We start from the raw sequence: 124,308 nt of genomic DNA on the forward strand, positions 1-124,308 counted from the left end.
ATAAGCGTCGTACTAGTTTGTAGAGAGCCGCCGGCAGCGTTCTGATGCTGTTTGTAAACAATACCGACAGCAACTCCAATATGGCTGAAAGTGCATTTCATATGATTGTTTCACCTGGTATATATAGAGGCGCCTTGGTGTATACTTGACTGGAAGAGGCAGGGTTGTTTGATGAAGTATCGTAAGTGAAGCGCTGGGCGATCTTACGGAAGTTGGCCTGAACCTCAACCATGACCGATGTACATCTCATCTCGACGTGTTCTTTTACCTTTTCGTGGCTTTGGTGGTCGACTGCCTCTCCATTTTGACCATTCGTCCAAAAGTTTTCTATAGGTTGACGGAAGGTTGACGGTCTTCGCGACAATTGTTATCTCTAGCCGATCCATCCTCCAGTGATCTTTTGACATAATGGGCTGATCCCAGGTTCAGCATAAAGACCACATCACCTTCGCAACTTCCGGTAAGCACTTCGTACTATATATCTCCCCGTTCACCATATGACTCGAAAGAAGAGCTGCTTGGACATTCCCTTCACGTCTGTCAGAGAAGGACCTTCTTCGAGAACTTGATGTGGATGATATATTCGACGTCATCGCTTACCTGGGGAACATAAAGTACGAGCATTCCATTCGGTAATTTGAAGAAAATTGCAGAATTTGAATCGTGCTTGCCAGGCGTAAATGCTCTGATTGAGTGAGTGATTTTCAGGCGTAAGCAAAATCTAAACCACCGAAAAATCACAATCGAGTGCCGATATTTGGAAATAAATAACACAGATCAGTTTAGACTCGCTAAACTATGGTTTATATTCACATAACATATATAGGAGAAATCAGGGTAAAACCGACACTGCAGGTAACACCGACACCCTCTAATTTTTACAAATAAAAGTTCTTTTTTGCAAATTTTCCGTCGCCCCCTATACACACTTGCCATTTCTTACGTTTCGAGCCTCCCTATAACTGCTGAAGTCGCGTTGCTGTCAAAACAAACAACAAATAAAATCGATCAGCAAATAGGAAATAGTCCGTGTAAAATATCGGCAGTGTAATTTAAGCGTTTTTGTCGGGAAATTTAGTGAAACTCACTACTTTTTGTGAGCCTAACTGATATCAGTTCATTATTCAGTGTATTCTGCGAGGAGGTAGGTGGTTTTGTTCCTTATTGATGCTAAAAAGACTTATTTTAAAATTTCGAGTTCATTCTGGGTGGAATCGACACTTTCAGTTAGGGTATAAGCGACACTGACTGTATGCTTCCGTGCGAGATGTGTCTTATGTTTAATTACCTTTAATCTTTATGTTTTGTAGATGCCTCGTGTTTATGTTCGTAAAACGAACCGGCAGAGCTGGACCGAAGAACAATTGAGTAATGCCAAAGAGCTATTGATGGTGGAATGTCTAAGAAGAAGGCTGCAAGGGATTATGGTATTCCTCGGTCAACACTCATTGGACCCATCTCCGGCAAATGCTCCTCTAAGCTTAGATCGAAAACCTGCGTGTTTAACCCGAATCAGGAGTAAGAGCTGGTCCGTCATCTGCTTGACCTTGAGAGTCGCTTCTACGGAATTAACATGACAGATGTTCGTCGTTTGACATTTGAATTGGCCGAAAAAAAACAACATTCAACATCGGTTCAATAAGAAGAGAAAGGCTGCTGGCTGGGACTGGATGAAAGGTTTTCTAGACCGAAATCCAAAACTTACGTTCCGTAAACCCGAGGCTACATCAGCAGCAAGAACCTTCAACAAGCCTACGATCAACAGTTTTTTTGACTTGTTGGAGTCTATTTTAGCAGCCAAACAATTTCAAGCCTCTCGTATATACAATGTTGATGAGACATCGGTAGCAACGGTAAGTTCATTTTATAAAATAGTATGGTTTTGAAACATTCATACCGCTTTTAGGTGCCCAAAAAAAAAACTAAAATTGCTGCAACGAAAGACAAAAAGCTGGTGGGCAGTATCAGCTCTGCAGAAAGAGGAGAAGCAACGACGGCAGTTATGTGCATGTCCGCTGCTGGTCACCATATCCCACCGTTCTTGATTTTTCCCAGAAAAAGACTCACGCTTCTATGAAAAACGAAGCTCCTTTTGGGACCGGATTTGCGTGTAACCCATCAGGGTATACGTCTGCTGATCTATTCGATATCTGGTTCGATCACTTTTTGAAGAATGTCCATCCAACGGCAGAAGATCCAGTGCTGCTGATCCTGGACGGGCATTCCTCGCACACAAAAAAAATTGGCTGTGACAGAAAAGGCCAACGCTAATCACGTAACTATTTTAGTGCTACCACCTCACTGTAGAAACAAGCTTCAGCCACTCGACGTAGCGTTCATGGCCCCTTTTAAGACCTTTTACACCAACGCTGCTGATGTATTTTTACAAAACAATCCAGGACGAGTTATTGGGCTTTATGAAGTAGCTCAACTGATAGGCACTGCATTTGTCAAACCAGCTACAACCACGGTGGCGATCAATGGATTCAAAAAGACTGGATTGTGGCCATGTAATCGCGAGGTGTTTGACGAGGAATCTTTTGCGCCATCATTGGTGACAGATCAACCGGAAATAAAACCTGAACCATCAACATCGCTACTGGAGATCGCCACTCCTGTGAGTCCATCTCAGCATAATCTCGAAACCGTTGAAGGTCAGCCTGGACATACAATGCCAAAATCTGTTGATGTTTCAGCTCACAACAATTCGAATCTTGATTCGTCCTTCGAGATTCCACCAACAGAAATTATTCCTTTGCCGAAAATGATTCAGCCAAAGAATACGCAAAAACGCCGTTTATAAAAAGCGGTAGAAATCACCTCTCAAGAATACAAACAAAGTTTGACTACTGCAAAAGCGGCGAAAAAAATTAAGGCTATTATGTATGCCGTAAGCAGGCTTCTAAAAAGAAACCGAAAATTAGGAAAGCATCTGTAATCTCGGAAGACTTTCTCTGTGATTTGTGTGGACTTTGTTTCTCGGACTTCAGCGATGGCCGAGGATGGTGGATTTGCCAGAAATGTGCGATGTGGTATCACGTTCTTTGCTACGATATGAGTGATTCAGGTTGTCGTTTTTGCTCTTAACTTGCTTTACTTTTAAACTTGTAATGTAATAGCTCTATCCAACGGAAATACATGAATTAGTTTGTTTTGTTTCTTTTCTAAAATGATAAATACTAAAACACTTTTTTATGTGATTAGACACAATCAGAGGTCATCCATTCAGTGTGTCTCACCCCATGTAGAGGATAGGCAATAGAAGGCTACAAAAAGCAACTTATTCTGGTACTTTTAGTATTTTTCGCAAAACATATTTTTCCCGTCCAAAGCAGCCAAAAACATCGTAGGCGTGTATGGTTCAAGATGTAGGTAAAGAGATGAAAAGGTGGGGGTGGGGGATGGTAAATTATCCTTAAATAAATGACCCATAAGCGTGATAAAATATTCAAGGAGATTGAAGGTTTTGCATGATATTTATGAGGTGTCGGTTTCACCCTAATAGGGTGTCGATATTTCCCGCACTACCATTTATTTCAACCAAAAACACACATTTTTGTATTCTATCAAAATTCGAGTTTTACTCAATAAATGATAAACCGAAATCTGTAGAATGATTTATGAAGAGTTAAAGAGAGATTTTTTCTCGATTTGAAGTCAAGTAAACATGGGAAGTCTTGGAAATATTGGAAAATCCTTAGGGTGTCGGTTTTACCTTGAATTCCCTTACATTACGTTTTGTTTTTTGTGTCCCGCGTTAGATCTCTGACCATCTGGTCACTTTAGCTTTATGAAAACTGGCTTATATAACTAAATTGTTGTTTTTTCTCTTTGCTTGATTCCTACACCATTACCCGAATTCCCAATCCATCATAAAATGACTGTTCTATAAGCGTTTGAAATTGGTCATTTTTCACGATGCGATCGATTATTGTTTTTCAATTTGTGTCCCCAATATGTTCCGGAAAGACGTAATTCTACGTAAAATAAATGTTTTGGCGTATTGGCTCACCTATAGTACTAATCGCGTCTTGCTTTAAACAGCGCACAATAATTCCCACCTTTATTAATATATCCCGCTATACACAAATTCCTGAGCTTCATTTGAAATAAGAAAACAATTTGCTGTTAAGAGAGTTGCCAAGTTTTTCAACACTAGCTCCGTTTTTGGAAAAATGAATCCAGAAAAAGAGGAGTACGAATTACAGCACTTCAATTTTTGCTCGGAAGATCTGGTCAATGAAAGTAAGTGAACGAAGCCTACGGGTATTAACAAATCATAATATATTTTGTTGTCGGCAGATCGTTTGCTGGTGAAGTCACTCATTCAACAGTCATTGCTCGATTTCACGGACGAATTCGTAAAGAAGCATAAAGTTTCAGATGAAGCAGCAATGGAATTACGATCTAAATGTTACACTACCGCGAATACAATGTTCGCTGAATGCAATTCAAAACTGGAGGAATTGAGCCAGCTTTATAGAGACACCTTTACGATTCCTGATAATATTTTGTTGCCATCGGATTTCCTACAGAAAAAGAACTGCACTGCAGAACAAGTTCAAACGCTGCAAAGCAGAGTGGATGCTTTGGATAAACAATTTCAGCAGGATGGCGTATTTTTAGCTTTGTTGCAAGATGAGATCAAACTACATGAACGGTTAGCGCTCTGCATTGAGAGTGAAACAAAACTGATGGATCTGGTCGATCAGTACCGTCACGAGGAAATCGTTCCTGCCGAGGATCTCGATTTGGTGGAAGAACTTGCGACTCTTATGCAGGATGTGCTTCACACACAGGAACTTTGAATCGTCAATACACCCATGCTTTTTTGATAAATAGTATTATAAAATTGCCGCAACTTTTGAGTGAGTCAAACTATTTTTGAAGTTCTAAAGGAAAACGATAGTAACATAATGTACAAATGCGACCGCCAACTTTATTTTTCTATAAAATTCATGCAGATTGCTCACAAATATATATATTTAGGAAATACAATGTCAGAAGCAACTCAATAGACTTCATGACCATCACTAACATTGACTTTCATCTTAACATTGGGAATTATATTTTTTTCCCCTGATGGTCTTCATAAGTTCGGAGCGACTAAATTCAAAAACGACATGAAAATTTCGAATCCTATGAAACAAGCCGCATTTGCTGGGAAAGCTCGTAACATCACCGGAGTGACGCCCTTATAGAGCGCCAGGGGTCCTTCGTTTTTCATTAACTCTCGGAACACGTCTCGTATACCATTCTTGTACGATCCTTCCGGGGCAGTTTGAAGGCGTGATTTTAACACATCCGCTGGCATCCCAATAGCCCAATTTGCGACTCCAGCCATTCCACCAGCAAATATAGTCCACAAGAGACCAACGGCTGCCTCTTGCTTTTGACCATCCTTTGGTACTGTTTCTTTTTTCAAGTAATCATACGTCATAAAATACATTCCCGATGCAGGAACATCTCTGAGTAGAGTGGCAACCGATCCTTTGTAAATACTGCGAATGCCACCTTCAGCATACAGCTGTTTTGCACAATCTACCATTCCGTTATATTTCTGAGGTACGTGGCCGCCTTGCTGTATCTGTAGGAGGCACTTAATTCGTTCGCCTGGGGCCATAACTGTCGTTGTGAATATACCGGAAAAAGCTCCAGCTGCGAATAATTGGACATTATTTAGCTCTTCATCTGGTGTCGTCTGTTGTAAACGTTTCCCAAGGCCAAACCCGAAAAAGCTCATAGCGAAAATTGGTGCCACGCCAGTAATGGGTGCGGACATTCCTTTATACAATCCTTTAAATCCTTCGTTTCTGATAGTTTTCTTTGCACAATCCAATGTTCCGGCATACAATGGGGATTGTCCTGCGGCGGGTAGGGGCATGGTTTGTAAACGAACCTTGATGGTATCCAGAGGGTGTCCAGCCAGAACAGTACAAACTCCCCCGAATCCCCCGGAGAGAAAGTATTTGATTGGGCTCACGTTTTCAGACATATTTAGTCTTTGTTGACTATCGTACCCACTTGTTGATTGTGTTACGTCACCAAAAAAAACTTCACTGATTGAATGAATTAAACTATCACTTCTCGACAATGCTAGCCGCTTTATGAATCAGTGAAAATGTAACAGGTTCAAAGTACAGCAGCTGTCCTGATTGTTCAATCCATTCGATACATTCAGAACTGGTTAAAAACAAGACATTCCTGTCACGTATTCAACTACTGTCGAGGCTGTCGAGTGATAAGAACCAAGGCGCCTAGAAGTATATTCCTAGGTGGGCCAACTTGCTAAAACCAAGGCGCCTAGAAGTATATCCTAAAGTGGGCCAACTTGCTAAAATTATTCTTCAGCCATTATGGACGTCTACTGTGTTTTGTTTGTAAACAAAACACAATACGCTAGTGCCGAAGCTCGCTCGTGATCAGTCAGTCTCTTTCACGCTACAGGGAAATAATTCTGCCTTCTGCTTTCTTCCATACTGTTTTCATATACAGCTTCCCTAACCAACTTAGTGACGAAACGGCGTCACCTAGTACCATAGACCCGTCTTGACTAAAACCACTCATATTAGAAGTCTACTGTGTTTTGTTTGAAAACAAAACACATTACGCTTGTGCCCAAGCTCGCTCGTGATCAGTCTATCTCTTTTATGCTTTAAACAAATAATGCCCCTTCTGCTTTCTTCTGTACTGCTTTCATATACCGCTCCCCTAGCCAACTTAGTGACGAAACGACCTCAGCTTAGGATATACTTTTAGGCGCCTTGCTAAAAACACTTTTCAGCCATCTTGAAAGTCTACTGCGTTTTGTTTGTAAACAAAACACAATACTCTTGTGCCCAAGATCGCTCGTGATCAGTCTGTCTCTTATACGCTTCAAGCAAATATTCCCCCTTCTGCTTTCATATACCGCTCCCCTAGCCCACTTAGTGACGAAACGGCCTCACCTTAGGCTATACTTCTAGGCGCCTTGCATACTGCCAATATTTGTTATGGACAAGGTCTTACCAAGACGGGTCTATGGTACTAGGTGAGGCCGTTTCGTCACTAAGTTGGTTAGGGGAGCGGTATATGAAAACAGTACGGAAGAAAGCAGAAGGGGAATTATTTCCTTGAAGCGTGAAAGAGACAGACTGATCACGAGTGAGCTTGGGCACAAGCGTATTGTATTTTGTTTACAAACAAAACACAGTAGATTTCCAAGATGGCTGAAGAGTGGTTTTAGCAAGATGGCCCACCTTAGGATATACTTCTACGCGCCTTGGGTCTTACCTGGTCTTACTAGATTGGTGGAACAAAATCATATCGCTAGAAGTGTGAATGCAAGTATAAAATTCCAGATAATTAATAATTGAAAAACTAATGGAGGCCGTACACTGTTTGCCCGGAGGTCAAATATTTGATATTTTTTGACAGATAAGGTTTGATTTGATATTTGTACAAACACTATTTTGTTTGCCACTCTTCAATTTTCAACAGTGGTAAACAATGTCAAACACCGAACATGGAAAAAAACCGCTGAAATATTCAAGGTAACCTAACCATGTACCGACAGGTTCGAAGAACAGACTAAAAAATATTTTAGACATCCAATAATTGAATATTTGCATGTCGTGTTTTGTGTAGAATATATTTGATCAGTACACGTTGACCAAATTTTATCTGTCAAAAAGAGTCAAATATTTGGCTTCGGTCAAACAGTGTATGAGCACCCTAACAAATTCAATCGAATATTAACAAAAATGTGTAAAAATAATTATGATTATGCAGCAATACGCTTGCAATAGGTGATCGATTCAGCTCTCACTTGATGAAGCGTTTCATATGTATAAAGCTAAACATTTATTTCGATACTAACTGACCCGGCGAACGTCGTCCCACCCAAAATTTTTATTTTTATGTGTATTCTTTAGAACAAATTTCTCAACTTTTTCTCATCATAACATTGTTCCATGGGCAAAATACAACAAATACAACAAAATGAAGACGACTCAAAAGGGACCTTTCCTTCTTCCGCTTGAGAATCCATTTCCACCTTCAAGCAAAGATCAATTTCGTTAGCGCAAACATCGAATGGACTAACAATGCTTATCATGATGTAATTTTCGAACATATGGGTATTCAATTTACCGAATTTTCCGACCTTCCTTCATAGTTTTCTAAAATTTTCCGATTTTTCTCTCCATAACATAGATCTACGGGCAGAGACGAACACGTTTGGCCGTACATTTTTATTTATATAGATATCGTTCCGCCCTTCTAGCATCAGTTGTTCCATCTGTTTGATGTATGTAGTATCTCCTGTCAAAGTAACGCGAATTCCGCAGCCAAAGGTTGGAGAGTTCTATGTTGTTTCGCACTGTCGAGGGTGATCTCGCGCTTTGCTCTGATTGGTTGTCGAATAAAAATCATTAATGAAGAGAAAAAATGGCACTCATACTTTTGCAAGTCATCCGTGTGTTTGATGATGCTTATACATAGCTATCATGTTTATCATCTTTTGATCTCAAAATAGCGTTCATTGTGTCGTTACTGAGTCGATTTCGAAGCTTTTTTTTGTTCTGAATACATTCAGAAAAATGAACGGCACAAACAAAGCGATCGATCCGTCAATTCTTTTCAACCTTCAAATTTTTGTCACCAATCCTACACATGCTCGTTCTTTGAAACTGTGATTTCATACTTTCCTTTAGGATACGGAACTTATTCTCCATATCTTCTATATTCCCATCGAAGAACCATGGAAACGCCTCTCACACAACGAATTTCGTCCTTATGAAACTGATCAATTTTAATTCATTGTAAATGCTTTTATGATCAGCAGCACCAAGCAATACTGCGGCGTAAAAGTCGTCATGTACCTCAATCTTGCTTTGTTCAAATGTAAGAAATTTCACACGCGGAAAAAATCTGTACAAATCTGTACTTTTTGACGAAAATTTGTACCATGTACCGTACAGAATTGGTACCAAAAGCAACGAAAAAATCTGTACCTTTCCAGATAAATCTGTGCGTGTGGCAACACTGCTGGCATCCTTGGGGTGGGTTGTTTACATTTAGAATGGAGTGAAATGAAACATCAAAAAACGCGTAATCTGAAGCGATCCTGTCCTGTCACGGTCGCCATATTCTATCCAGTTCGCGACAAACATTTTTCTTACTTGTTAGAAAGTTCGCACGATTTGATCCCACGGAAAAAGGGATATTCTAATCTAAGGGACACCATTTCAGAAGTTATTTGATGAAAGAAAACGGTCACCATTCAATATACTTTCAACACCATTCAATATTAAACGCGGTTGTCATTCAATATATATTTAGTTTTAATTAAAACATATTTCGTCACATAACTTTACTTAACTCTGTTTGCACGAACTCCACTGACGTATGATACGCTACTTCGACTGTCCTTGCAGTGCAGTGTGTCATTGTTTGATTTCACATAGCATTCGTTTCAAGGGAAAGAAAACATCTGGAAAACGCCGCGCTCGGTGACATAATAATGCACTTGAACCGCGGGTGCCAGCGTGCTGTGATTATGCGGCGATAAAGAAAATGTGGACAGCGTGTGCCAGTTTTTAATGGAGTCATTTGGAAATTATGAAAAGGGGTATTGATGAGTTAGTCATAAGGAAATAATTTATTTTAGATCTTTACGATTGCTCTAGGTTTATGTATCATTAAATTACTCATCGGGGAAACGGTTGAGGGGAATATTGAAACTCTTACTGCTTACGCATGAATGGAATGAAATTCGGGATTAATGGAAGGGTTTGGATTCATATTGGATTTTCTATCAAAGGTATGCACGCGATTGGCTTCAATCAATCGCTTCGCATCGCACCGCACCGCAATGAAATATACATGATAATTGCAAAATAGAATAAACTTTCGTTCTATGAATTACTGACGGTATTTCCTATCAAAAACATGCTCAAATGATTGAACCAACTAACATGATCATATTGCCCCGCATGGTGGGCCCGTTTTGCCCCGTAGTGCTTTTGATCGACGGAAATGGAACAAATTTTTAAAAGTATAAATTTTTTACACAATTTTTTTTAAAGCATATTCATACAATGTACCTCGATCAATAAGGTTTTAAACCGTGGGGTTTTAACATGTAGCATAATTGTTCCTATAATTATAATGGTTCCACATTGTCAGTTTGACATGCGGTACAATGTACAACCAAAGTGGTATGTCATGGTATCCGTACAACGCTGTACACGTACAACGCTAGTACAGCTGTATGTCTGTCCATGATATTAGTTTCATTTTTCAAAATAGATTTAAAAAAGGTAGATAGAGGCATATATTTATATATTTATATATTTTCATATGTTATTAATGAAATAGGCAACAGTCCATGCAGACCTTGCTCACTACGGAATATTATCGATCACAGGAAAGACTGGTTCATCTTCACTCTCGGTTTTTGATTCACCTTTCTCAATCGTGTCTCTGTTCAGGCGTAGTATCTCAACCTGACCATCGTTGTCAACACAATATAAAAACAGTTAACAGCTAACTTATATGAATTTCGTTTATCAAAAAGGACGTGATCAAACTGGTGCGTGTTTGCGCCTTCCAAATGAAAAAAGAAAGGGGTATGAACAACCGATGAAATGCATGAGCACTGCCGCCTCCCGAAGTAGTTGCCTTGATATGGTCCCGGGGGGAACGAAGCACCGAGTAGAGGGCGTGGTTTTGGTGGGTGTGAGTAGTGATCCCCGATAATCGTTCGATTAATCGATTAATCGAATACTTTCTACAGAAATCGATTATTAATCGAACGAATAATGCGTTACCAATAATCGAAGCGAACGAATAATTTACGTCGATTAATCGAATGCAGTTTTATCCTGAAAATCAATTGTTATCTTGTAGCATAAAAGGTAATAATTGTTTTTCAGGCGGAATGAACACTTTTATGATTCCTGATGGCTTTCTAGCAAATGAGAAATATTAGTCTAACTAATTATTTCTCTCAGTGTGACGATTAATCGATTAATCGATTATTTGGGGCGATTAATCGTATCGAATAACAAACTGCTGAAAAGTATTCGATTAGCTGATGAACGATTAATTTCAGAAATCGGGGATCACTAGGTGTGAGCCCCACACAACGTCTGCACTGAGAGGAAAATTTAGTAAATATGACGAATTTTTTGGTACATGTTACCAATTCTCTAGTCACCCACAATCCAATCGACGAAAAAAACATCGACCTAACAACGACCGTAACGCTGTTACCTATTCACGATGACGACGATTAGGTATCGACATCTGGATACGGCATTAGTTTGTATGAGGCAAACTATTCTCTATCATATTAGTCGGCCCGAATCAGTTTATATTTGCTAAAATTTGTATGAAATTTTTTTCTTGGCATAATTTTTTCTACTTAAAGTACGTTGTCATGACCCTAATTTGAATTATTTTCTATAGACGTTCAGATATTCTCAAAAAAACTTGTCATTATAATATAAAATAATCTCAAAACATATTTTTTATGACGTTTTTTCACCACTTGCAGGCATTCGTGATTTTCACTTACATAGAGTACTAATTTGATTAAGGAAAAATCATGTTCATTCATAATTTTCATTTTAAAAGTGTATTCATTCCTTCTGCAAATCCATACTGTCATGCCTATTCCCCAATATCGCCAACGCGGATAGTTCGTTAGTCGAAAATACTGAATAATTAAACAAACCAAATGGCATCACTGGTGGTTCTTTTTTCCACTCCGCTAATCTGTCATCTCAAACAAAAACAAATGGATCATACAACTGGTGAGTATGAAATATATTTCGGCTTTTTAATTATTAATTATTTTATCTTGTCTTATCAGCTATGAATACATTCGACTCGTTTGCTTCCATCAATCGGTAAGTGAGATAGATGATTTCTCCCATCACCACAGTGCGGATTTCCACTTATATCACAGCAGCCAACAACATCCGTTTTCCTGCAGCAGTAACCTTCAACCCCTGTTGGCAATGCCGGGGGACAGCATTAACAGCAGCAGCAGCAGAATTTGACCATGGTATGGTATTGCGAAGAACTTTCCCCATTAGAGGTTCCGTGCTTCGTGCACATTCAAAAATCCTCTTCAGACACGAAAACTCAACGACAAGGAGGTATTTATCAACTTGCTCAGCTGAATTACCACCCGGAGGAACCCGAATGCACTGATTCCGTTGTATAGTAGAATGAAAACAGGCGAGGTAAGCGAACGTAATCGCATGATATTTTAATGTTCGCATTTTTATCCGGATCATACAACTGGTGAGTAGGGAATTCATTTCTGCTTTTCACTTACTAATCATTTTATTTTGTTTCAGCTATGAATACATCCGACTCAATCAATCGGCGAATGAAAAAGATGATTTCCCTCATCACCACATTGCTTATTTCCACTTCTGTCACACCAGCCAACAGCATCAGCTTTCCCGCAGCAGTATCCTTTAAGTCCAGGGTGCTATTCCGGGGAACAGCATCAACAGCAACAGCAGCAGGACCTGGCCATCGATAGTATTTCGAGCAATTTTCCCCATCGGAGATCCCGTGCTTCACGCACATTGAAGAATCCTCCTCAGCCACATATCTGTGTCATCAAGGGCAAGGAGGTATTCATCAATATACTCAGTCGGATTTGAATCGTCAATCCAGACAACCCGGATGCACCGATTCCATTATATACCTTATTTTTATTATACATGGATTTTTATTATTTTTTTTCAATAAAATGATTAAAATCGATCAATGTATTTCCTTTTCATTTTCAATAACAAACCAATACAAACAAGCTGCAAGCAGTGCTGGAAGCAGCGCTGCAAGCAAGTCGACGCCTTGCACATGTTGGCGAAAAAGTGGCGTCAAGTTGTTCGATGAATGCATATGAAAGGTCGATAACTCGATTGCAAGGTGGCAGCATTTGAGGTCGATTGATGACATTTCATCGACCCGATCTTGGCAGGCAAAACGGAATGTGGGCATTTTCTACCCTACCAATCATTGGTACATGTTACGAAAGAAAAATGGTAGGAAAAAATGTCAAACAAACTGCGATTTGTTGGTCCAACATTGGTGCAATATCAGTGAAAATGTTGCTTCTCATTTGTGATGATTACCTATCAGGGATTATGAAAATATTTTTTAATAATTATTTTTAATTCAAAAAATATATTTGATTACATTTAACTCCACATACTTAGAATACATTATACTAATAACATATAACTTATTCTATAAACAGTATCAATTATTCTATGAGCAGCGTACAAGGGGAAAATTACTATCGCAGCCTCAACCACATCAATTTCATATGCATTTCCAAAGTCTCGAGTACTCGAAAAAGTTTCCGTTCCTCTTACTGCTGCATCGCTCTGGTTTGCATTATTTAGGGACGGGGATAGCTGATTATCGATTCCCGTTCTGGTCGGGGGAATTTTTCGTCAAAGAAATTTCCTCCGACTTGCACTGTGATCACGCGTATTCTAGAACTTGCCACTCAGAATGCATTCAAGGCGTGTTATTTGGCATAGAAATCTCAACTAAGTACTAATAAAAATGACGCAAGTAATACTACGTTGAGACGGCGAAGTTCCTCTAGGAACGTTAGTGCCATTAAAGAAGAAAGAAGAAGAAGATAGCTGATTAACAGAGTGTCGGTAGCACAGCACGTTTCATCCGTATTCTGTTCTCTCGTGTCCCCATGAACAAAGGAAAAACATATGTTAATAATAATAAATATGTATACATGTAATGAAACATAATATCAACAAAATGCTCACCTCCGAATATCTTCGTCTCCAAAAGAGAAATGGCAATTGCAAACTGCGCGCTTCACAGATGTTAGGTATGACAAAAAAAACAAGGTTACTAATGGTATGAAGTAACATATACGAATCCTTGGTAAGAACGTTCATTGCGTCTGACACCACTTTTACGCGGTTTTGGTAATATTTTGGCATTGTTGACGTAGAACTACACTGTTATATTATATAATTCGCTTGTTCATACCTTCGGATATTATTCTATAATGTTGTGAAATTTTAGAAACAACTGCTTAGTAGAATAATCTCTGAAATGAATTTTTCATTGTAGAATCAGTTGACGATAATTGATTAATGATTCATTCATGCCCTCGCAAAACAATATACTAGCTGATCGTATGTCGCAATTTATTTCATACCTAGAACGCTATTCCGGTGGCCTTTTTCGCAATTGAAATAGACTCGATTATATACATGTTGCACCAGCACCATTATTCCACATCTCATAATTACATCAATATATCTTTGGCACCGCATGGAAACAACAACAATGACAACACTTGCAAGTATCAAATATAATGCTACATGTTATTTAGTATTGCCTCAAAGGAATCGCACCTCTAGGCATCGTTCGTACAACGTACACCAAGCGCCAAACAAGCGTTCGCCATAGCATGCATACAGAGCCATACATTGGTGGCTTGAAACTACTAGGAATATAAATACTTCTCATCATTTTACGCTATTCTCAAAAGAAACGCTTCTGTTAATATTACTGGCATCGAAAAAAGTTGCATTACTTTCTCATGCTTGAGAGAAGCGCAGCAGTCACCCTTAGTGGAGAAAGTTTTGCTACTGGCAAGCGAAACCTTATCACATGCAAAATTCCAGAACGTCATTCACTTTCTTGGTGACTAAACAAGTGAAATGAACTCTTTTGGTTAATAACAACCTTTTGGAGTAGTAGCAGTGGCAATGCTTCATTATGGTCAATATTAGCGCAAATGCAATCCTAGTTGAAGGCTGTTTTGCGACTGGCACGCGAACCCAAATAACTTATAACATTCCAGTAAGACATTCAAGATGCTTGGTATTCCCCAAATAATTTTTTGGCGCACAACCTTAACGCTTGCTTCGCCATAACGTCAGTTTTATGCATTGATGCATTCTCAAAGGCACCAACGAAGCCCTTATGATGACGGAAAACAAACTATGTTAACTGCTTGGAAAAAAGACTGAATTATGCCACACAGCTTGTATTCTGCTGTAACACTCATCAATGCGAATTCGCTGATGAGTTTGTCAAGAGCGACCGCCTTCACCACCAGCGGGGGGAGCTTGATTTTTGTTGCTGCCTGGGTAACGGCGTTTACATTTTCGACCGACGCGCCGAAATCGCCTACTCCGCTGTTATTCGATGCGGTGTCCCACTCGCGAGGGCTCGGTTCAGTGCAAGCGCGTCGATAAGTTGCTCGTTATTGACAGCTCTGTTCGGGAAAGCACACAAATGGATTGAACAAATGTATGGGAAATTGGAAACGCTTAAAGTTTTCATGAATTTTAACCATTTGCAAACCAAGGGATTCTAATGTTTGGCACATTAAACAAATCTTACGGAATTTCCGATTCCTTTAGTACTTAAATCGCCAAAATCCGTTCGCGGCAAAAATAGTTATTAACGTTAACTTTATTTCCCAAAAACGTGACCTGTTTTCTGATTTGGCACCCTTAATGAAAGACGTAGTTCTACGTCAAAAAAAGCGACGACGTGCGCGCTAGATTACGGTTACGAATCGACAGACTGCATCAGCCGGGCGTTGTAATGTGCGATTCACATAGAACGTTACGGAAAAGAACGTCTACGTTTCGTCAACGTCTCCACCAATTCACACATGCAGTCAATGCTTGCACCAGCACCGTCACGTCAAATGACAAACGAATGATCTATTCAATGTTATTCATGGTGTCGCCATTTACAACAATTTTGAATTGCAACGCCTTCTTTCAAATCAGTATGCCTAGAATCAGTCCTAAATTTTGAAAAATTCAGTGAAAATCATTGAACTATATTATTTAAATGCCTAAAACCTGTAGTCCCGACCCTTTTTTAACAATAATAATATATAGGCTGTTTTTCTCAGCTAGTCGTGAATTGATTTTGTCTGAGAAATTTAAAACTGGGAGATATGTTGGCATAAAAAATGCAGCAAAAATTCAAAACAAAAGCCGAGACACAAAGCCCAAACAAAAACCCAACGAGCCAACGAGCCGTCTCCGTTAATTATTCTTTTCTACAAATCCTGCCGGTCGTTTTCGTTGAACGTATGGTGACGGGTCGTTACGTTGGCGGTGCATGTGAATGTTTTCATATGAATTGCATGGTAGAATAACTGACGTAACGGAACGTGACGGGACGTGAACGTGACGTGGATGTTGTATGTGAATCGCACTATAACAAGCAATGACAGCTGACGCATTGTGATGCAAACTCTAAGGCTAGGCGCAAATTGAGAAGCGTATAGCGCTCGTAAGCGAACGCGAGACTACCAACACGACTCATACGTGCCACAAACGTAGCGTGGTGGAGCGCATATTGAGTCGCAGTTTGGTGTAAATAACATGCCACTCGCATACAACGACTGATTAACACAGAGTTGCGCGATATATTTATTTACTAACACAATCACCCGACCAGTACAGCCATACAGTGTCCCCCACCACGGCGCTATATGATTGTTCACCAACACAACTACCACAACCGGCATGACCAGCACAAGAAACTGTGGTTCAGCCACAGCGTCGCGCGAGTCGTGTCTCACGAGCGCTCCAGCATCTCGCGTCATCTGGCCAATTTGCGCAGTTCTATCTGTTTTCATTAGCCACAAAAACAGGCGCTATATCGCGCCAAGTTACTCGCGCTATATGCGTCTCAATTTGCGCCTTGCCTAAAGGAAACCTACACTGAGAGAAATAATTAGTAAATATAGCGAATTTTTTGGTAAATACTACCAATCTATAGTCATTTTCGACCGTACTAATAAACACATATGTCAAGCAGAACCATGATTCGGAAGCCCAATGTCGGCTACATTTTCTCGCCGAAAATGCACGTATCAGAATTATATCCTTATTATACCTCCGTATTGCCTTATGGGAACAGTGAAAATGGTTAATACGCGCTTTTCTCACCAGTTTTCAGATATGACAATATCCAAGCTTACTAATGTTATCGAGTAAAATATACTAATCTCTGGTAGGGATGCGGGTTTGTTGACAATATGTACAAAAAATTTGTACATTCTACTAATTTTGCATTACTAAATGTATTTGGTAGTTTTCGACCGAGGATTTTTCTAAGTGTATGATTGCATGCAAATGTGGATTTCTGGGCCCAATGTTTCAAATTTGGCATCACTGATTTCGTGAGATTTCCACTCGTGACAGTCACTTCGTCTGATTGTTTGTGTTGTGTTCAATTCATCATATTTCTGCTACTAGTCAATTGATTGCAGCCTGAAATTTACGCTCTCGAGTTCGATTCGATATAGTTCGACGGAAATGTAAACGTTGGTAACGACGGTAATGAAAATAATTCGATTCCGAACAAAAAACTGTAATGAAATGCTGCTGGAATGTTGCTTTTTAGTATCTGAAGATTTATCGTGCGATAGGTTTGAAGGGAAAACGGAATTTTAGTATAATGAGAAGTGAGATTAAAATCTCACCGTGTAATGAGCATTCATGCATGTGTGTCAGTTAACACAGAGAAATGTCACATAAGGAACCACTATTGGATGGAGAAAAAAGTAAAAGGTGTTTCCAAATAAAATTCATGTGATGAAGTGTCGTTTAGTGTGAAGATCGGGCGAAATTCGATGATTAGTGTTTGCCTAATTGTTTTGCAGATTTGTCTAATCACAAAACAGTGCACAACGTGAAAAACAGTGTTGACAATGTGGCCAGCTGTTACTGAAAACCGACGAATGAACTAATGTTTTTGTGTGCTCGCTGAAAATAGGGTGTATTCTGTAGAAATTTCAAAGTGATTTGAGAATAATGCTAAAGCAACTGGAATCTGAAATGTCTTGTACATAAGAAACTGCTATTCATCTTTCGGAAGGCTACGCTACAGGAATTGTGTAAGTGGTGTTGTATTTACTCGGAAGATAAGAAAATGACGTGCAGGTGCAGATCTTTTTTTTCATGCAATCAAAATCGATTCCGATAAACGGAAGGAACCGCAATGTTTTAAGCACAAATGCGTGCTTCTGTTTTCATCATTAGCATTAACGATATCATTATTCACACTTAGACAGAAGAACAACTATTGATTTCAACCAAGTAGAATGTTTTATCCGAGATTTTTATCTTATTTTTTTTCATTCGTATCGGGTGACAACACAATACATGAAGCATTTTGAACCTTGTGGTTGTCCCAGAGAAGTACAAGGAATAATGGTTAGTTAGGTAAACTTTTAGAACAGCATCGATTTTTCGTAATCGAATATTGTGAAGGAGGTGTATGGAAGGATGCTTTGTTTACAAACAGAAGAAAATATGAGTTTCGCAGTTATTTTGAGGGGTGCAATTTGTTTACTTTTCCAAACCATGAACTATAAAGTGTACTATGAACGAAATTGTAGAAATCAATAGCTAAGATTGAAGGTTTGGGATTGGAGAGATGTTGATTCGTCCACAGGAATAATCAAGCCATCATGTATTCAAAGTTGGGATTTTTAACACTTTGGTATTATAACTAAGAAAACTGAATTAAGACAACAACAAAATCTATATGTTCAATAATAATTCTACTTAGTGGAAACTGAGTTTACTGTTTCTTATTCGATTCCCGTTGTACGACAGAACAAAACTGATTCACGTGTGTAATTGCTTTTGTTAATTGCTTTGTCGCTTTACAACATCTACATACATCAATCTGCGTGCCCGTTATGCACGAGTCTGTTTCTATATATTTTTCCATCATTAGAATTTTCGTTTTGGTTCGTTGCCTAAAGCTACAGTTATATTTTTGAGCATAACGAGATAAACGCATATCTGTTTAGGATTGAAACTTTTATGATAAAAAATAATGGAAATTTATATATTTCTCCATTATATTTTATTAATAATGTGATTAATGTTGATATACTCGTTATAAAATTTGGGTGATATTGCTATCCACACCTGCCATAATGAATTGCCGATTGAACTTCTCTTTTGATCTGGGCCGTAAATTTCATTGGCGATTTGGTGTGTTACTTTTATCATGCGCATCTATGAAACAGCAAGTTCCAGTTGATCGAGTGAGGCAGAGAAATTTTGTTTTCGGCTGATTCGATATGCGATATCATTTTATTTCTATATGGAGCGCACATTCGCACCAATGATTAGTTTGAGCTGAAGCTGAATCCTAAGAATAAACACCACATTGAAGTTCACGTAGCTATTGTTCGCGAGCTCTATTGTCACACTTTTCAGAATGATATTGTTCTACAATAAGACTAGTGAACGCGATCTGATATAGTGGTTCACATCCGTACCTCTCACGCTAAAGGTCATCAGGTCATGAGTTCTCACTCTCGATATTGACGAATTAACATTGAATTTACAACCAGATGTCGCAGCGAGTAAAATGAGGATGTTTTGTTTTTTTTTGGTATGAAATTCGTTCAAATTTTCTAGAAAAATCAGAATTTATCTTCAAATTTCCCGGTTTCATGTATTCTTTCCACGCTGAAAAGGTTAGAAAATCATCCTTTTACAATGTGCTATGTATATTACGAAGAATGGCTTGTTATAAGTATTGTAACTTTAATTTTTTTCAACTAAGTAAACGATGAATAGGGTGTTTTGCGCTAAAAATACTGCAAATTCTTCTCGTATCGGCCCCTACATAATCAATGATATCAGCCAATTTGATATGATATCGATTGCATCGCAATTATCCATAGTATCAATAACCGGTATGCATTATCAAACTTAAAATTTTCGAAAATTATCTATGACTTTGGTCAAATTGCGTGTTGAAACTATCGTGAATATACAAAACTCCAACTTTCTTACCATATACTGACGACATTCAATGGCTGAATTGAATCTAAATTGAAATAAAATGAATAATCACCACCGAATCTTGCTTTTCAGTACGTAAAATAAGCAAACACCCTCACTTTTGTGGTTCTGAGCTCTAATGTAGATGTCGCATGAGCTGATTCAGCTTTGCGTAAATTCGTCAATTCTTCCTTCGGAATGAAAGTGGGGATAAATAATACAACAATGGAAGCATCTTCTCAACAGTTCTGCTGTGTATGGTCCAACTGTGAACATTCGAACAATGGGAATATTGTTACGTTGAAAAAGGTGCCATTGTGAATTTACAACATGTGTATCGAAAAGATAGGAATACTCTTACGCCTCAATGGCTACTGTGTAATATGCAACAAAATTATCGTAAGATAAAAAGACGGGTGGGTAATGTCGGGGACATAACCGGAGTGACGTAGGACTATACAAAGGGGACAGCTTTTGTTAAATATATATTTTAAATATATTGTTTTATTTTCTTCTCCTACGTGAATACCTACCTATCTACCTGAAAAATGGATTAGTTTACTGTTTACTCTTTATGAATATGTTGATGGTTCTGAAAAGAACCTTTGGTGTTGTGTTTTTGTTATCACTCGATATTCTCATCTTGTTCGGTTAAACCTTCCTGTTTAGCTGTTGCGTTTGCCACTCGCCACAGCTTTCACAGTTGGAAAATTTCTTCCCATCCAGCTTGTGACATGTTGGTCAGTAAATTACATTTAATGCGACGTGCCGGAGAAACACTTTGCCACTCACTGAAACTAATTGTTGCCTTGATGAGCGCCGAACCGAAGCTGCTCTGTTCTTGATGCGGGTTTTCTGATTGTCGTGAGCAGCTTTGCAAGCCAACTCGAGCACTCCGACGGCCGGAACTCTATAATCGCTGTTAGGTATACTGGTGCTCCGGCACCGATCCGTTCGGCCTAGTTACCCTTGCGGAGCAATCAGTGAATGCGACCAACTGGAGACCTGCACGGTTCGAGTGAGGCTTTGCCTTTCCCTTAACTTGTCCTCCTTTGTTACGTCCACGATGCCGATGCCGTACAACCACACGGGTTTACGGTTTGAAAGAAAATAAGATATTTTTTTGGGGTCCGCGTGTTTTATACTCTAGCGGTACACACTCACAGGATAGAGACAAATCGGCAGACTCAGCCAGAGGGGCGAGTCCAACGAGACGAACGAATGAGCGTTAAAAGGGAGCGATGGAAAAAAATACATTCATTACGATTTGTTCGCTCGTTGGATTCACAGCAGACTAAAAAGGGTCCTTTTCAGGATCACAAAATTATCTTCAATCTAAAGAGTTTATTGTTTTGTTATCACTCGATATCCCCATCTTGTTCGGCTAAACCTTCCTGTTTAGCGATTTGTTGCCACTCGCCACAGCTTTCACAGTTGGAAAATTTCCAGCTTTGTGACATGTTGTACAGTAAATTACATTCAATGCGACGTGCCGAAGCGCCACTCAGTGTCGCATTGGAGGCGATTTTAACCTGTAATTGAACATTTGCGATGACAGTGGTACAGTGTCGACTTTCAATGTGGGGTCATAATTTGGATCTCTATGTTTACAAAAATGTCCAACTAAATAAGTCGCAATACATGTCCGTCCAATTAGCTAAATGTCGAACTAATTGTAAATTACTGTACTTTCAATCTGGAAACAATTTAAGAATTGGTGAAAATTGAATAATCAGGAAAGTCCCCAACTATCAATAAGCTCAGAACAACTGCCAAATTCACATACTCATCAGATCCTGGCAAACAAATTATGAAAAAATCAATTTGTGTTTTATTATTATTTTGGATAATGTTTTAGAAAGCATTGAACTGTATTTCCTAAACTCTTTTTTGGAAGGTTTAATGGCCCTGAAAAGCGCCTTGTTTTATGGAATGGTTCCAATTTAGAAAACTTAGTACTCGTGGTTTTGTAAAAAACCATTTCGAACGCCCTCGATGCCGCCTTGTTCTGGATTTGCCACCAAAGCAGTTTGTATAAAGAACAAACTTTTTTCTTCTGCTACCTGATGCCGTTTTGCGATTGCGTTTGCCACTCGCCACTCGCTGCAACTGCTTGTTGTCTTGATGTCCACCGAACCGAATGTGTTCTTTTCCGAATGCGGGTTTTCTTATCGTCGCGAGCAGCTTTGCCAGCTAACTCGATCACTTCGGCGGCCGAAACTATATAACGCCTGCTAGGTGGACTGGTGCACTGGTACTAACGCGCTCGGCCTAGCTACCCTTGCGGGGAACTCTAGATCAACACGGTTCGAGCGGGATTTTGCCTTTCCCTTCACTTTTCCTCCTTTACCATGTCCAGACATGGCTGCTTGGGTTGGTTTGTTGATGTGTTGTGATGCGAACCGAAGTGGTGTACGGTTTGAATGAGAATGATCGTTACGGCAGCGGAGCGGGGATTTTTAAGCTGACTGGCTGGCTCGAGAATTACGCATATGTGAGACTGCGACCAATGTTTCGTTCATTTTTATCTTTTTCCTTTCCAATCGTGCTTCATTCTATTTCGCTGCTGCTCTGGTTGCCCGTTTTGGTCGGTACGATTTGAGGAGCACAAAATGGACCAATCAAAAATGGGCACATAGTGCATTTTGACAATGCTTGATATTTCACAATTATTCATTTATTTATCTCAAGAAAAATGAAATGTTATTCATTATGATAGATGCGTAGATATATTTCCTATCAATTGATGCAAAAACCTTTGCGATCTATTGAGAAATGCTCGAGTTATAAGCGTTCCAAATCTTGCATTTTTTCCTACTTGTTCAGTGCCTAGATTTCCATTTCACCCCCTTATATCTTCCGGTTAGACGTAGTCCTACGTCAAAAAACAGGAGCGTCACAGCTGCTTTTGAGTTAAATTGTTTTGAATACATAAAATTTACTGTTTTCCTCTATAAAACTTCTTGTTCTGTATGTCTTTTGTCACTAGGATCTGCCCAGCAAATATTAAATCGGATAACTTGCATATTCTAAGTCTTATATGAAGTGGGATCGAATCACAATCGCATCGGATGTCGATCAAGGTATAGATCGTGTACATATAAAATCGCATAAAATGTGATAGAACCCGATTTTCGCCATCACGCCAGATTAAGTCGTAATTCGGTATAGCAAGCATCGGTTTTATAATATCGGTGCGTTGCAAAAGTTTTTACAAATCTGTGCGTTGGTGTTTCCGTGCGAGCGGGAGCATGGATGGGTGCATGCGGAGCGTCCACCGAGTGGTGTTATCTAGGCGGAGCACAGTCTCGAAAGCCTGCGTAAGAGAGGTACACGATAGCGCGCATGAAGGGTACATGCGAAGTGGTCACCGAACGGTTGAAGCTAAGCGGAGCACCGTCAGTATGGGTTTCCTAGCAGCTGATACATGGGATTGTTGGTTTGGATAAGTAAGATAGAGGATATTTTGAAATACTTTTTGTGTTATCTAGTATATGAAAAGTACAGTGAACATTCACTAACTGGGCGAAAAGGGAAGACCAGTTATCTACATTCGCGTTTTAACTGGTCCGACATGTTAAACGTCAAATAAAATCGAGGGGAACTTCAATGAATTGTTTGATTCGCGTTGATCATGAAATTGGATAAACAAAAGGATTCCAATGGAAGTTTCGCATTGTGTCGCACTCAGGTATGAAATATAATTTGAGGAAATTATTTTTCTGTAATGTAATCAATGTTTTTGTCATGCGAAAATAATGTCAATTTTCATAACATTTCAAATTACATTCGAATGCCCCTCACAGCAAATCTTCCATTCGAATATGACATCGAATGTTTACGAAATTCTGCTTTTTAACTGGTCCAAGGACCATTTAACCTTCGCCCAGTTAAAAAGCAGACCAGTTAAACCAGGACCAGTTAGCGAAAGATTACTGTACTTAGTAAGTACTATGGGCTTTGTCTCCCTCTCAGCTTAGTGTTCTCTATGCACTTCCACATTTCTCAATTGAGGGCTTACGATGCGTTTCCGGTATCTTATCATGCATTGTGTTGCAAGCACAACGATATGCTTATTGCTTATGGGCTGTCGAACGAATTTCCAATCTGAAAAATATGTAAGACCGTGACGAAATTCGAACCCCCAACCTTCGTCTCGTATAACCGACGCGCTTACCATCTGCGCTATTTAGCCCCAGATTTTACAGTCAATACTTGAAATAGTGTTTTTGCAGTTGTTAAAAAAAAGGGTGAAGCATGTGAATATTGTTTATTCGTTAAATGAAATAAATTTGAATGGCAAGCAAACTTTAAAATGGTTTTAGTGGACAGTTCATAACTTGTTACCTTGTTACCTGAATTGAAATATTGGCCATGTTCATCCCGGGCTATTGCAGTATTAATTTTCATTTGGAATATAGCCTTTCATCTTCCTGATGTCCTCGATTTTTTTAATGTTTTTTTTATTCGTTTGTTTTTACAGGCACAGTTAATTTCTTAATGTTGATCAACACTTTTCCATCTGGAAATGCAGGATTGGAAGGAAGACTCAATCTGGCTTTAATTGGCAGTGGATTTTTTGGTCATTTGGGGGTTTTCGGCCACTGCTTTCCAACGAAATTGTTGGAGAGAGGATCGGACCGTCGTCGGGTGTAGACATAATTTTTCTTCGCTTCGCGTCAGCTGGTGTGCAATTCGAAAATCGGCGAAAAAATGATCTTTCCAAAATGGAAAAAGCATTGAAAACATTGTGTGTCTTTTGCAAGTGACGTTCATATTTCTGAAGGAAACGTTGTGCGCGTTTATTCACGATTAATTATAATGCGGACGGGATTTTGTTATCGTGTGTTCTTTTTCCTCCATTTTAATACGAAGTGTGTGTGTGTGTGTGTGTTTGTGTGCCGCAGTGAATGTATCACCGAGGGAGAATCTGCAGGCGTTATCTTCTTCTTTCTTTGTTTTTAAGAGGCTTTAAACTTTACAGTTCATTCGCCTCTAAAGGGTTATGCGATGGTCACATCGCGGGCTAAGTTTTTTTTCTTTGTATTCTCTTAATTATATTTGTTTGTCATTCTCTCTGGGGCAAACATAAAAAATGTTTGTTGACGGAATTTGAAAGAACAAATTTCACTCTATATAATATGTGATTTTCAAAACTATGTTATTTTTTGTGTTTGAGTAAATTAAAACTGAAATCATGAGTTTTTGGGGAAAAACACAAATAACTTTAAGTAGGATTAAGATATTGACAAGTTATGTATCGCAAAATGTTGGTGCTGGTAAGCTCTAAAAGTCGAATGAAGGCAGTTTTGATGTAGAATTTGAAATATAAAAGTTAAAGCAAAAAAAAACGTTGGCTTGGAATCTGTAGGAATACAGCTGTCGATCGCAACTTCCTCTACAAGACATGATTTGATCGATCCTAACAGTTACCCATTCTAAAAAGCGATTGAGGTTTTCATTCTTACACGTTTGTGAGTTGCATTGTTCTCAACTTCAATTTTAGGGATCTGGTTCTATTCTAGCTATCGAACTTTGATTGAAGTTTTATCATATTCTAATGCGATACTTTCTCCTCAACGTTTCTCGTTATAGATCATTCGTACATTGATTTGAAGTCGTCAGTGAATCCCAATTACAACATACCTTACAAGCACGGAAAAAACGTTCTCCTCAAATCATTCTACTTGATTTTGAATTAAATTTATCCGCCATGCACAGGATAAGACGACGATATCGCAAAAAGATTCCCCGCTGCAGCTCTGGACACAAATGATGCGATGAGATAACGCTGCAAATACATCCTACCTCCTCCCAGATACATAGTTCAGCCCGTTGCAAGCACATATAGAAACCAACTCTAAATGATAAACCGATACCAAACCAAACCATTCGTCAAAAGATGGTTTCTTCGAGTCAAATATTAGCGCCTAACGTAGACAAAAGTTACGATCATCGCCGGACAAAGCTTAGAAGTGAGTATAGTTTCGACGTGCCGAATTCATCATTTTGTTCAAGACTTATGTATCCTCTTTGTATTCCACAGAAATTTTTTAATCTGAAACAAACCAAGAACCAGCTGTGGGTTTAAAACAAACTACAGGATTACGTGGTATAAGTACAAATTTAGTTAGGCACTACAATTTTTGACGAATATATCATAAGAATCATGGCACCGAGTCAGAAAGTGACAAAGAAGTGGGAAATATTCGCCGGTCGGAACAAATTTTATTGTGACGGGTATCTGATGACGGCCCCCAATTCCGGGGTATTTTATTTTACCGTTGTGCTAATTACAGGAACCAGTGGTCTATTTTTCGCTTATGAGTAAGTACCTATTTGTTGTAAATTGATAAAGATGTAACTATTTTTTTCACTCTTTCAAGTTGTCCCTTTCTGGCGGACCGGATAACGCCGGCGATTCCGATTATCGGCGGCATTCTGTTTGTTTTCACAATGAGCTCTCTCTTCCGCACATCATTCAGCGACCCTGGCATCATTCCGCGAGCCTCCCAGGACGAGGCCGCCTATATTGAGAAACAAATCGAAGTGCCAAATTCACTCAACAGTCCGACCTATAGACCTCCGCCACGAACCAAGGAGGTGTTCGTTAAGGGACAAACAGTAAAACTGAAATATTGTTTCACTTGCAAAATATTTCGGCCTCCGCGAGCTTCCCACTGCAGTTTATGCGATAATTGCGTTGATCGGTTCGATCATCACTGCCCCTGGGTAAGATTAGCACATTGACATTACATGATGCGTTATGATGATGATGATGGTCCCGCCATTATTACAAATGTTATAAATGTTTGTAGGTCGGAAACTGTGTTGGCAAGCGAAACTATCGCTTTTTCTATATGTTTATCGTCTCTCTCGCCTTCTTAGCAGTATTTATATTTTCTTGTACAACGACACATATAGTTTTGTGTAAGTCGATTAGTTTGCCACTTGAAGATCGACGTTTCTAGTTGATAATCCATCCGTGTTTGTCTTGCAGTATTCAAGGACGAGGATCAGTTTTTTGACATTGTCAAAAAGACGCCGTTCAGTGTGATAATAGCCGTAGTTTGTTTCTGTTCGGTGTGGTCTGTGATCGGCTTGGCCGGCTTCCACACCTATCTGACAACCAGTGATCAAACAACGAACGAAGATGTGCGTAGAAGCGGTATCCTCAGGTTCACACCATTGTCTAATTTATTTTACTTGCAGATCAAAGGTTCCTTCACTTCGAAGGCTGGTCAGCAAGCAATTAACCCCTATTCACAGGGCAACATTTGTCTGAACTGTTTTCATATTCTATGTGGCCCAATCACTCCATCGCTAATTGATAGGTAAATAATCCACGATTCGTACAATTCATCGGGTTTTGGTTTCATTGTTGAGTTTTTTCTTTCACATAGGAGAGGAATTGTGACGGATGAATATCGAACACAGATGCAATCTTCAGATAAATACAATACCGCTCCGGTGCCCCCGTTGGTGGTGATGCAACCGGGAATAGATACATTGAACAAATCGTACAGTTTAGAGGCAAGTATTACTTTAATTTAGTTATTTCCCTATTAGTTCCAACAATATCAAACTTATTGACAGAACTCACTATTATTAAATATTGATCTCAGAACTGTCGATTAGAATTCGTTCTATTTTAGGATATAAACCATTATTTAAAAAAAAATGATAACGAATTCGTTTTTGTTCAGTTTCCACCCCAGTTCCAACTTAACTGCTGTCAAAACGTTTTTTTTTATTCACTCTGTCTCAACCTAGTTTCGCACTAGGTTCAACCCGAAAGCTGTTGGGTTCGCACTGAGATGTTTCATGGGTTCGCACTCGGGTTCACCAATACAACTATACTGAACTGTCAAGTTCTGAGTATTGTTTTGGAAAATCTAAAAATAAAGACTATGAAAATGGAAAACATGCTGCTTTTGCTTTTGTATCATTCGAATCGTAATCCAATTCAGATTCTGATTTTGAAGAGTATATTCGCGTAGACGGCATTAAACTTCGTGTGCTTTCATTGGGAGGCGAACATACTTATGGATATTCAAGTGGAACAAACATGCTTTTAAAATAAAAAAAAAACTATGAATGAAAATTTACGTTTACGTATCGAATATGTATTCTACGTGATGAAATAAGAGTTTTTTTTTCGAAATTGCAAAAACATTTTAAACGAAAACTGTGTCTGATGATGATTTTGTATAATAATGATTATTATTTGTGGAACAAACAGGAAGTATATCGATAAATGGTTAAGTAAGTGTCAGGACTACATGTGTTAGGTAATCTAACATGAAGTAGAAATTTTCATTCAAACATTGAAAATTTTACACTGCACTTGGTCCTTCTGATCTGATAGAGAATAATTTAACTTCCAAGCAGCAGTGTAGTGTGGGTAGACAGCGCCCCTGGCAAACTATGAAAATGGCGCCCCTAAAATACCACTTTTTTTCAAATTTATCAGTATAATTACACTCAGGTACGGAAAGAAGCAACTAACTCTTGATGGATGTCTTTTTACTCAATTGAAAGATGAGATATAATTCGGGAAAAAAATGCCTTTGAAAATTTTTCGATTTTGGCGCCCCAAAGGGCCAGCGCCCCGGGTTTGCCACCCGCACACTATGCATCTGTTTCCAAGCACTAATATCGCCACCAGACGTCGACACTGTACATTTATCATCGCAAATATAAACAAATCAGACTATACAACAAACCGTCTCATTCGTGGACCCGAAAACGTTTTTTGTACAGAGTCGCTATAATATATTGATGACTACCTGTTGGATGGTTATCGAATAACTTGAATGTTGTCGTCACAAAACGAAGATTTTTCCAATTTTCGATTCTATTCTGGAAGTTTCTCCACGTGAAAAAAACAACGTTTGACTTCTGTGGTTTTCCAATCGAATTTATTTTCATAGGCTACTTGCAGTTACAATCAGAGATGATTTTTATCATCAATGTCACTGACAACTGACGTTAGTCACTTCCTACTGACAAAAATCTTGGTCAAATGGTGACTGACGGAGTACGACGCTACACTATGCATGTTACTGGGCTTCGTCAATACGTTTTGATCGACCGAGTAGGCGGTTACATTGTCAGCAACGAAAAAATGATTGTCTCAGATTGCATTTTATCTTCATCGAGATAAGGTTCGATTTTCGTTCCGGTTGTTGTTTCTTGTATTTATTGAAGTAAATACTATGTCGAACACGCGACGAAATTGAATAAATTTATCTCTTCGTTGAAATATCTGCCCGAGATTCAAATTGACGCATTTGAAAGCCCGTTTAGTTTTAGTCCTCGAAGTTTTAGCATTTTATATAAGAATGGTATTCAGGTAGCCCAACGTGAAGAAATGCACTTTGGTAAACGTGTAAAATTCCATTACATCAAGTGACATGGTATTTCCCGTCTTGACGATCATAGGGCACTGACTTGCAACATGCTTTGTTCATCAACACACTCTGACAAACTATTTAGCATTGAAGAGTGAGGGATTTGTTTTGTCGGTTAATATTTTGTTGCACGTCGTTTGGTGGTAATGTTGCAATGGTGGTCATAGTAGCCCAAATATATGCAGTGACAATGACAAATTGCAGCTCTGGTTATAATATCAAAAACTAAAAACTCATGACATACTTCAACATTCCGGCCAATTTTTTTTAAACTAAATATCTAAATATATAAAAGTGTTACTTTTCTTATAATAATCCACTACATAGAAAAAGTATTGTTATTAAAGGCTAAAATAATCGAATTAAATAAACTAAACTACATTTTTTCATCAATTAATGCTAGCGTTGAAATCATAAAAGCACAACTGATATTTTGGTAGATACTGAAATTTCAGTATTATTGATTTCTAAACTTAATTGTAATTCAATTTCGCTGCTAGCCAAATATTAGTTTTTTTATGATTCTGAACATTAGAATTATATTATTTGAACTTTTTTCTTCCATTAAAACAACTTAAAAAAACGAATTACCCAAATTACAGCATTTATTTAAATTTTAGTCCGGTCACAAAAGATAAATGAACAAAGCCTGAGTCACGAAAACGTTTGCTCCAACTATAGGAGAAACGTTTGACAGCATGGAAAAACAGACAGTATGAGGAAAAAGCTGCAAGGATTTATTTTCAATCAAAATGCACTTGAAAAATAAGTTCGATTGAGTCCGCATGACCCAGGTATTTACTGTAATATCAGAAAGGACGAACAAGAAATCACAACATCTTCACGAGTTGTTCTTATGGTTTATTTTTGGATGTCAAAATGTGATTACTTCATAGTCGAGACAGACTATTGCCTTGTTTTCAAATGAATATCGCTGGGAGTTGAGCCCGACACACGCGCTTCCCGCTAATTTTAATTTCGCTCTATTGTTAGCGGCTCAATGCACGCTTTCCGAAGCTTCGTAGTTGCCAGTTTGACAAATCGGCTTTTTAGTTCGCTGTCATATACTCAAAACATGTGTCGAGCTTGAATTGCTAAAAAAATCGACTTCTTTAGACGATTTTGACCGTTCTTGTAGATCCCGATGAAAATTACCAATGCACTTTAACATTTCTTCCTTCATTGTAGGCCCGGGTCCGAAAGATCTTTCACTCATCTTATGAGGAATTCTCTTTTCAGTAGCAAATTTAATTTTTTTTAGCATTATAATGAGCACTCCATTGTGTTTGCGATGATCTTTTAACTACGCTCAGAAACATTTCTCACCGATCAGTTGAGACTGCGAAAAGCGAGTGAACAGATTAAACAGTTCTAAAAATGTCGAAGGAAATTTCTTTGACGAAAAATCCTCGGCCTGAACGGGAATCGAACCCGAAGTTTTTATGACCAATAAGTAAAAATCATCTCAAATGTTATTTTCATACCACTTGGAGCGCTAATATTTCCAAACCAATGCGATCTAAACCAAAAATGTCACGTTGTATACGGAGTTACACTTGTTTTCTCTCAATTAATAATGTTTAATCATTATATCAAGCTTCAAATTACTAAATATATCATATAATAAAAGAGACGATTTTTGGACATTAAAATTTGATGCGGGGTGAATTGGACCGCTGTGGGGTGATTTGGTCCAGTGTGTATTTCTTAAAAAAAACATACTTATGTTTATGTAAAGTATTTTGGGATAATGTTACAATAAGTAACAGTGTTTTGGGATCGATACCAGGTGTCTTGGCCAGATTCCGGACAAAAAAAAATGGATTGACACCATCTCGAATCCTGTGTGGATCTTTTCACTGTTGTTCGAGCATTTTCAAACACTTTCGTTGTTCATCAGAAAAATCCGTTCTTGATGGCCTGAGTTGCTTTTTCAAGCTCCGCCTTCTTCCAACGTTGTCTACTCATCCTCTTTTTGTAATTCCGTGACATCTGGAATCAATTAGATCAAAGAAAAGCCTCAAACCTGTAGGACAAATTTACCCCACAGAAACCTGTCCATGTCACCCCACACAACATGCAAAAATTAAAATGTAATTAATTTCATTTATTGTTATCAAACTTACAGTTTCGCTGCATCAAATTGTTCCTCTTCTGTAGACGAACAGATCTTTACTGCACAATACACGAAAAGTTTGTTTAATCAGCAGGAAAAACCTTAAAACCACGATCGGAAAACTCACATTTTTTGACAATCAAAGTGCTTGTTGTGTTCATGCTACCGTTTCCTTCCACCTGTCGAATTTTACCAAAGTTTTTTATGTTATTTACATACGGTTCAATAATAAAAGAAAATGACATTATTAAAAATTTAAGTTGAGCCGTACTTTTTGAGATAAAAGGGTGGTCCAAATCACCCCGCATGTCCAACTCACCCCGTGTTACCCTACTTCGAACGTAACCCACTCGTTTTCGAAACTTTGAATTTACACCCCAGAACAGAAGTGAATGATGTGGTATGACGAAACAATGAACATAAAAAGCCAAGAAATATTCTACAATATGGACTTTTCCATAGTGATTCGTTTTGGTAGATAATATCATAATTAATAACCGGTTATCTTCATTCAATATCATGATTTTTTTTCAATATAATATACTTGTCATGGTCATGGGTGTCACCCCTTTAGACTACGCCGCTGGCTGTTGGTAATAACGCAATCTTTGCCACAGTCTAGATGGTAGATTATCGTCCTTGTGTGATGGTTACCTCGTGACTTGGACCTTGTAGCGCGTGGCTGGAGTTACTGGAGGTATTCTGGTGCCCATCTGGACCAGATTCGCTGGAATCACTTCTGATCGAGCTCGAAGTGCGTCAGACGATTATCCGGAGTATCGCACAAGTTATTTTCCGGAACGGCTTGAAAACTGGTTCCAATCAAGAAATGTCCTGGAGTTAAGACTTCCAGGTCTGATGGATCGGTTGGAATTGGAATCAGGGGCCTCGAATTCAGGCATATTTCAATTTGGGCCAGTAAAGTGAACATTTCCTCGTAGCGAACGACGAAACGGCTGATGCAATAGGATCTGTTGATACATTTTTTCTACGACGGCGACGAACGCAACTTGGTGGATGCGGAGTCGTCTGTGGATCATCCACAAAGAATCCAGAAGACGTCTTGCAGGATGCATCAAACGAAACTCGAAATTTCGTGGTGAAGCTGGATTTCTTGAACACCAGGTGGTGCGGGAGAAAACAGTGTGGCTTGGTTTCGTCTACTGGATCCACGAGCTTTTTCATGTGGTTTAGATGTTCGTATTCCTCCATAAATCGACAGTAGACAGTTTTGATGGTTGGATCTCGCCTAAGTCGTTTCTCAAGGTTCAAGAAGCGACGCTCGGCGATTGAACGGGATTCGCCGAGAAAAACGAACGGGGCCCAGATGAGCGGCAAGGACACAACGTAACGACCCGACGAATCGCGAGTGGTGGTAGTGGCATACTGTTCTGCACAGAAATTTTCTTCAGTGGGTAACATGGAGCAGGATTCAACAGCTTCTAACTCTCAGAACTTCTGGAGCGCTTGTTCCAGGATTCGGTCTACAGTAGGGAGAAACAGTTCATACGAATGGTTGTTCTTCGCCATAGGAAATCTTACAACCAGTGTGCAGGATATGATACACTTCTCCGCCGACAATCATGTCAACGTCGGCTGGGATATGGAACAGTGGGTCGGCTAACGGAATATCAGGGTACTGCCACGAGGAAATATCAATCGGTGTAGTTGTCAGGCATACTGTGGGTTTCTTCAAAATCTGCGTTGAAAAACGGACATGAAAATGCTGGGCATTAGAATAAAAAATGGTTCTCTGGGAAAGTTTGTAGCTTGGAAGGTTGATTACGGGGTGTGCCAGTGGATGACTGGTTCATTCAGCTTCGCTAAAGTCTTGATATGCCGTTGATAGTCATCAACCACGTCATGCAGCTGTTGGAAGACTATTTATTGAGTGGCGGGAGGTCATAGAAAGCTCGGAATAGTTGACGCTTCGAATAACGGATCAATAAAGCATCCCAAGTTAATCCGCACTTATATCGGTCGACTCGAATGGCTTCTCCTTCCAGTGACTGTAGAAGGTACTGAATGTTCGCTACTGGCGGAATATCCGTATTGGAATGGGCCATCGATGCAAACATATCACGGAAAGAAAGTCATCTGGACAAATCTTCGTCGAACTTTGGAAGATCAATCTTGGGTAATCGCAGGTGGAAATTCGCTGGAGGAGGACGATTATTGGCTGTAAAAGACGTATTCAGACGCTTCATGAAGTATTCGACCTACTTCTTTTCTGGTCTGGACATTCTGGTTCACTACACTTTCACCACTTCACTACCACCACAGATCGAATACACGGAAACAAAATTCGGAAGATTGGAATGTAAATGGTGTGTTGTAATGTCTTTTACACGACGAGAAATGGGATGGAGAATGGTATGACTCGAACGAATGAATCTTTCCCGTCACATTTTACCACTTTTTACGCGAACGAATAACCCGAGGATGGTACGCAAAGCGAACGTGAAAATCCTTCCCGGCACGAACGTACCACCAACGTCAGTCTACTTGCCACTCAACACCACCAAAAGTACTTGCAAACAAAATGGTGTACTCACCACACCTTCCCTTCTGGTCGGGGGAGCCTTCGATCCGGCTCGAAGGACTAAATGATGAGTCTTACCCGTTCCTTATCGAAGGATTTCAACAGTTCAACAGTCGGCCTCACCGTTGCCATTCAGTGATGGAGAGAAGATCGAATGATGCAAAGCGGAAGGAACTTATCCGTAATATTGTATTTTATTCCTTGAAAGTTTAAAGAAAATTCTAATTAAAATGATTTTTGGCCACCATTTTGTCACTGTTTTAATACATTTTTATGGTGATAAGACCGACCGCTAAGTGAATAATATTCTCATGTAAATCTGCCCTAATTGTTTTTGTTTACAGGTTTGAATTCAGGTTCTTCGCCGAGGAGTTCGCTTAGGGTTATAATTTCTTGTGATCAGTGTTTTGTTTTGATTTAATAAAGAGTTGAAGAAAAATTTGTGTTTTCGCTTATATGTTCGGCCTGGGCCTCGCTGTTCTAAGCTGTTCAGTCCATGAATCCTTCGTCTGTTCACATGTTTAATTACCATATTGAAAGATCTTGCTGATTGAAACCTCTCTTTTACTATTTACAGAACGATACGCAAAACACCAACATAGGTGTGTTTCGACAACGAAGCTACGATAATTTGCAGAATGGTAAGTCGCCATCGACCAAATCTTCACTTAGCAGTGTCAGTAATCTAACCAACCTAAATGTGACTAACTCGAACCAAGCTAATAGTATCAATAATAATAGCCAAATCAAACATTTCCAATTATCACAATCTCCATCGCAGTACGATAATCTTTCGTTGTCTTACGTGAATCTCTCACAAAAAACGCAACCACATCTGTATCATTCTGCGACATGCAATGTGAATTTATCTAATTTTATGCCTGCTCTCAACTCTTCCATACCTAAACATACCTCAAATAATAACTACCAACAAAATCCACATTTACTGCAACCACAACACCATCTGCCGGCAGCGCCGATACCGACGAATTTCAAGTATTTTGCTCCGCAGTCCAAGTATAATAACCACAACGAAAGTCAGAACCAGCTTGTTCCACAAGTTTCACCAGCGGTTTCTCAGAATCATCGAACTAATCATTCACTGCAGGAAACACCACAAAAGCAACAGCAGCAAATTAATATAAACATAAATCTAACTTTGCCCAGGTACCCTTATCATAAAAATCGTGCAATCAGTAGAAAGTTATCTCACGACCCGCAACTGCACGATCAATCTAGCAAGATATTCTACTCTAATTATCTACCCTATCATGATCACTCGAGTACCAGCAGCTTGAACAATTGTAACGCACCGCTTCATCAGAATGTGCCGATGGATTCGTCCTCTTCCTCTACCACTACGATTTCCTCGACAACTTCCACAACTTCCTCTCTGGAGCAGAGCAACATGCTACAGTCTGGTTCGTCATCGTACCTCAACAGCTATGATACGATTTCTGACCAGCATGCAAATTCTCTTCCCCATACGTGTCCGAGCAGTCCACGGACACGTTGCGCTAGTCCGAATTGTAGTGAATTAGATCCAATGCTTCAGAAAACTAAACAGTATCACCACAAAAATTACAAGCTTTACAAGAAACAATACCAGCAACAACAACAGCAGCACCAGTACAATCAGGTGCAGCCTCAGTTTCCACATTCGTCCGGAACGAACCCCATATCTCCACAACCTTCGTTCAGCCAATTTAGCCCTAGCTTCTGGAGTGCGAATAGCAACAGAAGTAGTGTTATCAGCACCGGAACGCTGGGTTCGATTGGTTACGGCGGAAATGGAAGCGGAGGTGGTGGTGCTCTCGGTGGGGAATGTAATGGTGGAGTTGTTAATGGGGGAACTTATCAGAATTACGGCAATGGCAGTGCAATACAAGGAACGAGCAGTAGTAGTCCTTATGCACAACGTCGTGCGGATTTGCAGCGATTTTCCAATGTATACGAGTACAAGTTCAACAACTTTGATCTTAATTCGATACACGAGGACACCACCAATGAAACATAACACATATTGCATTTTTAGTTTTGTAATTTTTTATAAGCTTCGATAAGGGTGCGCTTGAATGCTTAACTATCTGTGGGACTCTTACTTTATGCTGGCTTAGATTTTTACATATTGGTCGTGAAATTGGCATGGGTTTCGTGTTATATTCAAATGTGGATTGCGAGGAAGAATATATAACTTGCTATGATCAAACATATGTACAGTTTATTCAACATTCTGGATCATCATGTTGTCTTGTCATAAACATTTTGCCACACCTTACATAGAAAAAGACAACTAGCTATACGGTATTCTCGAGCTTTGTCCATACTGCTTGTTCAGAAGAAGACGTTCTCTGTGGAACTTTTGCCGTCTCAACGTATGCATTAACTAGCGTCATTTATTAATACTTAGTTGAGATTTCTTAAGCCAGATAACACGCCTTGAATGTATTCCGAGGGGCAATTTCTTGAATACGCGTTACCACAGTGCAAGTGGAAGGAAATTTCTTTGACGAAAAATCCCCCGGCCAGAACGGGAATCGAACCCGAACACCCGGTATGATAATGTGAGACGCTAACCACTCGGCCACGGGTGCACATTTTTTGAAACTCTCAGGGCATAAATAAACCCATATTAGCTATATTTTTGCAAAGTTGTTTTTTTTCGACCTCCTCTCCTAGGCTAAATCCCCACACCTTATACTTAACACTACCCATTAAATCCTGTGCAACACTTGCGCCATCTTTTTTACACATTTTCATCCACTCTTTCTTCAAATCCTGGTCGTTTTTAATCGCCCAATTTTTTTCTATTAGAAGAAGTTCTTGCGAGAGGCATCCTTCAGCATAAAAACAACATGGTCGTCTTCGTACCGCTTTCGTGTAAATACACGATGCCAGATCCGGCCAAAACAGAGTGTCACCTTCGTGGGACGGGAGGAAGGGCAGCAGGCGCTTTTGAAGGCATTTCTTTATATATTTGGTCGTTGATGGTGTACGGCTTGCTGAATTTGAATTTGCCGTTTCGGTTAGGTTCTTTCCTTACCTTGAAGACCGCTTCATTGTCTGCTAGACGAACCAGACGGTAGGATTAACCTTCTTGGGCACGTCCCGAACCGACAGGTTTGGATTGCGCTTGAAGCTATCCTTTACCTTCCTTGCCTTCATGGTCGTCTTTGCTTTTCTTCCACTGCCAGCTCGCCGCTGGGTTTTCTGGGTCTACTTGAACGATTTTACCACACGGGATACGGTCGAACGGTCGATTCCCCACTGTTTCGCAATCTATCTGTGGGACTGGCCTGGATTTTAACACACCGCGCCCATATTTTTTCTGTCGAAGCACTTCTTGCTTGGAAGTCGTCTCGTTAACCATTCGACAAATTGTGTCGAAATTTTACACATGTAAACATTGCACTCTAAACTAGTATTATCCAAAATTTCATCAATTTTCACTCATGCAATAAAAAAAGTTATACACAAAAGAAAGTGTAGCATTTTTTCGAGAACAATCTTTAGTTATATCAGTCTTCTCTCGGTGATTGGTTTTGAGTCACCTAGCTTGTTCACTAAGTACTACGACTTTTGCATGGATATAGTACATCAACTCACATGAACCCACGAAGAGCATATTGGATCAACCAATTCTTTGACCTTTGAAATATGCCATTTACCGGTAATTTTGAGTAAAGTGTACATATCGTACGTACATCGTACATCATGTAAACGTGATGGGGATTGTCCAGCTGACTTCCTCAACATCTTCATGGCACACATTGAAGCGTTTCTATCACGCCAAAACTCTAGTTTTACTCAGAGAGTAATTAACGTTTATTATATTTAATGAAAAAAATGAAAGAAATCATTCATCGTTATTTCAAAGAAATTCTCTCACTTTACTAGTGATAAGCCGGCGTACTTCTTCTTCAGCTACGGTCTTGGTCTGCTTGTTCCACCAATACTTCATCTGACCAATATCGCTGGTGATTGCTCTCTTTATCTTCATTAGTATTTAGGCATTGGACGAAAATGGGGACAATTTGGTGGATTCAGCAGCTTTCGTTTGTTGAAGCACTCTATATTGTATACAATCTGTCCAACTTCTATAAGACCAGGTGATGATCATGCAGCTCTGTGATATTGTAAACAAACAATGCTTCAATTTATATTCTAGTGTATTGGTATTGGTGACTACCATACACTGCATGATTTTCATATGTGTGTGTGCAAGCACTGAGCGTAAACGAATGCTTTTGTATTTTTCAAGTGTCAAGTTTCTATAAGACCAGTTACATTTTTCGTTGTTTTAGTTGTTTTGATCAATAAATCTGGAAAATGATGAAGGGAAAAGTGCTGACGGATAAAGAAGAAAGACAATTCTATTTCATTTCATGTTGGTATCAGAGGAATCACTCGTCGGATTGGACGATACCATCAAGAGGTGCTCGATTAGTTGACGAATCTTCAAGGATACTGTAAGAAGGAGAGATCTCCATGTATATCGAAGCTCTCTGACCGGCATAAGCGGGAAATAGCTAGAACAGCTTCGAATTCTTCAAAATCGCTTATGCAAATGAAGCATTATTTCAATTGAAATGTTACTCAGGTCACAATTCGTCAATATTTGGTAAAAAATCCTCACATAAAGAGGGTTTAAAAGGTTAAAGCTCCTCATCTTACACCATCCCACATCAGAAGACGTCTGAGTTTTGCCAAAGCTCACATGAACCGACAGTGGGGCATGGTATGTCATGACAAATAATGTTTCCAAAAGAATACATTTTGCTATATACCATAACGAAAAGTTCTTCAATATATAGGTTATCTCCAGTGATGAAAACAAGTTCTATTTGGATGGTCCTGATAGTTTTAACGGGTATTGGCGTGATTTACGTAAGGAGGAACATTATTATTCAACCAGGAATTTTGGTGAAGGCTCGTGCATGGTTTGAGCGGGATTCTGTGCAACTGGGAAGCTCAAGATAGCTTTCACATCATTCAAGGATTACATACATGTTCTGGAATCCTGTCTCCTACCGTTTTTGTGTTGATATCGTCACAAAAAATCACATCACAGCAAAACAATGCTACTATTCATGCCAGCAAGGAAACTAAGCAATGGATTAAGGACCAAAAACTTATTTTTTTGGACTGGCCGCTCGCTCTCCAGATTTGAATCCTGTTGAAAATCTTAGGGGGGTCCTTGTACGCAGAATCTACACTGAGGGAAAACATCATCACGATTGAAGAGCTCAAGGTCGCAATTTCGGAAACATGGAAAAATATCGAGAAATCCGTTCAGCAGCATTTGGTAAATAGTACTCCAACACGAATTTTCCAGGTTATTAGTCGAAATGGCAAGGTTGTCAATTATTGACATGTAAATCAGCCGATTGTTTTGAATTTTTCATCGATAATACTTATGAATTTTGAAATGGTCTTATAGAAACTGGACTGCTGAAATTATCATATTTAAGCACAATAAATAAACAAACAACTCGTTTGAACAAAATGACATTAAATGTACTCTATTCTGAGCATTCAACAATGTATGTCTTGTTGAAATTCTAACTGTTAGTGTTGCAACGAAATGTGCTCCCTTGGTCGAGTGGTTAGCGTCATAACTAACATGCTGGGTGTTCGGGTTCGATTCCCGTTCTGGTCGGGGGAATTTTTCGTCAAAGAAATTTCCTCCGACTTGCACTGTGATCACGCGTATTCTAGAGCTTGCCACTCAAAATGCATTCAAGGCGTGTTATTTGGCATAGAAATCTCAATTAAGTACTAATAAAAATGACGCAAGTAATACTACGTTGAGACGGCGAAGTTTCTCTAGGAACGTTAGTGCCATTGGAGAGAGAGAGAGAGAGAAGTTGCAACGAAATAGAATCAGGGTGGACTTATAGAAGTTGGACAGAGTGTACTCTCGAAATCAAGGTCTCGTTCGATATATTTTATACAAAAATAAACGTATTTTGTATGCATTTTATACAAAAATAAACGAATCTACTAAGGACCTTTCTGTGAGCAGGTGCCTTGTAGAATTTCACCCTGGGATTTGGTTCAAATTGGTTTTCGCAGTTTCGTCACATCCATCGCGTTTCGACAGCACCTGGTCGAATTTGCTGCATAGTACAACGATTAGCATTCAGTTTTCCGCCAAATCTTAATCAGTCACTCGCGCCACAGTTTTTTTTTTTATAATCCAACAATTTTGCCGGCTCCCAAGTTGACACTGATGGAACTTGAAGGTATCTGTGCTCAATTATTTTTTATAATAATCAATATCTCGGAATCACGTTCGTCTTAACGTCTTAAGTGATTTCACTACTCTGCTGAGCGTTCTGGCGCCCTATGTTATGAAAGTACCAACGAGTGAGACTTTATGTTGTACAAGAAAGGGTTAAACTGCGAAAAAATAGACCGAGCAAATTTGTTTACAAACAACAAAACGCTGCCAAGAGCATACATTGACCACTGACCACTGGGAGCGCTGCTATCGCCAAAATTAAGTGGTTCATTTCTAAATGATATGAGCTTTAGAATCGTTCCTCAGCTCTGCCGTGATCTCGCAAAGTGTCGCAAGCGCCAATATTGACATTTTACTTTTTGTGTTATAGATCGATAAGGAATACCAAATCCTTTGAAACGGCTGCTAAGTTTTACAGAAATGTGAAAAAATGACCCCGTAAAAGCTTGAAAAGGGAATGGGGTAAGCGCCATTTCCACTGTGATGTGGCGCAAGTGCCATTTCTCTTTAATGTGAAGTAATTTGATTATGATGCGATGTGATTTTTTGATCTGTTCAGATGGCATAAAATGAACGAGCAGGGACAGCAAATCTCACATAACATCTTCCGTAATGGAATTTTAGCATAATGAGAGTCATATGCCTTCTTTCTTGTAAAAAAAAAACACTTTCGAAAAGCTCGTCATGCCAAATATTTCAATCAAAAATAGTCGATCCCCGTGCAGTGCTACATTTATAACAGCAATTTTGTTTTAGAACTACAAATTATGTACTTAGAGACTCTGTTTAAAAGTCTCGTCAAATATTTAAATTCAAACTCAAACGTTGAAAATTCAAAAAATCAAACTCATGTTGAAAGAAAAAAAAATATCCTAGATTGAAGTGTATTGTTGTTCTCACATATTGCACATTATGATTGTAACTAAATAGTTAAAACTCATCAATTTAATTGTTGATTGCAGGGATCTCCCAATAGTGTACTTTATCGTCACAGAGCAAGGGACAAAGCTTCTTGACGATGTTTATTTACCTCACCTGCCAATTTATCTTTCGGATGGATTGAAACTGAGTGTTGATTGAATGGTAAATGTCCGATTTGGTGAACAGCTGCACTCTTCTCAATTCCCCATCGAAACGCATCTTATAACAAACATAGCTTAAATAAACTGCATTTTGTTTTTCCATCAATTGTACACAATTTGTACAGATCAGACTTTCGTAATAAACGTGTATGCTGATTATACATGCAATTTTGCGAAAAGTCTTGTACTGAAAATTCTTCCCTCTGGCACTTGCGTCAATTTGCGAGATTACGGCAGAGCTGCCCCGATCCTTATCAAGTTTTTGAAATGTTGTTGTACCAAATATAGTTGAGAATATTTTGGATATGGACATATCCTAATTTAGGGACTAAAATATCATTTGAAAACGACTCGTAACGTATGATCGAAATGTAGTATTCGCCAAAAGTTGTCTGAAAATTTATTTTTTGTTCATCTCTATTCTTTTTTTTACATATTCTAACTGAAAAATACTGACCCAACTCACTAAATTATGGCATGTGGTGTATATGGGTTAGACTTCTAGGCAGAATATGAGCTAAATTGACTAAGATCAGAGATTAATTGGTTATTCCAGACTTTTAATTTTGATTCTCAGAATACAATTGATTTAAAAAAAATTGTTTGTCTTGAACTACGAATCGTCTAAGTAGATATTAGTGTATACAATTGTTACGGCGAGTAGAACCGAGAAAATAGGTCTAAGGTCCAGCTGAAACTTTTGTATTTTTCTTCGTTCGAGCATCAACTGAATTATCCATGACATTATTCGGGTGTTGTTTTTTGAATTCATCCAGGAATTTATGCTTTAGCTAAATCGAATTTCATGCTTCCAGACGCCAGCTGGCAAACGACGCTATGGAGTTTCTATGGTATGATTTCATACTTCCTAAAGCCGGAAGCTGGCTCGTATGTAATGCTAGTGCCCCCGAAAGTTCACTGATAGAGCTCCCGATTCGTTGCATTCTTAAAACTCACGAGAACTTGCCATCATCTTGCATCTTATGTGATGTAAATTTCTCTATTGTGATATTTATTTGGTAGTGTAAGCATTGTTCCAGGACACGCACTTTCTTCGGCATTGTCTCTGCTACGTCCCGGCACGTACTGACTGGAATAGTATACTCCTGGATTTGTTTCACATTTCTTCTTAATTCCCTGATTTCACACGGATTCGACCAAGTTCGCTTTTGTTTTATGTTGTTGATATGCGAGATCTTCCTATTGTTTCAAATAAAGACGAACGACCGGAAGTTCTTATTGGGCTGTTTTGAACCAATTGAACTGTATCAGAATGTTTGTCAACGAATCGAATATTATCAGTAGAAGGGATACGCTCATGGTGCTACCATGGATGAACTTATCACTATTTCCATGTTCAGTTCGTTGGGGTGCTCCCTTGGCCGAGTGGTTAGCGTCATAACTAACATGCCGGGTGTTCGGGTTCGATTCCCGTTCTGGCCGGGGGAATTTTTCGTCAAAGAAATTTCCTTCGACTTGCACTGTGATCACGCGTATTCTAGAGCTTGCCACTCAGAATGCATTCAAGGCGTGTTATTTGGCATAGAAATCTCAACTAAGTACTAATAAAAATGACGCAAGTAATACTACGTTGAGACGGCGAAGTTCCTCTAGGAACGTTAGTGCCATTGAAGAAGAAGAAGATGTTCAGTTCGATAAACATCATGATAATTATGATAAACATGATTACTTTGACAGTGCAGATATTGTGGAAAAAGCTGTCGTGCGAGCTGGTTAACCAAGTGCATTCACTCTAAAGCGGACTTTACACGGTCAATATTATTGACAATATGATCACATTTGAGAGCATAATGACAGCTGAACATGGCCGACGACGCAGAAATCCGGATTTTCCGATTTTCGAGCATCAATATCGTGACATTTCATATGGATGCATGATTTTGACGTTTTACCTCACGGACTTCCAGACTTAGTTGCCAGATTTGCAAGCGGACATTGACTTTTTGTTAGTCTTTTTTGCGATTGCAATTAAAATTTATAAACTACTGAAATTGTGGGAATCATAAATGAAAGCTTTTGGTTTGGAAAAAAACAACGTTTTTGGAATTTTTTAACGTTGAACTCGGTCATTCTTTGCGCTTTGAGCGGGTTGTGTGTTTCTTCTAACTCCGCTATAAAATTTGGAGAATGAGAAGATCTGGGAAAATTACAGATAAAAAACATAATGTGTTAATTGAAGCTACAGTAGAATTCCGATTATCCGCGGAAAAGTCAGGCAAACTCACCGCGAATAACGAAAATCGTGGATGACCCATTAAAGGACTAAAAAAGAGAAGCAAACGCGAAAAAAGATGTTTCAACATAAAAACTATGTTTTATCAATACAGAAATCATTAAACTATCCATTTTATAACGTCGTGTACACCCGTGGCTAAATAATGTCAAAGTCTTGACCACAACAAAAGAGCATGGGCCTACCACTCACTAACACATTCCGGAAACGCCAATTGATTTACTATGGAACTCGCAGTCGCGAATAATCCACAGGGCGGATCTCCCGCTCGCGGATAATCAGGATAATTTATGGAATAAAAATATTTGCTTGCAGATAATATAACATGCATTTATTTTCGCAAACTAAAATAATCTGGCATCTCTGAAACTGAAAGGAACAGTCTGTATTTGTGAAGCGAGTACCGTTTTGTCTCAAATTCCGAACACTTAAGCCTTGATGGCCACTAAACAGTGTCTCATCACTCAAAATAGTCGTTTTTCGCGAAATTAATTTGATTTTTGGATACAATAGAGCCTTCTTTTTCATTTCACTTAAAAAAATTGATGTACAAATATATTTTCATGGTCAAAAATAAAAAATTACATTAATCACATTTGTCTCAAATTCCGAACAGCAAAAAGGCAAAAAATTCACAACTTTTAAACTACTGGGCTGATTCGGATGATCGATATATGAAACTAAAGCGAATTAGCTAGTCTTTGATATTATTTTGTTTTCGTAATTATTGGTTGTGTTCATTTTTATTAATTTACATGGTTTCGGGACCAAGGGCACCATATTTTTTTTATATTTTTGCTTGAAAGTTGAGCATTTTTTACATAACATATCCAAGAACCAGAGATGTGTTTTTTTATCGTTTTTGAGTTATTATTTTTTAAAGACATGATTTAGTCTTCGTTCGATATTCCTATGCGACTAGACGAGATCTATACGAATAGGATTCTTTTATTTGCAAATTCAATATTTTTTCAAAGAAGACTAGCTCATTGACTTCAATTTAATATGCCCATTATCCAAATCTGTTCGGTAGTTCGAAGTTATGAATTTCTAGAAACGTCATTTTTGGAAAAAAAAGGGAAAAAGATTTTTTAGATCATCGATTAACGTTGAAAAATTATAATTCAAAAACGAAAAAGAGCACATCTCTGATTTTTGGATATGTTATGTAAAAAATCATCAGCTTTCAAGAAAACATATAAAAAATACAGCGCCCTTGGTCCCGAGACCATGGAAACTATAAAAAACAAATACAGGTGTATTATCTTTTAAAAAAAACACCTAACTGGCTTTAATTTGATATGTCGATCATCTGAATCGGTCCAGTAGTTCAAAAGTTATGATTTTTTGAAAAAAAGTTATTTTAGAAAAAAAAAATGAAATCGGACAACCACTATATCGCGTTGGCATGGAATGGCTGTATAATCGAATCAGTATATAATCGAGTCCGACCTGTTACTTTTTATTGTAGATTCTTACTTTTTCTAGCAGTTAAAATGAAAAAAAGCAAACAAAAAAGTTGTTTGTTTTTTATGCAATTTGCTAACGCAAACATTTTATCTTTGGTTTTGACTGTCACTTTTCTGTAAATGTTTAATATTATTAATTATAGGCTGTATCAATGCCTGTAAATGATGTTAAAATGTAGCTTATAACTCAAAGAATGTCAGAGCTTTCATTATTCAATTATTTATAACTTTACATTTAAAAATGAAGTGTTCGGAATTTGAGACTGTTCGTAATATGAGACAAAACGGTATTATGATGTGTTTTTGAGGAAACACGAATTCTTAAGTGTAAATTATAAATGAATATTAATTTTTCCGAATGAAATTAGTATTTTTTGTGAATGCAAATCACATTTTTTCTGCAAGTGGTGAGAAAATCCCATACAAAAATTGAAATTGACGGTATATTATAATGATAAATTTTAGTAGGAATATCTGAAGATTCAGAGGAAATAGGTTATGTTAGGGTGTTAGGACTACTTGCTTCAAGTAATTAAATAATACAAAGCATATATTTTCATTCAAATTTTAACAATTGAAAATTGCCTTTTAGCCTTCTAATTTGATGGAGAATAGTTTGGATCCCAAACTCGAATATCATCACTAGCCATCGCGGATACTTTCGTTGTTCCGGGTTGAGGGCGATATTAATGATTGTAAGGTGGCAAAATATTGATTGAGGTTAGATCAGATGTCGAAAGCCTAGCTGTCACGATATTGAAGATCCTTATTGTCAATAATTTTGATCGTGTAAGGTGCCCATAAGGCTAAATTTGAAATGAGAAACTATAATTCGGCAAAATTTCTGCATGGGAGAACGAAAGCCATCCAATCCATTCATTTATGAATTAGAACACAATTGACCATCGAGTAATCTAACACCAGCGGACAGAGATGAAGAAACGGAGACACATGTGCTGCATCATGACATGATTGTAACGGAGCCCGTTTTCGACGAACAGCGTTTCTCGAATTGGAGTCGACTGATGCGTACCGTCGCACATGTCGAACGCTGTTTGAGTAATCTGCCCGACATTCTTCCAAAAAGGATGTAAAGTGACGAACCAACCAGAAGTGTTGAAAGTCAATGTAATACAGAAAGAATAAAAAAAAGGTCTGAGGCGTGAGAAGGAAGGTCGAAGTCGTCGAAGGTTCCTGTCGACGCAGTGAAGGCAACGAATTAGCAACAACTACTGACCATCGCAAGGGTAAATATAAGAGCAATTAAACAACCTCTTCCGATGGTCGAGTTTCAGAGAGCAAAATCTTCGTTGTGGAAGATGGTCCAGAACCAGGATTTCTACAATGAGATGAGAGTACTGAAGAAAAATTTGGATAAAACGCCTGATGCTTTGCTGGAGAAAATCATACGCTCAAAACGATCAATAAGAGAACCAAATGGAAGAAGAATGTAAAACCAGGTGGTGAATGGATCAATCCGGAAGTGTTGGATCCATTGAACCATCGAGAACGTGATACCAGATTCGGATAGAAGTATTTGACAAAAGAACGTGACAATTTCTAAGGAATTGCTAGAAATCCGTGAAAGTAGATCCGGTTCGTCCAAGGTACCGGACTCAAGGGCGTGGGAAATATCAACACCGCTGGGCAACCGATCTAATGTGGGATTTGAAGTGTCATACGTGGGTCGGATAGAATCGAAGACATGAAAACTAAAACAAGTCATTTACAGAGCTGAACATGGAAAACTTATCACAACTAAATATTTCTTGAAATTAATATCATGCTGAAACACCTTTGTCGTTCGTGTTTGTATTTCATTGTTAGTCCTTTATTGCGTTATCCGCGATTTTCGTTATCCGCGGTGAACTTTCCCGACTATTTCGCGGATAATCAGGGTTCTACCGTACTTTGTTAAGAATTCTGCTGTTGAGATGTTTGAATTTATATCCGCCTAGAGTACTTTATCTGCTTAAAACGAATTATCTCAGGTTGGTGCAAAGTTAGCAGCATCTGAAGAGGTACTGCTGTCGTCCATCCGCGGAACCGATTCCTGTGGCTTCACGTAGCTTCGGGTCATGAAGGCCATTCGAACGAAATGTTTTCGATCGTTCTAGGATGACAGCAATATCTCACCTAGCTTTTCCATTTGCTTAATATGCGTGTCTTTATAGCTCCGGCTCATTTTCTCCCGAAATATTTCTGAAACTGGCGTTTAAATACCTCAGGTTTGATTGTTGTCGAGACTTTGTACCACCTTGATAAGTACATTACATTAGAGAGTATTTCTGCGACCAATCGCGGCATTGAAAGTGTCAAATTCAAAAGGTTTGTTTGCGTTTCTTCAATATCAGCGCTGATAACTTATTATGTCAAATTCCCCCAGATTGTGGCTGTTTTGTTTATTACGTCGCTGTATAACATATTGGAAATTAGGAACGAAACTATTTGTTTAGATATGCATAACCAAAACTAGGGACTTATCATTAGGGGCTTCATTAACATCATTATTTGAAAACGACTCTCATGATCGAAATGTGGTCTTTGCCAATGTAGTACGAAGAAGTTAAAGTAATTTTTCACTAAACACTACTCCTTATTTCATGAACTATAGCGTATGATGATGCCTTGTGAATTTTATAAACGTTAATATTTATATGTTTTAATTGCAACACTTGAGCCTCTGTTTTTTAACAAAAATAGTCCAAAAAAGCTACTAAAGCTTTTTTTTTATCCAAAATATATATTTTTATTAAGGCTCATATGGCGTCAGCCTAAAGGAGCCGGGAGTTCAATATTTCGACAATGTTTGCTTACAACTATGTTAGTAATATGTATCCGATTACTCGCGGTTGGCTCGAGGTTAGTATTACAAGTGTTCTCATAATTGGTATGTTGCAGTCTTCGATGCTCTGTACGTGTGCCCGACACGGGATACTTCCTATTGGGATGCAGCTGACCATTAATCAGCAACGCCTCCCTAGTCTGTACCCCATATCTAGCGTGGTGCGTCTTTCTCGACTCGAGGAATCCAGGATAGAATGGTCACTAGCCGGCGCAATCATCAGCTCGTGTAGAGTTGTCATGAGCGGTACAACCTTTGACTCTTGTTGAATGATCAGTGGACTGCATAACCTTTGGCCCGTGTATCTGTAAAGAGTGTGTGTATGTATTGCCGCGACTAAGTAAAAGTTTATCGTTTGGATAGGAGGGATATGAAACGGGGACACAACGAAGGAAACATCATTAAATGTTGACATCGGCGTTTCTGAGGAACAGGTATAGATGAAGCAGAAGATCAGGATCACGGCTACCTAAGATATCCCGGACGGGGATATCCGATTGTCTGCCTTGTGCTCTCAGTGCTCTAGAGAGCTGAGAGCGAGCAGAATGGAACCGGATACACGACCAGACAACATGCTCGATGTCGTGGTAGCCATCGCCACAATCACAAAGATTGTTTGCTGCGAGCCCAATGCGATAGAGATGCGCGTTTAGGTTGTAGTGATTGGACATAAGCCGAGATATCACGCGAATGAAATCACGACCTACATTCAATCCCTTGAACCATGCACTCGTCGAGACCTTAAGGATAATCGCGTGTAACCAACGACCGAACTCATCACCACCCCACATGCGCTGCCATCTTACGAGCGTATACTGACGAAGAATGTAGAAAAATTCATTATAAGCAATTTGCCTTTCAAAAAGTGTGCCTTCTAAAGCGCCCACCTTAGCTAGCGAGTCCGCTTTCTCATTCCCCGGAATCGAGCAATGAGAGGGAACCCATGCTAAGGTAATCTTGAATAATTTTTCGACCAAAACACTCAATAGATGTCTTATTCTTGTTAGGAAATAAGATGAGCATTTATCAACTTTCATTGAGCGGATTGCCTCTATTGAGCTGAGACTGTCTGAAAAAATAAAATAGTGGTCGATGGGCAATGTTTCAAAGATCCCTAATGCGTAATATATCGCACCCAGTTCAGCGACATACACGGAACAAGGATCTTTGAGTTTGAAAGAGGCACTGGATTTTTCATTGAAGATGCCGAAGCCAGTGGACCCGTTTATGAATGAACCGTCAGTAAAGAACATTTTATCAGATCTAACTTTCCCATATTCTGCCGAAAATATCGGCGGAATAGAATCGGAGCGTAGGTGATCTGGGATTCCATGGATTTTTTGTCGCATGGACAGATAAAAAGCTTGTTTCAGTTCCATTTTGGTCGCATAAAGTAGGACATTTCTCAGCATAGACATGAGGTAAAAAGTAGGGAAGGATGTCACTTAGAGGCGAATGAACTGCAAAGTTTAAAGCCTCTTAAAAACAAAGAAGAAGAAGAAGAAGGATGTAATTTTGTAGGTTTGAGGGAAAAAATACATGAACATTATCCACATTCTTTTCGTGTGGGAAAAAATACATGAACATTATCCGCATTCTTTTCGTGTGATGCAAGTTATCATTTTCTGCACAGTTCTGCAGGTAACCGTATTTGCTACCTTGTTCCACCACTTTTCCATTTGAGCTGGTTTTTTTATGGTTTTGCCACATTTCTTGAGCTTGCCTTTGATAATTGTCCAATATCTCTCGATGGGACGAAAATCTTGACAATTTGGTGGATTGATAGTTTTTTTTTCAATGAAATCGATCTTGTTCTTGACGACACTTGACGACATCCCGGTTGTGATGGTCGCTTTCCGAGTCAGGCCAGAGCTTCACCGGCTCTTCGTGATCGAAAGAATGGCAAAATTCTGTTCTGAAGATACTCCTTCTGTAAAATGTGTCATTAATTGTTGTCCCAGTGATGAAAACCTTTGTCTTCTTTCCACAAGTACATATTCCTTGCAAAATCATCAACTTATGGGCAACTTTATTTGCGTGAACCAGTTTGATGCTATCCGCTACACTCCCTTTTAGGTTTGGCAAGGTAAATTTTTTTACCGGCTATTTGTACGAAATTCATTTTTACATATGCTTCATCGTCCATCAAAATGCATCCTGTGTATTTGGTCAACGATTACTCGTACAGCTTCCTTACACGGGTTCTAGCAACCATGTTTTATTTCAGCGTCATGTTGGGATGTTTGTCTTTTCTCCAGATCAATCGAGTTCTTGACATGAGTGTGCAGAATTTTTTGTCACCATTCGCGTTCCATCCTCGATAACTTTTGAATGTGTTCCTCAATCTTGATAAAGTTTTCACTACTGAATGAACAAATCACTCGGATCAAAACGCTGTCGATGGTTTCTCGATGTGACAACGAGGGACGCTGCAGTGAATAAAATGAGCGACCAAATCCTAACTGAAACACACTTTACTTCATGGAAAACAAAATATTAGTGATTAGTTATAAACGTAATTTTTTATTTACATAGATGTATGACAAATTATTGAGGCGTCTTTTGAGAAGATTATTTGGGATTCAAACAGAAAAAAAACATCTAATGGTTAAATGATGATGCAATATCTCAAACAGTGTTGAGGTTGCATAAATCTCACAGTGTTTCATAAACCGCATTATACGCATACCGCACGAAAATTCTCTATTTTCCATTACGTTCGAGGAGTGGTTTTCTTTGGATGATTCGCGCGATCCACATGTCCTAATAACACGAATACAAATTGGATTGAAGGAAACAAAAAGCAAAAATTCGCCATTTAGAAAGCTACAAAAAATTACAAAACCGCTAAAAATACAATTTGTGGTTACAAACAACACAATGAAAATAGTTTATTATGCCAATAGTATTGTTATAATAGCGGTGACGACATTGGTATTGTTATTATTATTTCTATTGAAAAAGTTGCGTTGTTCTTAGCGTGTCCTTGCGAGATAGCCTTTCCCCTTGATTATTCGATAAGCGACGAGTATTTTATGAATGTGGACAATAATCAAAAAATATTGTAGGGTATACCAATGGTAGAATTAATTTTCTCCTTCAGTCCTGCACCAAATTTCCCTGAAACTCCCGATATATTGCCGATTGCCGGTTCCAAACGAAGCCTTTTTGGGATGGTTATTTCGAATATCTTTTTTAACATTGGTTAACATGACTAGAAGAAAAAGGCTACAAGTACTGCACTGAATTGAACATAACCAAAGCACTGTAACAGTCTCCGATTCAGCTGCAATGAAGAGAACCAAAGTCTTATGAAAGGAACGTGGTCGGAAAGAATATTCGAAGTATGTGATTTATTGTCTGGAAGAAAAAAAAATGCCTTATGGTATTTAGGAATGAAGATCTTAGAATGGATTAAGCTTCAATATTTTTTTCCTGATAAAAAAATATCTCAATAGATGAAACAGACAAAGTTTACTTCAGAAATTTTTAAATCTTCATGCATCTTTATTAAAACTACGAATCGAAACGAGCAACGTTCTTAGAAATCTGAAGATAACTGAAGTAAATAGCAAATAGGAATAAAATATGTTGATAGTTTTTATTTATAATGATGATATTAAAATCGAATTCGCAACGATTAGTTAAGACAGTCGATGTTAGCGAAGACTAAAAATGTGCACTGTCATTCTTACATAGTGAGCTAGGATACTCAGCATTCGCGTAGATCCTTGTTGCGTTTTGTGATATTCTAATGTGAGAAAAACAAGAATAAATTATAATTCAATTGTATTTGTTTGTTGAAGAAAACCGTAGTGATTAAATTGGCGCCTAGCGTGTTTGCAATAAAGCTGAACTACGTTTTGTAGATTTCATGAAGTGGAGATTATACGGAGGAAGACGTAAGATGAGCTATTTATTTTCTCTATGATATTTTTCTGTAAAACAAGTGTTAAACAATATACTGAATTGTTTATGAAACCAGACAATTAATAAAAAAGTGACCAAAGAATAAGATAATTTAATTCAAATCAAGGCTCATACGAAATCCCAACAGACAGTGTTGTAGTATTAATTACTAATTACCTTACTGAATAACCAGAAACGCGGGTGAGTGTTCGCAAATTTTGTTTTACTTTTTTCTCCAACTTAATATGGTAACCCTTGTGTTACAGTAAAAAAATGCTCATAAAAGTTTCTCTTTCATATTTGTTTAGTTTAATTTATTACTTTTCTTTCGTTTCGTTGATTCAGCAATTTGCATCCCCAAACTATTAAAAAATATCACTAAAAAATATCTTTAAAAATTAAAAAAATATCACTGTTACCCGGCATGTAGTTGGAGCTGTTCTGTATTTAGTCCTATGCGTATATGTATGTTCCGTTCAAAGTTATTGCTAGTTACACCTTTCATCCAATCGTTGCATTAATTATAAACCAATGGTATAACAATATCAATTTGCTCAACAAATATGGCGTCCTCTCTAAAAATGAATCGGTATATTAGATGCTTGTATTTTTCTGTCATATGTGATTGATCGAATCAGAATCTAAGAATACATTGGGAATCCATTAATACTCAATATCAATATCATTGAGCATCTTCTGATTGGTCTCTTCTACAAATTTGAAACTTGTAATTTGTGGTTTGTAGTCTCTATAATAGAAAAAAAAATCAACCGAAAAAACGCGAAAATATTGCCATGAAATATTATGAAAAATTAAAAAAAAAATTATGGGGGTTTCGAAAAAAAAATGTTGATGCCAAATGTCTTAAAATTGCATGAAACGTCGAGATCTAGTGTCATATCGAAATTCGTTTTTGTCAAAAATCGGTATTCTGGGACTTTTTTTCCGGAGTACGAAACGAAAAGTATAATTTTGGGTACCAATAAAAAGTTATCTCGATTTTTCATTCGAAACGGATTTGTTTAGTTGGCATTATCCAAGTGTCTTACAAACGACCTATGCAATGAATTCGAAATTTTCTCATCACGTCTTTTGGCATCCAACAGCTGGGACCAAGTTATATCTGAGTCACTAAATTTTTGAGCAAGAAGATTCGTCTTGAGTAGCCTGAATTCGTTGTCCAAGTCTTACAATTCAAAGGATTATTATTACCTGCTTTAACGAATTGAGGAAATTGGCGCATCAAATCATTAAGGTTTGGTAGCTTGGCGAAATTTTGTGGGTTTATCAAGGCCGTGGTTTTGATAACCGGATTGCTAAAATCAAATCGCATTGAAATCTGTTTCACGAGTTCAATATAGAAGTCACGCCAAATCGATTTGAAGATCAGATTCCTAGCTGCATTCAATCCTCTTTCAGCTCCTTCCGCATCAATACAACCGTTATCAAGCTTCTACTGAAAGTCTTCAAAATTTTTCACATCAATTTCAGCATCAGCGAATTGTTGCAAGTAGCTCTCCAAACATAAGGTACTAACATGATCAGCACTATCATTTTGGTCTCATTACAAAGTTCGCAAAATTGAGAACTTTCTGATTGAAAAGTGTAATTGTCGCTATTGATGAGCGGTAGAACAACGTTTAGAAACAGCATAATCAGTATACGATTGGCGTATTGATTATGGTCATACTTAACTTAGAACGAATAGAATAGCTCTTAAAATCGCTCAATATTTCGCTTAAAAACTGCCTCCAACGAAAGCCATTCGTTGCGTTGCGTTCAACATTGTTATAAATCAAGGTGTCTATGTATGCACTGTAATAAATTCAATATTTAAAAATGAATTTCAAAAAATCTGTAAATTCTGTATTTATGCTGAAAATCTGTAATTCTGTATATACGGATTCTGTATCTAAAATTTGGCGAAAAATCTGTAAAATACAGAATATTCTGTATATGTGGCAACCCTGCCCAAAACCATACTTTTCGTTTCGTACTCCGAAAAGTCCCAGAATGCCGATTTTTGACAAAAAAAAATTTCGAGATGACACTAGATCTCGTTTCATGCAATTTTAAGATATTTGGCACCAAAATTTTTTTTCGGAAAACCCGATTTCCTTTACTCCCCCCTTGGGTGATTTCTCGACTTTCAAAAAACTCAAACTTTGACCGCTTTGCGCCACTCTTCCATAAGTCCGATTAAGCTGAAATTCGGCACAGGGTGTTTTTTCGAGGTGGTGAAAATTTTTTATGAGGTAACTTTTTGAAATTAGAGATGACCATTTTCATTGGCACCCTAGTGTTCACACTATGCTGATGTGCCGTGAGCGAGGTTTTGGCGAATAGCTGGCGTGCAAACGAAAACACTTCACTTGTACTTCTTCGCTCCTCTCTTGCATAACAGTTCGGCTGAAAAGTTTATAAGGTAACACAGTAAAACTAAAACTAACTGCCTTCGAGGGCGATACAGCGATTATAGCGATCTTGCAACTTTTCGATACCATTTTTATAGTACTCTTTCGGTTTTTCCAAAATAGGCCTCAGTTTCGGTAATCACTTCATCATCGGTCTTAAATTTCTTGCCAGCGAGCATTTTCTTCAGGTCTGCAAACAGAAAATAGTCGTTGGGGGCTAGATCTGGAGAAAACGGTGGATGCGGAAGCAATTCGAAGCCTAATTCATGCAATTTTGCCATCGTTTTCATTGATTTGTTCACAATAACAAAAGTTGCTTTCAATACTGTAACTCACGAATCAATCGACCGATTGCTGTCAAATTTTGACACGTATCCATTGGAAGATGGTGCTTTGCGGCGCAAGAGGCGCCATCTAGACGTCAACCTTATGAACTTTTCAGCTGAATTGTTATGTTTATGTGTAGTAGTGACATAATTTATAACCGCGCGCATGTGCCGAATCTAGATAAATGCAGAAAACACGCCGAAGACACGCCGTCGGCACGGTGCAATGTGAGTGAATTAAAATATCGTGGTGAGAGGTAATCACGCCCCGCTACAGTGAGAACATGGCCTTCATCTTGTCGCGCCATTGTGTACGCTGTGCTTCTCTGTTGATTTTGTCAGTTGGGGTCTCGCCAAGCTGCACGTGCAGCTCATACAGCTCGTGGTTCAGGCGACTTACTCCTCGCTAAAATCTTCCGTCTGTGCTCCACCATAAAGATTGAATACGTCTCTGAATCTCTGAATCTTGGTCTGTCCTTTAAACTCGATAATTTTTTTCCATATCCACCTTGCCACTTAGACTAAGCTTCAGAAGGTCGATTTTCGGTCAATATTTTTTTGCGAGCTGACACCAGATCTCAACGTTTTATGCATTTTTAGGTAATTTGGAATCGAGAAAAAAATTAAATTTTCCAAATTTCATGTACTCAAAACATTGAGCGTTTTGATGAATCCCTAAATCATGTCCGATTGAGCTAAAACTTTGCACAGGTCTTTTTTTGGGCCTACGAACAAAATGTACATGGTCGGCTTTTCAAATTCACTCTTCCGGAAGTTTCCTCCCAGACCTTGGAAATAACCCAGTACAGTGATCTACGAAGTGTTCCACTCCAGTGTTTGTGTAGCTCGCGTTCATGCCGGCAACTTCCGTTCTTCAGCCTTCCAATCTACCTCTGGATCTCATGGTGACTGGTACTCGATCATCTGCTATTATGCGCCTACACTCAAAGTTAATTTTTAGTACATGTTTTGACATCCCGATTATATTATATGATACAATCAAATGAGCTTTTCGTATACTTTGTCACCTACACGGCCCACACCGAAAACTATATAGATTCACGTTTATGCTCTCCTTTTTACTCTTAGAAATCACATTTCAATTTCATGTTATAATGAGGCGTTGGGGCCTATTTTATTCACAAAGTACATAAATTACATGGAACGAGTCCTACGTTTTTGTGATATAGTGGAAGGCCGGTAAAGACGGACACCCTAAGTAAAATTTTTTTTTCATGAATTTCACAAAAAATATATAGCTAAATCATCACACATTGATAGTCTAGGTCTCTTTTTATAATGAAATCTGTCTTTGAGGCAGAAATTTAGAAAAATGAATTTGTCCGGCATCTTTGAAAAAATAAGATTGTGTCGAGAAAGACGGAAACTTGGTGGGAAAGATGGACACTAACTGAAAATTCAAGTTTATGTACTCGATAAGTTTTGAAGGTTTTCAAATATGCCTTAAAAATTATCTAACAAAAAAGCAAGACTACAATTACCTAGATGAGCGTGTAATTTTTCTCATTATTTCATGTCTAAAATAGCTTCCGGCATTCGGAATGACAATTTCGGATTACGGTATAAAACCGCTCTGCTGATTCGTCTATGATATGTGGTTGCACTTGCAAATATAGTTAGTGGGCATCTGTTTATAAGAGGAGGAAGAGATAATCAAATTGTTTTCAAAACAATGTGTTTGTTTTTTGTCGGAGGTATGTCCGTCTTACCCGACTTGATCAGTATTTCATTTTCGTCAATATTTCTGGAGTAAAAATGAGAGAACTTCACCGCTGATTCGATAAACTGGATAAGAAGTGATGGTAAAACATTCACGTAACAATTAATACCCCAAAAAATACTCGATAGCAATGAGAACCTAATTTTCTGTAGACGAAAATTTACATCGAGCTGCTCTTTTTAGATTACTTTTTTGTTTTAATTTACAATTTCAACAGTAAGTCAGCTAGGTGTACACAGTTAATGGCAATGGTACTGATACATTGTATTGCAGGATTGTACATCATTAAAATTTAAAATTAAAATGTAATTTATCAATTATACAGGGGTGTCCGTCTTTCCCCTAAATTTATTTGCTGACGATACAGTTCTGTTCATGGCAACTAGAGAACTGGAATCTGCAGCATTGGTCTCAAATAGAGAATTGCATTCTCTTAGTATTTGGTTGAACTATAGGCAATTAAAATTAAATGTTGGAAAAACCACGTACATGGTAATTTCTATGAGATATTAGAACAACGAGCGTTTTGTAAAGATAAATGGTGAGATACTTGATTGCGTTAGAGAGATAAAGTATCTTAGTGTTACTATAGATGACAAACTGCTTTGCAAGTCTCATATAGATAATGTCATAAAAAAAATTGCAAAAGAATACAATAAATCAATCATATCGCCAAACATAGACTTCTGTTTATCCATTCTTTTCCTTGCTAACGAAACACAAATGTTGAGGCTACAACGTTTACAAAATAAAGTAATACGTTTGATCTTGCGTTGTAATAGATTCACTTCCTCAGCTCTTATGCTAAACACGCTTCAATGGCTATCTGTGAAGCAAAGGGTTGTATATTTGACTATGTTGTTCGTTTTCGAAATAATAAATGGATTGCTGCCTCGATATTTGTGTGATCGAATTGAAAGAGGAAGTGATTTTCATCGATATAATACCTGAAACGCTGACGAAGTACGAACACCAAACTCTTTAAGTAGAGTGTCACAGAATTCCCTATTTTTCAAAGGTGTTACTTATTTCAATGGTGCTCCCGTAGCCGTGGTTAGCGTCACACCCAACATGCCGGGGGTTCGGGTTCGGGTTCGATTCCCGTTCTGGTCGGAGGAAATTTTCGTCAAAGAAATTTCTTCCGACTTGCACTGTGGTCACGCATATTCTAGAGCTTGCCACTCAGAATACATTCAAGGCGTGTTATTTGACATAGAAATCTCAACTAAGTACAGTGGTAGACATTCGTTTAGACGCACCCTATTTTTCCTAAATATTTTTAAAAATTAGTCAATTCTGTGTACAGTTTTGTTCAATCAAGACTATTATTGTTTATTTTTATCGAATTTATTCTAAAAAAAGTGTAAATTCACTTTTTGTTTTCTAAGTAATTCAAATAAGTGGAATCAGGGTGGACATTCGTTTAGCCGCATCCTAAAATTTCAATAAAAGATAATTTGTGCGGCAAATTACGAGTCCAATCGGTACCTAATATTTAGTATGTCCACCTCCATTTCGGATCACTTTGAAAACTCGATTTGGCATCGAGTCAGACAGCTTTTAAAGTGTTGCCATATTGATTATAGCCCAACACTCCTGAATTACTGCCTTGAGACTGGAAATGTTGTCAAATTGTCATCCGTTTGCATAGACCAACTCGGCCAAGATTCTCCATAGGTTCTCAATGGGATTACAATCGACTGCAAGCAGGTCATTCAAGAAGCGGAATGTCCTTCTCGGCAAACCATGCCTTCGATTGCTTGGAAACGTGGATCTATGCATAATCATGCTCAAAAAAGACATCCTCGGTAGCGTTATTCTCAATATGGATAATCAAAACCTCCTCCAGTAATTGAAGATACTTTTCGGAGTTCATTCGGGTGAAAATGAAACAAATGGGAAGCTTGCTGTGATAGGAAACGGCTCCCCACACTGTCAAACTTCCGCCCCCAAAGTTTCGCTTCGATCTCACGCCATGTCGTTGACTTAAATTGTACCAATAGCAACTGTAACAGTCCGGACCATCCAAATTGAACTTTTTTCGCCGGAAAATACAACATTTCTCCATTCTAGTTTCCATTCCATGTATTGCCGGGCGAAAATGAGATGGTTCTGCTTATGGGTGGCGGTCAGTTTCGGCTTCCCTTGAAGTTTCTTCCACATGATGTTTGGTGACTCATTCAAGATGCGCGCAATATGCCTCTTCGTTACTGGAACAACCGACTCTGCCTTAATGTATGAGCAGGACATCGTTTCCTGGTTGCTTCGTGTCTTATTCGACCTTTAAGACGCTAAGTAACTTTGGTGTTCCCATTTGATGGTCCATATTTCTGGCACTATTTAGTGAAATTCCGTACCACTTTCTCAGATCGACCAATTTTTGTTACGATCGAGCGATTAGAAAACTTTTGTTCACTGAATATTTTTATTATTTTCCGCTCCTCTTCCGTCAATAGAATACCTTTCGCCATTCCTTTAAATTCTACGTAAATCACTAATCTGATCAACTTCTTACGTTGCACATCTGATATTTATCTTGTAAATTGAACATTCCCAAGTATTTTTTCAAAAAACACAGATACAGGCTTGGTGATTATGCGAATACTCGATTTTTATGCCTTGTGGCTAAACGTATGTCTCGGGAAAAAACGACGTTTGAATGTTTATATCCACCGATGCAGCCTTGTGTGTGTGTGATTGTGACGCACGTCCTTTCAATAAAATTGACTTAAATATACTACCACTACAGCAAATAAGTATCCCGATAAAAAGAACATTCCCAGTTGTTTTGTAAGTGTTTCAAGTTTTTTTTTCAAGTGCGGCTAAACGAATGTCTATCACTGTACTAATAAAAATGACGCAAGTAATACTACGTTGAGACGGCGAAGTTTCTCTAGGAACGTTAGTGCCATAGGTACATTAAAAAACAACAACATTAGCGGATTTTAAACGGCAATGTATTTCTGTCTAACTCGAGAACTATTCAAGCAAATTGAGCCATATTTGGCATGTGGAGGTATTAGGGGGCACGAAACGTTTCTATGATGGTTCGACATATCTACCCCCAAATGAAGCCGAATTTGGGATGTGAGGGTTTTTGGGTACGAGAGATATTTCTATGATGGTATGACACCCCTTCCTCCTCAGGAAAGGAGAGGAGGTCTCATAAAAATAATGATCATATTTCAACCAAACATGACAATTGAAAAATTTCGGATAACTCTGAAGGAAAATAAGAAAATTCGAAAAATTCAATTCGCATGTGTTCTACAATTACATATTGACAAGCGTTGTTAGTTTGATGTTTGCGGTAACGAAATCGATCTTGGAAATGGATTTTAATGTGATAAAACGCGCTCCTATATCGTCTTCTATCTATATAAATAAAAATGGATCGCTGAAAACGTGGATGTGATAACGAAAAATAAATTTTGGGCGGGACGAAGTTTGCCGGGTCAGCTTCTTCTTCTTGAATGGCGTTAACGTTCCCTGTGGAACTTTTGCCGTCTCAACGTATGCATTAACTAGCGTCATTTATTAATACTTTAGTTGAGATTTCTTAAGCCAATTAACACGCCTTGAATGTATTCCGAGGGGCATGCTCTAGAATACGCGTGACCATAGTGCAAGTCGAAGGAAATTTCTTTGACGAAAGAATCCCCTGGCTAGAACGGGAATCGAACCCGAACACCCGGCATGATAATGTGAGACGCTAACCACTCGGCCACGGTTGACCCGGGTTTCCGGGTCAGCTAGTGTTTATATAAATTAATAGAAAAACGAAAATAGAAAGTAGTCTATATAAGGTTGAGCACGCGCGCGTTAATGAATTGTGATAGCGATAAGAACATAGTAGAGTTCGTTTTTATTGTAGAATTGGATATGTAAGTCTTGATAAAAAGGAACCCAGTCATAGTTTGGTCGAGGATCGAGAGAGCGAATGTTGTCGAGTAAAGTAGGCCCACGAGCGATTTCTGAAGGATCAAGCAGACAACCGTCAGAACGAACGGATAGGCTACAACCTGAAATTCATTCAACGGGTCAAATGTTTGATTAAACTGGAGATTAGAACAGTTAGTCTGACAAATTTGGAGGTCAGGTTACAGTGAACTCAGAAGATGCTACGGCATAATTTGACGGGACAGCAAGCATTTCTTCTTGTGACTAGGCTGAACTGAAAGATTTACTCTTTACGTCTTCCAAGCATGACCAATGAAACTTTTGAAAAGATGAAGCTTAGTGAAACACTTGTATCACGAAGAGGTGATTTCATATCTGTTAAATCAGTTCGTTTTTTGTAAAATTGGTTATGTATTAATTAATGATCGCCTAGATAATCGACCAACTCAAATTTATGCAAGGGAATGAGGCAGGACCTTCATTATTATTATTGTACTAGCTGACCGGACGAATTTCGTGCCGCCCAGAATTATTGTTTTGATATGAATTCTTTAGAACAAATTTCTAAACTTTTTCTCATCATAACATTGTTCTATGGGCAGAATACCACAAAATGAAGACGGCTCGAAAGGGACCTTTCCTTCTTCGGATTTTGCGATTAACAACACATTTGGCCTTCCTTTTCTATATGTATAGATAGAAATGCGTTATTCCGCCTGAAAATCCATTTCCACCGTCAAACAAAGATCAATTTCGTTAGCGCAAACATCGAATGGACTAACAACGCTTATCGTGATGTAGTTTTCGAACATGTGGGTATTCAATTTACCGAATTTTCGAACTTCCTCCAGAGTTTTCAGAATGTTTTTTGATTTTTCTATCCGCTATATTGATCTATGGGCCAAGACAAATACAACAAAATAAAGACGACTCAAATCGGACCATTCCTTCTTCGGTTTTTGCACTTAGCAACATGTTTGGCCTTCCATTTTTATTTATATAGATATAGTAGAAGATATAGGAGTGCGTTATTTCACCTGAAAATCCATTTCCACCTTTTTTTTTTTTTTAATCCGTTTATTTTTACAGGCTCAGTTACATAAGTTTAATGGAGCCAAACTCTTAACTATATTTCAAATAGCATATATCGACATGTTGTTTCCTAATTTCTATGGTTAATGAAATAGGAAACCGATTACTCGCGGTCGACTCGAGTTTAGAAGGGTGACACATTTTCATTAGGAAAAGGATGGGATGTAAGGAGATGTGTGTTTACACTCGCACTCACATTCACATTCACATTTTCATTCACACTGACACTTCACACTCAATTCTTAAAACTATCCTTACATCTAATATGTATTTACAATTTAACTTATTCTAATGTTAGTAGGAAGGGAACCGATAGCTCGCGAAGGACGAAAAGGAGGGGAAAAGGATGTATGAACAATCACACTCGAAGATCGATAGCTTTAAGGAAAACATATATTTGGGACATGTAATCAAGGTCTAACCGAGCCAACACATCTCTCACCGGCACATTGGACTGCTTTCCTCCAGCCCGAAGGGAGTTTTCTAAATTCGATCTGGCGACAAGATACAACTCGCACGACCAAACAACGTGTTCGATGTCGTGGTAACCATTGCCACAACCGCAGAGATTGCTGTCGGCAAGATTAAAACGAGAAGGTGCGAATAATGTCCCGACTCAAGTCCAGACTTTTGAACCACGGATTGAGGCTAACCTTAGGGATAATCGAGTGGAGCCACCGGCCCAATTCATCTTCGTTCCATTTGCGATGCCAGTTAGCGATGGTATTTCTACGAACTAAAGAATAAAATTCATTGAAGGCGATTTGACGCTGATAAATATCGCCTTCAATTGCACCTACCTTTGCTAATGAGTCAGCCCTCTCATTACCCGGAATTGAGCAATGTGAAGGGACCCAGACAAAGGTAATGACATAACAGCGTCTGGATAAAGCACTCAAGATTTCCACCTTTAAACACAGATCAATTTCAATAGCGCAAACATCGAATGGACCGACAACGCTTATCATGATCTAATTTTAAAACATATGGGAAATCAATTTTTCGAATTTTCCGGCCTTCATTCAGTGTTTTTCGAAAATTTTCCGTTTTTTCCCTCCCTACCATCGATCTACGGGCAGAGACGAATACATCAAAATAAAGATGGCTCAAATCGGACGATTATTTCTTCGGGTTTCGCGCTTAGCAACATATTTGCCCTTAAATTTTTTTTTATATAGATGCATTGATTATTATAGGTTGATAGAAATAATCTTATCTGTTTCAATCATCAGAAATGCACCAGCACACATATTCAGGCCGCGCTGTGTCAACGTAGAAAATGAGAAGCACTGACCAGTTTTGATCGTACTATGTTTGGACAACGCTTAACACTTGCCAGCCTCTCGAATCCGAGGCATCCAACTTAAGCTTGAATTTGTGAGCTGTTTATCGAAGTATTTGTCACTTTACTGACAGCCCATATGACGCGTATAAATTTCCAACAGTTTCTTTTTTTGTGTTGGACTCATTTTCTGGTCGTATTATTTTGATTCGCCAGCCTGTCTTCCGGAAGGCCAAATTTATCCGTCTTCTTGCTCACTCAGCCTTTTTCCCTTCTCGTCACTTATGTTGTTATCTTTGAAAATAATTTTTGTTCTTTCTTTGAAGAATCAGTTGAATTAAGTTATTTTTTGAACAGTGCATTTTCTTCGAATGTCGAATACCGGACGAATTTCTTGGAATGTCGAATACCACATTTCGATTAGACAAGTAGTTTTAAGTTATGTTGTTGAAGAGAAAAGTTCGCTAAAAAGCATCAACCTAAATTGGATTTATGAAAATTTTAACAAGTTTTTTCACCCTTTCGTTTGTCCGATTAATTCGAAATTGTTGGAGTAGAGCCTACACTCCATATTTGCCCAGGAATTCTCGATTAGACGCAACTGAGGGACGCTCGGAGGGTTGGCATCATCTATCTTCAACGAAGGTCAAGTCCAACCAACAACATCCTCGTCCGGATGATATTTTTGGACGAAGGAGACAACTTCCGGCAGGCACTTCGTGCTGTAAATCTTCCCGTTCAACGCGCCTTTGACATCCCCTTTTCGCTGATGGTTAGCCAAAGAAACATCTTCTTTGGGAACTTAGTGTGGGAGATGTACTTCACGTCGGGACTTACCTTCTTGGTGGCGGACGTAAAGTAGCTGGTTCCACGCCAGTCGTTGCCATCCAGCGTTAAATACGTCTCGTAGTCCATGACGACCGTGACGTTACGCTGAACCGGGAAAATTTCATTCTCCATCACTTTCAGCCTTTATTTCTGGGAGACAGTTTGCTGTTCTGACACGGCCGGTATTGACTTACCGTTCCGCATGGTAATGACGTATCTCCGCCAGATATTTTTTCACTGTCTGGCCCGTTGATCCGACCTCCCGGCCTAAAGCCCGGAACGAATTAACTGCCTTTCCCTCCATCTCCATGTTTTAGCTTCAGCTGCAGTTTACGATCGAGTAGCATCGTCAGACGATCGGAACCAGGCTTACATTCAATGCTTTCATTTTTCTCTAGAAGTGTAAGGATTTTGCGGTTTTATATTGTCTTTCGTGCAGCTCATGTGGAACCCATTATCCAATCTTCTGGATCTTTCCCATGGCCTCCAAATATATGGCGATTGGTTCTTGAGTCATATTCGATTGATCTGCTAGTTGTTGTTGTGTTTCTGGGTCATCTCAGTTCCAAAGTGTTTGCAGTACACTGTCCTCGAACTTTTTCGGAGAATTTTTACCACTCAAGGCACATCAATTTCCAAGAGCATGTTCAGCATGAGTATCGGCAAGTATTCGATATGATTCTACAGCTTTTCTTTTAAATGGTAGCAAAAAATCAATGCTGATCGCAAATCGTACTTTGCATGTACAGAATAACACTCGTTTTGTTACGAGTTGAAATGTTTTGCTAGATATCACGAGAAGACAATGTTTCCAATAATGCATTATGTTGAGGATTGATAGCTAGAGCCATTTGTTGGCCAGTCGCCTTTGTAGCCACGATTCTTGAACATCTTTCTGTTTCTGTCTGTTCTTTTTTCCAATGTATAGAATCGTAACTCTTCCGGTAGTTTATGGTGGCCATACTGAGGTCCTGGGGAATATACACTGCTTGTCCGACTATGGTTGCGTCGATGATGGTCTGGTCCTTGGGATCGTACGTTTTTTTTTTGCATCATCTCTGCTTTTCTGCAATGATATTGTACTGTTCACAACGAGCAGATCCTTTACCAGTTATGATCCTGCTTAGCATTTTGTACATATTGGATAGACATGTTATCGGCCTGTAACTGTGGGTTTGAATTATTTTCTTGGTGTCTTTTGGGAGGAGGTTTCGATCGAACCGAATTCACGAGAGTTTGGCATTTTTTATCGCTGAACATATTCTGCGACTAATACAAAGAACCGAATTAAAGCCGGATGGGTAGGATTTTGATCTTAGATTCTATAAATTCGTCATTGACAGTAATTTGTCTTCAGTTTGCCATTTAAGATTATCGTCCTTCGCTCCGAGAGTTCGCATATGGAGATTTGGAAGAAATGAAACACGATCGTGTTTTAGGTTGGGCGCCTTTCTGGCTGAACAGCTATGTCAACACCCCAAGTTATCGCTTCTAATGTGAGTCAAACCCACAAGTTCATTATTCACCATCACATCCACAGAAAATCACAGTTTAGTATGCATATCAGTATGATGGGGCGTACTTTTTAAAAAATGTTGAGAGTTGCGCAATTACCGTGAACAACGAGCGTTATCGTGGAACATTGGTTTGAATCTCGAAAATTAATGATAATAACATGCCCTTCAACAATACGACCAACATAAAATAGCATTTTGGAGTTCATCAAACAGTAATTAAACATACGATATTAGATCAGGTTAATGGGATGATTGTTGAATGGTGTCCGTGTTGGTTCTGATATAAAACTCATAGCCAATAAGCAATACATGAGATTATATGGCGTATTTTCGTCATGAAGAATCCAATCTCACATTTGGGTGTCACTCTTGTGACACCCAAACTTTCAGACAAAATATTCTAATCAGGTTCAAATACAGGGTCTTTCCGATTAAACGCTCACGCAAAAAAAATCGAATAACTCCTTATAATTTTGTTTCGCTCCGTCGATGGTAACACAGCATTCTCCACTTCGGGACAACAATATTCGGATACTCGTTCAGTCTGATCGGATGGTTTTTAGTGTTAAGATGTATAATTTACAAGAACGTGTATTTTTAGTGAAATCGTACTACTCGAGCAGCCGAAGCCTTAATGAAACTTTGTCCTCTTATGGTAAGAATTTCAACATTTCTCGTCGTCGATTACTTCCTATGGGGCTACGTGAAGAACCGTTGCTATGTTAATAAGCCACAGAACTTGGAGGAACTTAAAGAAGAAATGACTCGGCTTCAAACGCACTATCGAAAAAAGGGGCGGTCACATCGAAAATGTTCTAAAATAAGCCTTTTATTCGTCTTTTAAAAATAAAAATCGGTTAACTTTTGTAGAATTTATTAAAATTTGTTGCGCGAGTGTTTAATCTGAAAGACTCTGTAATATGTTGTTGGTCCCAGCTATCTGTTTTTCCATAATCAGTTTGCGATTATGTAGATACAGAATGAATCTAAACTGATCTGTTCATACAGTATTCTATGTAGAGAAGGTTTAAGGTACGATAATGCCACTGATGGAAGTTCATGGTTCACTATATTATACGAGTAGAACAAGGACTCTGTTGGGAACTTGGAAAGGATAATTACTTGCTACAATCTAACGCATAAGCTCTTTTAGTGAACGATGTATTTTCACTACTTCGATAGATTCTTCTCTTTATCGTTTATTCCAATCAACCAATGAAATGTAATATTTGCCATTTAATATATGTTGTATCTCAGTCTTCCCCACTTCTCCTGGATCCCACGAAGGTTTAGACCTGAAAACAAAGTTGAGGACTGCGCCATTTTATAGCGGAGATGGCTTCGATTAATTATGTTAGTTAAATTTAAAATATGAAATTTATTGATGGAGCATTGGATAATTTTACCGGAATATTTTGTAAATAAACAATCTTTAATAAATACTGTATGTTAATGTTCGAATGCTTCATTGTAGTGTAGATGACGCATGGGCAGTAGTAATAGCTTCGTTTTAGTGTTTTTATTTGCGCTAACAAAACACCAACATAACTCTCATGTCTATAAATTATTTACAACTTTTCATTTCATTGTCCTACTTGCAGAGAAATCTAATAGCATAGCTCACCTGGTGGAGAACGAAGTTCCACTGTCAACCACTGGCAATATATCGGCAATAGAAGATACGACGGTGACCACGGTAGTGATGGATGAAGATACGATGATGGGTGGGATGGATGCAGCTTGCGGACTATCCAAAATGACACACCAAAGCGAAAGTTACAGCAACTTGTTTCGAGAATCGGCCAGTGGGAAATTTGCGAAACTTGCCAACTCACCTGCGGACAGTGAGCAGATTCAAAATGCCGATGAGATTATCAACGCTAATGAGCTTCTAATGGTGTCTAGTGTTAGTGGACATGAGAATGTCTACAGTAATGTTCCCTCAGGCTCCGGGACCATCGGGAACGGAGTTGTTGGATCGCCAAAAAGATCTAGTTTAAGCACAATAGTTACTCACAGTGGAGAGGTAGTCGGCGGCAAGTCGATTGATCCCAACTTGCACGTTTACTCCAACATTGGTACCAGCGGCGTGAATGTGGCTGGCCTGCGACATACTACCTCGAGTGGATGTGGTAAATTCCAACCGCTGCCAATCGGCAGTAATATTAGCACAAACTTCAACGCACCTGACAACTTGTCGATGTTGAATTCTTCCTTTATCATAAACGATCTTGACCTGGACGATCCAGTTATATCGAGTGCTTTCACAACAAAATCACTAATTCCTACTACCAGTAAACTAACGGATTCCGGTGCTGCGGTAATTGTTTCTTCTGCAACCAATCATTTACCACTGGCACCCCATAAAAACACTCAGCTCATCACAGCGATCGAGATGAAAAACGTGATAAAAACGTTGGATCCAAGTGTGATAATCCAATCCACGGGAGGTAATAATACTAACAGCAATACTACCTCTACCACAACTACACTAACGACAGCCAGTAATCATAGTACCAGCAATAATAGTTCTAGTTGTTGCAATAACAATAATATCAACAGTACCAATAGTAATAATGCATTTATCACTAACCCAAGCCGACTTAGACTGTTGCATGAGTCGACTATGATCGATACCGCACTGGATCTGGACAGTCTCGACGGATCGATTGGTAACAATTCCCAATCATGTTTGGTGAAAACGGCTATCGTATGATAGAGAGCTCAGACCGTATCGCATTTTGCTCCTCGGGGCAAGCAAGGTCACAAATGGTGGATACCTACCATTTATTTTTCTTGTCAAACGTCGTGTACATGTGTATAATTTGGTATGTCTGCAATTTTCAAATTGGAGAAAACTGTTGTCACTGTATTGATTTGTCTGGTGGATTAAAACAAAGTAGCAAATAAGAAACCGATTATGTGTGTTTTAGTAGAGATAAAAACTTACACACACAAAAAACTAACTGATTGATGCAAAGTTACAAGTGATAGCACAAAAGTATTCACGGCGCTGAATGCTACATCTTTAGACAGAGTATTTTTGTATGATAATTTGTATAAACAGCGGAGAATGTAAGACGTAAAAACGAATGAGATTCGGAACAGATAAAACGTCTTGTGCAGAGGCAAATGACATTCGACACTGGAGAGCATTTTATAGAAAAGAAACGATAGTAAACTGAAGAGGAAGCGTATTGTTATGTTAGCGTGTTAGTTTATAGGTATACAGCATTGACGAAAACGAAATAAACAGCAATTTTGCGTGGGTTGTTTCAAAATTGGTACAGAGAATGGTAACACTGCTTAGTGTGCCTCAGTTACAATTGATTGATTGATCTTAGCGGTTTTTGAAATAATTTTGCAGCAAAAATAATCAGCTAAACAGTTTTATCATTTTGTGTACCACATGTGAAACGACCCGCGTATTTTGAAAAAAGATATTTGATCTTGTGTGATGACATTTCCACAGCGTCCATCTCAGCAGGCGAAAGCTATCGTAGTTTGCATTAGCACAAAAATACAAGGTATTCGGAGCATTATTAATGCTAATTCTTGTCCGAAGCTGTGACGTGTCTGTGACTGTAAACAAAACTTCGTAACTGTGTCTGTTTGGCATGTTGTCCCATCTTGTTGAAGGAGAATGTCATCATTATCGATCAATTTTCGTAGGCCTCTCACGCTAAATGTCACGTTACCAATGTTAGCATAATACAGAAAGAAAAAAAGTCGAAGTAAAAAAATCCAATCAACATTTGACAACAGCACTCACTATTCACGGTAAGTGTGCATCAATATTTCGGTAAAAGTGTACTGTCGTTCTACGCAAAGTTGTCCCATGTTCCAAAATCAGCAACTGAGAAAAACGCAATCAAAGTTTTCTACCATAAAGGGTGTGTCACATCAAATTGCATCACGGAAAAAACGCTGTAGAAATTCGCCCAGTAGACCGATCCTTTTGAAAATTTTAGACAGTAAAATAAAAACTATTAAACAACTTTTGGCATTTTCTTTTTATTCATTCTTCGAGCCCAAGCCCGTATGCTCGCACCTTCCTCTTTACCCCGTCCATAAGGTTCTATACAACGTCAGGTTGTAGTTTTTTTTGAACAGAAATCCATTTTCTCTTGAAGTCCGCCTCCGATTTGACAACTTTTGGGTTCTTCCGGAGGGCCTGCTACATAATCGCCCAATATTTCTCTATTGGGCGAAGCTCCGGCGCGTTAGGCGGGTTCATTTCCTTTGGCACGAAGGTGACCCCGTTGGCTTCGTACCACTCCAACACGTCCTTTGAATAGTGGCACGAAGCGAGATCTGGCCAGAAGATGGTCGGTCCCTCGTGCTGCTTCAATAGTGGTAGTAAGCGCTTCTGTAGGTACTCCTTAAGGTAAACCTGCCCGTTTTTTCCGTGCCGGTCATCACGAAGGGGGCGCTCCGCTTTCCGCAAGAGCAGATCGCTTGCCACACCATGTACTTTTTGGCAAACTTGGATAGTTTCTGCTTGCGAATCTCCTCCGGAACGCTGAATTTGTCCTCTGCGGAGAAGAACAACAGGCCCGGCAGCTGACGAAAGTCCGCTTTGACGTAGGTTTCGTCGTCCATTACCAGGCAATGCGGCTTCGTCAGCATTTCGGTGTACAGCTTCCGGGCTCGCGTCTTCCCCACCATGTTTTGCCTTTCGTCGCGGTTAGGTGCCTTCTGAACCTTGTATGTACGCAGGCCCTCCCGCTGCTCGGTCCGCTGGACGAATGAACTTGACAAATTCAGCTTATTGGCGACATCCCGGACCGAACTCCTCGGATCACGTCTAAACTGCTTAACTACGCGCTTGTGATCTTTTTCACTGACGGAGCATCCATTTTTGCCGTTCTTCACCTTCCGGTCGATGGTTAGGTTCTCGAAGTATCATTTTAGTACTCTGCTGACCGTGGATTGGACGATTCCCAGCATCTTACTGATGTCCCGATGTGACAACTCCGGATTCTCGAAATGAGTGCACAGGATAAATTCACGACGCTCTTTTTCGTTCGACGACATTTTTCCAAATTTACGAAAAATTGACAGTGAAGCATGGCCAACGTGATCTATACACTCTTATCTGATTATAAGCGAAAGCTGAAGATATAATTCCTAAAAATTAAATTTCTACAGCGTTTTTTCCGTGATGCAATTTGATGTGACACACCCTTTATTCGTCTACCAGAAGCTTTAAGTATTTCAGTTTAGCAATACACCGGATTTTTATAAGCAGTAAACTATTGCCTAATGAAATGTGAAAAAATCCCCTCACTTTAATCAATCATGCTGGATTATGGGTTCAAAAATTCATGGTGGAACAATTATGCCTAAAATATCAACATGGAACGATTGAAGTTAATGTTGTTTTCTAAAATACTGGGAACCAATTGCTACAATGTTGATGATAACCTTCAAGTCTTAAATCAATTCGTATATCTATTGTGTATTTACATTTCTACCTATTCTGCTTTATAGCAAGAGGGCCAATTGCTCACAAAGGAGGAAAAGGAGGGTATAAGGATATAAGGAAAATCACATATGAATATTGATAGCTTTGAGGAAAATATATATTTGGGACATGTAATGAAGATCTAACCGGGCCAACACATCTCTCACTGGCACATTGGGCTTCCTCGGGCCCGGAAGGAGTTTTCTAAACTCGATCTGGCGACAAGATACACCTCTTGTACAGTTGTACAGTTGTACAGTACACATCCCCTCTTGTACAGTTTTTACGTCAATGATATCGATAATTGTCTAACTAGAGACTGCACGCTGAGACAACTTGCAGACGATGGAGTCATTTCCATCACGGGTACTAATCCCGTCGTTCAGCAAAAGTCATTGCAAGATACCCTGAACAATCTGTTCACGTGGGCCCTTAAGCTGGGTATCGAATTCTCTACGGAGAAAACTGAAATGGTCGTTTTTTCTAGGAAGCACGAACCCGCCCAATTCCAGCTTCACCTATCCGGCAAAATGATCATGCATCATGTTTTTCAAATACCTCGGTGTATATTTTGATTCTAAATGTACCTGGGGAAGACACATTGCGTATCTGAAACAGAAATGCCAGCAAAGAATCAATTTTCTCCAAACAATTACCGGAACATGGTGGGGTGGCCATCCAGGAGACCTCATTAAGTTGTACAAAACAACGATATTATCAATGTTGGAATATGGCAGTTTTTGCTTCCGATCAGCTGCCAAGATTCATATTCTCAAGCTGGGGAGAATACAATATCGTTGTTTGCGTATAGCCATGGGGTGTACTACAAACATACGATGAGTCTCGAAGTCTTGGCAGGAGTACCCCCGCTTACTCTTCGGTTCACAGAATTATCCTACAGTTTTCTCATCCGTTGCAAGATCATGAATCCATTGGTGATTGATTTCGAAAATCTACTCCAACTGACTCTTCAGTCAAGTTTTATGTCTTTATACCATGAGTACCTTACCCACAACGTGCACCCTTCACCAGGCATCTCCAACCAAGTTTGCTTCCCATACTTTTGCAATTCTTCTGTCATTTTTTATCTGTCCATGCGACAAAAAATCCATGGAATCCCAGATCACCTACGCTCCGATTCTATTCCGCCGATTTTTTCGGCAGAATATGGGAAAGTTAGATCTGATAAAATGTTCTTTACTGACGGTTCATATATAAACGGGTCTGGCTTCGGCATCTTCATTGAAAATTTCAGTTCCTCTTTCAAACTCAAAGATCCTTGTTCCGTGTATGTTGCTGAACTGGGTGCGATATACTACGCACTAGGGATCATTGAAACATTGCCCATCGACCATTATTTATTTTTTTCAGACAGTCTTAGCTCAATAGAGACAATCCGCTCAATGAAGGTTGATAAACGCTCATCTTATTTCCTAACAAGGATAAGACATCTATTGAGTGTTTTGGTCGAAAAATTATTCAAGATTACCTTAGCATGGGTTCCCTCTCATTGCTCGATTCCGGGGAATGAGAAAGCAGACTCGCTAGCTAAGGTGGGCGCATCAGAAGGCACACTTTTTGAAAGGCAAATTGCTTATAATGAATTTTTCCACATTCCTCGTCAGTACACACTCGTTAGTTGGCAGCGCATGTGGAGTGGAGATGAGTTTGGTCGTTGGTTACACACGATTATCCCTAAGGTCTCGACGAGTGCATGGTTCAAGGGATTGAATGTAGGTCGTGATTTCATTAGCGTGATATCTCGGCTTACGAATAAAGTGTGCGAATATAGTCCAGACTTTTGAACCATGTTTTGAGGCTAACCTTAGGGATAATCGAGTAGAGTCACCAACCCAATTCATCTTCGTTCCATTCGCGTTGCCAGTTAGCGATGGTATTTTTAAGGACTAAAATTCATTGAAGGCGATTTGACGCTGATAAATGTCGTCTTCAATCGCACCTACCTTTGCTAATGAGTCGGCCCTCTCATTCATCCTTATTCTTGTTAACGGCCGTATCTGCTTTCGTTCGAACACGTTCGTAGAAGGTATCATTGGTTTCGTACGAATCCGTTTCAACGAGACTTTTTTCGAACGTAAAAATGTCGAAATAAACAGATCCAAGATTTCATGCATCACTCAATTTTCATGCAAGATTTCATTAAAGCAACGATGAAAGTGTCACTCATATAGTGAGCGTTCATTAGCTTGGTTGGGAAATCAACCCAATTATCGAACTTTACTCGCTAACAGGGCTACAGGGCCCTCGGGGAGACCCATGTAGGAGACACGGCTTACTGCCGAATCTCCGTGAGTAAAATTCAAACGTTTCTCACAAAGCAAGTTATATAATATGTTATTCAATAGAGGCGGCAGACCGCGAGAGTGTGATTTGTCTGACAAAACTTCTATTGAAACATAATCAGAGGTCCCCTTTATGTCCAAGAATACTGAAGCCATTTGTTTTTTTTTTCGGCGTAAGCCATTTGAATTTCTGAAGACGCAACGCAAGACTCGTCCCCTTGCCTCTGCGGAACCCATATTGTGTATCTGAGAGTAAGCCATTCGTTTCAACCCATCGATCAAGGCGAATCAAGATCATTTTCTCCAACAATTTCCGTATACAAGACAGCATTGCTATTGGGCGGTACGAATTGAATTTGGACGCGGGTTTTCCAGGTTTTTGAATAGCTATAACTCGTACTTGTCACCAATCATCCGGAACAATATTATTCTCCAGAAACTGATTAAATGAGTTCAACAAGCGATGTTTGCCAGAGCAATGTCGAGATTCATTTTATTGAATGTTGCAGAGAGTTCTGTATATATAGCATCAACTTGATGGTCTTGTTCGATTTCACGGATGATGAAAGAATAAACTGTACTAAATTGGTAGTCGTCTAGCGCTTGGGGATAAAACCATGCTGGTCCACGGAAATACAGTGGGCGAAGTTTGGAACCAATTCTTCGAGAATAATTAGCCCGAGAAGCTTCGGCGTAGCACTTAAAGCAGCCATTCCACGATAGTTCGATACAGTCCTTTTGCAACCCTCCTTGTGAATAGGAAAAACATAAGATTCCATCCAGTAAATGGGAAGTCACCCGACGTTAGGGAGGGATTGAAAGTATTGGCTAGACGTGTTACTAGAGCAGGCAAGCAACGTTTCAGGACCAAGAACGGAATACCATCAGGGACGGAACCCTTTGAACTTTTCAGTTGACTGCTGGCTCACATAACCATTTCCCTGGTAATATCAAACGGTCCACTTGAGAAGGCCAAGAAAGGAACGTTGCAAGATGCAAGGTGCTACGTCCTGACTGTTTACGAAATAATTCTGCAATATTCGGAATGATGGCAGCATCCATTACACCGTTAGTCACGGTTGACAGGGGCCCTGTTTCTTTCCTTTGAGTACTCACGTGTTGCCAGAACCTTTTAGGGCTGGATTTCAGACGGCGTTAGAGCTGTCTTTGTTTCGCTTGATGTAGTTGATCGTTTAATCGTCTGTAGTCCGAATTGGTCTTGGAATAACGCGCTTTTGTAGATTCAGTATGAAGCTTGACATGTTCCCGAAGATCTGCCCTTTCCGTTTCTTGAAACGCTCAAGGTCCGAGTTCGACCAGACAGTTTTAAGAGGGTTACGGTTAGTTCGCTTAGGTACAAATTGATCGCCGGAATAGATTATTATGCAATTTTCCGTTGAAGCCGTGCAACGTACCGAGCGGACCAAGGCACTTTTCAAATTCTCTAAGAATAAAAACACCTTCTTACTTTGGGCTATGAATCAAGACTCCTTTTTTATTTTTCGAACGTCTCTTCTTGAAACCTTAATCTACCAATTGTATTATCTACTCTCTATTTTTTCTTCTACCTTCTCCATTCCTTCTCATCCTCTTTACATTCGTATTGGAAAATCCTTTGTTGGATTTTGCCCTATCTCTAGTAGGAATCTTTCCCATTAAAATCATAAATTCTTATTGAAACGATTTCCTAAGGCACGCTTCGTCCGTAAAAATTGAGGTCACTACAGCCGCAACGTTGACGCCGCGATTGGCCAGTTCTTCTTCCCAATTAACGTTTGAGAGAAAATTGTTCATCTCGTCGAAGTCGTAGAATAAGCTCTCTGTCGTGTGTTTGTAATCGCAGTGTACGCAAAAATCAATACTGACCAACAATGGGGATGATGCATGCAACTTTTTACGAGCGGAGCAGGAGCTGGTATTACGGAGCAACTGGAACACATTTCCTCACTTACAAAGCAGAGGTCAAGCATACGGTTGTTACGATTCATAACTCCACTCTTTTGTCCGAGTCTTGAAGTGCGATAAGCGTCCAACAGATTACGGGATACCAGTCCATTCGATGAGTCAGATGTGGGGAAATAAAAACCATAGGTGTTCCGCTCCCATCTAACGTCACGTAAGTTGAAATTTCCAAAGATCATCAAACTGTCCTTCGCACCCATAAGAGAGATAATCCAGTCAAGCGACAACAAGTGCTTTTCGAAGAGTATTGTCGTTTACACGATCCGGAGGAATATATACCACACAGATGAAGAGCGTTGAGTCGCCCGCGTTGATCGACATCCACAATTTTTAACCGTCAAGCTTTCGGAAGGGGATAATAACCGCGATTTATAGCGAGCACGAATAGCCAGCAAGACTCCGCCACCAGAACTTTTGTTGCTGTTAGTGGGTGATCAACTGTCGGAAAACGGCGTAATTACTATCGAAAAGCTGGCTTGAAAATGTTGTCATTGAGCAACGTTTCCGTAAACGCGTAGATGTGGTAGCAGCCGTCGCTGCAAGTAATCGCGTACTTTCCTAACAAGGTGTCAATTCCGCTAAGATTTTGATAATAATACAGGACAGTTGAACCGTTGGTATCAGCGACGTTGGGAATAGAAACTCCGCGAATGACTTGTGGTATTCCCCTGCAATTCGACGAAGCATCAAAAGAAAGAGCGTCGTGAATGTGTCAGCGCATGTGTTCTTCCGATTATGTCACGTCATCGGCAACGCAGATAAACTGACTATACTTGTTGAAATCGTGCCCGCATGTTGAAGCTCGCTCTCCGCATAACACCTTCCACGTTGAGGAACAGAAAGGAGAGTCCATCGCCTTTCGAAGTCCTTTGAGAGTCTCAAAAGATTCCGACAGATCGGCTGAGATCAGCACACTGCACCACACACTGTTCATCGTTGCCTGAATCAGACTTGTCAGCTTGCGGGGAAAGCCATATTCGTCCATGATTCTCCATAGCTGTCGTCGGTTTATTGTATCATATGCGGCTTTGAAATCAACGAAGATGTGGTGCGTAGGAACCTGATATTCGCGACACTTTTGGAGGATCTACCGCAGTGTAAAAATCTGGTCCGTCGTCAAGCAACCGGACATGTCTCCGACCTGATAACTATTCACTAACGAAACGCGACACGGGACTAGGACACAACACTTATAGTCCTTACAAACATTGAAAGGGTTAAAATGTCCTTTTTCGTCGATGTCGCCCAGCTACTGGACGGTGTCCGACCAGGTCACCTTTTTGTCATCTTTTTATAGATTGGGAAGATTGTCCTGTCCTTCCACTTCTCCTGTAGCTGTTCCAGATCCTAACTGTCAACCTTCTACACTCTACAAGTTTTTCCGGACCTCCCTTGAAGAGCTCCGCTGCGAGGCCGTCCTTGTGGTTCTTCAGCTGCTTTGTGGTTCTTCAGCTGATTAACCCCTTCCCGTATTATTTAATTCATCACACATCAAGTGATTTCACTACTCTGCTGAGCATTCTAGCGCCCTATGTTAGGCAAGTACACCACGAGTGACACTCGAAGTTGTACGGGAAAGGGTTAATGGCCTACTTAACTTCACCCATCGTCGGAGATTGTACGTCTTCCTTTCGATCACCTCGCGTTCATTCGTCAAGATGCCTCCTTCCTTCTGCACATTTCAACCCGCGGAACAAAGCCTTTGTATGAGGCGTTTAGTTTCTTGAAGAACTTCCGCAATTCTCGAGAACGATAAAGCGGCTCCATCTCCTCGCGCATGCGTGCTGCATCCTTCTCGTTCAGAAGCGCTCGGCATTCGTCGTCAAACCATTCGGTCCGTTGTACTCTTTGTTCATATCCGATGACGGTCCATGATGTGCTGCTAATTGATGCTTTTAAGGTGTTCTAGCATTCATCGAAAGGGGCAGTATCCAGTTCGTCTACCCCCGGTAACGCAGCTTGAAGACGCTGCGAGTATGATGCAGCAACGTTCGGCTCCTGCAGTCGTCGTAGGTGATACCGTGGTGAGCGCTGGTGTCTTATGTTATTGACGACTGATAGTTTAGAACGCAGTTCGACCATCACCAGGTAATGGTCTGAATCGACGATATCCGAGATGTGCCGACCATCGATCAAAACGTGGTCAATTTGTGTTTCTGTTTGCTGAGGTGATCTCCAGGTGTAACGGTATTGGAGGCTATGCTGGAAGAAGGTGCTACGTATAGCCATGTTCTTGGAGGCAGCGATGTCTATAAGTCTTAGGATTCGAAGTCGATTGGTTCGCGGATGGATGCTGACCCTACCAATTCCTTGATGTCGTGTGCCGCCATGATTTATACCAAGTATCAACCAATCGAGAAAGTAATCGTGCATCAATGTGTTCATTCGGAAACAACTAAACAATTGAGAACTCGAACTTGGCACACAAAGTCGTCGTAATAATTGTCATTATATACCATTGGAGAAAGAATAAAGCGTGCTTGGATGCTTGGACAGCATACGAATATTTTTCCGAAGTTTGAATAAATAGTTTCTGATTTGTGATATAAAAACACAATGAATGCGGTTGTTATTTGAATTTATATTTACGACTTAATCAGGTCTACAATGCGAGTTGTAACATTACCCGCTCTAGATATTAATGAATTGTAATTTATAACTTTTGCTATTTTTGATAGATCTTCTAATCACCAACATTTTAATAGTTTCGTTGGTGTAGTTATAATTTTGGATAGATTAATTCAAATGGCGTCGTCGATCAGAAGAACATAAACATAAACAATAAGGAACTTATTGATTGCTTTACTTACACGCGTCTCTTGCGCTGTTATCTTCACTTGTAATATCAGTTTGAAATGCAACGAAATAGATCCTATATGGTAGTAATTCCAGATAAAACAAAAAAAATATCACTGACATTGTTTTTAATGGCTGATACTTGTATTTAGAATTTGTTAGTTTAAATCTCTACTATAAATAGCTGATACTGTGCGTGCTAATGGATATAGTGCCGTTCCGGTGAACATTCAACTTTTCAAATGCTGACGAAGTGACCGGAATATCGGAAACTACTTTGACTACTGACAATTTACTGTTACTACGACAGCTAGATAATGTAGAGCTTTGCAAAATGTTCTGGGTTTCATCATAGTATGGAAGTCAAGCTTCGGTTGCGGCCGGGGATTCGCGTTGCACTTGATAAAATACCCATTCTTCCATGAAGGAAGGCACAAACGATGTGCACTTGGTAAAAGTAACCTTCGATGATAAATTGGCTAGTTGTGCTTCGTACATACGAAGTGACTCGGGACAGCTGACACCGTTGCCCTGTGTAAGTGAAAATCATTTAGTGTTCTGTTATTCAAATTTACTTTCAAAATACTTACATGCGTCATAAATTTGCCAGTTGGCTTAAGTACACTGAATGATGCTTCCAATATTGTACGAATGAAATCCCAAATTTCCCCCGTTGGCGTGTCTGAGATCGGAATATCGGTTAGATCCCCGAATACATAATCAAATTTACGTTTCTCCTTGATGTACTTGTTCAAATAAACCATACAGTCACCAACGATGATTTCGTAATTGCTACTTTTACGTTTCTCCAACACATCTCCGCAGATGGAATTCATGTATTTGTTACAAGCATCCATAACCAGTTCATCGATCTCCAACATCACCACGTGTTTGGGTTTTTCTTTCAGTAACTCGTATAGCAGTGCGCCATCGCCTCCACCAAGGATGCATATCTCCTTGTCCTTATAGTCCTCGACGCCACGGCGCATCAAAGTCTCGGTATAGATGAGATCGGCCTCAGCAATGTCTGAAAAATACAACAGCTCTCAAATGATTTGTCATCAATCAGATATGATGATCATAAAACCTACTTTGAAGTTCGTCTAACACGAGCATATTGCCGAGGCTTTTGGAGTGAACGATTTGAATTTTCTGGAAATCCGAGCGCTTATCATACAGCACCTTGTCGATGTCATACTCGATAACACGTTCGTCTGAAAATAACAGATCATAGAGAGGAGATTGGTCAATTATTAATTGTTGTGGGAATCATACAAAGTCATGTTCGTCTAGTTTTGGTATTATTACATTACCTTCTATATTTAATTAGTACAAGGGCGAGAATACAAATGAAAAAATCGCATTGTTTGAAATTTAAACATCACATACGCCCAGAAAACAAAAAATACTATCGGAAAAAACAAATTCAGAACATAAGAGACGTTATGAAGAGTGACAACGACTGGAAACTCGATGCATAGAATTCCAGTACTCACGCGAATTTTGGTCGATGAGCTGAGAAAATTGATGTCGTAGACAACCAAGAAGTGCGATGGCCAACGTGAGATCGTGAATGTTTGTTTCCAATACCACACTCACTACAGCAGTGTTAATAGAGGGACAGAATTGTGCTAATGGGCAGTCTTCAGAAGACATACGCTGCACTGCGCTTGAGTTCAATTTTCGTCAGTGCGCGTTCATAACAAACATGTATTCTCTCTTGGTACGGAGTGTGACAAATCCATAAACAAGAGAGCACCGGATGAACACAGTGCAGAATTCAGATACTTAACATCGCTTCTCACTTGTGTGATTTTGAACACACACATATCTAATTCTAGCGCTCGCTTTGTCTTCGCTCGTTCTAAGTAAAGCATAAAAACAACTGCGCGCCGTATGCAACAACCGTATGCGCTTGTGTGAAGAAAAATAACAGAGAAAGCCAACAAGATTCAAGCGCGTATTAAATTACGGAGCAAATAATGGCGCAAAACTCGGTTCACAATCTGTGCTGACAACAAAACATTTGATCTGTGTTTCGGAGCGTGCTCATTCGCCAGAGCGCATGTGTGTCAAAGGGGTAGTCTTCCGAAAAACACTCACACATGTCCACGCGATGTGAAAATTCCATGTTTTTGTTTGAACTCGAACATGATTTTCGCTAGTGTTGAACACGAACCAAACACGAACAATGATACACAAACATAAATATGTGAAAACATGATGTTTATAATTCAAGAACATCATGTACAAACATATCACCCGATGTCGCAGTATTCATTGCTTTCGTTTCGTTTCTTTTCATGCACGGAAAGAAATAATTCATCCTAAAACATTTCTCCGTAGAATACTTTTTCACAGAAACGAATTTGAAATTAAGTTCGCATTACGAACATAGCAAGTCTGATTCGATAATCCTTGGTTTCGTGCAAAGAAAACATTCTTTGAATAGAAAGAAGCTTTCTATAAGATTTTTTTTTGTGTGCATGTTGCCAATTGAAGTCTGGGGAACCGACTATATATATATATATATATATATATATATACGTTACACCACAACTACCCGACCAGAGCATGCCCAATCCCTAGACGTCAGCAAAAGCCCATAGCAACAAAGCCAGCCGGATAAAAGTACGAAACCAACAACGTGCGACCGCTACCGACAAATCGATGACGCGTGCAATATAAATCGGACCACGCGATCGAGGGTCGCGGGAATATCAGGCCACCACAGGAACCGCCAGTCAGCAGAATGTAATTAATAAAAAGGAGTGCATGATAGATTTTAAGTTAGTCTCTAATCGATGTTCGTAGTGTAAGAAATTAAATAGTGTGTAACGTTTTGGGCGTCTGGATCAGACGCTTTAGCTCACGCATGCATGCAGCACACCCCTGCATTATCGCACCCACCACAACTGTCACGACGACAGCATTGGACGGTCACAGAAGAAACAAAGAGGAAAGAAAAAAGCTGTCTCGGGGGTACCGTTCGTCGTCCGAGACGAACGTGTGTTTTGGTTAAGCGCTGGTGCGCATAACTGGGTCTTCGGGGCGCTACGTCGCCCGGAACGGACGTAAATTTTCTTGGCGCTAGTGCGTCTAATGTTTGTGTTTCTCCGCCATTACCGTCCGAACGGACAGGAGGAAGTTTTTTTGGGGCGCTGGCTGATGCACACGGTGATTGCTGGATCCCGCGGAGGCCGTGTAACGTGACGTGAGGTTCTGTGGAGTGCAGCTGCGGCTTGAGATTTACCGTCCGATCGGAAGGGCTTTTTTGCACGGGTGTGCGCGACAGAGCGGGTAACCTTTCCCGTAGGAAGGAGGACGCGACGAAGCTAGTTGGAGCCAACCAACACCGACTGGAAACTGGAGGTAGCCTCGTCGGGACGTACGTGGTCGGATGATGACAACTCGAGTGACGGATGCGCTGAAGGAAGAACTCGGTGAGTGCGGGGGTGACCCTCTTATTTCTGTATTCGCATGCATGTTCATGGCGCGAAAAGCGCACGTCAGTAGATCTTCTCATTACAAAATTTTCATTCAAATTATAAAATTTGAAAACCGGCTCTGTGTCTTCTAATCTGGAAGAGATTATACTAACGAGTTTGGGACCCAAATTATGGCTCTAATTTGGAGTCGCCCCCAGACGTCGACGTCATCGCCAATTACCAATTTACCACCATCTGACACATCGTGATGTCGATGATGAACTTTTACAGCAGAGCGATAGTGAAATAGGCGGTGACGGTAGGTAGAGTGAGATAGCGATAATCGTGTCATACACCTGAATGAGGACAATTTGACTGGGAAGAATGAAATAATATAGTCGAGTCGGTTGAGGGAGATAGCGACTAAATGCCCGACTGACTGTATAGTCGTTTTGGCGGAGAAATTGCGTGAAGAAGCCAAAAGTCATTCCTAACTGAATACGGATATAGTCAGTCAGATGTCAGCTGACTATCCTCAGTTGACTATGATTAAGCAGAGCCCTGACCACAACATTCCACATAATCTTCAATTCAAGGCTCCGCCGAGCGCCTTCGATACGATGATGCTACAGAGAAAACAGATCAGTCAATTTTTTTTGCGCAACTGAACAATTTACACGTAGCGTGTCATGCAAAGTATTTCTAAGGGTCTCAAATTCAAGGCAATGGATCCCGCAACATTGCCCCAAGGAAGTAAGCCTCACGAATTTATCAGCAATGGTTCTAATATTCAGTATTTCTGAAAGACTACGCCGCGTCTTCTCGATCCAGGTGCAACTTCCTCAATTCTATTGCAACAACAGATCAACCAACCTCCGACCCACCCCGCAGCTGTCGTAGAATTCCTCACACTCTGCAGTAATTTAACAGCTCGGCGAAAGTATTCCAAAATCCGACAAGTTTGTTGCCGTCAGTGATTACAATCTTCCTCGATTAAGGTTGGTATTCGCAATAATCTGGACGCACGAAAATGATAAAGAAACAACTACGAAGCTTTAAATTTCCAATGCAACTATATTTGTCATAAGTATGGAATATGGTTTACAAATTTACATGTTCAAAACATCAACATTCTGTGTTCATATAAAAATTTCGAATTTTGCGCTGTACTTGTAGCACTCCATCACGGGTTTAGTATAGTGAAAAGAAATGATGTTCAACGTGGTTTACCATAGGTGAAAGCAACTGTTTGCAGACACTCTTCCAAGATTTCACAAATGTGACCGAAGACTTATGTGTGTATGAAGCCATGACTCCGCTCTGGAAAAACGAGACTTTCCACACAGCAATAGAATATTTAATTTTTATGCAACAAAACCAAGTGCCTGCCGACTGTGAGTATGTAGAAGTGCTGGAATACAATAAGACTAATTTCGAAGCAATTAAATGTATTCTACGTGCAATAAAGGGTGTGTCACATCAAATTGCATCACGGAATTACGCTGTAGAAATTTAATTTTTAGGATTCGCTTATAATCAGATAAGAGTGTATAGATCACGTTGGCCATGCTTCACTGTCAATTTTTCGTAAATTTGGAAAAATGTCGTCGAACGAAAAAGAGCGTCGTGAATTAATCCTGTGCACTCATTTCGAGAATCCGGAGTTGTCACATCGGGACATCGGTAAGATGCTGGGAATCGTCCAATCCACTGTCAGCAGAGTACTAAAACGATACTTCGAGAACCTAACCATCGACCGGAAGGTGAAGAACGGCAAAAATGGATGCTCCGTCAGTGAAAAAGATCACAAGCGCGTATTTAAGCAGTTTAGACGTGAAGTTCCGAGAAGTTCGGTCCGGGATGTCGCCAATAAGCTGAATTTGTCAAGTTCATTCGTCCAGCGGACCAAGCAGCGGGAGGGCCTGCGTACATACAAGGTTCAGAAGGCTCCTAACCGCGACGAAAGGCAAAACATGGTGGGGAAGACGCGAGCCCGGAAGCTGTACACCGAAATGCTGACGAAGCCGCATTGCCTGGTAATGGACGACGAAACCTATGTCAAAGCGGACTTTCGTCAGCTGCCGAGCCTGTTGTTCTTCTCCGCAGAGGACAAATTCAGCATTCCGGAGGAGATTCGCAAGCAGAAACTATCCAAGTTTGCCAAAAAGTACATGGTGTGGCAAGCGATCTGCTCTTGCGGAAAGCGGAGCGCCCCCTTCGTGATGACCGGCACGGTAAACGGGCAGGTTTACCTTAAGGAGTGCCTACAGAAGCGCTTACTACCACTATTGAAGCAGCACGAGGGCCCGACCATCTTCTGGCCGGATCTCGCTTCGTGCCACTATTCAAAGGACGTGTTGGAGCGGTACGAAGCCAACGGGGTCACCTTCGTGCCAAAGGAAATGAACCCGCCCAACGCGCCGGAGCTTCGCCCAATAGAGAAATATTGGGCGATTATGAAGCAGGCCCTCCGGAAGAACCCAAAAGTTGTCAAATCGGAGGCGGACTTCAAGAGAAAATGGATTTCTGTTAAAAAAAAAACTACAACCTGACGTTGTACAGAACCTTATGGACGGGGTAAAGAGGAAGGTGCGAGCATACGGGCTTGGGCTCGAAGTATGAATAAAAAGAAAATGCCAAAAGTTGTTTAATAGTTTTTATTTTACTGTCTAAAATTTTCAAAAGGATCGGTCTACTGGGCAAATTTCTACAGCGTTTTTTCCGTGATGCAATTTGATGTGACACACCCTTTAGATTCGGAACATATGCTTAGTAATGAAGGAAATGTTAACCAATCGGTACAAAATTTTCACGAATTTCTGAATAATGGCAGAATTCATCAACCATTCAAACCCCATTAAAGTCACTTCGGGAGTGCCGCATAGATTCCATCTTGGCTCTCTTCTTTTCATTTTGTACATTAATGACGTTTCCTTTATTATAAATGTACTCATATATGGTGACGCCATGAAGCTTTTCGCGGAAATTGGAAATGACAGCGACTTTGAAGCATTCCAGAATGAAAAATTTTTTTTTTACACGTGGTGTAAAAAAAGCCTCTTACAAGTTAATGCAAAAAAAAGAGGTTGTGTTCAAGACACGACCGCATTGTTGACGTAGAACTACGCAGTGGTTTAATTCAAGTCGCTTGTTTAGAACAGCGGATATTATTTTATAATGCTACGAAATTTTGAAATAACCATTCTACCAGTTTGGTCGCCCTGAAATGTTTTTTTTATTGTAGAATCACTTGACGATAATTGTTTGATGATTCTTTCTTGTGCTCGCAGAAAAATACATGCTCGAGGTCATCCTTTGTCATCCTTTGTGGAGAAAGTTTTGCTAATGGCAAGCGAAACCAAATCACATACAAAATTCCAGAACGACGCTTACTTTTTTGATGACTAAATAAGCGAAATGAACTCTAGCTGCACGCGAACCCAAATAAATTAATAACTTATTATAACTTACTAGCTGACCCGGCAAACTTCGTTTTTTGTTTTCAATACCTTCAAACATTCACGTTTTCTTACTAAGCGCAAGTTCACGAGTCCAATCGCAGAACTGTTCATTGATTGATCATCTAATCGACCCCATTGAATTTACCTTTTACTATTAAATTTCTAGTACTTCTACCAAAACTCATCATTATAATCCGTGTTTATATAATGTTTGATACTGAAAATATGATAGAATAACGACAGACCCCTCTCCTCTTCTCCCCTGAAAGAGGGGTGAGGATTGTCTATTCACAATAGAAACGTTTCATGCCTCCTAAAATCTTTACATGCCAAATTTGGCTCCATTTGCTTGATTAGTTTTCGAGTTGTGCTGAAATTTGCGCTTCATTTGTATGACAGCCCACCCTAAGAGAGGGGGAGGAATAACTAACCACCATAGAAACATTAATTGCATCCTAAATTCTCCACATGCCGAATTTGGTTCTGTTTGCTTGATTAATTCTCGGGTAATGCAGAAATTTGTGTTTCATTTGTATGGCAGCCCCCCCCTAATAGATGGGGGCGGAGTATCTAACCACCATAGAATCATTTATTGTACCCTAAAACCGCCACATGCCAAATTTGGTTTCGTTTGCTTGATTAATTCTCGAGTAATGCAAAAAATTGTGTTTTTTTTGTATGACAACCTAAAGCGAAAAAAGTCGTGCTCGAAGCGGGGTGGGCCGGCCCAAACCATCGCCAAGCCCGGATTGACGGCCAGGAAGGTTTTGATGTGTGTTTGGTGGAATTGGAAAGGAATCATCCACTATGAGCTGTTCAACTATGGCCAGACTCTCAACTCGGTTCTCTACTGTGAGCAGCTTGACCGTTTGAAGCAGGCGATTGACCAGAAGCGGCCAGAAATACATAATAGGAATGGTGTTGTTTTGCACGAGGACAACGCTCGGCCTCACACATCTTTGATGACTTTGATGACGCACCATCTGTTTATCGACTTCAATGCTATGGAGACTAATGGACGAAAACGGCTTCCCCGAAAAACTGACATGTCTGAATAAGGCTACGATGTATATAATACAATACTGTGTGCGAATATCGGAATAATTTGTGGAACGACTTGTAGGTGATCCTCATGTCATATATATTCAGTAAATACATAAAAGAAATAGACAGATCTTACATAGCTTCCATGAACTTACATGATACATCCAGTGAAACACGCTCTTTCAAGGGAAATTAATTCTCTGGGATCTGGTCAATTCTTCTGCTTCGCTGATGACGTTGACATTGTAGGCAGAACATCTGAGACGGTTGCTGAACATTACACCAGACTTAAGAACGAATGATGATGCGTCTAAAACCAAATACATGCTGGATTCTGGATCAGAGCACGACAGGGTCCGATGAAGCAGCAGTGTAGTGATCATGGCGATGGGTTCGAGGCAGTGGATCAATTTGTCTTTCTTGGTTCAATTGTCAATGTCAATCGATAATGATACCTTACCTACCATGGTCTACACAAATGCTTGAGGTCATGGTAAGGACGGCGTATGGAGACGAAGGATAAATCACGAGCTTATGCAACTCACCGGTAATTCCAGTGTCCAGAAAGTGATCAAAGCTTGAAGGATACGCTGGGCAGGACATGTTGCAAAAATGTTGAACAACTATCCAGTAAAAATGGTGTTCGTCGGGAATTCGACTGGTACGAAACGACGAGGAGCGCAATGAGCAAGGTGGTTAGACAAAGTGGAACAGGGCCTGGTGAGCGTGGGGTGCCCGCGGAATTGGAGAGAGATTGCCACGAACCGAGTTAATAGGAGAAAAAATGTAAATCAGGCTCATGAACAAAAATAAAAAATATTCAAATTGACTAGCACGAAAATCACACAGAGGTGGGGCTCGCGATGCAATGTTTCGCTTCTCTTTTTTTCTTATTTCCTTTACACGACGAATAGTTACGATTGTTTTCGCAGTGGTATTGATTGAATTGTATTCCGCTGTTATTCTAGCTGCCTGTTTTGGTCGGTGCAATTTGAGAAAACAAATTGGATTAATCAAAACGTGGGATTTTGAGCGTTTAGATAATGCTTTACATTTTATGATTATTTTATTGTTTACCTAGAAACAAATATAATTTTCTCCATTGTGATATACTCGTAGAATGTTTTCCAAACAATTAATGCGAGAGGTCTTTCATCAATCTCAAACATCTCAGATTCCTGTTAGACGTAGTCCTACGCCAAAAAGCGCAGAAATTCAAAAACTGCGCACGACAAACGAACCAAAAATATGTTTACGTTTAACATTGGATACATTGCGAGTGAATGAACATTGCATAAAAATTTTTTTTTTCTAGGAGTTGAAACCAACTGAAGGAGGTGAAGTTGAATTTTCTGTTCGGTAGCTGTTGCGGTTAACGATGTGAATAAGTTACGAAAGACTCTAGAACTCTGAAACCTCCGTTTACAACGTGTTGTTTGCCTTAATCATGTCGGCCAACCTTCGGTCAGTGTATAAAAGTCAACAAGTAAAATGATTGCGCCGGCTAGTGACCACTCTATCCTGGATTCCTCGAGTCGAGAAAGATGCACCACGCTAGATATGGGTTACAGACTAGGGGCGAATTGCAACCCATACTAAACACACAGAACTACAGTTCTACAGTTTGGGAAAGCTTGTCTCCAAAGTGACCGTATCTCTCCAGAGCAGCCATACTCAACCAGCGGCCCACCGTGCGCTTTTAGTTGGTCCGCCTGGCCCGATACCATTGTGTATGTGTAACAATCATGAAAACTTAAGAAATCATCTAAGAAACATGAGATGAGAATAGTGATTGACACATTACACATTAGTTAGTTGTCTTGTTAAGTGGTATTAGTAGATTAGATATCTATCAAATATATTTAATCCGATCATTAGAGCTAATCTTGTTGACGTTGTGAATAAAAATGAAAATATGGATATGAAAATATGAATATGAAATCATTACCTATTTTTTGACAAAAGACTACAAACGTTTTTCGGTAATAGTACCAAATTAGAAAACAGGTCACCTTTTTTATAAAATAAGTTTAACGTTAATAATTATTTTAGCTCTGAACGGATTTCGATAGCTTTCATTTCAAAAATTTCGGGACATTATACATTACGGTTATCTTAAAATTAACGAAAATTTAAAGAAAACACGTTTTCCAATCGTGTTCCCGTGGCCGAGGTACTATATTTAAATATCACTGCTAATCAGGTGAGCGTAAATCGGTCACTCGAAATGCAAAAACAGCAGTCGTTCTTCGGACAATGTGGATAGAGAAAATATTACAATCTAAGCTCCGCTGTATTATATTCATTGAGTATAAGCAAACCATTCACGATTTCAAATTACAGTATTCACAATTCATCAGTCATATAGCGACCAGACGGTAGCTAGGCTTTCGAAATGACGTTTCCCGAGGCCGAGTGTTTAATTTACTTTTCCAAATTAGTCTTTTTCAAGGTGAGAGGCGAATTAACTGATGAACATCAGTATCATCATTTAAGGTGAAGGTGGAAGCTAGCCATTGTAGTAGTATAGGTAAACCCTCGTGTAAAAATGGGGTAATAGTGTTTGTGAGAGAAGAGCAAAGCACACGTAAATAGATCAATTCACTTATCAGACTGTGTGGCGCTTCATTGACACGAGTCTTTGAATACATTTGAAAAAAAAAAAACAAATAACAATTCAATACTAAAGTAAAATGTATGAACGATATGTTCCGATGAACAATTGCAAATATAAATATATATAGAAGGTGCATTTGCATATGATTCTGATTATACGCGAGCGTAACATGAGCAAATTTATAACACATGCGAATTGGGGCACTTTTGGTATTAACAAGTTCTTTCGCATAGTAACTCGATGTTGATAATTCCTTAATATTTTCCTTCGTTGATCGTATTGTTTTCACATATTCACGTTGGAAAGCCTTAACCCTTCTCTTCGTTGGCCGAGGCATTTAGATTGAATTTAATACTTTTCCGTTTACTGTTTTTGAAAGCATATGCAGCCGTGGCAGTGTTCCGAGCTCTGCAATACAATTTTCTTACCCAATGTTAAAGTTGCTAAAACTTACATTATAGACCCATTAAACGTAAAAATAATAATTGTATTGATATCAACACAATTTTCTTCTATTGATTTTCATGACATGGGACGCTATGACTCCGGAATAACATTTTATTGAGTGGTTTTTATAGCTGTTTCGATGATGTTGTTTGGCATCAGTGTCGAAAAAACAACGATGCTTCCACCAATACAAACAAAACCATTGCAGAAGATTGAAAAACGAAAATTTAACTTTCAGAGCACTTGCTCGAGTTTTCCGACGTTCTTCACTATACGGTGCGAAAGCAGATGAAAATTTAATATCTTGTGAGTAATCGATTAGAGTTTGGTTGATATTACTTGATGGGAAGTGTGCGAAAACGATCATTTTCTTCACACTGTTTCGCAAAATTATTGATTTTCGGGCGAGGGGTGAGGGAGGGAGATGAAAGAAATGAGCGCCATTGTGGCAGCCATTTATGGCTAGCTTCCACCTTCACCTTAAGTCATCTACTATCAGACATCAGTATTTCTCAAAGCTAATGTTACACACAGGGGTTTTGATTGATTCTAAGGCATAAGGAAAGATAGATGTCGCACAGTATGGGGCAGTTTTTTTCGTTGGGGGCACCGCGCGCATGCCGTCTAGTGAAGTGCATGCCGTCTAGTTAAGAGTACCTCTATATTTTGACATAGGACTACGTCTAACCGGAAGATATAGGGGGTGAAATGGAAATCTAGGCACTGAACAAGTAGGAAAAAATGCAAGATTTGGAACGCTTATAACTCGAGCATTTCTCAATAGATCGCAAAGGTTTTTGCATCAATTGATAGGAAATATATCTACGCATCTATCATAGCGAATAACATTTCATTTTTCTTGAGATAAATAATTGAATAATTGTGAAATATCAAGCATTGTCAAAATGCACTATGTGCCCATTTTTGATTGGTCCATTTTGTGCTCCTCAAATCCGACCGACCAAAACGGGCAACCAGAGCAACAGCGAAATATAATGAACCACGATTGGAAAGGAAAAAGAAAAAAATGAACGAAACATTGGTCGCAGTCTCACACATGCGTAATTCTCGAGCCAGCCAGTCAGCTTAAAAATCCCCGCTCCGCTGCCGTAACGATCATTCTTATTCAAACCGTACACCACATCGGTTCGCATCACAACACATCAACAAACCAACCCAAGCAGCCATGTCTGGACATGGTAAAGGAGGAAAAGTGAAGGGAAAGGCAAAATCCGGCTCGAACCGTGTTGATCTGGAGTTCCCCGCAAGGGTAGCTAGGCCGAGCGCGTTAGTACCAGTGCACCAGTCCACCTAGCCGGCGTTATATAGTTTCGGCCGCCGAAGTGATCGAGTTAGCTGGTAAAGCTGCTCGCGACGATAAGAAAACCCGCATTCGGAACAGAACACATTCGGTTCGGTGGACATCAAGACAACAGGCAGTTGCAGCGAGTGGCGAGTGGCAAACGCAATCGCAAAACGGCATCAGGTAGCAGAAGAAAAAAGTTTGTTCTTTATACACACTGCTTTGGTGGCAAATCCAGAACAAGACGGCATCGAGGTCGTTCGAAATGGTTTTTTTCAAAACCACGAGTACTAAGTTTTCTAAATTTGAACCATTCCATAAAACAAGGCGCTTTCCAGGGCCATTAAACCTTCCAAAAAAGAGTTTAGGAAATACAGTTCAATGCTTTCTAAAACAATATCCAAAATAATAATATAACACAAATTGATTTTTTCATAATTTGTTTGCCAGGATATGATGAGTATGTGAATTTGGCAGTTGTTCTGAGCTTATTGATTTTCACCAATTCTTAAATTGCTTCTAGATTGAAAGTACAGTAATTTACACTTATCTCGACATTTAGCTAATTGGTCGGACCAGTAATGCGACATATTTAGTTGGACATTTTTGTAAACATAGAGTTCGGGGTCCAAATTATGACCCCACATTGAAGGTCGACACTGTACCACTGTCATCGCAAATGTTCAATTACAGGTTAAAATTACCTCCAATCCGATACTGAGTGGTGGTAATGCGACGTGCCATTGAATGTAATTTACTGTAAAATATGTCACAAGCTGGATGGGAAGAAATTTTCCAACTGTGAAAGCTGTGGCGAGTGGCAAATGCAATCGCTAAACAGCAAGGTTTAGCCGAACAAGATGGGAATATCGAGTGATAACAAAACAATAAACTCTTTAGATTGAAGATAATTTTGTGATTGAAAAGGACCCTTTTTAGCCTGCATGTGAATCCAACGAGCGAACAAATCGTAATGAATGTATTTTTTTGCCATCGCTCCCTTTTAACGCTCATTCGTTCGTCTCGTTGGACTCGCCCCTCTGGCTGAGTCTGCCGATTTGTCTCTATCCTGTGAGTGTGTACCGCTAGAGTATAAAACACGCGGACCCCAAAAAAATATCTTATTTTCTTTCAAACCGTAAACCCGTGTGGTTGTACGGCATCGGCATCGTGGACGTAACAAAGGAGGACAAGTTAAAGGAAAGGCAAAGTCTCACTCGAACCGTGCAAGTCTCCAGTTCCCTGTTGGTCGCATTCACTGATTGCTCGGCAAGGGTAACTAGGCCGAACGGATTGGTGCCGGAGCACCAGTATACCTAACAGCGATTATAGAGTTTCGGCCGTCGGAGTGCTCGAGTTGGCTTGCAAAGCTGCTCACGACAATCAGAAAACCCGCATCAAGAACAGAGCAGCTTCGGTTCGGCGCTCATCAAGGCAACAATTAATTTCAGTGAGTGGCAAAGTGTTTCTCCGGCACGTCGCATCAAATGTAATTTACTGAACAACATGTCACAAGCTGGATGGGAAGAAATTTTCCAACTGTGAAAGCTGTGGCGAGTGGCAAACGCAATAGCTAAACAGGAAGGTTTAACCGAACAAGATGGGAATATCGAGTGATAACAAAAACACAACACCAAAGGTTCTTTTCAGAACCATCAACATATTCATGAAGAGTAAACAGTAAACTAATCCATTTTTAATGTAGATAGGTAGGTATTCACGTAGGAGAAAAAAATAAAACAATATATTTAAAATATATATTTAACAAAAGCTCTCCCCTTTGTATAGTCCTACGTCACTCCGGTTATGTCCCCGACATTACCCACCCGTCTTTTTTTTGCATCACATCATATTTCCATCTGTAATAGGGTATTAGTAGAAAAGTTCTAATAAGTGAGCTTTTCGTTTGGGGAGCAATGTTTTGAGCATCAATACCCTTTTTGTCGGTTGAACAATGTGGTATGTTAATCATTTCATTCGAAAGATAAAAGTTGTATGAGTAATGTTCTATAGAAACATTTATTGCATCCTAAAACCTCCACATGCTAAATTTGGTTTCGTTTGCTTAATTAGTTCTCGAGTAATGCAGAAATTTGTGTTTGTATGGCAGAAAAACGACCCCCCCAAAGAGGGGGGGGAGTGTCTAACCTAGGATTGGGCGATCTCGGATCGATTCTTAGAAGATCGATCTTTTCCATTCCGATTTCCGATTTTTAGGATCGATCTTTTGTACTCAATAAAATCGAGAAAATCGATTTTTCTTGCTTTCGATCTTTTCGATCTTTCTGTAAATTTGTTTTTCAGTATACATCGATTTTTTATCTCATAAAATGTCACCTAACATTTTTTTGAACATAATATCAACATTTGGATTGCTTCTTCTACGATTTACTTCTGTTCAAATGCTGACAGAGACGGAACTAGTGGCAGCTACTGAGGGGATGAACTGTAAACGATTGCGTATAGGATCACTGAACCTGATGTTGGCATCAATTACAGGCGAAAGATTGTTTTCTGGATCCGGCGCCAAAATCAAGAATCGGCATCGACTAAATGACAAATGTATGACACGATTGGCTCTTATTGTCAGCTGAGTTTTGGGCGGTTGTTGAATTCCTAATAATGTTATGCTTTTCCAATTATTTTTTATTTAATGAAACGACTACCTGACAGCACAATATGAAAGCATTGTGGCTATGGCCTTCATGCTGAGAAACAAAACAAAATGCTTTTGATATTAAAATATGAAATTTGTATTCCCTGTTCAAAGAAAAGACGTCATTCATATAGAACAAGCATATTCGAAAGAAAGCTTTAAATTTTTCGAAAATCGATTCGGTAAAGATCGATTCAGCAAAGATCGATTCTTTAGTACCGATTAAATCAGTGGATCGATCCTTAAGCCGTTTGGAAAATCGATTCGATAAGATCGATCTTTTTATGAAGATCGCCCAATCCTAGTCTAACCACCATAGAAACATTGATTGAATCCTGAAACCTCCACATGCCAAATTTATTTCCGTTTCCTTGATTAATTCTCGAGAAATGCAGAAATTTGTGTTTCATTTGTATGGCAGCCGCCCCTTAGAGAGAGAGGAGGAGTCTCGAACTATCATAAGAACCTTCCCCGACCCCAAAAAACCTCTAGATACCAATTTTCAGGTCGATTGGTTCAGTAGTTTCCGAATCCATAAAAATCAGACAGACAGACAGACAGAAATCCATTTTCATATGCATATTCTGAATATGCAAGAAGCAAGCATAGTGTAAAGCAGAAGAGAAATATTCAATAGGAAGCACATTGCCGGTTTTCATACCAACGCACGACTGCTGCCGTTTTAGAAATTACGATGCATTCTAAAAATCTATTTTATATTTATTTAAGGTTGAAGGGAGCTTCTCTGAATCCAGTAGTATGTGAGGGAATACCATTTGGAAAGCCTTGCTGCCATTCGGTCGGTCGCTAGCTGAATGACTGACAAATCATTGATGACTTATTTATGATGTTTTTCAATCATCGTTTCAATTCAATTTTCGAGATTTCAATTACTGTTTCCGAGTAAAAAGCAAGGTATTTTTCAGCGTGGAGAGTTGTGCTCTTCGGTGGAAAAATGAAGATGAAAATTTGTTTCGAGGCTATTGCTTTCGCCTCCGTCGTCACGTAATAGTTTCGGTTCGGATTTTCTATTGCCGTTCTGCGTCTTCTTAGATGCTTCGTTCTGCGTTGGAGATGTAACTTTGCGAAGAGACACTGAAAAACTACTTGGATATTGAAGAAGATTAGTATTCCAATATCTGTACAGTGAGCAATCAACAGTACATTTTAATGCTTACAATTAATTTGACAATGACAAAGATAAATTGCTTCGCGAAACGTTCGCGCTCCTCACTGAGTGAAAGCATTTATTTATCGGCCCTTGTCATTACTATCAAATATTTATATCAAAGAGTTTTATTATTAAATATCTTTAATGTTTATTCTCGCCGGTAATAATTTCGAAGTTCTATGTTTACAATGCGTTTGTGTCTTGAACTTCGCCTTTCTTTATTATTTTTTTTCGCGGCCCACGACATCATGACAAACACGTGTTTGTAGCCCTTACGAAAAAAAGGTTGAGCACCGCTGCTCCAGAGGAAAAACTTGCGCGAGTTTGCCGACTGCGGAGTACGTAGGCAAACCTGCGGAAACTCTGAGCAGAAAACTAATGCACCTCTGGACTTCTTACACTCGGACGCGCGCGTACCGTTGGAAGTACCTTCGTTAGGGTGCCAATGAATGTATGGGAAAAAATCGACCCTAAAATTTCAAAAAGTTACCCTAAACAAAATGTTCACTACCTCGAAAAAACACCCTATGCCGAATTTCAGCTCAATCGAACTTAAGGGAGAGTGGCGCAAAGCGGTCGAAGTTTGAGTTTTTTGAAAATCGAAAAATCACCCAAGGGAGGCGTAAGGAAATCGGGGTTTTCGAAAAAAAAATTTTGATGCCAAATATCTTAAAACTGCATGAAACGTCGATATCTAGTGTCATCTCGAAACTTTTTTTTTGTCAAAAATCAGCACTCTGGGATTTAGTTTTTTTTTTCGGCATGCGAAACGAAAAGTATGATTTAGGGTGCCAATAGAGATAGTTATCTCGATTTTTCATTCGGAACTTGCTACGAAATGGTGATTTGCACGATAATATACCCTATGAAAAATATTAGATCATTCGAACTTCATTTACTGGTGTCACAAACGTTAAAATTCGATTTTTTTTGAAAAACGAAAAACCACCGAAATTCGAGGCTTTGAAAAAATCTTTTGGATGCCAAATGTCTTAAAATTGCATTACTCGTCGAGATTTACAGTTATCTCAAAAATATTTTTTTTTTCAAAAATCAATTTTTCAGACGGAAAAACTACCAAGTGCCAAAAAAACATTTTTTTGACAAATTTTTTTTCGAGATAACTGTAAATCTCGACGAGTAATGCAATTTTAAGACATTTGGCATCTAAAAAAATTTTCAAAACCTCGATTTTCGGTGATTTTTCGTTTTTTTAAAAAAACTCAAATTGAAACGTAATAATATATTTGCAATAATAATATATTTGCAATAGTAATAATTTTATGCTAATATTTTGCATAGGGTATATTATTTTGCAAATCAACATTTCGTAGCAAGTTCCGAATGAAAAATCGAGATAACTATTTCTATTGGCACCCTAAATCATATTTTCGTTTCGCATGCTGATAAAAAAACTAAGTCCCAGAGTGCCGATTTTTGACAAAAAAATTTTTTCGAGATGACACTAGATCTCGACGTTTCATGCAAGCGCCACTCTCCCTTAAGTCCGATTGAGCTGATATTTTGCATAGGGTGTTTTTTCGAGGTGGTGAACATTTTTTATGAAGTAACTTTTTGAAACTCGAGATGACCCTTTTCATTGGCACCCTAACCTCCGTAAGTGCCTTTAAGTACAGACTACATATTATCATGTACGCAAACAGGTTAGCATAATGAGATGATAAATGTGTATTGTTATGCAAAAAAAAAAGTGGAAATAGAAGGACATGTTGTGTATATACATCGGGAATGAGCAACTCATTCGAGGCAGTAATTATTTGACGAAGCTGGATAGGAAAAGCTATCAAGATTCAATAATTCTATGTCGAATAAAACTCAAAACAAGGAATCAAAGCGTGGTTGTAGAACATCGAGTAAACGCTAGTTATACAGTGAATGTGAACACTAGTGTTCAATCAACTTACCTGCCGTTGGAAAATACTTGGTGACGGGGCCTCGCTGTAATGCTGGCAGTGACTGTCCATGGTTCAACTTCAGGATTTGTACCAAACCATTCTCGAGCTCACGTGTTTGCTGTTCAGTGTATAGTTGGGAGTGGATTTCGTGAATGATTCGTACAAAGGTATCATATCACGATTTGGATGTGTCAAGACGTGCGTATACGAAAGTTAATTGAGAAGGAAATAAAACAAAACGAAAAAATCAAAATATTCATACAAAAACAGGATCGTTTGTTGTTTGTTCTACCAGAGTTTAGAAGCCATGACTGTCATGACTCTTAAACCCCTCTCATATATATTTCCCTAATTTCAATTTCGACTGTGGATTATATGGGATACTTTTCGAATGTTACCAAAAACTTTCCAAAGTAAAAAGAGGCAAGTGCGAATCCGGGACATATATAACAAATAAGCTGCTGTTAAATTCCATCGTACTTTTTGTTACACATTTCGGAAGTGTATAGAACAAAATCAGGGGCAAATCAGACTAATAATGCAGAGTTTTAGTTAGCGCCAATGTGTGTTCTCAGGTTAGAAACAATAATACAATTAGTAAGGAAGCGAGATCCACTCCAAGATTTTTTTTCATGTTAAACAAAACGGTAAAAGTAAATGGAGATAGAAATAGCAGAAGTTACCTGTTCACCATCCCCTGTGCAACTAACGCAATACTACAGGAAAATTTTCACATGTAAACAAGAAATTTCGTGGTGAGTACCTTGATTGACTAACAGAGAACGTAATGAACTTCCTAATTTAATTAACCACGTAACACAAAGTGATGTGTACGATCAGATGGAGTTTTATATGAATTATTCTTGACAAAAGCAATCAACTTGAAGTATTCTCATGCCATTCCAGAACATAATTTGTATCGTAGATGTATGTACGAAAGCAGGTGTTTGAAAAACTAAAAAAAAACTTGCAAGGGTGGTACGAAGAATGTAATAATATGTTAAATAAAATTGTACAGAGAAATGTTTTCTAACCTGAGCTTGTAAGATATACATCAACTTTACTGCCTCTTTTTATCGGTGGAAGGTGTTTGGAACGTTTCGCCTCAAGCGTAAGACGCAACACATTCTCTAGTAATTTTATTTGCTACAATCATCGATAATAGGTATAAATACAAAAAAAAACGTTGATGTTGAAATTATATCTGAGATAAAATATCGATAGATGTGTAAAGTTACTGCAACATTGAATAGACTGGCTGTTTTGCATCATCGCTCTCTATGAACTCTAACTTGGAGTTTTCCAAACATTTTGCATTTGCATCCATATAGAATAAACTATAAAAGTCTGAAACCTCAATTAGATTAAATTCTCCTGAATTAATATTGACACTTTTCAATCTCATTAATGTTTAATTTGGAAAGCCAAAACTCATCTTTAAATATCTCATACCAATATACATTCGTTTTATTTCTAGAAGACAAAAAAAGAAGTCAATAACCTTCCACATTATCGATTTTTCATCGTTCTATTCTCATTTTCATGATTGTAAACTTTAGCATCCAATGAGAGCACAAAACAAATTCCGAACATCGATTTGTGTCATATAAATCACGTTTTGACCAAATACAACATAAAAATGATTCATACTTCAAACGATATCTTGGGTTCTTCGCATTCGGCGCGATAATACTCGATGTTGATCGTGATCAAACCCTGGTTGAAGAAGCGAATGGTGATTACGACAGCTCCCGGGGCGTTCAGAATACACAAATAGCCGTCGTCCGTCAGCATATCGTAAATTAACTTCAACCCGGTTAGATATTTTTCCAAATGCTCCTTGCATATCTTCACAATATCCTTCCGGGAGACTTCGTCACTGATGCGTGTTGGATCGAGCGAAAAATCCAGTAGGACCGAATTAGCCGACATTATTGTTCACGCCTTTGTTCTGTCCGACGCACCGTAAAACCGTATCCAAAGGGATTCACTTTTGAGTTTTCGGAGTATTTTTGCACGAGACGAGCATGTGCACGAGACAGGTCTTTCCACGCGAATTGCTAGAATTAGCGAAGAATGTAAAATAAAGACCCGGCTGCAAGCATCAGAACCGGCGCTTAAAAATAATAGACCAGTGATGCCAATTCGCCGTAGCTCAATATCCCGTATGACATTTTCATATGTTTTCACTAGAGATACTGGATTACATATGCGAACATTAAGCATTATCAACACTGTATGATTAAAATGGCGCAAAACAGATAGGTGCTATTGAAAAGTTAAGCGTGAAATCTAACAAACATCGAGCTCGTATAATTTTGTAAATGCTAAATTTTATATAATGTCGAATCAATTCACAGTCGTATATAATTTTATAATTGCAAAGATCTAAGGCATTAGTTTTTCGATTTCTAGAAAACTTCAATAGAAAAATAGCAAAAGTTCCGTTGTAGTCGAGTATGATTTAGCAAGACGAGTTAAAACAATAAGAAGAATCTTTCTGGAAACTTCTTCTGTAGGGGCCTTGACCCACTGCGACCATTAGTTTGATCTATTGTAGTGCACTCCAGTTGCAGTGCAGACATGTCAGTCCGCTCAATCACTCAAGGAAAAGGTGATAGTTGCACTAGGACTTTGCATATCCTCCCACGAAAGTATGACTTCCTTTATGAAAGTCTTTACCTTTTTTGGTTCAGCAGATCAAAATCTCGTTAGGCATAAAAAAGTCCTTTCCATTACTCCGAAATCTTTGCTGGATTAGTGTACTGCATTGACACAGTAAATGTTCTGAAGTTTCAGCTTCGAAATTACAGCAACGACAATTATCATCTGTCAGAATTTTAAAGGGGATACCTGCTGGGAAAGTGTCCGGTCAATCTGCTTTATTCAAGCTGAATTTTATTCTGCTGCAAGTTGTAATTAATAACTTGTGTTCTTGGTGTTGATAGAGCCCTCCAGTTGACTTCAATCACTGTGCTGATCCTCTTCAGTTGATCAATTTTAACCTACGCCTTCGTAACCTGCGTTCTCATACTTTTCTCCGCCTCTCTCACTCTCGTAAAAATTACGGTTACAACGAACCCGTATGAAGTATGTCTCGTGTTTTTAACCGTTGCTACTTGTTTTATGACTTTCACTTATCTCGTGCAAGCTTGAAAAAGGCATACTTGACCGCTCTTTCCGATTAGGTATAGTTTTAGATAGATATTAGATATTGTAGTATTGGTATTGTGGTATAGCAAATTAAACACGCGTCTGTCGGATACAAGATCACTCTTCAGTCTGTTTATTTTTCATGTTGACGTCTCTCTCTACATAGGTCACAGATAATGAACAGATGTATCTCCACATCTCCCCTTCTCAAAAGATGGAATTAAAGAACATTCAAATGTTTAATTTAATGCTCCATGACACAATCATTGAAACGATTTGGCATCCTTTTGTTCCTGCGGGCTTCCTCCTTCTGATGGCATGGCATGGATCGACTGGACTGGACGAAGCCGCAAGTGGCGACGCAGGATTACTTGATAAATCAGCTGCGGTTGTTGAACTTTCATCGGGCCTTTTCATAAGTTATTCGGAGCTTCGTAGACGTTCGACTCCATGATGATCATCGACCGGTGCCATCAGGTTGAGAGCTTCGCCTGAAATGAAATTTAAACAAATACACAGAAATAACAATGGCATGATTTACCTTTATCTGCATAATTTTGCTCTGAACCTAGCTTCTTAAAGTGACTACAGTTCCTCTGATAAACTCTCCTATTATTATCTTCAACTGTAACTCGTGCTCCTTCTTTCGCAGTGACCGTCATAACCGACGGATTGAAGGTCGGTGTGAGTTTTTTATCAGGTAGTAATTTTTTTACCAAAACCTTATCACCTACTACCAGACCTGAAGGTTTTGCTCTGCGTTTAACATCTTCTCTCTCTTTCCCCTTTTTCCTTGGCTTGTTGATCACGATCAGCAGAATCAGTGAGTGGAACCGCCGTGGTTATGTCTTGCAGAGACGGTAGCTTGGTTCTTATGTTCCTTCCATACATTAGTTCGGTTGGTGTCTTTCTTGTAGTGCTTTGCGGTGTCGAGTAATACATGGATAAGTACTGACTGATTTTCAATCGTTTCACCAAAGAACGATTCTGGCGCTCGACCAACCCGTTCTCTTGAGACCAGTAAGGTGTTGTTCTATTGAGAACTATTCCCCGAGTCTTGTAATATTCATCAAATTCATTACTGACAAATTGACGCCCATTGTTCAGAGTAATAGTTCGGGGATAACCAAGTCTCACAAAAATGCTTTACAGACGATTAGCCGTTTCACATGCAGTTATTTTCCTGAGGACTTCTACCTCTTTGTATCGGCTAAAATAATCAATGATGACGAGTAGGTAATCACCTGAAGGTAGGATCGATGCAAAATCTGATGTCCCCGTTGTCCTTTATGACGATAACCATTGGCGAAACCCAACGGCTTGGTTCTGACACTCTCTCGATGATGTCCTTGGCCAAAAGCTCCTTGAGTTTTCCGTCGACTTTCTCCAACGTGGCAAACGGCAGTCTTCACAGTCGTTGTGATACTGGCTGCACCGATCTATCAACTGGGATATGAATTTTAACTCCTCGAATGCTGGGGAATGGTCTTACAACTTCAACTTGATGAACCAGCTGCTGTCGACTTGGGAGTCCAACGATCAACACTCCAAATTCTTTCGCTGTCTTTTTACCCAGTAACGGCTGAGGTCCCCATTCTACTACTTAGAAACATGCCGCAGTTTTCATCTGTTTGCTTCCATCATCGATGACAATATCAGATTCGAACTTATTGGTAACGTTCAGATAGTCCTTCTGTGCATAAGCTCGGAACTTCTTATCAGGGTGTTGACTGTGTCTAGTAGTTTTTACTCCGTTTCGGACCATAGTCTCCACACCGGAGTCAATCTGCATTTCTATCAGAACGCCTCCAACTCTCGCGCAAACCAATTCTTCGAAGTCATTGTCGCAAGAAACCATTTCAACTAATTCGACATTTTCGTCTATATCCGTATCGTCTATGGCATGAAGCCGTCGAACTGAAGATGCCTTTTTGTTCCGAGTATAATCATACCGGATTGGAAGGATGAATTATTAACTCGGGAAATTTCTTTGGTGCGAGAATATCAAACTGCTCGGAAATGTCCTCGCTTACCACATTTCGAACACGTTTTATTCCACGCAGGACACATTTGGTTCACGTCGTTTGCGTCGTCGACCACAGAACTTGTAGACCGCTTGAACGCGTTGTACCATGTCGGTACTGACTGGTACTGATTTGACTTTCCTTGACATTAGATCACTCGCTGAATGTGTAGCCACATATTCATTGATTTGCTTCACTACCTCATCCAATGCCAAATCCGACGATTGTAATAATTTCTCACGCAACTGTATCGGGACAAACTTTTGTCGATAACTGCGATACCGGCGTCTCTCCAAAGCTGCACTTGTTTGTATGCATCTGCACTCGCATTAGGATTTTTCCAACGTTTCGTCCGTTTCTGGCTTCATAGCCCAGAAAAGATAACGTTCAAGAGCTTCATGACGTTGTGGCGCAAAATAACTGTCAAGCTTATCGATAGCAACCTGGTAGGGATCAACCGTTTTATCCTTATCCTCCGCAATATCCGCCCCCGGGATAGTGAAAAATATCTCTTGTAACTCAAACTCGCCGTATGCTAGAAGTAATTCCTTTTTTTATGGGACCCCTTGATCTTACCTGCAAACAGATCTCATATCCGCGTTTCCACGTATTCCACTTATTCCTTCTTTCATTGAGTGGAATACCCATACAAGAGAACGTTGGCAGATTTGCAAACGTTTTATTTTGGTCCATCCTTAAATGAACACTTTTGTAAGAAATAATTCGCTCAACATTTACAAGACATATTACCTGTCTCCGGTCTTCGACTTATTATTGACAACTTCCGAGTTGTATCCGACAAAGATCGCAGATCCAGGCCGATGAGCCTTAGCAATAACTTCCTGCTTATGCAAATCCAAATCCAGGCAACCTTTTCGTGCCTTAGCAAAACCATAACCTGCTTCTTGCGCAGTAGCTTTCGAACAAACTACTATAGGTTCGTCTCTTTTACTCCCAACTGCCGCTTCCAATCAGCTTCTGGGAATGATTTTTCTTTTATGGTTTTCCGACTATTAGATCCATTAAATACGTACCTTCTAGCTCTCTCGATACCAGTAAAAGATCCGCTTTCGTTTATACACAAACTCAAGCCCAAATTTGCCGAAAATCCCGACCTCGTCGCCAATTTGTGGCATAGCAAATTAAACACGCGTCTGTCGGATACAAGATCACTCTTCAGTCTGTTTATTTTTCATGTTGACGTCTCTCTCTACATAAGTCACAGATAATGAACAGATGTATCACCACAGGTATCATTAGGACACTTATGTTGATAGTAATGAAGAGCCTGTTGATAGTAATGAATGAATAAATGAATAAATGAATCATTGATATTTCCCATGTTTTGAGTTTTGATTTCAGACATGACGTAGATAATCCACAAAATGGCTCAAGCCCAACGAATTTAGTTGAAGATCCAAATCTTGCTAAGAGATCAGGATTTGTAAATGCCCTGTGATGTTTTGCACACTTCAGTTTAAGAGCGCCTTTTTCCACTTTATGTTGCACATTTTGATGCAAGGGTAGAAGGTACAAAAGAGCATCTAGGTCGTTGGAGAGAGCGCTGGGCATTGCTTCAGTTATAGATAAACATGCCAGATGTTCACCCCGATTCTGCATTCCGCCGGATTTGCATTTCGTTCGAGTTATAATTTTGCATTCCCTTTTTCGAACGTTTTGTCCATCCATTGAATGTTCGAAGAGAAACAGATCGAACAAAACCAAAAACAGCTCGAACGGAATACAGAAAGGAATTTTATCAAGTCGATCGAAATATTTCGAGTTGATCAAAATGTAGATTTGGGGTGGTTGTAGTTTATCGAGTTTTTTCTGAGCTGATACTTGTGTAATTTTAGGCCACCACACGAATAAAGTATATGTTAGTCTGAGCATCATTATTGCCGAGTAAATCCAGTGAATCATTCTCGGTTTTAGTTCCCACTTTTTCCCGAGTATACTGCTTCTGGACTTGTAGCAGTCTGGGCTTCTAAGCTCCTATTGTACATCTCCCAATCTAAGAGATGGAATCTTATACTTCCTTTTTCTGGTAAATTGAATTATGCCTGTTTTCGAAGGATTAACAATTTAATCATTAAGTTCTTCCATGTTGCACTATTCCAGTGTGTAGTTATCTTGGCGGTGTTTGCATTCCGTTGGAATAAATATACAGTGGAACTCCGATTGAACGCGAGCGGAAGATCCGCCTGTAATAGTTTTATATTCGACCATTTGGTCCAAACCCACTATCGGGCTAGATATCAAAATCAAACAACTGTTCTCGATTAGAGATGGGCAAAACAGTTCACTTTGATGCACGGTTCACCCACTAACCGTTCATCTACGTGAATCAGTTCTTTTGAACCGTTCTTTCGTTCAGCGGTATTAAGAACAACATAGAATGTTGGCTGGAACCCAACATCAATAGACAGCTATTAATTGATATCATTGGATTGGATAGTGTACGTATGGTATTTATGTAATAATTTGATCCGCACAAAATATGTGCAATTTTTCATATTCTCTTTTTGGACAACACACTGGTTCCATGTAAGATTACATATTTCATAATGTTCATTCAGGGAAAAAAATCAACAGCGATTTTCACTAACAATCAATCATACAAACAATCACAATAACACGTACACGCAATAGGCCAATCAATGAATTGAAAGCCACGAAAAAACTTTTTTCCCAGCCCTCACTATAAATTTTTTTTCCCAGCCCTCACTATAAAATTTTATGTTTACCTAATCCATGAATCGCCCCAGCTTCGCCCAGATTTTTTTCTGATAATCACGAAATATATGAATGTTAGGCGGAATTGAAAGAATACATGTAATTGAAAATATATATTTTTGCTTCTAAAACTACGAAAATCTAATTTAATTTTTAACACAAAATTGAGTATACATTAACAAAATAAACCCTGCGTTAGATGCATTTTGCTCATCATGACAATATCGTTTTATTTTCCTTACAAGCGTTCTCGTTATATTTGTTCATTCCATCCAGCGCAAATCAGTTCAGCTGCACTAGTTCGTTCGCAAACAGTTCGTTCTGAACCAGTTCGTTCACAAGCAGTTCACTCTCCATCAGTTCACTCTCAAACAGTTCACTCGCAAACCGTTCTTTCGGAATCAGTTCGTTCACAAACCGTTCGCTCGCAATCAGTTCGTGGGGAGAACTACCATTCTTTGAAAATGAACGACCGTTCGTTCACTCTTTTCGGCGAACTAGTTCGTTCGTACCGTTCGTGAACGGTTTGCCCATCTCTATTCTCGATCATTCAAACGTATTGTTTATATAAGGCTAAGGTTACTTTGGATAGGAGTACGCACGAAAATTTGATTGTACGAATAGAAACAAACAATTTTGTTCGATAGAAGCTGACGAATACGAACGAAGCAAGGGGGAAGCAATTAAACCACACCAATACAACTCAATGTGGTTGTTTAGCTTCACTATTGCATATAATTCGTACGACCACTTTTCTGCATCCAGTGTCACCGCCGCCTAAGGGTGGGTTTAGACCAAGATGGTGGAGTTAACAGGTGGCTCGTTATTTACACTATTTAGAAAAGACGTATGAGGAATGGCAAGACGAAAAGTTTGGATTTGTTTATGTTATTACTTACGTTGATATGGTTACATTTGATTTCGTCGAAGGTATTTGAAGCAGTATAATAGATAAACAGTTGTCGTTGAAAATTGTTACCTAGTAACCTTTATGCATATGCTTCCGCCAGCTGGCTCGGCTAATGTGATTCAAGGAATGCTTTGATCGTGGTACCGCCACTGGCGTATAATTTGCAGCTTTGTGTTTTGTGCTGGTTCATAACGGCAATCAACCGTGCCGGCGAAACTGTAGTCAATGTTTAGTGTTGATTGGATACCATCAATGTAAATAAGTTCAAACTTACGGGATACGTCCGAACGGCAATTCTGACATTACGTTTTACCTTCCACTTCACTTATCTTGGTTTAGACTAGGGATATATTCATGTGAAGAAATATGATGAGATTTATAGAAATCGCATCATTCGTTTACACTAGCGTGAACTTCTATAATGAATATATTCATATTTTCGGTGAATTTATTCACCTGAAGTAGAACTGCATCCAACTTTAGTGATTTCTCACCAGTGAGAAATGCACAAGCGTTTACATATGCTGAATTTATTCAAGTTATATATACCTCGAATAAGTGTATCATATTTATTCTCACCCGTTTACACATATTTTCAGGTGAATAAATCCATCTATAGCTATAGATCTCCCTAGTGTAAACCCGCCATAACACTTGAAAAGACTAATAAAGTGGAACTGAGTCAGTTAGAAGACGACAGCCAAACTCTAAAGTGTTGAGATAAATATGAAAGAAAATTATACCGCCGTGCGGATTATTCGTGACAGCGAGTTCCATCGTAAATCTACAAGCCTTCCCGGAACTTGTCAGTGAATGATTGAAGCAACCGGCCAAACAGTGAAGAAGAATCTGGCCAAAGTGGACATTTTTATGCGGAAGCGTAAGACGAGACCGGCCGTGTCTGAGCTGCAGGCAAGCACCCAGAAGGAGTAGCTTGAGATGCAGGTGAAAAACTTCTTTCCGGCGAAGCACTATGTCGTGCTCATAATGAAAGACGAGATGTACTTGACGCTAGAATTCAACGAATGACAGGGGACTGGGTACTTTACGTTTCCCGTTACGTTACGATGACGTCAAATATCTTCCACACCAAGTTCTCGAAGCTCCTTCTCTGGCAGACGACAAGGGAATGTCCAAATCGCCCTTCTATCGAGTCTTACGGGGAACGGGAAGATACACACTACGAAGTGCTTGCCGGAAGTTGACGCCTTCATCGAGAAGTATCACGCAAAGGTGATGTGGTCTTTATGCCGAACCTGGTAGCAGTCCATTATGCCAAAAGATCATAGAAGGATGATCGGCTGGATAAGCATGCGAGCGAAGACCGCCAACCTTCCCAACATCCCCCAGCTGTGACCGGTAGAAAACATATGACGAACCGCAAAAAGAAGATTTCCTTTAATAATCTCATGACCAAAACGGAGAGACAGCTGACCGCCAAAGCCAGGAAAAGGTTAAAGTACGTGCCGACATACATCTTTTCATCGGCCATGGTTGAGGTACCGGTCAGCTTCTGTAAGGCCACCCGGCATATCATCAAACAACCCGCGAATGACTTTGAGACAAAAGCCCTACTTCTTTTGACGATCTTTTTCGCTAATAGATTGAATTTTATGGAAAGAATATCTCTCAAAAATTTACATACACTATCATACTGAAATGTCTCCACTTATTTCATAATGTCTTAAAAATGTCTTCACATAATCAAATGTCTTCACTGTAAGTCATATGTCTTCAAAATGGAGACATGTCTTCAAACCTGGCATCCCTGACACTTACTTCGACACGAATCAAATTAAATGAAGCAAAGCGACGAAACTGAATTAAACCTAATACGTGGAGCTCAGGACACCTTTTAGGACAGTTTCAACGAAGTGGCAAATGAAAATGATAGGGGTAGTGGGGGCAAATTGGTCATGGGGGGCAAAGTGGTCACCTGCTTGTTTGGTAATATAACTATTGACTATAGATGACGTATTGATAATCACCTTATGTATGGGGCATTTAATGACTTTTGAGTCACCCTGTACTTCAGTAGTGTACTGTCCGCATGATATCTAAGGAATTTCTCGTGAAATTTAGTTTATTCAATCTGATATTGACGACTGTTCACATATTCTAGGAGAGGTGAACAGATATTTTATTTAATCTCAGCGATTAATTAGCATAGAAATCACTTTGATGTTTGGGGGCAAAGTGGCTATATGTGAATAACGACTTACAATGTTCTGTTTACTGAAGCTGATATACCTTATCACATTCTGCTCTTGAAGAGGTTTCTTTTGTGGCTTTGACCCTAGGAAAATATGCCACTCCAACTAAATCAAGCCTCATTATCGGAACGTTATGTGTTTCATATTACGTTTTTGTACGCATGAGTTGGGACTATAGGTGAATAGGTCAAGCTTATTTCATACATTTAGCTACTATATCAAATATGATTTGAACAAATTTGGACGAAAAAAACACATAAATATATCCCATTTAGCTTGATATGTAAGAGTGACCACTTTGCCCCCACAAGGTGTGGTGGAATTATTTTGCTTGTTTACCACTTCGGCTAGAGGTCCGGTGCCATGCCGCTCTGTTTGTCCCATTTGCAATCACCATAATAGATTGGTCGGGTGAATATCTGGACATCTTCATCCATGTCTTTTATGGTCTAGAGGCGAATGAACTGCAAAGTTTAAAGCCTCTTTAATCCAACATCATCATCATCTTTTATGAGAACAAGCGAAGGTCCGTGATTGTGAAACAAAGAGATTTCAGTGAACATTCTAACATTCCCGCTCAGAATCGGTCCCCTATGCCTAAAGTAATACGAACATGGTTGACCCGTGTGACTGCCATAGGAAGCACAATTCTAAAGGATAAATTGGAAAGGTATAGGAGGTGAAAAACTCCTGAAAATGTAAGAGTGAAGGTGGCCGTACACTGTTTGCCCGGAGGTCAAATATTTGATATTTTTTGACAGATAAGGTTTGATTTGATATTTGTACAAACACTATTTTGTTTGCCACTCTTCAATTTTCAACAGTAGTAAACAATATCAAACACCGAACATGGAAATATCAACTGAAATATTCAAGGTAACCTAACCATGTACCGACAGGTTCGAAGAACAGACTGAAAAAACATATAGGCATCCAATAATTGAATATTTGCTTGTCGTGTTTTGTGTAGAAAATATTTGATCAGTACACGTTGACCAAATTTTATCTGTCAAAAAGAGTCAAATATTTGGCTTCGGTCAAACAGTGTATGAGCACCCTGAGAGTTTCAATTGGGCAGTCATCGCGACGGTCTGTGCACAAATATATTGTTGCTTCGCTTTGATTTAAAGTGCCATCCCTAAAAAACATATTAGTTTAGGAATTAAATCTACGTAATCATATCTGTCGTAGAGCGCATTGTGAAGAAATGCTTCAGACAATCCCTCTGCATGGATTTTTCGCGTGTAATGAAGAGGATTGCTTTCACAGGCGTGGCGTTGCAAACAAGTAGAACTTTTGGTATTGGGTGGCTGCCAATTCAAGGGAACCCAATGTACTATATTTATAATCTCCAAAGGTTTTTTTTTTATTAAATCGTTTATTTTTACAGGCTCAGTTACATAAGTTTAAAGGAGCCAAACTCCTGACTGTATTGTTACAAGTATATATAAACATTTTTCCTCAAGGCAAGGCGCAAATTGAGAAGCATATAGCGCTCGTAAACGAACACGAGACTACCAACACGACTCATACGTGCCACAAACGTAGCGTGGTGGAGCGCATATTCAGTCACAGTTTGGTGTAAATAACGTGCCACTCGCATACAATGTCTGATTCACACAGATTTGCGCGATATATTTATTTACTAACACAATCACTCGACCGGTACGACCACACAGTGCCAAACTCACCGCACTATATGATTCTTCACCAACACAACTACCACAACCGGTACGACCAGCACGAGAAACTGTGGTTCAGTCACAGCGTCACGCGAGTCATGTCTCACGAGCGCTCCACAATCTCGCGTCATCTGGCCAATTTGCGCCGTTCTATCTGTTTTCATTAGCCACAAAAACAGGCGCTATATCGCGGCAAGTTACTCGCGCTATACGCGTCTCAATTTGCGCCTGGCCTAATTCTAATGTTAATGGTGTAGAAAACCGATTACTCGCGGTCTACTCGAGTTTAGAAGGGTCACATATTTTCTTCAGGAAAAGGAAGGGATAAAAGAATATGTTGACAACGTTCACTCTCACATTCACACTCACATTCATTACACTCAATTCTTAAGCCTATCTTATATCTGATATGTTTTTACATTTCACCTTATTCTATTGTTAATAAGAAGGGATTTTATTTCTCGCGAAGGAAAAAGAAAAGGAGAATATAAGGATATAAGGTCAATCAGACTCGAAGATCGATAACTTTTAGGAAGACATATATTTGGGACATGTAATCAAGGTCTAAACCAGCCAACACATCTCTCACCGGCACATTGGGCTGCCTTCCTCTAGCCCGAAGAGAGTTTTCTAAATTCGATCTGGCAACAAGATACTCCTCGCACGACCAAACAACGTGTTCGACGTCGTGGTAACCTTGGCTGCAGGCACAGATATTGCTGTCGGCAAGATCAAAACGAAAGAGTAGCGCGTTTACCGAACAGTGATTGGACATGAGTCGGGAGAAGGTGCGAATAAAGTCCCGACTCAAGTCCAGACTTTTGAACCATGGTTTGAGGCTAACCTTAGGGATAATTGAGTGGAGCCACCGGCCCAATTCATTTTCGTTCCATTTGCGTTGCCAGTTGACGATGGTATTTTTACGAACTAAAGAATAAAATTCATTGAAGGCGATTTGACGCTGATAAATTTCGCCTTCAATTGCACCTACCTTTGCTAATGAGTCAGCCTTCTCATTACCTGGAATTGAGCAATGTGAAGGGACCCAGACAAAGGTAATGACATAACAGCGTCTGGTTAAAGCACTCAAAATTTCTCGTATTCTCTCAAGGAAGTACGGCGAGTGCTTTTCCGGCCTCACTGAACGGATAGCTTCGACAGAGCTAAGACTATCCGTTACAATGTAATAGTGTTCAACAGGTCGTGAGGCGACGCTGTCCAGCGCCCAGTGTATTGCTGCCAATTCAGCAATATACACTGAGCAAGGATTCTGAAGACTGTGGGAGGTGCTAAAAAATTCGTTGAACACTCCAAATCCTGTGGACTCATTCATAGAGGACCCATCAGTGAAGTACATATTATCACAATTGATACGCCCATACTTTGCATTGAAGATCGTAGGAACGATCCCCGATCGATGATAATCTGGAATTCCATGGATTTTCTCCTTCATGAACAGATCAAAATAGACAGAGTAATTGATGTAGTCAGGAAAACAAACACGGTTGGGAATATACAAAGAAGGATCAACCTGTATGGAGATGAATTCATGATATGAAGTCATGAATCCAGAATGAAAATTTCCTGCTCAAAATTTCCGATCACCAATGGGTTCATAACCTTACACCGGATGAGGAACCGAAAAGATAATAAATTGAAGCGATCTTATAGTGGGAGTACGCCTGCCAAAACCTCGAGGCTCATGGTATGCGTTGAGGGCATACATCCCAACGCAATACGGAGACAAAGATACTGAATTCGCTCGAGTTTAATGAGGGGTATTTTGGCAGCTGATTAAAAACAGAAACTGCCATACTCCATCACTGAGAGAATAGTTGTTCGATACAACATTATAAGATCTTCGGGATGGGCTCCCCACCAGGTGCCGGTAATTGTACGGAGAAAGTTTATTCTTTGTTGGCATTTTTTACTCAGATACCTAATATGGGCCCCCCAAGTACATTTGGAGTCGAACCAGACCCCAAGATACTTGAATGACATAGCATGAGTGATCGGTTTACCCAAAAGTTGAAGCTTTGGTTTTTCTGGTCTACGCTTCCTAGAAAAAACCACCATCTCTGTTTTCTCCGTGGAGAATTCGATCCCTAGCCCAATGGCCCAGGTTGAAAAATTGTTCAAAGTATCTTGTAAGGGTCCTTGCAGGTCGGATTCGTTTGATCCTACAACAGACACCACTCCATCATCTGCAAGTTGTCTTAAGCTGCAATTTTGTGTAAGGCAATTGTCGATGTCGCTTACATAGAAGTTGTACAAAAGGGGGCTTAAACATGAGCCCTGGGGGAGGCCCATGTAAGAGAACCGACTTACTGCCGAATCTCCGTGAGAAAAGTTCAAATGTTTCTCACAAAGCAAGTTATATAACATATTATTCAATAGAGGTGGCAGACCCCGAGAGTGTAATTTGTCTGACAAAACCTCTATTGAAACAGAATCAAAGACCCCCTTTATGTCTAAGAATACTGAAGCCATTTGTTTTTTTTCGGCGTAAGCCATTTGAATTTCTGAAGAAAGCAGCGCAAGACAATCATTCGTCCCCTTGCCCCTGCGGAACCCATATTGTGTATCTGAGAGTAGGCCATTAGTTTCAACCCATCGATCAAGGCGAAACAAGATCATTTTCTCCAACAATTTCCGTATACAAGACAGCATTGCTATTGGGCGGTACGAATTGAAGTCGGACGCGGGCTTTCCGGGTTTTTGAATAGCTATAACTCGTACTTGTCTCCAATCATCTGGAACAATATTATGCTCCATAAACCGATTGAATAAATTCAACAAGCGATGTTTCGCCACATCAGGGAGGTTTTTCAGCAAGGTGAACTTAATTCTATCCGATCCCGGAGCAGAATTGTTACATGAAAGGAGAGCAAGAGAGAATTCTACCATCGAAAACTCGGAATCAAGATCGCACCTATCTTGTGAAATATCTCGAACAATTTTTTGTACAGGAACGGAATCGGGACATACCTTCCGTGCAAAATTTAAAATCCATCGATGTGAATATTCCTCGCTTTCATTCGTTGAAGAGCGATTTCTCATGTTTCGAGCCACTTTCCATAATTTTTTCATTGACGTTTCTCGTGACAGACCTCCCACGAAATTTCGCCAATAAGCACGTTTTATCCCTTTGATCAAGTTTTTAAATTGATTTTCACGGGATAAATACGTTTGAAAATTCTCAATGGTTCCACTTTTCCGAAAAGCTTTAAATGCATTCGATTTATCCTGATAAAGCTTGGAACATTGACTATCCCACCATGGATTGGGAGGCCTTCGACGAATAGTGGAACCTGGGATGGGTTTTGTTTGAGCGCGAACCGCGCTGTCATAGATCAAACGAGAAAGGAAGTTATACTCCTCCAATGGAGGTAAACCATCTTTGGAATTGATGGCTAGAGCAATCGCGTCCGCATATTTTTTCCAGTCAATGTGTCTTGTGAGGTCATATGCCATGTTTATAGATTCAGAAGAATTCGACCCAATGGTGATGGAAATTTTGATTGGCAAGTGATCACTACCGTTGGGATCCTGGATTACATTCCACTTGCAATCTAACGATAGTGAATTCGAGCAAAGCGAGAGGTCAAGAGCACTTGGGTTAGCAGGAGGTTTAGGTACACGTGTTGTTTCCCCAGTGTTCAAAACGGTCATATTGAAGCTGTTACAAAGGTCATATATCAACGATGAACGATTGTCGTCGTACTGTTCCCCCCAGGCAGTTCCGTGAGAGTTGAAGTCTCCCAAGATCAATCGTGGCTCAGGAAGGAGTGAGCATATGTCAACAAGTTGCTTGCGGCTAACCGCAGCTCTCGGAGGCCAATACAAGCTGACTATACAAAGGTCTTTGCCTCTGATGTTTGCATGACAGGCAACAGCTTCGATCCCTCCAATAGGTAGAAGGTCAATTCTAAAAAAAGAGTGACACTTATTGATCCCCAATAGTACCCCTCCGTATCTGTCATCGCGGTCCAAGCGTATTATATTAAAGTCGTGGAAAGATAGATCATTTTGAGAAGAGAGCCAGGTTTCGGACAGTGCAAAAACATCACAATTAACTTTATGAATTAGCAATTTGAATGTATCCAATTTAGGGATAAGACTACGACAATTCCACTGTAAAACAGTGATATCTCCGACCTCTCTATTTAAATTAGACATCAAGAGAGATAATCATTGCAAGGAGGGGCCATGTTTACATCAATTGTTGCAAAATTGTCTTCAATACTGGAAGCATTGAGATGACAATGGTTCTGATGGAGTCTTCTTCTTCTTCAATGGCACTAACGTTCCTAGAGGAACTTCGCCGTCTCAACGTAGTATTACTTGCGTCATTTTTATTAGTACTTAGTTGAGATTTCTATGCCAAATAACACGCCTTGAATGCATTCTGAGTGGCAAGCTCTAGAATACACGTGATCACAGTGTGCAAGTCGGAGGAAATTTCTTTGACGAAAAATTCCCCCGACCAGAACGGGAATCGAACCCGAACACCCGGCATGTTAGTTATGACGCTAACCACTCGGCCAAGGGAGCACAATGATGGAGTCGGAAATATTAAAACACTTGAAGATTTGATCCAAAAGGTCAGACAACTTTATAAATCCCGATTGGGAAGTTTAACTGGACGGAAAAATAGGGACAGTTGGGGTTTTTGATGTCCCCTCGAGTGCTGGGTCGTTCGAAGATGAACTATTCCCACGGAAGCCAGGAGGAACCTGATTTTGCTTGTCCGCTGCACTCGATTTTTTAGGCAAGCTAACAGGGGGTATCACCGGAGGGACTTGTTCTTGAACTTTGGGAGTGGTCACATTTTTGCGCCGGGGATTCCCTTTGGAAATAACCGTTGTGCCCCCGCTAGCTGTGTCCGCTTCTATTTCGTCAACTGGCAACGTAGCGAAAACATTATGTGTGTTGATTGGTTGTTGCTCTTGAGCCAGTGGAGAAGCGCCCTTCAAAATTTCCGCAAAAGTGCGCTTCGAGCGTTCCTTCAAAGAGCGCTTCTGTTTATCCCAGCGACTCTTGTAAGTTTCACAAGCTGAGAGCTCATGTGGGGATCCCCCGCAATATGGACATTTATGCTCAGTCGCACTGCAGGATTTCCCCTCATGTTGCTCTCCGCAAGTGGCACAGCGCTCCTTGTTGGCGCAATAATCTGCTGTATGACCAACTGACTTGCATTTGTTGCAAGCTAAGTGGTGCGGACTCAATTCACTTCATTTTCAAGCAAATTCATGCATGCTTTCAAGTGATTTCTTGCAATAAATTCTCAGACCACCAGAGATGCCAGATTTACAAATATGTTTGTAAATTTACAGACATATCTGTAAAACACTTTTTATTTTTGTTGTAGACTTTTTGGATATAACAATATTTCACAGGTTTTGTAAAAATAAAAGGCTCTATTCATCACATCAAAGACATTTGACTCACCATATGACATTTTTCCATAGTTTTAATACAGAATTTTTTTTAAATTTTTTATGAATTCGTTTATTTTTACAGGCTCAGTTACATAAGTTTAAAGGAGCTGAATTCTTAACTAAACATCTTAACTATATCTATATATCTATGATAAATTTTCCTTAATTCTATTGTTAATAAGGTAGAAAACCGATTACTCGCGGTAGACTCGAGTTTAGAAGGGTGACATATTTTTATCAGGAATAGGATGGGATATAAGGATATGTTGATAATGTTCACACTCCCACTCTTACTCACACTCATCACATTCAATTCTTAAACCTATCTTATAACTACTATGTATTCACATTTCAACTAAATACAGAAAAGTTATTATATTTAGTTTATACCAATACACATCACGTTAGACCAGCGATACTCAACCTGCGGCCCGGCAGACTTTCTGGTTGACCCATCTGGTGTGTATGAAGTCTGGAACTCATACACATAAAGTCTGCTTCATTTAATATTGGAACACAAACAATTGCGTGTAGTTCAGTCATTTATTAACGAATTCATAATTTGTTTTTCATACAAATGTAGCATTTTCTTTACTCTTTCATAAAAAAAAAATTAAAAAATTATTCATTGCTGTTTCGAAGAAATTCTCGTACTTTTCCCGTAATACGGCACATTGGCGGCGCACACCCTTTTCGTCCACCGTTTTGGCGATTTGATTCCACCAGTTCTTCATTTGAGTCATGTTCCTAACAAGTTTTCCCTTTGCCTTAAGCCTCCGCTTCGTGATTGCCCAGTATTTCTCTATCGGCCGGAACTGGGGACAGTTTGGGGGGTTGAGGTCCTTCGGTATTACGCAGACCCCGTTCGTTGCGTACCATTCCATAACCGTTTTGCTGTAATGGCAGCTTGCGAGGTCCGGCCAAAACATTACTGGACGGTCGTGGGCACGAATAAACGGCAGAATCCGTTTCTGTAGGCACTCTTTTTTGTAGACTTCTGATGTCATTGTCTTGTCAGTGAGAAAGACTTTGGTTTTCTGTCCACAACTGCATATCCCCTGCCAAATCATGTACTTGCGGGCGAATTTATCCGCAAACACGAACTTAAATTTTGCAGGTACATGCCCCCGAGCCGTCGCCAAATAAAATTTTTGACCTGGGATTTGCCCAAAGTCCGCCTTCACGTAGGTCTCATCGTCCATCAGAATACATCCGTCGAACTTGGTCAGCACTTGGTCGTACAGCTTTCGAGCACGGATTCTGGCCACATTGTTCTGCTTCAGCGTCCGATTTGGCTGTTTGCTGGCTCGGAATGACCTTATTCCTTCCCGGAGACGAATTCGTCACACCGTACTGTGAGCGGCCTGGAACTTATTGGCCAAATCGCGGTCTGAAAGATTGGGATTCCTCTTGACGGCCTTGATGACTTTCCCACGCAGTTTCCGGTCGACAGTTCCACTCCGACGCTTCGAATGCGGCTTCCGAGCCGTCGTCAATGTTTTCTTGTACTGCTTGATAACACACCATACGGTATTTTTGGGCATTTTAAGCTGTTTAGCTAGCTTAGATGCCGACAACAATGGATTTTCAAGAAAACTGTGCACAATTTTATCTCTCCGTTCGGCTTCCATGGCGGTTGTTTACAAAATGCTATCGTTTGGTGTTATGTCCGTCCCTCCTAGTGTACGGATTTGGAAACTTTTTTCACCCACGTGTCGGGAAATTCATTACCTTTCACCATGTATTTATGTCATAACACCAAACGATAGCATTTTGTAAACAACCGCCATGGAAGCCGAACGGAGGGATAAAATTGAGCACAGTTGAGCAAAAGAATTTGTTCCAATATTAAATGAAGCAGACTTTAAGTACTTTTGCCCTGACATCATTGCAGACGAAAGAGAGGATACGATTATTCACAATTAATGAAAAATTAAGGGAAAAATCTGGAACAAAAATTGTCTCTGATATTTATTTTCTGTTATGGATAAGATTGTTTTGCTGAAATTTAAGGAGATTTATAGGAAAATTGTTAAGTTAGGGTCAGGACGATGTCTTCTAAGTATTTAAAAAACATCGAATAACATTTTTTATTCTATTTTCAACAACTTACATTTGCTTTCGGGTCTGATTATGACGAAATGTGGGTTACTGTTCGATATTGTTACCACAGACATGGTTCACGGCCGTGTGGTGATCTAAAGCTTGTATAGCCTTTCATGGCGGATGGAAAATATACACTGCATTTTCTTATAAATTTCACCAACGACAAGACCGCAAGCCCTGGTGGATGTCCAACATATCAACGAAGAAATACTGATTTTTATAAAAATTAACAACGCGTATGTATGTGTATGTATGTATGTGTAGATCGTTGAAACATTTAAACACACTTACAACACATAAGTAATTTTTTATTTTACGATTAACATATTCACTAGAAATATTTTTTATGGCAGAACAACGTTTGTCGGGTTTATATACAGAAATTCCATGCAAAACCGATATAGGGTTCTCAGAATTTCGTCAAAAGTGGTAATTTTGTTTTTTATCACAAAACATTAGACACGTATTTTTTACTTTTTTCAGTTCGGTGCCCATTTCCATTTTAAGGTGGTCCGAAAAATAATTTTTTTCCACTTTTTCCCAAAAATGACAAATGAAAATCATAACTTTTGAATCACTGAACCGATTTAGATGATCGACATATAAAATTGAAACTAATGACCTAGCCTTTCAAAAAAAAAAAAAATTAAATTAATAGCTTTCAATATAAAAAAATTAAATTAATAGCTTTCAATAAAAAATATTAAAAAATATAGCGCCCTCTAGTCCGAAGTCATAATAAAATAAAAAACGACTACAATCAATAATTACGAAAATAGGATCCATATTATCTGCAAGTTCAATATTTCTCAATTAAAGCTCATCGGCTTCAATTTGATGTGTCGATCATCTAAATCGGTTAAGTGGTTCGAAAGTTATAAATTTTTGAAAAAAGTCATTTTGGGAAAAAGTGGAAAAAATGATTTTTTGGATCACCCTAAAATGGAAATGGGCACCCTAATGAAAAAATAAAAAAAATACGAGTCTAATGTTTTGCGATGAAGAACAAGATTACCACTTTTGACGAAGATCTGAGAACCACTATATTGGTTTGGCATGGAATGGCTGTATATATATATATATATATATACAAGATACAATCTTACGTGCATCGCAATGTACAAAGTATTAATGAATATGTGAAAATTAACGTTAAAAGACATGTCTATAGATCTGCACACTTTTACAGACTTTTCCACATTTTTTACAGACATTCACATGTTTTACAGACTTTTTTTTAAATCATCTGGCATCTCTTCCTTCCACTTTTTATCGAATATTTTCAAATCGCAGGTGTAAACATGTACGTGACTCTGACTTCGTTTGTTTTTAATTCGTTCGGGAAAACGTTATGTCAAAGAAAGGGGACATTAAAAATACGTTGCTCAGTGAAAAGCTGAGATGCTCTTTCAGAGATGCAATGGTTAATTAAACAATTGACGGAAAAATGTAGTTCGTTCTTTTTATAATTTCTATTATTTTTGCCCTTGACAACAATACCTCTTTTATAGTGTTGATTATCATATGAAAAATAACACTCCTGATCGTTGGATCTCTTTTGACATTTCAATTGGATCTTTTTTGACAGCCGTTTTGATTCAGTTCGCACTACCTAGGTTGCAAGTCATGGGCTTTGGCATGAAGAGTCGCACTGGAAGCCTTATAGCGAATTCGTTCTTGTTCAGTTTCAACCCCAGTGCCGCACTAACTGCTGTCAAAACGTTTTTTTATTCACTCAGTTTCGCACTCAGTGTCGCACTAGTTCGCCCCGAAAGCTGTTAGTTTCGCACTGAGATGTTTCACGGGTTGGCACTCGGGTTCACCAATACAACTATACTGAACTGTCAAGTTCCGAGTATTGTTTTGGAAAATCTAAAAATAGAGACTATGAAAATGGAAAACCTGCTGCTCTTGCTTTTGTATTATTTGAATCGGAATCCAATTCGGATTCGGATTTTGAAGAGTATATTCGTGTAGACGGCATTAAGCTCCGTGTGCTTTCATTGGGAGGCGAAAATTATTATGGATATTCAGGAGGAATAAACATGCTCTCAAAATCAAAATTAGGAATGAAAATTTACTTTAACGTATCGAATATTTATTTTATGTGATGAAATAAGAGGGTTTTTTTTCCGATATCACAGAAACATTGAACGAAAACTGTGTCTAATGATGATTTTATATTATAATAGTATTTATTTGTGGAACAAACAGGAAATGCATCGACAAATGATTAAGTGAGTGTCAGGACTACATGTGTTAGGTAATCAAACAATATGAAGTAAAAATTTTCATTCAAACTTTTATATTTTTACACTGCACTTGGCCCTTCTGATCTTATAGAGAATACTTTACCTCCCAAGCACTAATATATCCACCAGACGTCGACACTGTACATTTGTCGTCGCAAATATAAACAAATCAGACTATACAACGCACACCAACAAACCACCGCATTCGTGAAACTGAAAACGTTTTTTTATTACAGAGTCAGTGTGGCAGTGTGGTATTACAGAGTCAGTTTTAAAAACGAATTCGCTATTAATTTATCCACCATAATCTCTAAAGGTTACAGTATACATATTTTAAACCGCATCAGCAACTGAGTCCGACTCAGCGCATCGAATGCCAAAATAGGCGACAAAAATCTCTCTGTAGCATCAATGAGCGATTGTTTTCAAGGAAAAAAAAATCTCGATCCTCTGAAGTGATTTTACTTTTGAATTTTGTATGAAGCAAAACAATTGTGTGTGGGCATGCTTTCAATTTTTGATAATTTGAACAATTTATGGATTAAGAATGTGTAATGTTTAACATATCAAACAATTCTCAGAGAATTTCCTATCCGATCTGTATGCAAATCATCAACTTCCGTTGGCAGCAGAAATAGATATCAACGTTAAAATTATTTCATAAAAACGTGGCATGTTTTCTGTTTTGGCTCCCTTATTGAAGAACGTTGTTTTGACGTACGACTAGTTGATTCAAGTGAATTACAGGAGGCTAAATTTATCAAAACTTTGAAAAACCTTTATGATACTGCGTTGGAGTACATTGAAAATGGAATACTAGTCTAGGAGAAACATAACAGTATTATAGTAAACTCTATTCATGAATTGCCAGAGATTCAAAGTGGCGTAAGTAAAAAAAAGTTCCTGTTCATATAGATTAATCAATGGGACAACAAAGTTGGAACATATAATCCGTACCAGTTGAAATCGTCGTGTATTTTCGGAAAAGGAAAACAAATTTCTGAAATTGAAGGAATACATGAAGCTTACTGATTATATTTTGTGTTTGGCTGGTAGTAGTTTTTGTACGATGGTCAATTTTTGGACAACAGAAAAGTTTCGACATAAACGTTATGAAAATTGTCAAACCAAAGTTTGATCTGGAATGTGACAACTTTTATGAAAAAAATCCCGAAAATCATATCCTTTTCCGCAAATTGTCTTCAACATCTAAATTTTTCTTCTTTGTAGAGACCAAAGCAGGAACATCTAAGAACGTTTGATTGATTGGTTTTATTCTCGGTTTTATTTATTTATTAAAATTATTCAAAAAAAAAATGTTTTGTTTTTTTGGGTTTACGTGTCCCGTTTTTATTCCTGAACTATTTGTTATGTTATACTCGGTTGATCATAACCGCATTTCGAGCTGGGTTTCATTCGGGGGACTGGAATGGTTATTAAAAAAAAACTCGAGGCCTTTATTTTGTTTGTGAGAATTTTTATTTATTTTACATATTGTGAAACCAGCGATTGATATACATATCTAAACGTGTTACGATTATTCGCGTATTTAAGCAGCATAATATTCCCACAATTCTTACGAAACATTATTTGCAATATAGTTGCGTTGAATGTTGATTAAATGTACCTGGCCACTATATACCGATGGGGTAAAATAAAATATACGATATTTTGAGTTCCGATAAGTTGATAACTGTTTTGTTGATTGACTTGTGCATACCGAGTAAAAAATATGTATTTAGTCAGAACAAAAAATTGTACAAGCCTAACAGTAAACATGCAATAAACTATTCTCAAGTACATTTTACGTGATGGGTTGAAACACCTAATAATTAAACAAAATCACAATTTTCAGGTTTCACTTCGATGATTATCAAAACAGGTATTGTTTGTATGTATGATTTGCTTATGGAATGCTTACAAACTACCTCCGTGAAAGGAAACGATTACGAAATGGAAGATTGTGAAGTGAACACTTATTTTTATCATCGAGATAGTTGAGAACATTTTGAAATCTGATTCTCTTTGTTTTTCTATATTTGGTTAGAATAATCTTAGTGATGTTGATGGCGTATTTTCAAGTTTTTGGTCATGTTTCTTTAAAGTTTTTTTTTCATTGATTTAATTAGACCTAATATAGTAAATCTGTCACGCATAATCAACATCATCACATATTATTTGGTTTCTATATTATACAGCTCTGAACATTATGTTGTGCATTCCAGACAAATATCAGACGAAATGAATGCAATAATGGGACCCTTATAAAAACATCATCGTATTAAAATGCTTTTAACTGTGTTCGATATTTTTTGGACTAGTAGTAGATGGAATCAAATCGTTGAGACGTTCTTTCGAATTCTCAATTCCAAATGTAGTATTTATGATCCCTCAGTGTGTTAGAACTCATCTGTGAGAATAACGAAACATGGTTCGGAATGACTTCATTTTAAGTTACCGGAATGTTGCTTCGCCAACAGCCCTAAGTGTTGAATCGACTAAATTCTAGTAGTTCAGCATTCTGCAGAGGTTCGGTTTCGGTTTCGGACATTATTTGTTTTAACCATTGTTGGATTTGCGTCGTGTGTTCCTGGGATGTATGTTCTGCCGGATCTTGTCCGGCTGCGTTGGACATGGGTGATGCGAGGGTAAATAGATTGCCCAGGACTTTAGTAAGGTTGTCGTCTGGTTGGGGAAGATTCAGAACAGCTCGCAATTCAGCCACGGTCATTGGTAATGTTTGTGATTTACTGCCGGATGTACTGGCGGAATTATCCGCATTGGGCGAAGAGGTTGATGATTCTGTGTCAGTCACAGAGTCCGAACAATTTAAATTCAAAGCCTTTGGGGAAACATTGGCAATGCTTGCTTGTAGGATATGCTGACGGAGGATTTTGTTTTCCGTTATAAGCCTTTTATAAAATCCACATTCAGGGCTCCCCTCCTCGGATGGACACCTGGGAATAGTAGGTTTGGTCTCCTGTTTCGAAACAGGTGTATCGGGGCATGCATTGATGGTTAAATTAGTTACATTCTTTAAGTTAATTGTGCCACCGAAATTGTTCATAGTCAAATTGGATATATTCTGCATTTTGTTCTCCACATGATCACTTTTCCTAACTAGTTGGCTGAATTCCGTGCCACTATTGGAACTAGCACTACCGTTATATCTACCATTCTTCTCAAGATCTGTCTGAGAAGCTTTAGTAAACATTTGATATTGCTTGGCTATTATCATAGAATTATCAATTCCACTTTCTTCACCCTGATTTATGTTGTTATTAATGCTATTATCAACAGCTTCCTCGTCATCTCCGTCTTGTATTGGAACGGAGCTTGTGGCGCACATTGCTCGATTGCGAGTATTTGTTACATTAATTTTGGCTCGCTCCAGCTCATCCTTTAAGTCCAAACCGACATTTGCATTAAAACTCGAATCGATCAATTCTTTGCTTTCATTCAGTGCTAAATTTATAATGGATTCGCGAACCATTTCTGCTCCTTCCTTTATGAGGCTTCTGTTGTTGAAAAATTCAACCACAATTTCTTCGCTTTCAGGATTTTCCCTTTCTTCCTCCCCGATTCCTTTTCGGCATGTTTTATGCATCAGGTCATGATCATCAACAGGCAGGATGTAATCCTCATTCTCATAGTGATCCTTCAAAATTATGTTGAAATTATCTATGTTATACTTTCCATATGTTCGAATTTTGCCAATCAAGTCCTCCTCCCCGATATCAACAAATTTGATATTATCGAACTGGTACGTGACATGGTGGGATTGGTGCACTACCACCGAGAGTTGCCTCAGAAGTAACTTCTCCCTCAAATCTAGTGCCTTGCGAATGCGATCGAATGATTTGGTTACTTGTTCCTTCAGCTGGGAATTGATGGGACATTAGAAACTATAGCCTTCTCTCGAGAAAATATGACACGAACCTTTTCCGAAAATGCATTGTTTCTGTTGTTGTCCATCACCGTACCTAAAATCTTCCAGCATTAGTGGAGGATGCGTTTCTTGAAAATATATCTCAATGACAATTACACTTCTTCAACATGCTTATAAAATAAATACGTTTGTCAAACTAAGGTCATGATGTTTCAATATTTGGTTGTCTCATTATACGAGAGGATATTTTAGACGACTTCTTGAAAACAGCTGATTCCCCGAGTCCCTTTGTTCATGGGGGGCATCCACAAAACACGTAAAAAATTTAGGAGTTGGGATACAAAAAAAAACCCGTTGTAAAGTAAATGATTTTGGTTTGTCCAGTCGAAAATACCCAGCAAACATTAAATCGTATAATTTTGCACGTGCCAAGTCTTACACGAAATCCGAATAAATCATAATCGCATATAATATCAATCAAAGTATGTATCGTGTATATTTGAAATCGCATAAAATGTAAAAATTCGATTTTATATACCATTATCAAATTAAGTCGCAATTCGGTATAATAAACATCAATTTTATGATGTACATTGTCGTAAAATATATTTAATCCGCATCATATGCGTATATTAAGCTGATGCAGTTTGTGTGTCGTACAACCGTATAATTTAAATCGATTCAGTACTATAGTAAATCGTGTTGCATGCTGAAGAAAATCATGAAACAGTAAATCATATTAGATCCTAATAAAGAACATATTACATCATATTGAAATGTCAATGAAATGCTGATGCACTCGAATGTTTTAACCGCTGTTGAATTAAATTTCAGATAGCCGCGCGAGATAACTGGTGGATAATAATCCAGACGTCCGAAATTCGAACTCACATCGGAGCAGTTTCCACCAAACATCAATTTGTGCCATTTTAAACATTCATGTTCCACTCCCAACACAAGTCAATCGAACAATTATTATTTCTACAAACATAAATACTCATATATAAAAATGGCGAATCGTGAGGCTATAATAAACATTTCACGAAAATATGCTGCGCCATTTGTTTTTTTTTCTATGTCTGTAATAAATCGTATATGAGTATGGCAAAAGTCGTATTTGGTGCTTTGACAATTCTTGCGTAACTTTTGAAAAGGTCCTATGTAACATTCACATCAACTCGAGAAAAACGGAGTTGAAGATCGGAATATTGTTCCGCGAATTGTTTCAAAAGGAATCGATCTTTATCACTATTTTTACCACTAGCAGTCAATAATAACTCTGAAAAACCAATCGTAACTGTTGTCATGTGATTTTAGTTAGAAATTCAAGCCTTCGAGCGAAAAATGTTACATTGGACGTTTTGACTTCCCGCTTTGTACATTGGACAAATAACGTTGCACGATGAGAATCTGAAAATAACTACTAAACAACGATCCAAATACTTGCACTTCGTGCTAAAAGCAGATAATTATTGTTATAACTCGTTGAATTGAACTAAAAACGATATCAACACCCGAAAATGACAAAAACTCAAAATGACCGAAGTGCGATTTCGTGTTGTATTGGTTGCTTTGTTACTTCGGATGTATCGAGCGTCAGAGGAAAGTGGTGTCCGAAGTAACAGTCGAGTGCTTAAAATTCGAATCTGTACATTGGTCATTTTTTGTATCGGCGATAAAAAGGTGAAAAGGATAGATACTTGAACGATTGTTTTCTCAATGCATTAAATGATTGATAACTAATAGTGTGCATCCATTAACTCGATTTGTTTACATTTGTTACTTAGGACGTTTTCAAAAGTTGCGCGAGAATTCATGAATATATTCATATTAGATCGCAATTCAATTTCAACATAATTTTTGAATGCTCTAATTCAGCGCCCCTGTGTTAAATAAGGTATTCGAATGTTTCAAAACATATAAATAAAATTGTCTTTTTCTTGATTCACAGTAGTTTTATAGTATATTTTTACGGATTCACATGTTTTAAAAGATTATAAAATACACTTTCTGTTTGTGTCAATGCGCCCCTCATTCGGGCTAACTTTTAATCGATCACAAGATGATTATTTCGCACAAATTCAGACCTTTTCTGGATTATAACACTTACAAATATTGTTACCATCATGCTTGCACACCATTTGTATCAGATTTACATAGCTAAACCATTTAGTTAACGCATTTTGATGAACTCAATTTTGATCATGAGTTGTCCAATTCAATTATGTCCACATGATTTCTATGGCAACCGCTTGGCGCGCTGCAGTTTGTTTATTGTGTCCTTCGCGGATAGCAGAAATAAAGTTTCTCTGTGTTGAGTGTGTTGAGGGTAATACTTTTAAATTCCCAAGAAAAGGTAATATTCTGATGAAAGTCTAAATTATGAATGGATCAATATGTTGACAGTAAACTAAAGCAATAATAAATGCAACATCTACTTGTGAATTCATTCAAAAATTGTCCAAACAAAAAGTGAGTTGTTACTGTTTTTTTAATAATGAATTCGATGAAAATAAACAATA

The 124,308-nt window shown here is 39.1% G+C and overlaps 5 protein-coding genes and 1 long non-coding RNA gene across 8 annotated transcripts; 3 read left to right on the plus strand and 3 right to left on the minus strand.

Moving 5' to 3' along the window:
* The first annotated feature begins 4,090 nt into the window (after window positions 1-4,090).
* On the plus strand, window positions 4,091-5,027 carry LOC129767541 (uncharacterized). The gene is made up of 2 exons (XM_055768546.1): window positions 4,091-4,245; window positions 4,303-5,027. Exons 1-2 carry the CDS (start codon window positions 4,176-4,178, stop codon window positions 4,806-4,808), a joined length of 576 nt encoding a protein of 191 aa, XP_055624521.1. The 5' UTR covers window positions 4,091-4,175; the 3' UTR covers window positions 4,809-5,027.
* LOC129767539 (congested-like trachea protein) lies at window positions 4,920-6,247 on the minus strand. The gene has a single exon (XM_055768545.1). It carries the CDS (start codon window positions 5,993-5,995, stop codon window positions 5,090-5,092), a length of 906 nt encoding a protein of 301 aa, XP_055624520.1. The 5' UTR covers window positions 5,996-6,247; the 3' UTR covers window positions 4,920-5,089.
* Window positions 6,248-11,758: 5,511 nt separating this feature from the next.
* Window positions 11,759-12,724, plus strand: LOC129770617 (uncharacterized). Its single transcript, XR_008742151.1, has 3 exons — window positions 11,759-11,798; window positions 11,858-12,294; window positions 12,351-12,724. It is a non-coding gene; the product is annotated as an uncharacterized LOC129770617 (long non-coding RNA).
* Window positions 12,725-17,227: 4,503 nt separating this feature from the next.
* Window positions 17,228-68,250, plus strand: LOC129764425 (palmitoyltransferase app). 2 transcript variants are annotated; one of them, XM_055763491.1, is made up of 11 exons: window positions 17,228-17,363; window positions 17,690-17,923; window positions 25,431-25,810; window positions 25,882-26,162; window positions 26,222-26,567; window positions 26,654-26,765; window positions 26,836-26,990; window positions 27,048-27,169; window positions 27,239-27,368; window positions 34,484-34,547; window positions 66,411-68,250. In XM_055763491.1, the coding sequence occupies exons 4-11, from the start codon at window positions 26,005-26,007 to the stop codon at window positions 67,523-67,525; spliced, it is 2,202 nt and encodes a 733-aa protein (XP_055619466.1). In that variant the 5' UTR covers window positions 17,228-17,363; window positions 17,690-17,923; window positions 25,431-25,810; window positions 25,882-26,004; the 3' UTR covers window positions 67,526-68,250. The 2 variants fall into 2 exon arrangements, with proteins under 2 accessions (XP_055619466.1, XP_055619467.1); XM_055763492.1 differs by lacking the exon at window positions 66,411-68,250 and adding an exon at window positions 34,881-54,387 and having other exon boundaries at window positions 17,228-17,923.
* An 8,857-nt stretch (window positions 68,251-77,107) lies between these two features.
* On the minus strand, window positions 77,108-97,505 carry LOC129769485 (spermine synthase). 2 transcript variants are annotated; one of them, XM_055771789.1, is made up of 5 exons: window positions 97,031-97,505; window positions 96,415-96,526; window positions 78,429-78,551; window positions 77,928-78,364; window positions 77,108-77,868 (listed from the first exon to the last, which is right to left on the minus strand). In XM_055771789.1, exons 1-5 carry the CDS (start codon window positions 97,310-97,312, stop codon window positions 77,701-77,703), a joined length of 1,122 nt encoding a protein of 373 aa, XP_055627764.1. In that variant the 5' UTR covers window positions 97,313-97,505; the 3' UTR covers window positions 77,108-77,700. The 2 variants fall into 2 exon arrangements, with proteins under 2 accessions (XP_055627764.1, XP_055627765.1); XM_055771790.1 differs by lacking the exon at window positions 96,415-96,526 and adding an exon at window positions 95,390-95,498 and having other exon boundaries at window positions 97,031-97,502.
* A 21,848-nt stretch (window positions 97,506-119,353) lies between these two features.
* Window positions 119,354-121,981, minus strand: LOC129767413 (uncharacterized). Its single transcript, XM_055768295.1, has 2 exons — window positions 121,837-121,981; window positions 119,354-121,777 (listed from the first exon to the last, which is right to left on the minus strand). Exons 1-2 carry the CDS (start codon window positions 121,870-121,872, stop codon window positions 120,380-120,382), a joined length of 1,434 nt encoding a protein of 477 aa, XP_055624270.1. The 5' UTR covers window positions 121,873-121,981; the 3' UTR covers window positions 119,354-120,379.
* Window positions 121,982-124,308: the final 2,327 nt, after the last annotated feature.

Source organism: Toxorhynchites rutilus, chromosome 2 (assembly GCF_029784135.1).
Source record: "Toxorhynchites rutilus septentrionalis strain SRP chromosome 2, ASM2978413v1, whole genome shotgun sequence".
NCBI classification, from domain to species: Eukaryota; Metazoa; Arthropoda; class Insecta; order Diptera; family Culicidae; genus Toxorhynchites; species Toxorhynchites rutilus.

Coding starts and splice junctions, on each gene's coding strand:
- LOC129767413 (XM_055768295.1), bottom strand. CDS start 121,872: ATGGACAACAACAGAAACAATGCATTTTCGGAAAAG. Junction 121,778..121,836: donor ACAATGCATTTTCGGAAAAG/GTTCGTGTCATA, acceptor ATCAATTCCCAG/CTGAAGGAACAAGTAACCAA.
- LOC129769485 (XM_055771789.1), bottom strand. CDS start 97,312: ATGTCGGCTAATTCGGTCCTACTGGATTTTTCGCTCGATCCAACACGC. Junction 78,552..96,414: donor TGTATATCTTACAAGCTCAG/GTTAGAAAACAT, acceptor TGTTATTTTCAG/ACGAACGTGTTATCGAGTAT. Junction 78,365..78,428: donor CGTGTTAGACGAACTTCAAA/GTAGGTTTTATG, acceptor TGTATTTTTCAG/ACATTGCTGAGGCCGATCTC.
- LOC129767541 (XM_055768546.1), top strand. CDS start 4,176: ATGAATCCAGAAAAAGAGGAGTACGAATTACAGCACTTCAATTTTTGC. Junction 4,246..4,302: donor GGAAGATCTGGTCAATGAAA/GTAAGTGAACGA, acceptor TGTTGTCGGCAG/ATCGTTTGCTGGTGAAGTCA.
- LOC129764425 (XM_055763491.1), top strand. CDS start 26,005: ATGGCACCGAGTCAGAAAGTGACAAAGAAGTGGGAAATATTCGCCGGT. Junction 26,163..26,221: donor GGTCTATTTTTCGCTTATGA/GTAAGTACCTAT, acceptor CACTCTTTCAAG/TTGTCCCTTTCTGGCGGACC. Junction 27,369..34,483: donor ACAAATCGTACAGTTTAGAG/GCAAGTATTACT, acceptor TACTATTTACAG/AACGATACGCAAAACACCAA.
- LOC129767539 (XM_055768545.1), bottom strand. CDS start 5,995: ATGTCTGAAAACGTGAGCCCAATCAAATACTTTCTCTCCGGGGGATTC.